The sequence below is a fragment of the Tasmannia lanceolata genome, unplaced genomic scaffold (genome assembly GCF_043159265.1).
Source record: "Tasmannia lanceolata isolate RefF3 unplaced genomic scaffold, GAP_Taslan_0.1 ptg000037l, whole genome shotgun sequence".
Lineage (NCBI taxonomy): Eukaryota > Viridiplantae > Streptophyta > Magnoliopsida > Canellales > Winteraceae > Tasmannia > Tasmannia lanceolata.
Genome location: NW_027518714.1, coordinates 31653911 through 31798089, shown reverse-complemented (window position 1 = coordinate 31798089; position 144179 = coordinate 31653911). Strand labels below are relative to the sequence as shown.

Below are 144179 nucleotides of genomic sequence, written 5' to 3'. Positions count from 1 at the left end.
CTGGAATCACATTAGTAGGATTTTGGACGACAGGCGCTTTCGAGGTAGCGGCTTTCTCACTTTTCAACTGAGTAACTTCTTCCTTTAGGAAAGATACCTCTCTTGTAAGGTTCCTCATCATGTCTCTCATTTCAGCCAACATCTCATTTGACTCGGCCATTTGGTTAAGACTAGGGGAGACAGGTGGAAATAAAGCGGGGGAGATAGGTGAAGAAGATCTATGACTTAGTCTCGACGTAGAAGATTGTCGGGACCAAGTAGGCTGTGAAATGGTAACTTTTTTCGGAGCAATTGCTTTTGCTTAACTCAGACTCCTGAAATGGAAATAAAAACACTAATTTAAATTATGATAATCAGAAAGAATGTTATGCACAAATTGAAACAAGAGATAATACAAACACATCTCTCCCTTAGGTAAGAACCAGCAGTTCAACAATTGTAAGAAGGGTCATGACGGCCCATCAAACCTAAACGAATAACCATCACACTTAGGGTGTTTCAGATAAAAATCTGGCAGCATAACGGCCTTACAAAAGGATCATGGCATGGTAAACTCATGGTTTATCACTAACACTAAAGAATAGGGCCATACTCAGAAGGTTTTGAATAAAATTTGGTACCATGACGGCCCCATAGAAGGATCATGGTAAGGTAAGCTCATGGTTTATCAATAACCCTAAAGAATAGCGGTCACACTCAATATATTTTGGATAAAATCCGACAGCATTACAACTGTACAAAGAGATGTGGTAAGGTAAGCACATGGTTTGTCAACAAGCCAAAAAGGATAATCACCACACTCAAGGTATTTAGAGAAAATTCGGCAGCATGACAGCTATACTAGGAGATGTGGTACGGTAAGCACATGGTTTGTCAACAAGCCTCAAAGGATAATGACCACACTCAAGGTATTTAGAGAAAATCCGGTAGCATGACGGCTATACTAGGGGATGTGGTACGGTAAGCACATGGTTTGTCAACAAGCCTCAAAGGATAATGACCACACTCAAGGTATTTAGAGAAAATCCGGCAGCATGACGGCCGTACTAGGAGATATGGTGCGGTAAGCACATGGGTCGTCAACAAAGCTAGAAGAATAATGATCACTCTAAGGTTTTTAGGGAAAATCTGGCAGCATGACGGCTGTACTAGAAGGGACTCAGCAGCTAAACATGAAGAGTACGCCGTCATGGTTAAGATAAAGCAGGGCTCTCAGCAAAAACACACACTCTGGTAGTAATAATGGCAAAGTAGACTCATAATCGACAAGCAAAACGCGATATGATAAGGATCAATCAAAGGGTCTGGCTCATGGAAGATAGATCATGGCTTATAAAGATAATGAGGTGAAACCAATGAACTGATCATAATCCAAAAGATGGATAGATAGGGAGAATGGATTAGATTATGAAAGAAACCTAACTAAGAAGCAGAACCTAATCTAGTAAATAAATATATATACATACACACACACACACACACACACATATATATATATATATATATATATATATATATACATCCTAACTAGGGGCACCAACCCTAGTCTAATCTAGCATAGTCAAGGAAGTCGTAACTCATGACAGACTGATGAGTGTACTAGGACCGCATTTGTAGCCACACGAGGTGAACTGCCCTAGTCTATAAATGGGTCAAGGCTCCTAACTCTAAGCTCCACATGTGTAAGCAACACATGTTCATCCTCATATGAATGCAATATATATATATATATATATATATATATATATATATATATATATATATATAAACACGGGCACTTCCTAGTTGGGTTTCACTAAGTCAGTAAGTATATGATCCATACTTTAGATGTATAACACAAGTATACCTAGTGTTATACATAGTATGCTTCATTGCTCATCGGCTGCTGTAAACACAAGTACACCTAGTGTTTACGGCTGCAGCGCTGGCGCATAGCTTGGAAATAGATTCAACGGCCCATAGGGTAATGACATCCCATCTGATACGGGCCAAATCTATCCCGTGGAGCCAACAATAAAAAACAATGAAAGAAATAAAAAATATGATAATGCATGTTGTGCAGTGTGTGAATCCCTTGTTTTAATTACACACCTATCTGGTGCCCCCAGATTCTAACGATAGAGTTCCCATTTAACTTTAATTTTGGCCCAAATTTGTTCAAAATTAGTACAAATGGCATTTTTACAGAGTTAGGCATTGTTTCAAGAATTCCCCAGCAGAGTCGTCAGCCTGTGGACCCTGATCCCGAGGACAGTGAGCGAGGAATACGAGATCCCACGTCAGTCCTCTAAGATCTCTACAATGTGAAGGAGAGCTCTACCAAGGAACTCTCGAAATGATGCCACTCACAGCATGGGTGGTTATATAAATGAGATACTTCTTGATTCAGGGACTAGCCAGGAACCAAGATGTACCTATAACAAAGAAGAGTCGCCATCGAAGGAAATGGGCCATGGATCCCATACAATACTCTGTCGCAACGGATAACCAGAGATACAAGAGCACCCCCAATTCGCCCAAGTGCGAGCACCTGGTCTCTTATGCCATTTATTATTAAGTTTGAAGAGTTTTGGGCAAAAATGAGATGAAATGGGAATGAGTATCCCCGAGAAAACGTCTATCTAAGCATGCACGACCCGGGGATGGGCAAAAGAAAATAAACATCCAAATCCTAACTCACAGCATCTACTCCTAACCCATCACATCTAGGAAAGCAGTAACATCCGCATGCACAGCTACAGCTAAGCAAGTAATATAGCAGATATGATAAGCAGGAAAGCAACAAATATCTACAGCTAAGCATATGATCATGATAAGTAAGCAGATAAATGCTACAACTAAGCATGTAAATAAGCATATGAAACTAAACATACAAGGAATAAGCAAGCTGAAAGTAATCAATCACATGCTACCAAAATAAGCAAGCTAAAAGTAAACACACGAGGAACCAAAGACAAACACGTGATAAGCTAAAAGATGTGAGGAAAGAAAGGAATCGGAAAATCAACGGTATGCGAGAACAAAAAATGCCAGGGAAAAGAAAATGGGACATACGGTAGGCTCAGGGAGCGATTCTAAAGTAATCGAGCTTAGTGATCCTGATCCGCTAAAGATCGGACAAGTCTCGCGATCATCGTAGTCTATTGTTGGGCTCAGCGAAGACAATCCCAGTGAAGGGGCCACACTACGTCGTCACCCGTCCCAAAACCCGATAAAACGTCGGAAAACCGATGAAAACCGGAAAACCACGATCAAGATCGGAAATGGGATGAAAAGATGGCTCCGAATGACCTGACAATCATCATCCTTGCCCATTTTTGGTTTTTTGTCTTGAAATGGTTGAAAAGGTTTCACTTAAAAGGTTTGAAAGATTTTTGAGAAAAGTTTGACTGAACTCGGGATGACGGTCCCAAGCTGCCTACGTACTCTGTGGAAAGGATCAAGTCAACGTAGTTCGAAACAGCTTTTCGAAATACGCTTTGAGTGTTTTTTGATATTTTTTTGTTATTTTTAGATTTTTTTGTTTTGTATTTTTATGTATATTTGTCCCTTTTGATTGAAGGGGGTTTTGGCTCAAGAGGTTGCCGTCCGTCATAGTCTTAACCCGACGAGTGCTCCCAAAATCGATGGGGATCCCGAAATGCAAAGAGAATCCCAAGGAACGTGTGAAAAGATGAACCCGAAGAAGGGAAAAAATGAATCCCTAACCCTGCAGAAAATGATCATCTCAGAGAGGAAGGAATCCTTAAGCCCTGTAAGAAAGGATGGCCTCCAAGAAGGGAAAATCCCTAAGCCCAAGAGAAATGATGAGATAAGCAAAGAGACATGAAGGGCAAAGGGGTGGCTCAAGAAACATTCCGTCATCGTCTAACGAGAGAACTATGGAGAAGGTCGCTAAAGGTAAAGAAAGAGAAAAGAAAAGAAATAATGTCTTGGTGAGAGCCATGATCCACTGAATGTGATGATGCGATTGTCAACCCCTACAAAGGTGCTGAAGACAAGGTCTCTATTATGGGTCAGTAAAGGAAGGAAAACGAACTATTACTATGCAGATATTTGAACTAGAACGCACCCTTCTTCTTCAAAACGCGTCAGACAAACATGTACGATACTCACCTGAAATCTTATGGTTTTCCTCTATAAATTGTCAAACTAAAAGACTCTTTTGGGCACATAGGACAGGTAGAAAACCCCTAATGTAAATCCCCTTTCAATGATCTAATGAAGTGAAAAACAGCCACTTGAACACTCTGCTCCTTTGTAGATTCCATCGCTATGTCTAACTAACAGCCAGTTATATGGGCGCGGTTCCCACTTCTACATGAAAGAAGATAATCTTGTATTTACCTCGAATGAAAGCAGGAGTCAATCTTAGAGACACTACAAGGACAATTGCACTGGTGGCACTTCATGCACATAGCAAGCAACAACAACGAGGGACCTTAAAATTCACAAGGGATACTCCAGAGAATGACTCACATTTTTTTTTTGAACATAGAGAAGAAGAAAACATGCTCTCAAAGAGGGTAAACTAGTTTAATACAGACCACTACCAAAGGCTTCTCAAAATACAGATTGCATATGCTATTTGAGTATCAGGCACCATCGGCTTGCCTAAAAGAAAAATAAACGCATACTCTTTTCAATTAGTAATCTAAACAATCAACAGAACAAATTCAACCTTTGATGACTCAAACATAATTAGGTTATTTAAAGCACTATATATGTTATTGCTTCCTCTAAGAAAAGCCTCTCAAGTAATTTGAACCATATAACTCGAACCCTGAAGAGATGTAGATTGTAAACTTAAGAAAATGACTGGAGAAATATAACTAAAGCCACCATGTTCTGAACATTCTAGTACATCTGCTACCAAAACATCCTGTAACTCACTAAGTACTTCACAACAAGATACCCTGTTATGCTAAAACTGATCAACATTTGACACTGACTATACCCCCAGTCGAACAAACTGCTAAGACGTGTGAAAACATCAAAGCATAAGCTCACTGAACGATAGAGACATACCACAAAAGTATTTCCACTAAATGAAGGGAGGGATGAAACAATGTGACCACAAACTGGAGCATTTAATGTGATCACCTAACATAACATTGCTGTACCAAGTTTGTAATCCCCAATCGCAAAGGCAAAATATTTCGTTTATCATCCAGCAATTCATGCCCAGTAACCACCATTGTGTACATAATTGAACTTGGAATATGCCCTGATGGTTATGAAAACTAAAAGGTAAATTCGATTATAACCCATAACACCCAAATGCCCACCCATAATGACTACGTCCAAGTGATCAGAAAGGAAGAATTGCCATTCATTACAAGCATTACATATGGTTAAACTAAGGCATGACTACTGATCATAGGAAAGAAGTAGCCAAACAAAAACACATCCATATATCATCCAACGATCATTAGAGAAGGATTACAATGAATCACGAGAACTATAATTTCTGAACAAAATTCCAACCATGAGCCCACAAATGATCATTGAAACTGAGTTATTATAATACTGGAAGTGCTATTGATGCCCAGATGAACGTCACAAAGAAATATTGACACAAATCATGCGAGATTATCATCAAACTACAATCATATACTACCAGCTGAACATTGCAGGTGAAGAGGAGAATAACTCTAAAATATGATAGAAATGCTTTAGATCCAACCCAATAGGTGATAACCATACTCCATCAAATGAACCATATAATCATACAGCCCACAACGTGGAGCCAGATGATCATCTGATTCAAATTTTCCTTTTAACACATATTACCCCATAATCCATTCAACACAGAAAATCAGATTGCATCCAAAATTATGTCGTAATATCTAACCCTTGAATTTATGCCGCAATACTAGAAGATAAGATAAATAACCGTACAAATTTCAGCAATACAAGGGTTTAGAGTTGTTACTTGAGTTGCAACCAAAATTATCAAGAAGGAAAAGATAGTACTGCTGATGAGATCAACGAACAAAAAGGCTGAGCTCCATTCCAACAACTTTCGGATTTAAGCTGATAGTAAGTGGATCCGACCCCAAAATGCTCTCGATCTAAGTCTGATGATGGAAATGAAGGTAGCAGATCAGAATGGAGAGGGTTGATGGAAGAGATTGGGTTTCAGTAATGAAGAATGGGGTTTTTGGAAGTGATGGTGATGGCTATGATGTGGATGGGGATGGGTTTTGTATGGAAGCAGGTGTGAGATGGGTTTGGGTTGCAAATGAAGAGGGTTTCTATGGAGATGAAGAAAAAAGGAGGTGGGTTTGTTGAGGGTAGATATTAATGGTGGAAATGGGTTTGGGTAATGGGTTTGACGTGGTGGTAGAAGAAGGTAGTGATGGTGGTGCTTGACCGGCAGGAGGGTGGCCGGATTCCGGGCCGGTATTAATTTGTATTGCCGGTGTTGGGGTGCTCAGATCCAAGAAATGGAGATGATCGCTGAGTTTTGGGGTTGACAAAAATGGGTTTGGATCTAGTATTTGGAAATGGTGGGAGATAGTGAGGAGGGTTGTAAGCCCAAGGGTTTCCCATGGATTCATTTAATCATCTTGTTTTGATGATTAACAAACGCAAATTGGTGAGTCGTTTATGGACTGATCATTTGCCTTGAGTGTTGTGCTTTAGATAGGTCCTAGACAAGTCAAATCATACTAGCACGCACCTTGTTGGCCTATGCTTGAAGATGAACCAAACACAATGGCAAAGGAGCTTGGAACATACTTGGACCAATCACACCTTGGAGGTACCAAGGAGAAGCTCATCATCAACCATCTCAAAGCATTGAACAAACAAAGGAAGATCAATGAAGGCCAAAGCTTGTGGATCAACAACTTGTAAAGGAGCTGGAACCAAATAGTGGCATCATCATTGCAAGGTGTCAAGCAAAAAAGCTCAACCTTGAAGATCCCAAAGCAAGCAATGCACTCAAAGAGAAGATCAAGCAAAGGCTACCTCAAGAGTTCATTCAAGAGAGTGGTAAAAAGGGTAGATTGTATCACCTATCTCTCTTGTGTTTTCTCTTATCAAGGCACATCTTAAAACCCCTAAAAATATATTTTTCAAAGGGACTAATACACCCTTTAAGGACTTAAATGGATAAGTGAATGGCCATGGCGGTGTACCAACATGTTGGGACCCATATGGCATTCAACACAACATTGAATAAAATAGAGTTCCGAAGAAACATCCTGGACCAGCAACTAAATCCTATCAAAACTTGTTTAATACATTTTCAAATATTTTTGAAAATATTTTTAACCGATAGCTCTCAATTTTCTCATATCCGTAGAGTACAGGAACGTCAAAATCCGACGAGAAATGAAGGAGATATGAATTTTACAAGTTAGACGCTAAATGCTGGAAAACCAATCTCAGAATTCCGAGAATTTTCTCGGAGCTCCGAGAAATGGTCCAGGGAATAAAATCCCATACTTTGTTTGAATTCTCGGAACTCCGAGAATTTGCTCGGAACTCCGAGAAATGTCTCGAAACTCCGAGAAGTGTTTTTGTTCAAAACAATATAGTCGTTGTGGTCCAATGGCTAGTTGACTGTTTGACCCGAAAATAACCGTTTTGCTCCTGAAATGGTCATATTGAGTTGGGACACCATATATACCCATCTAATGGGTCTAAAACACTTGAGGAACATTGTCCAACTCTAACAAATCCTAGAAAATCATTTGTGAATCATTTTTGGGTAAAAACTCTCACCAAACTCATTGTGCCTTGATTTTGGAAAAATCATTTGAGATTGGTTTAGGCTTTCATTTGCAAATAATTCTTGAGAGAAAGTGTGTGAGCTACAACTTGTAATTAAGCCTAGTAAGAGGCTAATACTTCTTCTTCTTCATTGGATCGGTGGCAAGGGCATCCGTGTTTAATTCCCTTGGGTGAAGCGCTTAGAACACGGCGGAGAAGGAGAGTCATTGTAAAGGTGGAAGAGCATCCTCATTTAATTCCCTTGAGAGCGTAATCGCCTCAGAGCCGGATGTCGTGGAGGTCTCAATAGTGGAAATCCTCAAGTGCGACCTTGAGTAGAGTGGAGTAGGCCTTTGGCCGAACCACTATAAATCCTTGTGTTGCTTGTGTTGGTATTTCTCGATTTCTCACTCCCTCTCTCACTCTCTTATTTGTGCTTGTCTTATTATTTAGAATTGAGTGAGTTAGCATTGCCATCCAACGTGAATATCTTTACATTGCTAATTAGCCCACTAAATCTCCTAATTAAGTTGGTTGTTTAAACAAAGGTTCTTAAGCTTATATACATTTGTGAAAATTGGTTAAGCTTAACTAATTCAACTTAATTAACCAAGGGATAAAACTAGGGTGAAATTAGTAAAAATTTTCAAAAGGTAAAAGTTTTATAAACATCCTATTCACCCCCCCTCTAGGATGCTAAACCAAGTCTCTACTTGGATTTCAATTGGTATCAGAGCTTGGGCTCTTGATTAAGACCCTAATCGGTTAAGAGTTAAACGATCTAGTTTTTTGGCAACTTAAAAGATGAGATCTAGACTACCTATTTTGGATGGTTCGGATTATGGATCATGGTTGATCCATATGAAGACATACTTAAAAAGTCTAGATAAAGATATGATAAAGATAATTGAAAATGATTTTGTTTTAAATGTTAAATCTAAAAGATTAAATGATTATGATAAAAATTATCTTTACTAAATACAAAAGCCCTAATTGCAATATGTTGTGCATTACCACCTAACATTTATAAAAAAGTATCCTCTTGTAAAAATGCTAAAAATGTTTTGGACTCTATTGAAAATTTTCAAAATCAAAACATGTGCTTAATGCGATTACCTAATGAAGACCCCTTGGACAATGCCTAATTCACATTTGAAGAACTTGTTGAAAATGTCCAAGAATTACATAAGAAACTTGAGGATCAACTAGCTAAGAATTCAAACTTGAAAAATAATTTAGCTAGTATTCACAAGGAGTTTAGGTCACTAGAAATAGATCATGCACATCTTAGTGAAGAAAATAAAAATTTTAAATTTTTTTTTATTGAACTAAGTGATATCATTGCTTCACTAAGAGAGGAAAATCAACTCCTTAAAGAAGAAGAGAAAATCAAAATGCTTTCATCTTTTGAATTAAAACAGAAATCAATGACTTAAACATCAAGAATGAAACATTAATGTTGGAAAATCATTATTTACAAGAAAGTGCAAAACATAGTTTTCATCATAGTCATTCTTGTAAATCATCTTGTTCATTCCGTCCATCTACCTACTCATATATGTCTTGTGATTTTGTGGTAGATTTGGACATTACAAATCTAAATGTATGTTTAGATTTGTAAAAAGTAATAAGTTTGTTTGGGTTAGAAAAGATACATCAACTAGAACAAACCTGCTTGGAACCAACATGGTTTGGGTTACAAAATCCCCTTACTTGAATCACATCATATGATTAGTAGATTTAGGGGTAATGAGCTTAAAATGAAATATCATTTGAAAATAAATTTTTGATACAATATGCTTATAGTTGGTTAACCTTTTTGTATCAATATTCAATGTGCTTAATTTGAAAATCTTTTCAAAATAAAAATAAAAATGAGTGTATAGATACTATATGCCTATATCTGTTTGAATATCATGTATCTATATATCTTCTTGTAATTCAAAGTCTAGATGTTAAATGTAGTTAATATGAGACTTTGATATATTGAGCTTAATTGAATATCATAATTAGAAACATCTCTCTAAGTGCATACATTATAATTTTGATCTTCTTGCACTTAGTGATCATCCACAAAAGAAAGCCACTCTAGAGAACATTAATGTGAAAACCATAAATCGTGCTTACAGGATATTCAACCACACATTTGTGCCCATGTGTTCAAATTAAAGTTTCAAGTACATCTTTAAAATTTGAACCCATTTTGGTAGTTGCTAGGAGTTAGGTTAAATGATCACATCATTGTAGCAAAACCAAAAGAAAAGAAACCCATAGGTTTAAAGACTTAAACTTAAATGGAAATTTTTGGCAATCAAATAATACTTGAACAAAAATTTGAGAAAATGCCAAAGTATCATTCTTTAAACTCTATTTTTAGACAAATATGGCACTTGCTAGATAATTATGTACTTAAATTATTTTAAAATATCATTTCTAGTAAAACTAAGATATTAGATTCCATGTCTAAGAAAATAACTCAAATCCCTTCTTAGACATCTTTTTGTGCCCTAGGTGAACAAACATGTTTATTGCTTTGCACCTAGTTGTTCTATCAAACCCATTCTATTACATGCTTAATGATTTTCATCAAATACTAGAAGAATCATAGATGGGTCAAATCTTATGTATTTCCAAAAGAGCTTTGATTGAATATCTTTTCATGACTTAGATGAACCTTGAAATGTATAAGTAATGTTATATGTATTTTGTTCAAATAGTCATGAAAGTTCATGTTGGAATGTGTGTATCCAAGGTAAATTTTATCATGTGATATATATATTTATATACTCTAAAATCCTTGGATCTTTCCCTAGAAACACAAAAGGATATAATATGTAGGGAAGTTGAAATATGAATCTAGATTTAATGTATGAATTGAAATGAAAATATCATAGGAATTTAGAATCATATTTGGGCATTTACTCACTTGAGTAAAATTAAAATTCACTAAGGTGGTTGTATACATTAGATTGTGAAAGGAACATGTGTCTCCCACACATTTTTGATTTTTCAATAGGGCTTATGCACTTTGTGCCTAATGCCTTGTCATTTTACATGTGGTTGTGGATGTAGATGTAATGTTTAGACCATGCACATTATGTGTCATGCCCTTTGTGTCCAAACATGGTAGATTATCCATGGAAACCTTGATGATCATATCTTCTCATAAGGTATACTCTCACCTTCATGAATCATGGATGTCTCTCTAAGACATGGTATTTTATTGACCATTCTCACTATGTCTTAGTCCTATAGAATTGAACTCAAATTGGTATATACATATTCTATAGTTATCACCCCTTGTTTGATAATATCTACACATATGAGATGTTAAACCTTAATCTTAAAAGTCACTCAATTGGTGCCCTTAGCCTTCTTAGATTCTAAGAGGGAGATGGTACATTCACATTAATTAAAATATCTAACAAATTGGTATACATTTATATGTGATCTCCCTAGCTAGTTATGTATGTTACATACTTAGGGAAGTAAAGCGTGAATTTGAAAAATATTAAATCACATTTAGGGAGAGCATGAGCCAAAGATTGAAAATCTTTTGTTCTATGCTTGTTTATCATGATGAGCTAGACTATGGCTATCATTTTATCATGATAAACTGACACTTGGAGAGTAAGTGTCATTGTAGCCCAAGGGTTGAGTTTAACTTGGTATCTTTTGAAAAATATATCCAAAAACCTTTAGAATCTATGCAAGGACATTCCTTTGGATTCATGCATTGCATGACTCACTTTCAAAGGGGGAGCTTAGTAGGATAAGATTTTGTCCTAAATGGCTTCTCATATGATATTAAATGTGTATATCATTATGCATATGATAAGTACACTCATTTGGAGCATTGTTGCTCCATATGGGTTATGACCGGGCTTGTCTTGTGTTTTCAAGTGTAGTTGAAGATAAGAAGCCCATAGCCTAGGTGTTAGTGTCATATCCTTTAGACTTTTTGACTTATCTTGGATGGTCTAATATGATATCATTTATTCTAAGAATAAGTTTTGGTTGACAAGTATTCCATTGTCATATCTTTGGCCTATTATGTCATGTCATGCCTTAAATCTTAGGTTTATCTAAGGCCAATGACAAATACTAAGGGGGAGAGCTAATTATTGCTATCTTTATGTTTATATGGATCATTGTAAGATGCTTACACTATCCATTCAAGCATTTTCCCACTAATTATTGTAAAAATTGCATATCATTAGATTAAAAAAAAAGAAGGAAGCTTATCTATCCTTTTAAACAAAAGCTAAAACTTGCATATCTTTCTAGATCTACATTCATAGGAGAAAATTATTCTTGCTAATCTTAATCTCTATGAATTTGAGTACTTATCATGTGTATTTCCTCTTGGCAATCCATATATCCATGATAGAGCTCACTCTCATGCCATATATCCTAATAGTTAGCCATATTAGAATCAAATGTTTATTTCTATGTATGACAATTTGCGAATGCTTTTAACTTGAAAAATATATATTCTTGCTTATCATTATGAGTCTGTAACTACACATCACCTTATGATAAGATTCTAATAGGAATTTTCTAAAAAAAAGGAGGGGACTTATCATGCTAAACTTTAAACTTGCTTGTTTTCTTTCATGATAAGTAAAATATAAGCTTTTAACTTGCTAATCTATTATTATATTACGGGTCATAGGGTAAATTTATATTGGATTTATATATATACTAAGATATACCCTAAAAATTTTGGAATGTCTCTTTGTTTTTCCAACATATGCTTGATTTATATTAGTTTATTCATTTCTTATGTTGATATGCTCTTAACATACAACTATACTTTGGATTATACTTTAATTTTAATCGGTAACTCATGATAAGTAGTTAGGGGGAGCATCATATTCTCATCTTGATGCTTTATATAATTGTGCTTAAATGCTTAATCCTTCATTTTTGCTAATGCCAAAAGGGGGAGAATTTGTATAATTGATTAGATCCATTATCATATGCATTATTGTATTATAAATTATTAAATATAACACATGCATATGTTGAGGGGGAGTAGTAATGATTAAATTGTCTATCTAATCCTCATAAGAGGTTCCTCCCACCTATCTAATCAATTTGGTTTGTCATCATATAAAAGGAGGAGATTGTAAGCCCAAGGGTTCTCCATGTGTTCATTCAATCATCCTGTTTTGATGATTAACAAACGCAAATTGATGAGTCGTTTATGGACTGATCATTTGCCTTGAGTGTTGTGCTTTAGATAGGTCCTACACAAGTCAAATCATACTAGCACGCACCTTGTTGGCCTATGCTTGAAGATGAACCAAACACAATGGCAAAGGAGCTTGGAACGTACTTGGACCAATCACACCTTAGAGGTACCAAGGAGAAGCTCATCATCAACCATCTCAAAGCATTGAACAAACAAAGGAAGATCAATGAAGGCCACAGCTTGTGGATCAACAACTTGCAAAGGAGCTGGAACCAAATAGTGGCATCATCATTGGAAGGTGTCAAGCAAAGAAGCTCAACCTTGAAGATCTCAAAGCAAGCCATGCACTTAAAGAGAAGATCAAGCAATGGCTACCTCAAGAGTTCATTCAAGAGAGTGGTAAAAAGGGTAGATTGTATCACCTATCTCTCTTGTGTTTTCTCTTATCAAGGCACATCTTAAAACCCCTAAAAATATGTTTTTCAAAGAGGCTTACACACCCTTTAAGGACTTAAATGGATAAGTGAATGGCCATGGTGGTGTACCAACATATTGGGACCCATATGGCATTCAACACAACATTGAACAAAATAGAGTTCTGAAGAAACAACCTGGACCAGCAACTAAATCCTATCAAAAATTATTTAAGACATTTTCAAATATTTTTGAAAATATTTTTAACAGATAGCTTTCATTTTTCTCATATCCGTAGAGTACAGGAACGTCAAACTCCGACGAGAAATGAGGGAGATATGAATTTTACAAGTTAGACGCTAAATGCTGGAAAACCAGTCTCGGAATTCCGAGAATTATTCTAGGAACTCCGAGCTCGGAACTCCGAGAATTTTCTCGGAGCTCCGAGAAATGGTCCAGGGAATAATATCCCATACTTTGTTTGAATTCTCGGAACTCCGAGAAATGTCTCGGAACTCCGAGAAGTGTTTTTGTTCAAAAAAATATAGCCGTTGTGATCCAACGGTTAGTTGACTGTTTGACCCAAAAATAACCGTTTTGCCCCTGAAACGGTCACATTGAGTTGGGACACCATATATACCCATCTAATGGGTCTAAAACACTTGAGGAACATTGTCCAACTCTAACAAATCCTAGAAAATCATTTGTGAATCATTTTTGGGTAAAAACTCTCTCACCAAACTCATTGTGCCTTGATTTTGGAAAAATCATTTGAGATTGGTTTAGGCTTTCATTTACAAATTATTCTTGAGAGAAAGTGTGTGAGCTACAACTTGTAAGGAAGCCTAGTAAGAGGCTAATGCTTCTTCTTCTTCTTCATTCGATCGGTGGCGAGGGCATCCGTGTTTAATTCCCTTGGGTGAAGCGCTTAGAACTCGGCGGAGAAGGAGAGTCATTGTAAAGATGGAAGGGCATCCTCATTTAATTCCCTTGAGAGCGTAATCGCTTCGGAGCCGGGTGTCATGGAGGTCTCAATAGTGGAAATCCTCAAGTGCGACCTTGAGTAGAGTGGAGTAGGCCTTTGGCCGAACCACTATAAATCCTTGTGTCGCTTGCGTTGGTATTTCTTGATTTCTCACTTCCTCTCTTACTCTCTTATTTGTGCTTGTCTTATTATTTAGAATTGAGTGAGTTAGCATTGCCATCCAACGTGAATATCTTTACATTGTAAATTAGCCCCCTAAATCTCCTAATTAAGTTGGTCGTTTAAACAAGGGTTTTTAAGCTTATATACATTTGTGAAAATTGGTTAAGCTTAACTAATTCAACTTAATTAACCAATGGATAAAACTAGGGTGAAATTAGTAAAAAATTTCAAAAGGCAAATGTTTTATAAACATCCTATTCACCCCCCCTCTAGGTTGCCAAACCAAGTCTCTACTTGGATTTCAAGGGTTTAGAAAATCTGAAATGGTAATGGGGAATGGAGGATGGCTAAGATGGGTTAATGGTGGAGGTGAGAGAGATAGTTGTTTGGACAAAGTGGGGCTGCAATGGAGGCAAAAATGGGAGTGTGATGGTCGGATGTCGGATCGAAGGTAGGGTGGTCGGAATTAATGGAGATTTGTCGGAGGGAATGGTCGGAGAAGACGAAGTGGCCGGCAAAAATGGTGGCTCTGATGTGGGTTTGTAGTAATAAAAATAAAAAATCAGGGAAGAAATAATGGTGGCTGGTGGAAGGGGTTGTAAAAATCAAAGATGGAAGTGGGTTTTGGAGGTGAGGGTGGAGGTAGAAGAAGGTGGTGGCTATGGAAGATGGTGAGGTAAGGGTGCTCGGATTGGCTGAGGTAGCTTGGTGGTGGTGGCTATGGAAGATGGTGGCAAGGGGGAGAAAATTGGCCAGAGAAAATGGTGGCCGATGGAGCTCAAGACCCTTCTCTGCTACTACCTCTCTGTCTCTAGGTCTTTTCTTGCTCCTCAAAAAAACCTCCCCAAAACCTAATCGAATGGACCTTTTAAAGGGAAATGATAAATTAACACCCCCTATTCCCTCCTTGGACAGCAACTAGTGAATTTATGACTACTCTTTTTTACTCCACAGGGGTGGTTTAAGTAATAGCAAAGGGAGCACAAAAAGGGAAATGATAAATTTGCCCCTCCTTTTCCTCCTCGGACAGCCCCTCTAAGTGTATTTTATAACTACTTCTTTTCTCTACAAGGGGTGGTTTTGGGGTGAAAATGAAGGGCAAATAGAGGAGGTTTTTGGTGGTTGTCAACTTGGTACGGGCACACCTCTCTGTGCTCAATTCACTCCCCTCCTGTACAAAGAAATAGAAATGACAGTAGCACAGCCATGATTTAATATTTGCACCAACTTGCTTTGTGCTTTCTACACCAACAGATCTAGGGATCAACCCGGGCACTCTCTAGCCTTGATAATGCATCCTTCTTCTGCTTATTCGACTAAGAAAATAATGTTAGCTCCATCCATTTGATTTTTGCACTCGCCTCTGCTTGTCTTATTTGTGACTCTTCATCTGATTTACCTGAAATTTTGTGAACCCCCTTTTTGAAACATCAACTATCTTTTGGGAACTTTGCACTTGTCGATGTGCACAACAGGTTAGTACCATTTTGGATTTTCTTCGCACTTGGGGCCCACTCCATTAGGAATTTCGGGATTAGGCTTCGAAACTTTATTCAGGAATTTACTCGATTTCATAAATTTATTCGATTTTAGAGAAAAAGGGTTCGGTCAAAATGGGGTGTCTACAAGTAGATAGACTCTCTACCAAGCCACTTTGGGCATCAGTTTATGGGTCGTATCTTTTTAAGTAGATAGACTCTCTACCGAGCCTCTTTGGGCATCGGTTCATAGGTCGTATCTTTTAAGTAGATAGACTCTCTACCGAGCCTCCTTGGGCACCGGTTTATGGGTCCTATCTTTTAAGTAGATAGACTCTCTACCAAGCCACTTTGGGCATCAGTTTATGGGTCGTATCTTTTTAAGTAGATAGACTCTCTACCGAGCCTCTTTGGGCATCGGTTCATAGGTCGTATCTTTTAAGTAGATAGACTCTCTACCGAGCCTCCTTGGGCACCGGTTTATGGGTCCTATCTTTTAAGTAGATAGACTCTCTACTGAGCCTCTTTGGGCATCGGTTTATTGTGGAACCCGATCCGAGAGAGGCGGGGGACGGGCCCCCAGAAAATTTCTAGATCATCCACGTGAAGGAGAGCTCCACCAAGGGACTCTCGAAAGACTGCCCCACACAGCAAGAGTGGCGATGCAAAGTGAGATACCTCTCTATTCGGGGACTGGCCCGGATTCGAGGCATACCTTAAACAAAGAAAGAGTCGTCATCCAAGGAAGTAGGCCCTGGATCCCATACTATTCTCTGTAGCAACAGATAACCAGAGATACAAAAGGTCCGTGCTTGATGACGAATGGGGAAGGGGTTAGGCGCCCCAAATTCGCCCAAGTACAAGCGCCTGGTCTCTTATGCCATTTATTTATTGATTTTGAAGAGTTTTGGGCAAAAATCATGTGAAATGGGAATGAATATCTCCGAGATAACGTCTATCTAATCATGCATGTCTCGGAGATGAATAATAAGCACACACAAAAAGAAATGAAAGACATGCCACCTAAGAATAGCTAGGTTATGAGTGTCATGCCTAATTGGTGTCTAAGTTCCGATGGGCAAACACATGCACACTACAGCTAAAGGTATAAGGTGTATACAGGAAAGTAAGAAAACACAGCAAAACACACAACCTGACAAACCCTAGACTCTAATGTGATACTTGACTAGGACCAAGATAGCCATCCATCCTGGCTGCTCTACATATCTCGGCCTCGGGAAGAATCAGAGTCGACGTAGTTCGGGAGCCTATTCTAATCTACAATGCCTAACCATCTAGGATCGCTATCTTAGACTCAATCAACTAGACTCGACTAGTTTTTAAAGCTTCTTGTGCTATTACTTAAGTTCAAGTGAATGGTAGTTTTTCGGACTCCCTATATGCCTTAACTAATGCAGGTGGGCCCTACACCCTATGTATGACTAAGTTGTGTGTCCTAAGGAAAACCATGGGCTATCTAAGCGCATTCTAGTTTAGCCATCGACTCGACTAAGTGTCTAACCGACCACAACTCGAGGCCTCCTAACTCTAGGGACACTCACACGACCAGACACACAAAGCATCAACCTATCAAAGACAGACTCCTAACTCTAAGATACCCCAAACGTCTAGGACAAACTCCTAACTCTATGGGAAGATCTTTTTGAAAATGGTTTGCAAGGTTATTTTGAAGAATTTTTGTATTTTTGGAAGGTTTGAAAGGTTTTGAAGCTATGGAAGTTTTTGAAGTTGTGACTGAACTCAGGATGCCAGCTGCAAGCCTGAGCTGCCTACGTACCCCTCAGCTAGGGATCAAGCCATTCGTAGTTCGGAACAGACTTTCCTAACTACTCTAAGATAGAAGGACAGAATCCTAGATTTTATGAAGGGCAGGACGAAATCCTATGACACTATGAAGAAAGGACAGAATCCTAACCTTTATAAAGTTAGGACAAACTCCTAAACTCTAAGATAGAAGGACAAACTCCTAAACTATATAAGGTTAGGACGGACTCCTAAACTCTATAAGGCTAGGGCGGAGTCCTAAACTCTATAAGGGTAGGACAGACTCCTAAACTCTATGAGGGTAGGACCGACTCTTAAGCTCTATAGGGGTAGGACAAACTCCTAAATTCTAAAAGGGTATGACAGACTCCTAAACTCTATGAGGGTAGGGCAGACTCCTAAATTCTATGAGGGTAGGGCAGACTCCTAAATTCTATGAAAGACCCCAAGAAAGAAAGAAATCCCTTAACCTGCGAAAACTCTAAGGCAGGAATGGAAGGGGTTGGCTCAAGATACATTTCGTCATAGCCTTAACCCAGAAAGATGTTCCTAAAATCGTTGGAATCCCGAAACACGAAGAGGATCACGAGGAACGTGTAAAGAATTATCCTGAAAGAGGAAGGAACCCCCAAACCCGGTGGAAATCCAAAGGTAGGAAAGAAGACATGAAGGGTAATGGGTTTGTCACTTGGACTGACCTGTTCCATATGAAACGAAGTCGACTCGACTACGATGGATCAAGCATTTCGGTGAACTTGTTTCCCAAGAAACGAAGCCAATCCAACAAATTAATGAGTCAAGCATCTCAATTGACTTGTTCTATAAGGAAGGAAGCCAATTCAGATAGGATAAAAGAATGGTCTGAGCCCCTATAATCCCAATAAAAAAAAACAATCAATGTTATCAATACCAATCGAGAGGGGCAAGAGAAAGCAATCCAGGAAAATTAATGTCATAAATGAGACAACTAAAGTTAACCTAAGCCCCCATGCTTATGACCTATTTGATCTAAAACCAAGGTGAACAAGGCGGCCATACTGAAATTGTAAAAATGATCCTATGGTTTCAAGTCAAGTACCAACAGGTACAGATACAGTAAGTTGCTTTGCATTCTAGAAATGGGAACAAAGGAAGCAACATAAGGCATAGAGACACCAATCCTCCATACATGTTAAGAATTGGTCTTTCCCCATAACCGAGCCTTCAACACCACACTAATTCCCCTTTGCCTAATTTCACACCTCCATTAACTATGATTGTTACAATCCCCAAAGTGAAATTAAGCAAAAAGAAACAGATAGTATTTGAAGAAGCAAATTGAGTAGGTATGATGGCAAACATGGTGGTACCTATGTCAGAAGACCAACATTGGCATCACCATGTTCAAACGATTATATTTTGCACATCTCATTTTTCTTAACAGACTATAAACATTCTCCAAAGAAATTAAAAAAAAAATTCGAGCAGCAAAGACAAGGCAAATTCATGCAATTAAAAAAAATATGATAATGCTAACTCCAATACCTACAGATGCCTTGTCTTGATAAGGGCACTACACCCACTTTATTTCTCATCACTGGTAGGAGGAAAATGAAGAAAACAAGTAACCATTAACACTTCTAAACACCACTAAAAAACCAATCCCAACAAGACGGAAACAAACTAATTTCATGAGATTTTCAGAGTTGTATAATGAAGATTTCACAAGCTTAAGGTAGAGCATTACCTGTTTGGAGCAAATAGCAGATGTTAAGGTCTCTTTGGAGCTTTTAGGTGTTGGTACCAGAAATGATGGGAAAATTTGCAGATCTGACCAGAGAGGGGAACATTTCACCGGAGCAATGTATTGGGCCAAATTTTGCAGATCTGACAGGAGAGGGGACAATTTCACCGGAGCAATGTGTAGACACCCCATTTTGACCGTGCCCTAAGTCCTCCATGTTTGAGCAAAACTTCACCAAATCAAAGTTTTAAAGGTCCAAATTTCACCCTAGGCTAGCGCAGGGTCCTATCTAGGTCCCTGCAAAATTTCGTCGAAATCCAAATGCGTTTGCCTAGCGAATGAGCTGAGATGGAACTGTAGTGCAAATGTGCAGAAAGGGGGTGAATTATCCTGGAGAGCGCTGATCCAAGGCCAGAAAAGACACGATTGTCTCGCGCGCTCATTAAAAAATCGCACAAAACTGCACCCATCAATTGGTTGTGCCAATATCAACAACCTTATTTGCCTATAAATGGTAGCTTAACTTTCATTTTTTTTTAAATGAAGGTTTTTCCCCAAATCGACGAGAGAGAGAGAGAGAGAGAGAGAGAGAGAGAGAGAGAGTGAGAGCTCAGAGAGAGAAAACAGATCTTGAACTCAAATTCTAATCCACAATTCATCTTTTCCGATCGATTTCTCACCGGATTCCGGTGGATTTCTTACCGGAGTTGATCTCATCTACCTTGTTTTCTCTCCTATGATCTTATATCTTTCTTTTCCTGTGTTAAAACCCTAGATTCACTCTCTTCTTCATTCAATCCATCTTCAACCTTCATCGATTCTATATATGAGGAGGTGAGCAAGAAGATTTCTCTTCTTCGACAGGATATCATTAGATTTCAGTTGAAATCCGGAGAGCAAAAGAGATAGAAGGCGAGATCAGTGATCTCAAGGTGTGTTTTGCTTCTTAAAGTCAATAGACCTTCTCAAGCATCAGATCAAGTAAGTTTTTATGCTATTTCTTTGATTAATTATCCTAATCTTCGTGTTTCCCTACAATTGAATGAATTTTTGATCTAGAATAAAGGAATAATCAAGGCTATTCATCTTATTTAATGAAATATTTGAATCTTCATATTCTAAAATGTGAATGCTATCTAGTTTCATTATTTTTGAAAGTAAGTGACTTTTGCTGATACTTGAAGGATTTATTAATTTTATAGATCAATTAGTTGTTCTATTGATTGAAATGTTTAGTATTGTTCTTCATTACGACTCAGTTTTGAATTAATGGTTGTGATCCATGATCCTTAATCTGAATATAATTTTGTTTCAGTTTTAACAATTCTATTGCATCTTTTCTAAAAAAAATGATGTTTGTACTGGTTTGTTTTGCTCAGTTTGTAGAGAAAATCATAATTCATTACGTATTTGAAATTGCATAGTATGGGATTTGAGTTCAGTTGAGCCGTATGGTTAGGAAGGATATTCCTCTCAGTCTTTATTATCGAAAATAATCTCAGATAAAAATCTGGTATACTTTGTTGAGTTATGAATTTTGGAATGTTGCTGTCACATGATTTTATATTGATAAATGTGTGCTCTTGTTTGCTTAGATAATACTTATAAAGGTCCTTAAGAGTCCATTCATATGTAGGATAAGCATTTTGTTTGTTCAGTCCCGAGCTCATTAAAGTTTTCTTTTCTATATATATTTTGTTTTTGGAAATACCTTTTGAGGATGTTTGTGCTGGTAAGCATAAGAGCAGAAGTAAAGTTTACATAACTATGTTAATATGAAAATGTGGATATCATTGCCTTGGATCTTTCATAATAACACAAGCAAGTATAGCAATAACATGAAATTAGCTGGTGATAGTAGAACTCCGAATGATTAGAGAGCTAATTTTGAAATATTTCTTTCTACTCATTGATAATTTTGCCCAGTACAAGTATTGCGTCATTTTTCAATGGTCCTTTCTGAGAATTATTTTGTGCGCTTAAAGAAGTAGTAGAAATGGATTTTGCCTCTTTCTGATTTCAGTTTTGGAGCATGTCTGGGTAGCATAAGTTTGTCATTTGATGTTATAATCTAGTTTTAATTCGATTCTTCCTTGTCTTTGATGTGTCTCTTTAACTGAGAAGGGTTTCAACTATGAGTATCCAATGTTGTAGTGGACTAAAACTAAAAAGATATGGTCAGGTCATTTAGCATTCATGTCATCTTACCCAAAACCAAATATTTTCTAGTTGCAAGATAGTTCCTTTTCATTGAATTTTGACCCACTGATTCAATTCCATTTGTGACAGTTGCCCATAGTTTATCTTTCTTATTGCCATGTTCTGGTTTTAAAGTAGAATGATAAATGATCTATGAGATTATGTGGATATGCTGTTTGGAAGGACAATTTGTTCATTTAGCGCATTGAGTTAAAATGGTAAGATGTGAAGAAACTTGCTTGCTATCAGGGAGGGTTTTTTTTTATCATGCTAGATTTATTCTCTGTATAAATCTAGATTTTTTTTTAAGTAACAGTTAAGGTGACCTTGCAATTCATTTATGACTCCATGATATAGAAGCATCCATTTAGATTTGTTCTAAATGATGGTATCATTATTCATGGTGTAATTGTTTTATTTAACAATGGTCCAGTTGTAGAGAGTTTCTTACAGTGGATGGTGATAATTTTAAGAACTAGATGTAAAGAGAAATAGTGAAACATGGTAGTGTCCCTAGTAGTCCACACAGGTCTTGCGAACATATCTATGTTTTGGTAGTGGTGATTCTTTTTAGCATTACTTAACCTTCACAAGCATCACTATCAATATCAGTTTCACAACATTTCTTTGGTCTGTCATTCATTTAGTTCAGGTAATTTCCTTGTTCTCTCTTTAATTCATGATTAGCATGTTAATCTCTTTATTTTCTTGGAGGCTGAATATTAGCAAGTATGCTTTTAGTTTGTCTAGGGTAATGTTATGGTCATGCTTAATTGGTATGGTGATAAAAGCTAAGATGAGATAGTGTGATTGCAAGAAGGTGGCTGCAGAGAAATTATTTCCTTGGAATGTTGCAAGGAATTGATATCTGTGTCACTACATTTTTTTTGCTATTGTAAATTGTTACAAGAGATTTAGAGCTTAGAAGAGAACATTTTTAGGGAACAGTCCTAGGGAGAGAAGCTTTGCTTAGCAAGCTAGTAGAATATTATTATTTTTTAGGATAAAGGGATTCGGGATAAAGGGATTCAGTGAATGGTCTCTGCATTTTGTGCTAACATAGTCTCCAAATATGTACCCTCAAATAGTAATGAAATATTTGGTGCATTGAACTTCTTTGAGGACAGGTTTCAGCATGCAAGTGATGCTGTTGTTTTAGTTACGGTCAAGTTATTTCTGTATCTAACAATGTTTATGGCCAATATTCATCAACAGGCCCTGATTCTGTTTCATCAGATTATAAACATTTTTTTATTGTCATTACAGCCCACCCAACATATTCTTAATCTTATTTCAATCTCCTTGCAACCCTCATTTATGTAAACAATAGGGTTAAAGAGCCTAATACTAGTTTTTTTTTCTTCTCTCCGTGACCCGTCTTTGAATTTCTTAGTGTGTATGTGTGGTAGCAAAGAGGAAGTTTAGGTTTCCCCAAATTCAATTTATCAGGAGGGATGATTAGTGGCTTAGCCTCATGATGAGAGTTATTGTCCTATATAATTGTCAAGTATTCTAGGCATACATTGTGTAACCATCAAATAGTACAAGTATATCTGCTTTGTCACCTGTTGGTGAGAGTTTATTATGCTTTGCTCTTTAAATTGAATGATCATATTATTTGGGAATAATAAATATTATGAGTTATGTGTACACATACACACACACACACACACACACACACACACACACACACACACACACACACGTATATAAGCATAATGGTTTACTCCTTTTGATTTAGTACATGAAAAACCTGTGGCAATAATAATAAGGTATAATGTTTTTGAAAAATAATATGAGCATGCTGATGTAGATGAGGAGTATGGATAAGTGGTTATTATTTTACTCATTAATGGCATATCTGTTCTATATTTTTCTAAACTTGTGAGTCTTTCAAAAAGATAAAAATAATTAACATTTGTGATTTTTTTAAGAAGAAGCATTTGGGCGCAGAAATTAGAGTTTGAATAATACTCATGATAATCCTTATTTGATGACTGATGACCGTGACATTTGTATGTCTTATTAATCTTCATTTACATAGTTCATTTCTTAAGATTTCGTATAATCTAGTATTTTCACCTTTTTAATTTAGTGACTGGATAAGGGCAGCTCACTATCCTCATGATAATTTCTTTTATATAAAAAATGGATGTAATCATTAAACCATAATAGAGCTTATATGACTATTTCTTCATTAAGTTCTTTATCTTAGCATGGTCATATTTTGATAATCTCACTTCTTTAATAGTGCTAATAATGTTATGTTGTGATAATCATATTCCTTAATTGATAATAACTTTAGTCTTGTTTTGTTATGCTATGACGGCGATACCTTTTAGTTGGTAATAATATTAACAAACTTGATAAAATGATTTCATTTCTCCAATAATGTTAGCAAGGACAGGTTTAACCCTGGTTTGGAAAAGGTGGTATTATTATTAAGAAATGCAGATCTTACAAATTTTAGAGTTTATTTTTTTTCTTTCCAAGCCTTAGTCTCATCGATTTATATAGTTAAGGGCGATGAAGGCGTTAGCCCAAGCCCATCCTCGGGGGACTTGCACAGTCCGAGTAGCGCTCCCCTCTTTTGGTTGTAAGACTAACCCAGTCTTTTAGATAAGAACCTTGAAACCAGAGCCCCCACTAGGAGACACGCTATGTCTCGTAAGGCACACCTCCCTTGGAGACAAGCCTTGTTTAGAGCCTACCCCTTAGAGAATTTATCCAAGCCTCAGGTAGAACACCTTTATTAGTTGAAGACCTACTTGGTCTCGTAGTTGCCTTATTCCTTTTTTATCATTGCAAGGGCAATGAAAGAGCTATCTAGAGCCCTTCTTAGGAGACAGGCCATGTCTCATTTATCCTAGTGGTTATCATCCTTTTGGGGAGACAGGCTTTGTCTCTCTTGCTCTACTCGTCGCATCCTTTTAGGCAGACATGCTTTGTCTCATTAAATGGTCATTTTCATTTAGGGAGACTCGCCCAGTCTCATCATTTTCTTTTAGAAGACTCGCCCAGTCTCATTCTCTTGTTTACCTCTTTTCCTTTTAGGAGACGGGCTTTGTCTCATTAGTTTTTTTCGGAGACTAGCTCAGTCTTCTCAGAGCTTTACCTTCTTGGGATTCCTTCCATTCTATCATCTATTTGAGACACTGATTTGCTTGTTTAAGACAACCCTTAGGCTAAAAGGGTTCCGTCTTTTCATCTGACACTTCTCCAGGCTATGGATCACAGGAGTGTTCTTCTCATTCTGATTGTCTCTTTGTTCCCCTTTGGCTAGAAGGAAGAATCCTTTAAAATTCAAAAAATCATTGAAACATTTCAAAACATAAAAAACATTTGAAGCCAAAAAATCTCAAAAATCTTGAGTAATTAGGAGAGTAGTTAGGAAAGTTTTTTCCGAACTACGTTGGCTTGATCCCTTTCCACAGGGTTCGTAGTGCAGCTTGGGATCTATATCCCAAGTCCAGCCAAACCTTTAAAAATAAACATTTCAAACCTTCCAAAAATACAAAAATTCTTTAAAATCTTTTCAAAAAGATCTTCTCCTAGAGTTAGGAGTCTGTCCTAAATATTTGGGGTGAGTTAGGAGTCTGTCCTAGATATTTGGGGTATTTTAGAGTGAGGAGTCTGTCCTGATTGTGTTGATATGTTGTGTCTTGTCGTGTGAGTATCCCTAGAGTTAGGAGGCCTCGAGTCGTGGTTGGTTAGACATTTAGTCGAACCGATGGCTAGACTAAGAAACATTTAGTTAGCCCATGGTTTTCCTTATGATACACAGCCTAGTTACACATCGGATATAGGAACCACCTGCATTAGCTTAAGGCTAACCAACTTGCATTAGTTAGGGCATATAGGGAGTCCTAAAAATTACAATTCACTTGAACTTAAGTAATCGCACAAGAAGCTTTAAAAACTAGTCAGGTCTAGTTGATCGAGTCTAGGATAGCAGTCTTAGATGGTTAGGCATTGTAGTTTAGAATAGGTCATCGAACTACGTTGATTCTGATTCTTCCCGAGGCCGGGAAACGTAGAGCAGCCGGGATGGATGGCCATCTTGGTCCAAGTCAAGTATCACATTAGAGTCTAGGGTTTGTCGTGTCGAGTCGTGGTGGAGTCAAGTTGTATTGTGTGTTTTGTTGTATTTTCTTACTTTCATGTACATGCCTTATACCTTTAGTTATAGCATGCATGTGTTTGCCCATCAGAACTTAGACACCAATTAGGCATGACACTCATAACCTAGCTTTACTTAGGTGACATTTCTTTCATTTCTTTTGCGTGTGCTTATTATTCATCTCCGAGACATGCATGATTAGATAGATGTCTTCTCGGAGATATATGTTCCCATTTCACATGACTTTCGCCCAAAACTCTTCAAAATCAATAAATAAATGGCATAAGAGACCAGGTGTTTGCACTTGGGCGGATGAGGTGCTGTTCAGACCTTCCAAATTCGTAACCAGGCACGAACCTTCTTTTATATCTTTGGTTATCCATTGCAACAGAGCATAGTATGGGATCCAAGGCCTACTTCCTTGGATGGCGACTCTTCTTTGTTTAAGATACGTCTCGAATCCGGGCTAGTCCCCGAATCGAGAGGTATCTCACTTTACATCGCCACTCATGCTATGAGAGGCACCTTTTTTAGAGTTCTTTGGTAGAGCTCTCATTCACGTGGATGATCTAGAGACTTTCTGGGAGCTCATCCCTCGCCTCTCTCGGATCGCGGTCCACAGGCTGGCGACTCTGCCGGGGATCTTTCGAGATATTACCTAACTCTGTTAAAATGCCATTTAAATTAATTTTGAAGAAATTTGGGCCAAAATCATTTTAAATGGGAACCTTTTCCGTTAGAATGCCAGGGGCACCAAATAGGTGCATAAATAAAACAAGGGTTCACACACCACTCTCATCCCTGCATATATTATCTGTTTTGTGGTTACTTTCTGCTATGGTTTGATGTGGATATACTATCAGATGACCTATTCGAGATACTATGAGTAGGAGTCGTGAGGGCTATACCCGCCTTCTAGTGCACCGCACCAGTAGTATACTCAGCACCTGGACACTTCGTGTGTAAAACAGACATAGTTCGTACACTGGACTCTATGTCACAGTGTACAAGTAACTATGCACCCGGCCAAGTGGACCTAGCAACGGTACCCCTTCTATATATTGCATTGTCATTTTGTTTGCATATAGGGACGAATTGCTTATACATGTGAAGCCTAGAGTTAGGGGCCTTTTCCTATCTATAGATTAGGATAGTTCACCTTGTGTGGCTACAACACGGTCCTAGTACACTCATCAGTTTGTCATGAGTCAAGACCTCCTTGACTCCGCTAGATTAGACTAGGGCTGGTGCCCCTGGGTATATATATGTATATCTATTGATTATTAGATTAGGGCCTTCTTATTTAATAGAGATTCCCTATCTAATTCAATCAATTATATCAGTTCATCTTTTAAATCTAGACCCGACCAGTGGCTCTTATTCATCACTCTTATTCATCACTCTTATGGTCGTAGTCTATCTTTTGATCTATTCTTGACAAATTTGTCTGTGTACTCCTTGATTATTGGACTAGAACCTACTTTTTAGTAAAAATTCCTTGTCCAAATCAATCATATATATCTGTCCATCATTCAGATTCTAGATCTGGTCCATGACCCTACTTTGTCATTTTTATGACCATGATTTATCATCTGAGCCACTGATTATCAATTTGATCCATGATCATTTACCACCTATCTTACTTACCCTTGGATCATTTCAACAATCATCGATGGAAAGAGTCTGATGTTACCCGTATTCTTTGAGTGCATGATTTATTGTCAATATCATTCCTCTTATGACCTTATATTTAAAGTTGACCCTTATTCTTACCCTATCCTATTTACCATCCTTGATTATCAGATGATTTATATTGTTGATACCATTCTTTTTTGTAACCCTATATTTAAAGTTGACCATATTCTCATCTTATTTACTTTCCTTGAATCATCAGGTGATTTATCATGTCTAATGAAGTGTTCAAGGAGTGGATTTCCGATCATAGAGGTGGTCGTCTTAGTTTCTCTGGTCATAACTTTTCCCATTTCTACCATCTTGTTACCCATGACATTGACTGGATCTTCCTTAAGGCAGCTGCCACCTTTTGGCAACCTGATGTCCATGTGTTTTGATTTGGCATGCAAGAGGTTTGCCCAATTTTTGACGAATGGTGTTATTTGATGGATCGTGATCGCTCTGGCCCCTTGGTCAAAATTGATACCAAGTTAGGTTATAATCATGTTTTTAAGCAACTGATTCCCCCTCAGGTTGCATCTGTCAATCCTTCTTAAGTGATAAGGGTGTGTCTATTAAACAATTGATCAAATTTTTTGCTCAGCCCGGTAAACTTACCAGAGAATTCCAAACCAGTCGTAGTCATGCCTTGGTTTTATGTGTCTACTCCAGATGGTTACTTTACCAATATATCCATTATGCTTATCCTAAACTTTTGGACTTTGTATATCAGATTTCCCAAGGGAGTAATCCAATCCCCACCATGCTTGCAGAAACCCTAAATGGGTTGGATGACATTGTCAATGGAGTCCGCACCACTTTTGCTGGATCCCCAATCCTTCTGTATGTTTGGCTCTGTTTAAAACTCCAAATTTATATACCTTTGCAAAACAAAGATTTTACCTTGTCCAAGTATGATCAGTGGGAATGTAAAACTTTCTCCTATACTAAGGATGAATGGATTGAGTGGTTAGCTTCTCGTCAAGCTGACCAAATTACTTGGTGGTTCCCTGTTTATCATTAGTTTGTAACCCAGACCCGAGCTAATAGAATTGTTCAATTTCTTGGTCTAGAGAAAACCTCATTGTATATCCCGGACCGTATATTTCGTCAGTTCGGAGGACTCCAAACTGAATGTTCGCATGGGATTTTTCAAACTGAGTTTTATCTCCCAGCACCTGATCGTCCTCTTGTCCAATTCAATCGTCATATTGCCGAAGAAACCTGTAAAGATTGGGATCGTAAAGTAATGCGATCATCGTGGAGCATGCGAGGCAAGACTTATTGTGGCGTGTCCGAAGGGTATTATCAGTGGTTACTTGAGGACATTGAAAATCGTCTACCTAAGAGAGCCAGATTGGAGGAAAAAGATGATTGAGAATCTTCATCTATCTTTTGTCATAAACATCAGATTATCCAGAGTTTCATTTGTTATGATATACTATCTTTCATTTTACCTGTTATTATCTTTGTGATCCATTCAGATATCATCAATGAAATGCGTTCTTGCTTTATCTTATTTTTATTTGACCAGAATACATTATCTCGATTATCAATGTTTTAATCTAGTGTTTATACTTCCATTTCAGGATTCCTGAGTGAGCAGTCATTGCTTCTAGGAAATCTCATATTTCAAAACCAACCAGATCTCGTCAGACATCTGATTTCAGGCTGAGTAGACAGTCTTTATCACCACCTTCTTTTACTTTTTTACTGTCACCCATTTCAAATTTACAGGAAATTCTTTCACCCATTCTACCCACACCTGAACCAATGGCTGAGAATGGACATAATACCCTCGACACCAATGAGATGATGAAGGCTATCCTATCACAATTGGGCATCATCAATGAAGAAATTGCTCGTTTGAAAAGTGATTGGAGTTCTACTTCTAAAGAGCATGCACCCCAGCACCCTTCAGCTATACCTCCTCCACCTCCTGCGGTGACCATACCTGCTATCTTGACTGTGGAAGATGACTTCGATGATGAGCAGTATGCAGAAGAGAATTGCTTTCCTCATTTTGATAGATCTGATAAGGGCAAAGTGATAACAAACAGATTGGACAAGCTGACTCAAGAGATGGAAAATATAAAATTCCAGGGTCCGAAGAAGTTGAATATGGCTGATTTCATGATATACCCAGGGGTTACAGTGCCTCCGAGATTCAAAGTACCATATATGGATAAGTACGATGGGACGGGGTGTCCTAGAAGTCATTTAATGTTTGTTCTTCCGCTTCTACAACAGCAGGATTTATCTACAGAGCAGGTTGCTCTCCTATTTCCTAGATCCCTTGTTGGAACAGCTAAGAAATGGTTCCTGAGTTTGAAATAAGAGGACATCAGAACTCTAGAGAATATTGCTAACAAGTTCGTCGAGCAGTTCTCCATAGAGGAGGGAATTGATTTAACTAAAAGAGATCTGAAAGCATTGAAACAGGCCCATAATGAAACCTTCACTTCCTTCATCCGCAGATGGAGAAGGAAATCTGCGCAGATGACTCATCGTCTGTCAGATGAGGATCAGATCAAGATTGTGGTTAAGAATTTGTCTCCACAATATTACCATTATATGGCCATCCCGTATTTCCTTGATTTCAACCATTTTATTAAGACTGGGACCTAGATAGAAGATGTATTGGCTAAAGGCCTAAAGTCAAGGAGTTCCTCTGATGTCAGAGAGGGGAAGAGACCTGTGATAGCTCCAAAAGAAGTACATAATGTCAATTATGTTAGACCACCACTGAGAACAATCACTGAAGTGAGAAGACCGCCGATGGAGCAGAAGACACCTCGTCACTTTGATCCCCTCCCATATTCTTTGTCCGTAGCTTTGAAGAAGTTGTTGAATGACAGGAAGATCAAACTACCTGACATTAAGCCTTTGCCCAATCTGTTGACAAGATCCTGGAGAGAGGATCAGTTCTATGACTATCATCGCAATACAGGCCATATTACTAATAGGTGTTTAGCTTTGAAACACCAAATACACAACATGATTGATAGGAAGGAGCTTGCAATTGAACTGTCAAATGTAACCAGAAACCCCCTTCCGACACATGCAATGCCGCCTCCAGCTTCGATCAATGTCATTTGCACTGAAGAGTCTATCATTGATCCTGCTTCCTTCATATGCGCTGTTGAATCTGAGGGAACCTATGTTTGGAAATTTGAAGAAGAAGATAAGTGGACAGAAAAGGAAGAGCCATATGTCTTGTCATGGAATGACCCTAATGTGGCTGGGTCGTCAAACCGATCTTACATTCTCCAGTGTGAGGATGAAATGAAAGAAACCGAAGCTTTGTACGTCTTAAGGGTGAGTGATGATGAGGAAGAAGAGATGGAAACCCCATACATCCTTAAGATAGAAGATGATGATCTGCTACTTCTGAATGATCAATGTGATGAACTCCATCATGTTACACGTGGGGGACGAGTTTTCAAACCAGCCGAGCTCAGAGTTGAGAATCCCGCTGAAGTTGCAAGAGCAGTTGATAATCAGAAACAGAAGCAGAGACTCGATGAAGAGGAAGATAACCTGTTGAATCAACTTAAGAAAACCCAAGCTAATGTTTCCATTTGGGGTCTCCTAATGGCATCCCCAAAACACAGACAGGTTGTGCTTCTCGAATTAAATGCGTCCCAGGTATCAGTGGAAATCACTCCAGATGAGTTGGTCAACGTAGTGGCCATGGCGAAAGCTTCAAAAGCTTTATCTTTCTCAGACGAAGATTTGCCTCTAGAAGGAAAGGATCATACTCGTCCTCTCAAAATTACCCTACTTTGCATCAAGAAGAAAGTATCGGAAGTGCTAGTAGATAATGGGTCAGCTTTGAATGTATGTCCTTTGAACACTGCCACTACATTAGGGTTTGGGTCTGAAGACTTTATACCGTTTGAATAAGTTATACTGGCATATGATGGCACCCGAAGGGACGTTATAGGAACATTGGCTACTGAGATTGTAATTGGGGGAGAAACCTTTGACATCGAATTTCAGGTGTTGGATATCAAAACTTCATTTTGTCTTTTGCTTGGCCGACCTTGGCTGCATAAGGTCGGAGTTATTCCTTGTACACTTCACCAAAAATTGAAATTCATTCGAAACAACCGGCTGATCACAATCAGGGGAGATCCCAAATCGGAAATCGGACAGATATCTCAGGAGCTCGTTACGGAAAACACATCGACAGGATTTTCAGTGGAGGTTTCAGCTATCACCATGAAAGAAGCTATGAGTGAAGAAATTATGTTTCTCTCTAGCACCAATACTCGGGTGGTTAAGATGATGCGCCGATATGGATATATCCCGGGAGCTGGTCTGGGAAAGAATCTGCAGGGTCCGACTGAGCGGCCAGAAATGATAACAGTTGACGGATTGTTTGGGTTGGGATACAAGCCAACTCGCAAGGAGGTTCAATGGGACCATACAGTATGGTCATGAATGGCAGATTTCGAAAAGAGGGAGCTGATTGCCCTTATTATGGTTTCCCTGAGCCTTTGTATGATGAAACTGGAAAGAAAATGCCGGGTTTAGAGATTTTCTTCACAGATGAGCTGCTAGAGGACTTCTTTCTTGATCAGATTTTAATGACAGAGAAGCAAGACACAGATTGGGCTGAGAATTTCGAATCAGAACTCATAGACTCCCTGTTTCAGGTCGAGGCACCAGTCATTGCGATGATTGGAGGAGATACACCTTTCGTGAACCCAAAGAACTGCATTACCCCAGCCGAGGGACCTTCGAATAACTGGACCTCACAGGTTATACCCCAAGTAGTCCTTCAGCAAAATCAAGTCCCTTCAAAAGAGTCGATCATTTCAAAAAGTGTGTCAGTTTCTGAGTTTGACTTAGAGTCTGTCATTTCTAACTTTTCTTTTGATGCAGGTACTGTAGAGGTCGGGTCTACTTTTGGAGTTTGTGATGAGTCTATCCCTGGTGGCGTCGAGTCTGAGTCTGAGGACGTCTTCATTGATGTTTCGTCTGTACATAATTCTGATTGTATTGACACTGATGTCAATTTGTCTTTTCATTCTGTTTCAGAGTCTGTAAAGCCTGATGTGGGCTATTTTACTGATGTAATCATTGATTCTGACAAAATAAAAGACTCTTTTGCGTATATTCCTGTACTTGTCTCTTCTTCTGATTCTGCTTCTAAACATGATCAAGTAACTAATAATGATAATCAAGACTCCCCCTCTAATGAGGAAGCCGACGAAACTCCCATTGAAATCAAACACATGATTCAACAAGAGGAGAGTCGCCGAGCAAAACCACTTGAAGAGGAAATTGAAACCGTAAATATAGGTGATGAATCCTTAATTCGGGAGATGCGGATTGGCAAAATTTATCTCCTGAAGAACGCAAAGAATTAATCACCTTGCGAAAAGAGTTTAAAGAGGTTTTTGCTTGGTCTTACGATGACATGCCAGGATTGAGTGAGGACATTGTACAACACAAAATACCTCTAATCCCTGGCGTCAAGCCGAAGAAGCAAAAACTCCGGAAGCTTAAAATAGAGTGGGAGTTGAAAGTTCATGATGAGGTTAAGAAACTACTCGAAGTGAAATTCATCGAAGTAGTTGAATACCCCGAATGGCTTGCAAATATCGTACCGGTGCCCAAGAAGGACAGGAAAGTCAGGAAGTGTGTCGATTATAGAGATTTGAACAAGGCAAGTCTGAAAGATGACTTTTCGCTTCCGAACATTGATCTCCTGGTTGACAATACAGCTGGACATGCACTCTCATCCTTTATGGATGTATTCTCAGGGTACAACCAAATTAAAATTGCGCCTGAGGATATGATGAAGACAACGTTCATTACTCAGTGGGGGACATATTGCTACAGAGTGATGCCTTTTGGACTCAAGAATGCTGGTGCTACCTATCAGAGGGCTGCGACTACTCTTCTTCATGACATGATTCATAAAGAGGTCGAAGTCTATGTAGATGACATGATTGTCAAGGGAAAGACTCGACTAGAGCACACAATTGCCTTAAGAAAGTTCTTCGAGCGAATCCGAAAGTATCAACTTCGCTTGAACCCTAGCAAATGTGTATTTGGGGTCACATCAGGGAAGTTGCTTGGATTCATGGTCAGCGAGAGAGGAATCGAGGTACTTATCAAGAAATGCAACCACCAAAGACGGAAAAGCAGATCCGTGGATTCCTTAGCAAAGTGCAATACTTGAGGAGATTCAAATCTCATTTAACCATGACATGTGAACCCATCTTCAAGTTATTGAAAAAGAATTCTTCTAAGAAATGGAAGGATGAATGTCAAGAAGCATTTGAAATAGTCAAGCAATGCTTGTCTCTGCCTCCTGTTTTATCACCAGTCATTCCTGGTCAACCGTTGCTATTGTACTTATCCATCACAGACACAACAATGGGTTGTTTGCTTGCTCAGCAGGATGCAGGGTCTAAGAAAGAAAAGCCTATCTACTATATCAGCAAGAAAATGCTAGAGTATGAAATCAAGTACACTATCTTGGAAAAGACGTGTCTAGCCTTAGTTTGGGCAAATCAAAGGCTTAGACATTACCTGCTGTCGAATAAGATACTTTTGCTCTCACGGATGGATCAGTTGAAGTATTTGTTCGAAAAACCCGCTCTTACCGGAAGAACAGCTAGATGGTTGTTATTGTTGTCTGAGTTTGACATCACTTATGTCACTCAAAAATCAATTAAGGGGCGGGTCATCGCTGAGCAGTTGGCTGATGCTCCTGTTGAGGAGAATGCTTTTCTAAAGGCAGACTTTCCTGATGAAGAGATCATGGATATTGAAGAAGAGATTCTGAGTATCAAATGGCTTATGTACTTCGATGGAGCTGTCAACAATCATGGTCAAGGAATAGGGGCAGTTTTGGTATCTCCAAAGAAGGAGTATATCCCTATATCCATCAAGTTGCAATTTGAATGCACCAATAATATGGCAGAATATGAAGCATGCATCGCAGGACTTGAGGCAGCTTTGGCTTTGCGAATTCAAGACATAGATGTGTTCAGGGATTCAATCCTGATCATTTGTCAAATAAATGGGGATTAGAAAACAAAAGAGGTGAGGTTGATCTCATATCACACATATTTAGAATCTCTGGTCAAGAAGTTCAGGAGTGTCACCTTCACTCATCTGTCGAGGACAAGGAATCACTTTTCCGACGCTTTGGCTACTCTGGCATCAATGTTGGACATTTCAGCTACAATGGAGGTTCAGCCTTTAGCTGTCATGTTACAATGGACTCCAGCACATGTGAATGCCACAGAGATATCAGCAAGGTGTCCGGACAGAAAGCCATTGTACACAGACATTAGAAATCTCATTTCAGGCAAGGGGCATCCGCCTGAGGCTTCCAGCAAAGAGAAGAAAACTCTTCAGAGGTTCGCTGTCAACTTCATCATTTGTGGTGAAGAATTGTACAGAAGGTCATTTGACAGGATACAACTTCTGTGTATTGATGAGGATCAAGCTGCAGAGCTCATAGAGCAAACACATGAAGGTGTTTGTAGCCCTCACATGAATGGTAAGATGTTGTCAAGGAAAATCCTAATACTTGGATTTTATTGGCCCACAATAGAAGCAGACTGCTTCGCATTCGTGAAGAAATGTCATAAATGCCAAGTCTATGTGAATCTCATTCATGTGTGTAAGCCCAATGGTTCCCACCTTGGCATTCCCATCTTCTTTTTATGATTCCAATACACAAGTGATTTTATATCACTAATGTGTTGAATGTCTAAGTTGTAGATCATGATTGTGTTAAGACAAGATTGCTTGGATTGAGGCCAAGAAGCACTCATTGGACCGCATTCAGAAGGCCAAAGGCATCGGAGATCCAAGACGCATGAAGACTTGAAGCATCGCAATTGAAGATCGAAGTTGTTTATATTGTATAAGATACAATCCTAGTTTAGATTTTAAGAGGCATAAATAAAGTCAATCGCACACCCCTAGATGTTTAAGAGATTGTCCTTGTGGTGTTCCAACACTTTGGAACCCTCATAAACAATCCCAACTTAGTGTAGAGTTGGAAGCCCAAATGAATAAGAAACAAAAATGAAAAACCAGTTGCATATAGGCTTCTCAGAACTCCGAGATAATTCTTGGAGCTCCGAGCTCGGAACACCGAGAGAATCCTCGGAGCTCCGAAAATGGTCCAGTAACATTTTCTCATCTTCTGTTTGTATTCCCGGAACTCCGAGAGAAATTCTCGAAACTCCGAGAAAATCTCTCGGAACTCCGAGACTACTAAGTCGAGAACAAAATTATAGGCGTTGGGATTTTTGCCAGAATTACCACTATGCCCCTCAAATGGTCATATTTGGGTTTTCTATATATATGTGGGTTATAAACTTCCCAATCATCAATTTTAACACTCTAAAAACCTATTGGAATATCCTAAGAGTGTATTAAGCTTGTTTAGGCCTCTCATCCTCTAGAATTAAGATTTGGATCATAGGCTTCACTTTGTACATCTTCTTCAAACTTTGTAAACCCTTGTGAGGGATTTTTTTGTTCTTTCTTTCTTATTCAAACAATTGTATTCGGGCGAGTGTTCGGGGAAGCGAAGCCCTCTCTCCGTGGTGAGGATTGCCACTAAGTTTAAAGGCAATTGAAATTGTAATTGGCACCGATCTTCGCCGAAGTTAAGAAGATCAACATAGTGAAGCCATCAATGGGTTTGGTTGGTGGAGTGGAGTAGGCCTCGCGTTTTGAGGACCGAACCACTTTAAATCTCGGGTGCATTCTCTGTTATCTCTTTCTTTATATTTGCATTGCACTTAGGATTTAACTTGTATGCTTAATTGCCTTTTTGATCTCTTAAATCTTCAAAATTAGGTTAGAGTTTTCAAAAGCTTAAAACTTGTTAGTAACCTAATTTTTCCTCCTCATAAGTTGTCATTAGAATGGTACTTGGGCCTACCCTTGGAATTTCACTTGGTATCAGAGCCTTGGCTCTTAAAAGATTTTCTTTTTTCTAAAATCTTTGGTAAAATTGTTTTAAATTTAACAAGGGAAAGATCGTAAGATCATTGACAACTTTCTATTTGTGAAATGGCAAACATGATTGGAACCGGACTTCCAGAAGGCCATTCCACAACTAGATCTACTTTCTTTGATGGGTCCAACTATGGACACTGGAAGATAAGGATGTGCATCTAATCTTTTCTCTATAGATGTGGAGCTTTGGCATATTGTTGAAAATAGATACACTTTGCCTTCCAAACCATTTGAAGAATGGAATGTTGTAGAGAAAAGACAAGCAAATTTAAATTACAAAGCTATAAATTCTTTGTTTTGCGCCTTATCTACGGAGGAGTTTAATAGAGTAGCTCTTTTTTATTCTGCCAAAGTTATTTGGGATACCCTTGCCGTTACCCATGAGGGAACATCACAAGCCAAGGATTCCAAAATAAACTTGTTAAAGAGCAAATATGAAATGTTTAGAATGAGTCAAAATGAAAGTATTTCTGAAATGTATATCCGATTTTCTAAAATAACAAATGAATTAGCTAAACTTGGTAAATCTTATCCTACTGATGAGCTTGTGGGTAAATTGCTTAGGTCACTTCCTCCACATTGGGATCCAAAGGTCACCGCCATACAAGAATCAAAGGATCTCAAGACGCTAACTATGGAGGAGCTTGTAAGATCTCTTATCACTCATGAGATGCTCCTTACGAGCCGACAAGAGGAGAAGAAGCCAAAAGAAAAAGAAAAAGAGAGTAGATCCTTAGCACTCAAGGTGAAAGCGGACTTTTCTTCCTCAAGTGAGGCGCATAGTGATGAAGAGGAAGCTTTGAGAAAATTCAAAAGCTTATGGAGAAAGAAGCACAAAAAGGATAAAAAGAAGAAGAAAGAAAAAAGTGAAGTAGAGGGTGGTATAAGATGCTATAATTGTAAGAAGACGGGACACAAAAGACCGGAGTGCCCTCTTCTCAACTTATCATCCTCAAAGTTCAAGGGTAAGAAGAAAGATTGGAAGAAGAATAAGGGTCTTGTCGCCGCTTGGGATGCGTCAAGCACGTCGGGCAAAAGTTCAAGCGAAGGGGAAGCTAAAAAGGATGATCTTTGCTTCATGGCACTCACCCATGAAGATGAGGTAAATTCTAACCCCTCTTGTAATTCATCAAGTAGTGATAGTGGAAACATATCTTATGATGAATTGTGCATTACCTTGCATTATCAAATTTCAAAAAATAAAGTTCATAAAAAATCTATTTCAAAATTAGAAAATGAACTTGATGTTTTGAAAAATGAATCATCTTCTTCCATATCTCAAGATCAAGTAAAAATTAAAAATTTTAAACTTGAGATTGAAACCCTTAAGGGTAATTTGGATGAGAAATCTTGCCAAATTGCTAAACTCCAAAATGTGGCAAGCTCTTCCAAATATTATGAAGATGACACTAATGATTTTCAAAATCAAATAACCCATCTTCATAATGAAAATGAAAGGTTAAGATTATGTCTCCATGGATTCTTAAATGATGATAAAATTATTGACATAATCTTGAAGAAGGCTAGTCATAGACCTAATCATGTATTTTATGATAGGACTAGTCTATCTAACCCTCATGTTAGATGCCATTATTGTGGAATACATGGTCACTACCAATTCCAATGTGCTTTGATACCAAGTGAAATTCCAAGGGTGGTCCCTAGTACGGCAACTTATGAGGAGGTAAAATTAGGTTGCTAACGAGTTTTAATCTTTTGAAAACTTCTAACCCAATTTTGAAGATTAAGAGATCAAGAATGACAATGAAGCACACAAGTTAAATCCTAAGTGCAAATGCAAATTAAGAGCATGAGATAAGAGAGAGTGCACCCGAGATTTAAAGTGGTTCGGTCCTCAAACACACAAGGTCTACTCAACTCCACCAACCAAACCCGTTGATGGCTTCACTATTCGATCTTCTTAACTTCGGCGAAGATCAATGCCGATTACAATTCCGAATGCCTTTAACCTTGGTGGCAATCTTCACCACGGAGAGTGGGCTCCGCTTCTCCGAACACTCGCCCGAATACAATATTTGATAAATAAAGAAAGAACTAAAAACAATCCCTCACAAGGGTTTACAAATTGTAGAAGATGTACAAATTTGAGCCTAAAGATCCAAATCCTAATCTTAGAGGATGAGAGGCATAAACAAGCTTTGATCACTCTTAGGATATTCAAATAGAGTTTTAGAGTGTTAGGATTGATAATTGGGAATGTGGGAATACCCATATATATATAGAAAAACCCAAATATGACCGTTTGGTAGCATTGTCGTAAATCTGGCAAAGTTACCAACGGCTCAATTTCTTCCCGCTATAATGGTCTCGGAGTTCCGAGAAATTCTCGGAGTTCCAAGAAAAAATCTCGGAGTTCCGGGAATACAAACAGAAATTGAGAAAATGTTACTGGACCATTTCTCGGAGCTCCGAGGAATCTCTCGGAGTTCCGAGAAGCCTATGTCAAGCAGATTTTCAATTTCTATTTTTGGGCTTCCAACTTTACACCAAGTTGGAATTGTTATGAGGGTTCCAAAGTGTTGGAACACCACAAGGACAATCACTTAAGAATTTAGGGAGTGTGTTTATTTACTTTATTTATGCCTCTTAAAATCTAATACTAAGATTGGATCTTATACATTCTAATAGACTTCGATCTTCAATAGATTCTTCAAGTCTTCATGCGTCTTAGATCTCCGATGTCTTTGGCCTTCATAAGTGGTCTAATGAGAGCTTCTTGGCCTCAATCCAAGCAATCTTTTCTTTAAGCAATTATGATCTACAACTTAGACAATCAAACACATTAGTGATCTTAAATCACTTGTGTATTGGAATCATCAAAATAAGATGGGAATTGCCAAAGTGGGAACCATTGGGCTTACAATCTCCCCCTTTTTTATGATGACAAGCACAAGAGATTTTTCAATTAAAAGCACACATTAATTTCCTTAACCTAGATTTCTCTCCCCCTTTGGCATCTATCAAAAAGATGGGGTAATAGGAAATCAAAGGGATAAAATTTTCAATTTTAAGCTCCCCATTTTTCAAGGAAAAAGACAAACAAAGAACTCCCCCTATTTGGAAAACAAATTCAATACAAGAGGGGATTTTAAATAACCATAAAAAGATATTCAATTAATTTAAGCACAAGCCCCTAATCTAAGCACATATGAAGAGAATCATATGGGGGCTTTGGGAACCCAAGATTTCTTGGTTCCACTACAATCCCTAATCTTAGATGCACATTGGAATTGGTAATGACCATTAATTCCACAATAATGGCATCTAACATGAGGGTTAGATAGACTAGTCCTATCATAAAAGGCATGATTAGGTCTATGATTAGCCTTTTTCAAGATTATGTCAATTATTTTATTACCATTTAGAAATTCATGGAGACATAATCTTAACCTTTCATTTTCATTATGAAGATGGGTTATTTGATTTAGAAAATCATTAGTTTCATCTTCATAAGATTTGGAAGAACTTGCCACATCTTAAAGTTTAACAATTTGGCAAGTTTTCTCATCCAAACAACCCTTAAGGGTTTTAATCTCAAGTTTAAAATTTTCAAGTTGTGCTTGAGATTTAGATTTGGAAGAAGATGACTTATTTTTCAAAAAATCAAGTTCATTTTCTAATTTTGAAATAGATTTTTTAATAACTTTATTTTTAGAAATTTGAGAATGCAAGGTATTGCACAATTCATCATAAGATATGTTTCCACTATCACTACTTGATGAATTACAAGAGGAGTTAGAGTTTACCTCAACTTCATGGGAGAGTGTCATGAGGCAAAGGTCATCTTTATTATCTTCCCCTTCACTTGAGCTCTTTCCCAATGTGCTAGTAGCATCCCAACCGGCTACAAGAGCCTTTTTCTTCCAATCCTTTTTTCCCTTGTACTTTGAGGAAGATGACTTGAGAAGTGGACAATCCGGTCTTTTGTGTCCCGTCTTCTTGTAATTATAACACCTTATTCCCCCTTCTACTTCACTTTCTTCTTTCTTCTTCTTTTTATCCTTTTTATGTTGCTTTCTCCATAAGCTTTTAAATTTTCTTAATATTTTTTCCTCATCACTATCTGCTTCACTTGAGGATGATGAGTCCGTCTTGGAGGCCTTTAAAGCTAGAGATCGACTTTCTCTTTCTTTCTCTTTTGGCTTCTTCTCTTCTTGACGGCTAGTGAGGAGCATCTCATGAGTGATAAGAGATCCTATAAGCTCCTCCATAGTTAGCGTCTTGAGATCTTTTGATTCTTGGATGGCGGTGACCTTTGGATCCCAATATGGAGGAAGTGACATAAGCAACTTACTCACAAGTTCATCAGTATGATAAGATTTACCAAGATTAGCTAATTCATTAGAAATTTTAGAAAATCGGGTATACATTTCGAAAATACTTTCATTTTGATCCATTCTAAACATTTCATATTTGCTCTTTAACAAGTTTATTTTGGAATCTTTGACATGTGATGTTCCCTCATGGGTAACGGCAAGTGTATCCCAAATAAGCTTGGCGGAATAAAAAAGAGCTACTCTATTAAACTCCTCTGTAGATAAGGCGCAAAACAAAGAGTTTATAGCTTTGTAATTTAAATTTGCATGCCTTTTATCTTCAACATTCCATTGTTCAAATGGCTTGGAAGGCAAAATGTATCCATTTTCAACAATATGCCTCCGCGAACCGCCGGAGGAGACGGGAGAAATGGTTGCTTCCGGCAATGTCCAGTAACGATGACCGCCTTCAACCAGCTAACATTATCAAAATGGATCTACTCGAGGTAGGCGGACATTATCAAACCAAAGAGTAGATGATTGGAGGTGTTTGAAGTGCAACTACAGCAACTATGGTACTCGATGTATCTGCAAAAAATGTTCGGGACCGAAGTCTAACAAAAGGTAGAGGCCGTAAAGTCTTGGATACCTAAGGCAATCCACAAGGAGCTCCTCGCATCCAGAGTAGATGACAAAACTCTAGTGTTCACTATCCCAAGCGAGCTGATCAATGATAGGAAGAAGTCTTTAAAAAGTTACTTGATAGGTTCCTTGAGAAACAGGTCCCTGTTGGAAGAAGTTTGGTCCTGGGCAAAAGGAGAATGGGCTCTGCCGTTTCTAAGCAAAAGGAGTCCCTCGTTGGTGCTCTCTTGCTTTGAGTCCCAAAACCAGGCTACTTCCATTCTTCGGTGGGGTGGAGAGGCTCTGGGTGGATACTTACTTTCCCTTCAACCGTGGTCCCCTACCTTAAATACGGGTGCAAGAACCATGAGACTTAACTTCTTTAATATCCCACTTCATGCCACGGTGGAGACTTTGGGTCAGCACTTTGGACAAGTGCTAGAAACTCAGATGTCGGGTAGTCATGACCACTGCCTGGAATTCGCTTCTGTTAAGGTTCTAACTTCATTGTGGAATTGTTTACCATCCTTTATTAACCTTCTGGTAGATTCTACGATTTATCCAGTTGGAGTTAAAATGGTGAATGAGTCTTTAATGTCCTTTAATAATCCCTTAGCATAGGGGGATTCCGCCCCATTGGCCCCTTCTTTTATTGTCTCTGTTGATCCTCCGTCGGCAACTGAACCACCCATGGGTGGGCCTTTACCGGCGGGCTCTGGGGATAAATCTGTCTTTCCCAAGTCAAAAGAGCCACTGCACAATTCTTTCCCAAAATTTGAATTATCTTCTACTTCAGGAATGGAGGAACCGGCAGATACTCTAAAAAGTTTAGTCCCATCATTGAAAGGGAAATTGGTCAGTCCTGGGGAAGGACCGTGTTAGAAGCCCTTCAAAGCTAAATCTATTATTTTCGCTGAAAAAGCCTCCAGAAAAGATATTTCTGACTGTCGTAATCTACAACCCCTGTCAGTGGAAAAGGCGGTAAAGATTAAAAACCGTTTTTTTAAGAGCAAAAAGAATAAAGGAAGTTTAAAAGCCTTGAATGATACTAATAGTCACATCAAAAGGTTTCATGTCAATCCTTCCAAAAAGGGTTTCAGAAATATAAAATCGGCTAGAAGGGGCGGGGTGTGTGCCCCGAGAACTATCTTTTAGCTACAAAAGGAGGTCTTTCTCTATTTAAAAGAAACCTCTTGGGTTCTCGAAGAAAAGAAGAACCAAGAAAATCTAACCTGGCCTCTGATTTTAGCCGCCTCCTCAAAGATTTTGATAAACCCTTCAGAGCCTCTTCAGTTGCTATGTCGACCGAATCTGGTTCTTCATCTAGGAAGAGGAAGGCGATCACATTTGAGATAGATGATTTACAGTTTCTTAGGGCCCTGCAATATGATGAAGCGATGGCAGCAGAAGTATGTCCAACGCTTAAAGAAATTTCCATGGGAACTTGGAAGAGGCGGTTGGAAACAATTTAAGAATGATGCACTGGCCAACAAGGATAGCCTTCTAAAGGTCTCAGGGAAGTCCGGCCCAAAAGAGGCATTTGTCAGAATCTATAAACTTTCTTTCTTTAAGGAAGCCTTGGAAGAGGAGCGAAGAGCCTGTCGTCAGCGTTGGGAGGAGGTTAGAGCGTCAGAGATTGAGCGTTTGGAGAAACTAATGGGTTACTCAGTTGATGTACCTCAGGAGTCGAGGGATTCCATGGATCAGGAAGTCAGCATAGTGGTTCAGACTTAGATGGGAGAGGATCTGGAAAGACATGAGGCAGATTCAAGGTTGATAGATTTTCTAGAATCAGAAGAAAACAGAGTCATTACCTCCAAGGAAATGGACGAGCTGCTAGCTGTAGGGGATGTCTTCGGAATAGGTTTTGACGATGATTTGGAAGCCACAAAGAAATTGTTTCGGTCAATGGCTATTAGGGATTTGAAAGAACTAAGAAAGGTTGGTATTAAGAAGGAAGGTGAGGAAAAGGGGCTGAGGGTAGTAACCCTGAATGATAGGCCTTCCGGCCCCGGAAAAAAAAAAAAGCGAACGTGAAAGAGAAAATTAAAAAAAAAGGAGAAAGGAAAAAGAGGAAGAAGAGAACAATAATTGAATAGACAGAGAAGTGCTGAAGAAAAGGAAATAGAACCCAGTAAGATTTTCAATCTAGCGCATTTAGTGGTATTTAGGTTCGTTTCTCATCAGGGAGTTTCCAAATTGGGTTTATAGGTCTTCTTGGGTTAAATCCCTTTCATATTCTTCCAGGATTTCAACTGTTTAATAGCATCGTGATTTGTCTGGCACTATCCAGAAATTGTTATTTTTCCATAGCTATAGGTTGAGACATTCGTTCTTTCACTTAGACTTTCCTATCTTGGATATTTTAGCTTTGCTATATCTTCCTAGAAGTTTCTCTTTTCATTTGGACTCTTAGAGTTCCTAGAGGCAGGTTTTGGTAGTTTCTGATGATCCATTCAGCTTGAAGTTTCAAGAGGTTTTGTTTAGTAGTTCTTTAACTATTCGCAGTTTCGAAAATATATGGGTAATAGTTTTAAAATGTGGTTATAGAAGACGTAAAGATTGCATTCAACAGAATAGAGGAAAGGAGTGCTTGGTTTATACTGTAATCTTTGGTTATTTTGGTTACTTTTTTAATTGGTCTCGGGTATGCCCGTGCCAATTCACCTTAATATTTTGGATTGCAGGCTGGGACTTCTGGTCCCGAATGCTTTCTGAATATTAATGAAATATGTCACTTTTCAAACAAAAAAAAAAAGGTTTGTAAAATGTTAAAGCGAGTTGGAGAGATTTTAGGCATTTATTTCCTATAATATCTCTCTTTAGCGCAGAAAATGTCTTCTTCTTTCTCTCTCTCTTCCCCAAACAACCGGTTTTCATGGAAATAAATGTCATGTTTTATTCTTGGAGTTTTCATATTTTATTATTATTTTATGTTTTATCATATTTGAAATACGGCCGATTAAGGGTTCATAGGTCGATTCCCTGCAGGGAAGAAATCCGAAGGATTGTTGTATCTTGAGAGACAAATTCTGGGAAACTATAGACGAGGGCATATTAACTATAAGGAGAATGCGATTTTCTACATGCCCCAATCCATACAGGCTATTTCTAAACCTTTTGATTTATACTTCTTTGCATTTTGATTTACATTAATTTGAAGAGTAAAATGTTCCTGCGCTTAAGTTGTTTATGAAGCCTCCCATTCGTCACTTCTTGTGGACCCGCAAAGGGGGACCCGCTAAACTAACGAATGTGAGGCTTTATAAACAACTTAAGCACAGGGAAGCTACCTGCGCTACAACACAGGAACATTTATCTCTAATTTGAATTAGTAGTAGATAATATTTACAAAAAATTCCTACACATTTTTAGACAATCTCCAACACCCCTCACTTGCCTTTTCCAACATACGTATTAGTCTCATTCTGTTCTCTGCCAGCAAACATCCATTTATACAACGCCATTCTCTCCATGAAAGCTAGTCTCCTTCGCCTTGCCTTGATGGATCGAAGCTCCTCTCAGCCCTTTCGTTGTCTGATTTTCCACCCATTGGTACCTATTGATATTTCCATCAAGCCTTCAGCACTAGTGTAGGTTTAACTAAAAAACAGAAAGGGACATGATTTTACAGCCCACTGCATCTGTTCAACCACAATTCGATGATCCCAGAACCTCAATCAATACAGAGAATTTGCTGCCAAATTCCAATTTAAAAAAAGAAGAAAATAAATCATCATTAAAGATGATTGCTACATTGTGACCTGGTGGTCACGGCTTCGAGTCACGGAAACAGCCTCTCTGCAAAGCAGGGGTAAGGCTGCGTACATCTAGCCCTCCCCAGACCCTGCAATGGCGGGAGCCTTGTGCACTGGGCCGCCCTTTTATTAAAGATCAACAATAAAATTTGAAAAAATATGAGTTTTTTCAGTTAAAAAAATCATATATGAGGATTCCAGGAATTCAAGACATGATTTTCCACAGCAATGCAGAATTCCAATTTTTGGCATTGTCATGTCTTGATCTTAGTAATCTCAATTCCCAGCAAAGCTAGATCTTGCTGGAGAGAAGCTGCATTTTTGAAATGTAAACCAACCATGCCAGATTGTACTGCTGCCTCCACATTTATAATCCTGCAGCCAGTCACAAATGGATTATATATAAGCAGCAGATCAGATTCAAAAAATATTTATCTCAAGAATTTCTCAGAAAGGATGTATCTCAAGATATATTAATTATTTTTGTTAATTTCAGGTTTATATCAGAATAAAACTATAAAAATAAAATATATAAATGGAAGAAAAAATTGGACAACAAAATGAATTTGTGCGAAATTTTCATGATATTTAAACGGTAACAAAATAAAATATGAAGTATCTCAATGATTTTTCATAATATTGGAAAATTTTCAGATTTTTCATTTTATAAAAAAATTACAAAATATAGTGATATTTTCAAGATATTTGTGACTTTGCCGAAGATAAAGAGATTGCCAAAGAAAGAGATTTTGAATAATATTGTAGAACATGCAACAACTAAATTTCATCCTTATATGGACTAATGAAATGATATAAAAAAAAGACCAGTTGTCTACACGATACGAAATATTAACATTAAAAATCATCCTTAAAAATAAAATTAAGGACATGTAGACAAGGGTCGCCACAACTGCTCTCCATTGCCACAAAGCTATTGGACAATTTCAGTCATCAATTCTTATTTAGGTCCTCAGATAATAAGATAATCATTATCAAAAAGATCTAAAATAATTATGACAAATTCAACGAATAAACAGCCACTTAACATATACAGCTTTAGATATATGTTAAGTGGCTGGGATTGGGAGATTTGCTATAGTTCAGAGTTGCGTCCCAAAGTAGTAAAAAAGTGGGAACCTCCGGATTGGGGATATTTAAAGCTCAATTTCAGCGGTTCGAGTTTCGGCAATCCCGGGCCGGCCAGGATTGGGGGAGTTCTTAGAGATGACTCTGGCTAGGTTAGATGGGCGTTTGCGGGTCCTCTTGGACTAGCGGATTCTAGTGAGGCGGAGGTTCGAGCAGTTTATCAATGATTAAAGTTGTTGGTGGGAATTAATTTGGATATGGTGGTGGTAGAAGGAGATTCCCTGAATATCATTATGTGGGTCTAAAGTCTTTCCTTGGCGTTTTTGCTCTTTTTTTTATGAGATCCATGACTTAATTGGATCCTCGTCAATTTGCTTCCATCATGTTAGAAGATCGGCCAATGAGGTGGCAGATTTTCTTGCTAGGAGAGGATTTCAATTGAAGTCATTGGAGAATTATGACTTCTTTATTTTTGGTTCTTTAAGATCTTTTTTGTCATGTTTTTATTCTGCTATCTTTTCTTTTCTCTTATCTGTTTTATTTCTATTTGACCATCTCGGTCTCTTATTAATGCAATTCTTGACCATTCAAAAGAAGAAGAAAAACATATACAGCTTTATACATCACTCGCCACCTATGCAATGAAACTTCCGCAAAACCACAGTTCTTAACAAAACTCCCTTGGTTCAGAACCATGCCGTTTAACCAAAAGTATGTTTCAAAAAAATATATATTCCAAGCCCCTGTTTGTTTTGGATCTTGAGAACCGATTATGAGTCCAAAACTGATTACTGGACTCAAGTTTATGTTTAATTTTGAGTCCAATAATCAGTTTGGGGCTCACAATCGGTTCTCAAAATCCAAAAGAAACAGGGCCCAAGTCATCTGCTTTGATTGATGAGGAGAAAATAACCTGTCATCAATGAAGATACAGTTTGATGGCTCAACGCCAAGGCGTTGTAGAACTTCCATGTACGAATCAGCTGAAGGCTTCCGCTTTCCTGTGCAAGGAGTAGATGGGATGATCCTCAGCGACAAACCAAAATTCAATTCCATGTATCATAGTTTTTTTCTCAGCCCATCTAATTAAGACCAAATTCTCTTGATTAATTGAGGCCAAGTGTATGTCTATTGGTTGTTTCGGTTGACTAGCATGGAGCTTGCTCCGCCTGTAAAGTTTCAACAGTTTTCTTATGCAATTGGTTCAGGAATAAATAGAATAGAGCATATGAATAACCATTTCTATAATAAAAAACTAAAATAGAAAATTATTAATGCCACATTTGCAGAATGTTAAATGTTGTGTGTACATTGACTCCATACGACAGTAGAGTTTTTATATATTGAACTCGCAGATGAGTGTAACAAAAATAATATCAGTGGGGCCCACATATTTGGGTGATTTAAACCATCTACTTGTTGGGCTCCAACATAGAAAGGCAGTGTCCTGGAAAATCTTCTCCATAGGACAATCCTAAGGCCTAACCCTCCAATCCATGCCGTCCATTTTAAACCTCAAGAACTTGGAGGATGAGGATAATCCTACGGAGAAGATTTCATGGCACATCTATGTTGGGGCAGAACAAATGAAAGGTTCAGATTACTGAAATATGTGGGTCCCACTGTATTTTTTTTGTTACATGCACATGCCTGCAAGTTCACAATAAAAAAACTCACATCGGTAATAGTATACATGGTTTTTGAACCTTAAAGCGTCTAAGTCACCGGCAAATTAGTAAACTAGCCAATGGAAGAAAAACTTTATTTCATAGAGTTAGACACACCACTGTTAGACGCACCACAATGACACAGAAACATATATAAATATATTTTGTGTGGAGTGGGAGACATCTCTTCCACGCCTTATCTGTCATTCTCTCTCTCATTATCTCTCTTTCACTTCCACCATGTAGACTTGTACCATGGTATCAGAGCTTCAAGGTAAGACAAAAACTCCTCTCAACCACATCACTCGCACCCCTTGCTGTCTCAACCTTAACCCTAACCTATTCAAACCCCACTCGCATCCCCTCTTCTTAATCCTAACCCTAACTTGCTCGCAGCCCACTCCACAACCCTAAAACCCATTCCTAACCCACTTGTACCCCCTATTCACACCCTAAACCTAACCCTAATCCACTCGCACCCCCTATTCACACCCTAAACCTAACCCCACTCGCACCCCCTCCTCACACACTAAATCTAACTCTAACCCACTTGCACCCCTTCCCTCCAACCTAAACTCTAACTCTAACTCTACCTTGTTTCTTCCATTCACATCATTCAAACCTAACTCTTCTTTTCTTCTCAAATCAGTCCATAAATCCTACTCTCTTCATGGTTTGAACTTGTTTCTTCTTCATATTTTATTCCATTGTTGGTTCCAGGAAGTTTGTTGGTGATTCTACTCTCCTTCTTCTATGTTTATTTTTGTTCTCTTTATTTGTCCCAGAACCTTGTCTTTGTGCCTGCGATCATGATTTGTTAACAAATTTAGTTGTATGCTGGTGTTGGTAATTGTGGTCTTGGTTGTGGATGTTTACTATTGGTGGCTCTATTGGTGATTACCCGTGGTAGATTATTGGTGCTTGTTGGTTGCTGGTTAGTGGTGATTATTATTGTTGATTGCTCTTCGTGGTGGATTTATTGGATATAAGTGCATGTCAACTATTTGATAAAATGTCTGAGAGAATTTTTTGTTGGCTTTGGTAGTGATCGGTTGTGCCTCGTTACTTGGTTGTTAGTGGTGCATGGTGGTTGTTGTCGGTGGTGGATTGGTTGATGATTGTTGATAGTGGTGTTGGTTCTTTGTGATTGTTGGGTGGACATGATGATTGTTCGATTGCTGGTGATTGTGGATTGTTGTTGATTGTTGGTGGTGGAATTGGTTGTTGGTTGGTGGTGATTATTGTGCTAGTTCTTGGTGTTGGAGTTGTTACTATCTATAGACAACTTGTTGGTGGCCATTTGTTTGGTTCTTGATGACTCTTGGTTGTTTGGATATGTCCCTTGACATTTGGTTCTACGCTAAGTGTGCTTCTGCTGCTTTGTTGGTCGTGAGTTGGTGATTGGTCGTCGGTGATTGTTGGTTGTTCTCGCCTTTATCATTACGATTGTAGATTGTTGTAATTGGTTGTTATTATGGCTTGAGAAGACTCCTCATCACAGTCGACGGTTTTATGAACCCCCCCAACACCACTCCCCCCCCCCCCCAAATCTCATCCCATTCATCTAGTGTTCCTTAGACTCTTGTTGAGGCTCCTCTTTACATGACCTCCATAAAGGTTGATGGGCAAAATTATCCTCCTTGGCAGAGGGCAGGTCGTACATATCTCCTTTGTAGGTGATGCAGTACATGCCTAGGTGGTTTTGGTGGAGTTCTAAGGTGCATTCCCCCAATAATGTTGTTGCCCGTTTTTTTAAGTTGATTTTCGGACTTCTAAATGCTAGAATCATGGAAAGTGGTAAACTACAAAGTTGTAGGTCTTTTTGAGTTGTTCCAACAAGTATTTGTGCTCGAAAATTGGACAAGTGGTTAGAAAGTTATGGCAGTTTTAGTAAACTGTGTGGTTCCCAAACCAGTCAAAGTTAGTGAGTTCCTATGCAATTAATGTTATGCTAGTTCCTAAGTTAGCTAGTGGAGGAGCTTGAACAAATTTTCTCTTCTTTATCTTTCATTTAAATTAATAGAAATCAGTTGTAGAAGGGGATTCTAGATTTTGATAAACTTATATAATTGTCCCTCTTAAGCACCCGCATTATTTGGTGTCAAAGCGAACGTTAATCTCTTGGGCTAGCTTCGATTTGATTTTCATGGGGGCACAGAGAGGTAGAGGAAGGCGTGGTAACCAAATGATGGAAGATTTGAGAGATGAAAGAGATGAACTTCAAGCGCTTCGAAGACAAGTTGGGCAACTTACCATGCGACTTGAACGCCAAGAGGCTCGTAGTGAGCATGGTGGGTCAAGCCGTGGAGGATCTAGTGATGAGTCCGAAGTAAATCCCTTCGCCAATACTCGTGAGGAGGCTAGATTGGGAAGGTTCTATCATGATTTTAACACCGTCAAGATTGATTTGCCGGAGCTCCATGGTCGCCTACAACCCGAAGAGTTTCTCGAATGGCTTAGTGCCATTGAAAAGTTCTTTGATTACAAGGAGATACTCGAAAGCCAACATGTGAAGCTTGTGGCTACAACGCTTCGTGGGTACGCTTCAACATGGTGGGATAAAGTTCAGCAAATGAGAACCCGCAAAGAAAAGCGTAAGATTTCTTCTTGAGACAACATGAAGTCAAGGCTTAAGGAGAAATTTATTCTGTTGGATTTTTCTCAATTCAACAACCTACGCCAAGAATCCAAGAGTGTGTTGGACTACACCGAAGAGTTCTACAAACTCATGGCTCGTAATGATATTCAAGAGGGTGAGACTAACTTGAGGCGAGGTATGTTGATGGTTTGAAGTTTTCTATTCGTGATGAAGTGGAAATGCATGGATCATTGAGTGTCAATGATGCATATCAACTAGCCTTGAAGGTGGAGGCTAAGCTTGCTCGTCGTGGTGCTAAAAAGTATGTGGATGTTTGTAGTCCCTATCCTTCTTCTAAAGGTGAATCTTCACATGGTGGAGGTACAAAGTCAAGGTCTGAATATTTCAATAAAAATTATACAAAATCAGCCCCTATACATCAAGTTGGAAATCAGCCCAATCGTCCCAACCAGTGTTCAAAAACTCCTTGACTCGACAAGGAACTCCCCCGAGTCGACTCCTTTTTGCTTTGGCCGCGTTCCGCATTGCACCACATCCGCATTCCGCGTTTTGCCCTACATAGTCATTAAACTCCTTCGACTCTCCCAAGTTATGACCGCGTCAACCTCGTCAGCCGCATTCTTGGCCGCGTCCGCGTTGAGTCGACAAGGATTTTTCCTGGCCGCGTTCCGCGTCAAATCCGCGTTTTTAAACACTGTCCCAACAATCCAAATGCTTGTTTCAAGTGTGGTCAAGTTGGCCATCTTTTCAAATATTGTCCAAAGAGGCAAGTAGTGGCCTTTGGTGATGAAGAAAATGATGACGATCTTGTTGATGATTCAAATCAGCCCATATATGACGAGGAAGATGACGTACAATATGAAGCACTCGAACCTGAAGAAGGAGAAATTTTGGTGATCCAAAGAGCACTTGCTACACCAAAGGTTGAATCCGATGATGATTGGCTTCGTTCCAATATTTTGAAGACACGATGCAAATCTAATGACAAGATTTGCACCATTGTAATCGACGGTGGGAGTTGTCAGAACAAAGTATCTCATGAAATGGTGAACAAGCTCAAGCTCAAGCTCAAAACCGAACCACATCCAAAGCCCTATCAGATTGCATGGTTCAAGAAGGCGAGATAAAAGTTACTAAGCGATGTTTAGTTTCATTTTTGATGGGTAAGAATTACCATGATCAAGTTTGGTGTGATGTAGTTCCTATGGATGTGTGTCACATACTCTTAGGAAGGCAATCGTAATATGATAGACATGTCACCAATGATGGCTGTAAAAATACATACACCTTTCAGATGGGAAAAATAGAGATTGTTCTTTTGCCTAGTAAAGAGGAAAAGGCACCCAAATCTTTACAAGAGGAGGGTAGCAATTTTCTCACTTCATCAAAGTTTGCGAAAGAGAGTGAGAGTTTGCAAAAGAGAGTGAGAGTAGTGGTATTGTGTACATGCTAGTGGAGAAAGATTTGGAAAAGTCTTTCAATGTGACTAGTGAGTTAGACCTTCTTAGAGGAATTCAAGGATGTCACACCCGATGAGTTACCCATTGGTCTCCCACCTTTAAGAGACATTCAACATCAAATTGATTTGATTCCTGGTTCTAATCTTCCCAACAAGGCTCACTACTGTATGAGTTCTAAAGAGCTTGAAAAATTAAATAGGCAAATAATGGAGTTGTTGAATAAAGGCTACATCAAAGAAAACTTGAGCCCTTGTGCGGTGCCGGCCTTACTAACTCCAAAGAAAGATGGGACATGGCGTATGTGCGTGGCTAGTTGTGCCATAAACCGAATCAATATCAAATACAAGTTTCCCATGCCAAGAATTGATGATATGTTTGACATGCTTGCCGGTGCAAAGATATTTTCCAAGATTGATCTTAGAAGTGGCTACAATAAAATTCGAATCAAGCCGGGTGATGAATGGAAGAGCACTTTCAAGACATGTGAAGGCTTATACGAGTGGGCTTGTTATGCCATTTGGTCTCTCCAATGCTCCAAGTACCTTCATGCGGGTAATGCATCAAGTCCTTCGCCCTTTCATTGGAAAGTTTGTTGTTGATTATTTTGATGACATTCTTATTTATAGTCATGATAAAAGTGAGCATGTAGATCATTTGAGGGTTGTTCTAACCACATTTAGAGGTGAAAAACTCTATGTAAACCTCAAAAAGTATTCTTTCATGAAAACTACCCTAGCTTTTCTAGGCTTTCTTTTGACTTCAACAGGGATTAGAGTGGATGATGAGAAGATCAAAGTTTGTCCAAGAATGGTCTACTCCAAAGAGCTTGCAAGAAGTGAGGAGTTTCCATGGATTGGCCTCATTTTATCGCCGATTCATAAGAAATTTCAGCACTATATCAGCCCCCTTGACGGATTTCATGAAGAAAGATGGGTTCAAGTGGACAATGGAGGCAGCCCGAAAAGTGTTTTCAACTTATAAAGGACAAGTTGTCTACTGCTCCTGTGCTTGCTATGCCGGACTTTGAGAAGATGTTTGAGATTGATTGTGATGCCTCTCATGTGGGCATTGGCGGAGCACTTAGCCAAGAAGGTCATCTTATTGCCTTCTTTAGTGAAAAACTCAATGAAGCAAAGAAGTATTCTGCCTATGATGTGGAATTTTATGCCATTGTTCAAGCACTTCGGCATTGGCAATCGTATCTTGTTCAAAGGGAGTATGTTTTGAATTCCGATCATTAAGCTCTCAAGCACATCAACAATCAAGGAAGCCTAAATTGAAGACATGCAAAGTGGGTTTCTTTCTTACAAAAATATACTTTTGTGTTAAAGTACAAGAGTGGAAAGTGCAATCAAGTGACGGATGCTCTTAGTAGAGAGTAGCTCTTCTTAATTCTGTGAGTGTGCAACTTGAAGGGTTTGATGGCGTTAGAGACATGTATGCTAACGATGAAGACCTTGGTGAAATTTGGAAGCTTTGCAAAGAAGGGAAGCATGAAGATTATCTTCTTCAAGATGATTTTCTCTTTAAGGGGAGTCGCTTATGCATTTCAAAATACTCCCTTAGAGAGTACGTTATTAAAGAGATACATTCGGGAGGTTTGGGAGGATATTTTGGAAGAGACAAAACTGTTTTGCTAGTGAAAGAGAAGTATTTTTGGCCGACCATTTACCGAGATGTGACGTGTTATGTGAAGAGGAGCCAAATATGCCAAACATGCAAGGGACATACTCAAAACACTGGTACCTAAGTCCGCTTCCACTTCCTAATGCTCCATGAGAAGATGTTAGTATGGATTTTGTGGTTGGCTTGCCGAGAACTCAAAGAGGTAATGATTCCATCTTCGTAGTTGTTGATCGCTTCTCTAAAATGACCCATTTCATTCCTTGCAAGAAGACTATGGATGCTTCATATGTTGCTAATCTTTATTTCAATGATGTAGTTAAACATCATGGTGTTCCCAAGTCCATTGTTCTGGATAGGGATACTAAATTCCTTAATCATTTTTTGAGATGCTTATGGAAAAAGAATTGGTACTATCTTGCTCTATAGTAGTGCCTATCACCCTCAAACTGATGGAAAAACCAAGGTGGTGAATCAAACTTTGGAAAATTTGCTTAGGTGTTTGGCGGTAAAGAGGCCCAAGCAATGGGATATGGTGCTTCCTCAAGCGGAGTTTTCTTATAATTATGTTGTAAATCGTCCTACCGGTAAGAGCCCATTTTAAGTGATCTATGAAAAAACTCCAAAACACTATCTTGATCTTGCACCCATTCTTGATCCACCATTGTCCTAAAAGGAGGAAGATTTTGCTACTATTTTGACAAGGATTCATGAAGAAGTGAAGAAGAATCTTGAACAAAATACAGAGAAGTACAAGCAAGCGGCAAATACTCATCGCCGAATAAAAATCTTTAATGAAGGTGATCTTGTGTGGGTTTATTTGAAGAATGAACGATTTCCATCCGGTTCTTACAACAAGCTCAAGGAGATGAAGATTGGACCATATCGAATTCTCAAGAAAATCAACGACAATGCATACAAGATTGAGCTCTCTCCAAATATCAATACTCACCTAACTTTCAATGTTAAAGACTTGACAACTTATCATGGAGAGCTTGATGAGAACTCCTAGGTGAATTCTTTCTCACCCGGAGATGATGATGCAGTACCAACATAGCAACTATGTCATGGTGCATTCCTGTGATAATGTTGTTGCCCCTTTTTTTAAGCTAATTTTTGGACTACTAAATGGTAGAATCATGAAAAGTAGTAAACTACAAAGTTGTAGGTCGAGTTGTTTCCAACAAGTATTTGTGCTCGAAAATTAGACAAGTGGTTAGAAAGTTATGGCAGTTTTAGTGGACTGTGTCTGTGGGTTCCAAAACCAGTCAAAGTTAGTGAGTTCCTATGCAATTAATGTTATGTTAGTCCCTAAGTTAGCTAGTGGAGGAGCTTGAACGAATTTTCTCTCGTTGTCTTTCATTTAAATAGATAGAAATCAGTTGTAGAAGGGGATTTTGGATTTTGATAAACTTATGTAATTGATGGAATATCAATTGGGTTGAGCTTTGCTCCCATTTTCTTCTTCTCTTGGATGTGTTCTTATTTCCCTCTTAAGCACCCGCTGTAGTAGGGGTAAAGTTTGCTTTGTTGAGAGTGCCTCCCCATCTACCACTGCTACCTCCTATGCGAGATGGGAACAAGTGGATGTAGTGATTCGTTCCTTTCTATGGAGTCTTATGAAACCTCGGGTAGCTGCTAATATGATGTATCTTGATTGTTCTAAGGAGGTTGGGACCATACGGCAACTTTGTCTCTGGCGCTGATAACGTCACATGGATGTGTGATCTTTTCTCAGACCGGCTTGTTTTCAATCATGAGGATTGAGGAGAGGACCACTGCAGATCATTATAGTTCTTATGTGGCTCTTTGTCAACAGCTTGACCTGCTTATGTCGTTTACAGTAGATCATGTTATTCTTGCCAAGCGTTGGGAGGATTTACATGTTTTTCACTGTCTTGACTCTCTGGACCCCAACTATCTTCAGCTACGCCAGCAGATCTTCAGCTCTGGCTCTCTTTGGTCTCTTGCTGACATGTTCTCTCGTGTACAGCGCATGAGGGCTACTCCGATTAGCCCTCCACATATTGATGGGTCTGCACTTGCTGTTTATACTGGTTGTGGTTGTGAGGGTGGTGGTCGTGGCAGTGGCTATGATCGTGTTGGCCGTGGTCATGGTCGTGATTCAGGGGGAGGTCGTGCTCGTGGTCGTGGGTCAGGTTATTGTACCTATTATCGTATGGATGGCAACAGTATTGACTATTGTTATGATCTACATCCAGAGCACCGTCACCGCCGTAGTTCTACTGCTATGGTAGGTGCTTCTGATGATACCCACCCTCCTCACCCTGCTCGTTGTGCATCATCTTCTAGTGACTCCATGGTGGTTAGCCGTGCTGACTACGAGGAACTTCTGCGCTCCCTGATAAAGGCACATTCGCTCAACCAGGTAGCTCGTCTTGTTTTCTTTCTGATTCTACCTCTGGATCATGGCTCATTGATTCAAGAGTATCTCACCACATGACTGGTAATTCTCATGTTCTTTCGTCCTTCCAATCAGATATCTCTAGGCTCCCTCCTGTTAAATTAGCAAATGGAACCAAATCCTCTGTCTCTGGGGTTGGTATGGTGTCCATCTCTAATGATATTCATTTATCTTCTTTCCTGCATGTTCCTTCATTTCCTATCAATTTGTTCTGTGTACGTCATTCATCATGAAAATTTTCTAAAGGATTCATTAGCCGACCCCAATTGGTTTGGGACAAAGGCTTAGTTGAGTTGAGTTGAGTTATGTGTACGTCAATTAACCAAATCTCTAAATTGTTCAGTTTCATTCTTTCCACCTTATTGTATATTTTAGGATATGAAGACTGGGACAAGGATTGGATTGGGCAGTGAGATTGGTGGCTTTTATTACCTTGATTCAACCCACGTTAGTGTTGCTCTTCGAACATCTCCAGATGCCTATCAGTGGCACTGTCGATTGGGTAACCCTCCTGCAGAGAAGCTTCATAAATCTCCTTTTCTTAATAGTTATGTTGAGTCGGTGTCGTGTGAGTCTTGTGAGTTGGGAAAACACCGTTAGGTGTCCTTCCCTTCGTGTGGTAGTCATAGATCGTCACACCCATTTGAGCTTGTTCATTCAGATGTTTGGGGCCCTGCATGCACTATTTCTTTATATGGCTTTCATTACTTTGTTATCGTCGTTGATGATTATTCTCATGCCACATGGCTATTTTTGTTGAAAGATAGATCTAAAGTATTTAATGCATTCAAACTATTTTACTTGAAATTGTGAATCAATTTGAGTGTTCCATTTCTTGTTTGCGTACTGATAATGCGAATACTTTTCTAACTCTAATGGTTTTAATCAATTTCTTGCTTCACGGGGTATTATACATCAATCTTCATGTGCTTATACGTCGCAACAGAATGTTGTCGCAGAGAGAAAGTTAAGGCACTCATTAGATATGATTCGTACACTCATGTTCAAGATGCAAGTTCCTAAGATATATTGGGGAGATGCAGCTCTTACGGCTTGCTTTCTAGCGAATCGTCTTCCTTCTTCTGTTGTATCTGTCAGTACACCGTTTTCTGTCCTCTATCCTTCAAGTGATCCTTTCCCCTTGATCCCTCGTATCTTTGGGTGCACTTGTTTTGTCCACAACCTAGGTCCTGGTCGTTGCAAACTGGACCCTTGAACGGAAAATGTATCTTTTTGGGTTACTCTCGTTACTAAAAAATAATAAAGTGTTATAGTCCTCGGCTGCGGAAAACATTTGTTTCTGCAAATGTGACATTTTTTTAGGATACTTCTTATTTTCATGATCCGTCTCCGAGTCCTGTTGAAGTACCCACTCCACTTTTTCCGTTGTCGTCAAGTCCTATGGACCCAGCTATAGTGATGCCTTCCATGGCACCTAATATAGAGCCTACAAGAGACATTTGAAAACCTACACTGAAAGTGTACACTCGAAGACCACGACAAGTTGTTCTTACTACATGCCAGCCATCATCTCAACCCGCTGATCATCTTTCTCAGTCGGATTTGATTCACCTATTGCTTCTCGCACTCGATCTCACACACTACTGCACATCCGATATCACAGTTTGTTTCTTATGAGCATCTCTCGCCTTCATTTCGTTCACTTGTTTCGAGTGTTTCTTCTGTTTCTTTGCCTAAGATAGTTTCAGATGCTCTCGCTCGTCCTGTTTGCCGGGCTGCCATGGATACTGAGATGGCTGCACTTAGTTCTAATAAAACATGGGAACTTGTTCCTCGACCTTCTGGAGCACAGCATGTTGGGTGTTGATGGACCTTTGCTATTAAATACCTTCCAGATGGGACCATCGAGCTCCTCAAAGCCGTCTCGTGGCCAAAGGTTACACTCAAACATTTGGGGTTGATTATCAGGAGTCATTCTCCCCTGTGGCCAAGATACTTTCCATTCGTGTTCTCATCTCGATTGTTGTTAGTCGTGGTTGGCCATTATATCAGTTAGATGTGAAGAATGCATTCCTTCATGGCGATCTGATTGAGGAGGTATATATGGAGCAACCTACTGGGTATCTTGCTCAGGGGGAGATGGGTTCATCAGTTTGTCGCCTTTAGAAAACGATTTATGGACTGAAACAATCTTCGAGCGCATGGTTTGGGAGGTTCAGTGGAGAATTGATTTTGTTACGCTCATTTTTGTCCGACATTCGTCTTTCATCTTCAGGTCCAGCACGATTATATTGTGATAAAAAGTCTGCGATTTATATTGCCACTAACCCAGTCTTTTATGAGAGAACCAAACAGATTGAGGTAGACTGCCACTTCATTTATCAAAGAATTCAAAGAGGCAAGATACGCACTAAGTTCACCCGATCAGCTGATCAGCTCGTAGATGTGTTCACTAAACCGTTAGGGCCAGCTAGGTTAAAGGATTCTTGGAAGAAGCTTGGAATGTATGATATATACCTTCCAGCTTGAGGGGGAGTATTAGACACACGATTGTTTGACGCACCACTTTAAAGAGGACATTCTTGTCATTGTATACACAGACACATATAAATATATTTCGTGTGGAGTGGGAGACATCTCTTCCACACCTTCTCTGTCATTCTCTCTCTCATTCTCTCTCTCTCTCTTTCACTTCCACCATGTAGACTTGTAACACACAGAACAACATAGTGAGACTAACATCCTTACTGGATTTATAAAAACAGCTAGATGAAAACAAACATAAGAAATGGTCTATGCCATTCAAAAATAAAACATTAGAAATGGTCGGCAGAAAGACATCTATATCAACCTTTGGATGTCCAGCGTAAACGGTAAATCTAAAGCATTTATTAGAAAATTTTAAGGGAAAAGCCCAACCTGTTGTGCAGGAACAGAATGTCCAAGATAAGTACGTTGAGATTTTTAGCTTTTCTTCAATCATCGTATACCTATAGACCACAATTTCAGAAAGTGATAGTTATGATAACTGAATGAACTGATGGAAAACCAGATCTTTTCTTTTGCAATGTATTAAATTTTGGTTGATTTAAAATAAAGATGTATATGGAATTAATAGCCCAGGCATGGACAAATGAAAACTTTATTCGACATATATTGGCCCAACTGCCGTTTTTACTTTCTAAAAACCTTTCCGAGGTGGGTTTCATCCCAAATATTAGATGTAATTTATGCTAAGAAAGTTAAACTTAACTCAAAGAAGTAAAAGGCACATATACACCTACTTAAGGTGCATATTAGAGATATAGGATTTCATGTAACTGCTTTGCAAGAAAAGTCTGCAGGAGTCTGGCTTACCAGATGGGATAATTTGTGAAAGCATGCATTTCGTAGTTCTTTTGTTTCAAACTGTGGAGCAATGCCTCAACACCATCTATATAGGAATATCCTCTTCTCATGCATTCTTTAAGACCTGCGAGGACAATAGTTGAACTCTTTAAGTTCAAGCAGGTAACTAAGGAAGACAAAGTATTCAATAAACAAAGTAGCTTAAATGGGACGGATAAATTATTCAGATGTTATAGTAGTTCTAAAGCATACCAACTAAAATCGGATCACAATTGCAATTTAAAGCACATATAACAAGTACATGTGTACATAGTTCCCGAAAACCCTTGTATGATGCCAGTTATCCTTTTTTTTTTCTTTTGAGAACAAACAGAGTTTTATTCAAAAGCCAATGTCTAGAATACATCTATAGGGGACAAGGTGTCCCACTACATGTAAACAGAAACCACACCAAACTGCTAAAATAACAGCTACAAACAACCTCAAAACAGAAGCTCACCTACTCTTTACACCTCTCAGTCTCCCTACTCCGACATTAGGGACTGAAACTAACAACCGCCTCCTTCTCCACACCTTCCTTTGCTAGCCTATCTGCTTTCTCATTAGCTGACCACTTCATATGGCTAAAAATCTGGGTGAACAACTGGCAAATATTTCGTATTTCCGAAATAATATCCCCAATTTCCACAGACAAAGGGCCTAGGTCCTTGCCTACACATCTCAATCCGCAAAGGAGAGCTTTCACTTCTGCCTCGTTAGAATAACATATCTCAGCTGGTCCTGAAAAGGATAAAAGCGTACACCCATAATTATCTCTGAAGAAACCTTCGATACCCGCTCGGCACAGATTTCCTTTAGAAGTTTTGTCGAAGTTAAACTTCACCCACCCAGGAAGGGGTAAACACTACTTAGGCAACTTAATAGTCTTCGACCCTTTTTCAAGGATGATCGATCTCCAATTCCTTGGGACTTCCACCATGGTGTAGGAAGATAGGATTCTTTCGTGTCTTGCTCTATGAAACAAGACCGATTTTGATTTCAATGACTATTCTTCCCACATCCCTCCTTTTCTCTTTGAACCTTTGTTTGTTCCTCTCTTTCCATAAATTCCATATGATCATGAAAGGAGCTATAATCCAAAGTACCCGTTCCGCTTTCCCAAAAGAACACTATTCCAATGCAATAAAGTCTTCTTGATAGATCTAAGGTGGACCCAACTCAAACCAAAGATTTTTATAATAGATCACCATATTCGATAGGCAAAAGAGCAATGATCCAGTGACTCCTCTTCCATCTTGCAAAAGATGCACCAACTAGAAATATGAAAACTCATTTTGAGACGGTCATAGGTATTAATTCTCTTTTTCACCATCGTCCAAGCGAATGTAGCTACTTGTGGGGGTGTCGCCATTTTTCAAATTCTAGAAAAATTGGCCTTATCCTCCCATGTCAACCAGTAGGAGAAAGAGTGGACAGGAATAGAGCCAATGGTGTTAGGGGTACACACTCTATGGTCAGGACAAGAAGGTGAACAGTATTGAGACACAAGGAGACCAAGGAGAGAAGAGACTATCTATCATCCCACCCTTAAGGCTTCTCCTAAGCCTAATGCTCCATACCCTCACCCACCCACCACCACCCCCCCCCCCCCCCCCCCCCCCCGCGAAAAAAAACCTACTTTCCATATAGTCACACACTCTATTCCCTATATCGGTTGCTAAAAAGTATATGAGACTGAAGGAGACCAAGGAAAGAAGAGAGACTGTCTATCTTCCCACCCATAAGGCTTCTCCTAAGCCTACTGCTCCATACCACTCCCCAATCCCCCTCTTTCCATATAGTCACACACTCTAGTCCCTCTATCGGTTGCTAAACGATATAGGTTTGGGAATGCATGGCACAATCCTTAGCCAAAGGTCTACCCAAAATCAAGTTCCCTCCCCCTCCCCACTCTAAATCTAACAAATGGTTCATAAACGGGTCTAGCCCATCGGTAGCCCAAGGTAATAGGAAATTCCTCTTTTCTACAACTAAGAGCCACAGCATGCCCACAGCATGCTCATCCACGTCCTCTACCTGCAAATTCATCCATGCTATCAAGCTCTTTGAGAGGTTAATCTTCGGCCCTTAGACCATTTTAAACCATCTACAAATCCACTTGATAAAAAATGAGGGTGTCATCCATAAATTGTATATGCGAAAGCGGCTGAACATTTCTACTAGGCTCCAATCTTCTCTAATATAACCCCTATCGTCTGCCTTTGAGAGGAGAACACTTAAGGCTTCCGCCATAATGATGAACAAGGTGATATGGGATTACCTTACTAAAAAATCCCGTTGGGGAGCCATTGACCAAGATGGAGAATGTCAAAGTAGATATGCAAGCCTTTATCCAAGTCCTCCATTTGTCTCCAAACCAAATCTTTTCCTGAATGAGATCCACAGTTCCAATCCAAGTGATCATACTGCTTCTCCATATATATTTTCCATTTGATTTCTATTCATCCCCTCTTCTTTTGAAGTTAATAATTTCATTCGTAATAAGAATGACATCCAGGATCTGTCCACATTTCACGAACGCCCCCTGGAACTAGGATATAACACTCACCATAACTTTTTTATTCTCCTTGCTAGAACCTTAGCTAAGATCTTATACACACTATGGACAAGATATTTGGTCTGAAGTCTTTAAGCTTAGTTGCTTCCTATTTCTTTGGAACGAGAGTGATAAACGTTGTGTTCATTTCTTTGCCTGGCTTACTTTCGTTGTGAAATTTAGACAAGAAGGCTAAGATCTCTTCTTTTATCACCCCTCAATACCTCTGATAAAATGCGATTTAGAAATCGTCTATCCAAGCACCTTGTCTTACTTCATGGAGAATATGGTAGCTCCAACTTCCACTTCCTAAAACTCCCTTTCCAGCCAATTGCTTCGATCATGTCTGAGTTGTTTGAGCGACAACCCGCCTAATTTGGGATACCATTCATGATCCTTGAATAAAGCTTTGAGAAGTATTGCACAATTAGGCTCTTTATATGGCCCTTCTCCTCCACTTGTTCCTCACCTTCCACGAGGCAATTAATAATTAATATTATTTATCCTTCTTGCACTCGCCATTTTGTGGAAAATTTTCGAATATCTTATTATCAAAGTAGTGCATCTCAAATAGAGTGACATCAAGTTTGAAGGGCCTAGGATCGCCCTCAAGCTCCTTCGTCTCCAAAAATATCGGGCCATGGTCATAAATTGGACGGGCAAGAATTCCTTTTCCTCAATCCCCTATATTGAAAATTTATCCTTCTTCCAGATAATGATGATATTGTTAGAAGCGTTGTAACCCCCAAGAAAAATCGCAACTCGTAGGGGAACTAGAAATCGCGTAGAATAAAAAAATTTCTTCAGTTTGGCCCTTTAGCCAATGAATCCTAGGGTCTAGATGATATGATGGTGATCAAAACAAAACATAAAAGATATAATTTACCTTAGAAGAACCTCTGCGCGTGATTACTCCTCGAAAGGCCACGAACGATCTAATCGCCACGACACCCCAAGTCAAACCGATGGATTCCTTTGTTTTGCACAAAAAGGTTGAGAACAACTTTGTTCTCAGTTTTAATCTGATCTAAATCAGATCCTTAGATATGAAAAGCAATTTTCTTTAATGGAGCTTTGGTAGTTTTCACAAAAACTAGAAGTAGAACTAGTGGAACTAGAAGAGAGAAAAAGAAAATTGTTGGATGTTTTTGGAAAGCACTCTTGGGAGTGTTTTTTAGCATGGGCAAGCATCCAAAAACGTGCTATGTTGATTATATAGAGTTGGTTTCCAACTTTGAAAAATTCCTAAAGTTTCTCTCACAATTTTACTCAAATTGGGAAAACTAGTTAACAAAACTTTGAAAATTGGAAACCAACACAAAGTGGGAACCTATGAAGGTTGCCAACTAACATTGGGAGTGTTCCCAACCTCAAAAAAACGTGGCCTGTTGTTGGAGAACAATGGTATAAGTGGAAAAAATTAATTCCTATTTTTTCTCCTACAATCTCTCTCCTTAATTAATTATTCTTTCCCTATTTTTTCTCAAAAGAGATTTAAACAATAGATATTATTTAATTTAAAAACAACCAAATCATATTTGGAATCCACAATGGGCGTTTTTGCATTGGGCCCACCCAATTTCATCATATGTGGATTTCCACATCGATTTTCCAATTGAATATTTCGTATTTAATTATCCAATTAAATAAATAAAATGTCCTCCCATCCAATGAGATTAAAGCTCCATCCAATATTTGTGGTATTCCCAAAATACCCTTAGTTAACATTTAACTAAATTTGATATTCCAATTGTGTCTTACGGCCTATATAAACCAATAGAACTTTCCATTTGCATCAAATGCGACGGAACTAGTTCGTCCATGCAATCCAATAAATTCGGGACCCCTATCCAAAGGATTTGTGAGTGGGATCGTTGCAGGGATTTAACGGTTGATCCTGCAGAACCCAAAGTTGGGCCCCACTGCGATTTTGCTCCGTATTCAAAACTACAATCGCATCGGATCAGTGGCTTCCATCGAGACGTAATCCTAAAGATAACTTCCAAATCATCATACCCCTAATCACATCAAAATATGTGCAAGTCCCTTCTCCATCCACATCTACTGAGTTGGGTTCTACGAAGGGTGGACATACACTACCTCCTGGCCCCACTCATAGTATACCTTTCAGTCAAGCAGTTTGGGCCTGCAAATGCATTTGTTAAAATCATTTCAAAATATATTTTGGAAAACATATGATAAACCTCTTATCAAATCCACCTGGCCAGGTAATTTTATAGGCCTACTGCTCTGAGCAAAACTATAGATGTTGTCCCAACAAATGGGCAGAGAATTCCATCTCGGGTATCCCTATCACCCTCGTCGATTTGTCCAACACTCCAGTACTACCCTCAAGTGATCCTAACAAGAACCACTGTTAGATTGACCAAGAGTGAAAAATGGGCACGGACCAATATGATCCCTCATGTCGAAGGACATGTAAAGGGTCATGTTTGGTAGAATAGCCTATCTACTATCCAGAGGCTATTCTAATGTGATCTTGTTCAGTGCGCAATCTCATTGTCGAACCCACTCTTCTTGGTTAGGGTCCACTACCCAAGTGACTGAGATAAGCCACTCCACGACACATGCATGTAGGCAAGACTGGTGCTAGTTGTGAACAAGAGGAGATGTCGAAACTCAACCCCATCTAGGAACCTTTAAGGTCTACAAAGAACCGAAATTCCATATCTCCTTGCTCCCTAGAATCTGTGAATCCTTGAGCATGGTATTTCTACTTTGCTCCCTAAGGACAAACATGTGTAAAACAAACAAGCACATCTCACATATTTAATTAAACAACACACATAAATGTCATGAAATAAACTTTTATTGATTAATAAGCAAATTACACTGGTTTTTAGGGCACTAACTCTAACAGATGCCACATGCACCACCACCCCTTCACATTCAGTGATGTCCACCCTCGATTGTTCTACGCCAAACGATATTGATAAGGCTCTCCTCTACCCTTGATGCCCTCAATTCCAATAACACCATAATATCGATTCCACAGTTATGAATGATCACTTTAACTTCCATCCATTTGTCTGTTGACCCCAGCCCCCTGATATTCCAAAAGACAACTCGTATCTTGCAACTATCTTGAGATTAGACCTTTTATCTAGCCTCATGCTAGTTTCCTTAACTCCCCCCTTGCCTTTGACTTTTCTAATAATATTATAGCCTTACCACAAGCCTCAATCTCTCCGAACATGCTCCAACCACGGTTTTAAATTTCCACCAAAACTGACAAGCAATAACTGAAATGTTTCCATTTCCGTACTCGCGGAAACGAAACCAAAATTGAAACACATACCAAAACCAAAATTGAGTGAATTAGTTTTATACAATATCAGTACGTGTAACATAAATATATTTATATGAATTGCATGTGAAATGTGGTGTATGTATTACGCATACATATTTATATGAATGACATGCGAAATGTGGAATGTACTAAATAGATTTCCACCAAAATTTCCAACCGAAACCAAAATGTTTCCTTTTCTATGATGACCGAAAACGAAATTTAAAACTTTTGCTCCAATTATCCTTTTCGCTCTCCTAAAATAAGATACGCAGCTCCCTTTCCATATCAAATATAGCTTCGTGCTCCGAACCTAGGTTGCTACCACCATTAGAAGATTCTTGATTCCCTAGTCGAGTGCAAAGATGATAGTCTCCCTCAACTCTGTTTCCAATGAATCTTCCTCAAGACAGTTCTTGACGGTGTTAAAATTCACTTTGAAGCCTTGAGGGGAGGCAACGATGACTTCGCTGAAAGCATTAATGTCGTCAATATCTTTTACTGCTTTGTCTCCCACCCTATCATCTTTGCATGTGCTTTGTTCTTTCTGCCCCTCCCAAAATCCATCCCCTAGATGCGCCTCAAAAATCCTAGGTGTTTGCCCCTCATTTTCCATCATTACCAGAATTGACTTAGCTTTTACAGTTTGATCCTCCCTATCGCCGTTTTCAGGAGCACCTGATGAAATCTCTGCATCCTTTACTGAGGCAACCTTGCGCATCCCTCTGTTCCAAAGATGCTGGATTGCAACTTCCCTTCATCCTTGTAGAAGACGATCCTCATGCTCATACCTCCGTCAATCCTTCCTGAGTACTTATCGACATATTTTCCTTTTGAAACTTCCATAATATGAAACTACCAGTTACTCCAAAAGCTTAAAATAACGAAATCTCCATCAGCTTAAGCTTTTGAAGTAACTTGCAGTTTGACACATAACATCTTACCTTTACTCACTCCCATGCTACACTTACCACTAACTCCATGTTTTAGTTTGTAACCCTTCTTGCTTCTCTAATTGTTGAATCCCATTGATAACCAAGAATTGAATCATAGTGCATGTTAAGATCGGGATTGATTTTATCCCTTAATCTCTCTCAGCTAATTTATTAGGGTTGCTGTTAGCCAAAGGGTTCAACAAGTACTCCTAGTTCCTTATTTTGATACATAAAAAACTCAATTTGTTAAGAAAAGCTTATGTGTACTAATGCTCTTTGATGTTTACGTGAATATGTCTCAAGTACTCTCAAGGCTGCACATCAAAGGTTAAACCATTCATTCAAGTACAAGACAATTGAAAGGCATGAAGAAGGCAAAGCAAGATCAAGACAAGAACCCTCAAAGGCAAGATCAAATGGAAGCTCAAATGGATGGTAATCACTCCAAAGACCGAAGCCATGCACAAGCGAATCAAGGGAGTTTATTGAAGCCAAGACAAAGGCATCATCAAAGTGCCATCAAGTTGAAGAACAAACTCCATTTAGAATGTATTTGGTCTATCATGTATAACTAACTTTAAAGGCACAAAAGAGAGCTAAAATCAACATAAAATGAACCTAATTGGACAAGTGAATGACCATGGTGGTGTCCTTATATACTTGGACCCATATGGCATTCCAATTATCAAGCAAGAAGTGAATTCTGAAGGCCCAACCAAGACAGCAAATAAAACTGGAAGATATGTTGTCCTATAACGTCCATATTTCACTTTAAACTATAAATATGGGTCTCTAGGCTTTCAAATCTCTTCTTCAAGGACTCATACATCATACCTTACGTATATACAAAGCCTTGAATCACTCTAAGACTCATAATTAAACTCTCATACTCTCTCTCGTGCCTTTACTCTTAGATTACTTTGAGAGACCTTTAGGATCTTCTTGTTCTTATCCTTCTAAAGTGAGAGTGAGTGCTTTATACATTGTGATCAGCCTTCTAAGAGGCAAGTGAGCTACATCCTTCTTTCCTTCTTTGTACTTGGCGAAAGGGGCGCCGTATTTAAGCCCTTTGGAGCGTTCGTGCTCGGATTGTACTTGGCGAAAAGAACGTCGTACTTAAGTTCATTGGAAGAAGATTATTTGTGGAATCCTCAAGAGATCAACATGGGAAGAGTGGAGTAGGTCTTGGGTTTAAGACCGAACCACTATAAACATCTTGTGTCAAGCTTCATTATCTCTTCTCTTCTTCTCTTGTCGTAAGTGCTTCAACTCTTGACTCTAAAACTCATTCCTATTCTTAATCAACTTAAAAGTAGTGCAAGGATGCTTTTCAAAGTTCTTAAAATTTTAAAAGACACCCAATTCACCCCCCTCTTGGGTTGCTACGTGGAATTTCACTTGATATCAAAGCTAAGGCTTTTATAGAGGATTTCTCTTGAAAACCTACAAGGGAAAGATCCAAATGGCAATCTTTTCTCAAAGTAGTGAGGGGCAATCCACTAATAGACCTCCCTTCTTTAATGGATCAAACTATCCCTATTGGAAAGCTAGGATGAAAGTCTTTTTAAAGTCTTTGGATTTAGATGTATGGAGAAGCATTCAAAATGGATATAATGAACCTAACAAAGACATGAACCTATGGGATGAGAATTAAAAGAAAGAATTTACCATTAATGCTAAAGCTATGAATGCTTTGATTTGTGCCCTATCACCCGAAGATTTTAACCGAGTTTCAACTCTTGAAACCGCTAAGGAAATTTGGGATGTGTTAGAAGCATGGTTTACCCGAGTTTCGACTCTTGAAACCGCTAACGAAATTTCGGATTTCGGTGCAAACCGACACCGAAATCACTTAAAACCGAAACGGTTTATTATTTCGCCGAAATTTTGGAAATTTCGGTAATTTCGGAATTTGTACCGAAATTTCGGTTTCCTATGTGGTGAACCCAAAAACCTGTTTTTTTAATAGACTATTGGTTGAACCCCACGGCATATTATCCTCGCTGGTTGCTTCCTCCATTTTTTCCGGCGAATCCAATCTTGAGGATGACTGAGAGTAGCAGACTTTGCATTCCGTTGTTTTCTATGCTTATCCAGTGCCGTTACCCACAAAGCTTGAGAAAGAGGAGTTTTCTACCCGTAAGTCTTTACTCTTGAGGTGTCACAATTAATTATTAATTAAAATATAAAAGAGAGAGTTGGTTGAGTGTTGTACACATAAGTCTTGACTCTTGAGTCTTGATGTGTCACAATCAAATTATAATTTAAAAAAGAGAGAGTTGGTTGAGTGTTGTACACGGAAGTCTTGAGGTGTCACAATCAATCAAATTATAAAAGAGAAAGTGGGTTGTAAACTTGTAATATTTCACCGAAATTTCGCCAATATTGAATAAAATAATCATTCCGTTTGAGTACCAGATTTCGACCGAAATTTCGAAATTTCAGGGGTCCGAAACCGGTACCGAAACCGAAATTTTAAACCATGGATAGAAGTAGCTCATGAAGGGACTAACCAAGTCAAGGAGTCTAAAATGAATCTTCTTTTAAGAGATTATGAACTCTTCATGATGGATCCTAATAAAACTATTGCCGAAATGCACACTAGATTCACCAACTAACCAATGGTCAAAAATCCTTAGGTAAGCAAATGTCTAAAAATGAATTGGTAACTAAAATACTTAGATCACTACCTAAAGAATGGGATCCTAAAGTCACCACCATTGAAGAAGCTAAAGATGTATAAAAAATGGGACTAGAAGACTTAGGAGGATCCTTGGTAACATATGAAATGATTCTAAAATGTAGGGAAACACTAAACAAACATAAAGAAGATACTAAGAAAAAGGGAATTGCTTTTAAGGCAAGAGTTGAAAGTGAAGAAGAGAGTGAGGAAGAGATTCAAGATGATGATCTAGCTCTTTTCACTAAGAGATTCAAGAAATTCCTCAAGTATAAAAAAGGAGGAAACACAAGTCGAGGAAGAGAAAGACCTGCAAGTAAAGAAGAAATGAGATCTTACAATTGTAAGAAGGTTGGGCACATAAGGCCAAATTGCCCTCTTAACAAGAATGATGAGAAGAGCAAGAAGAAAAGAAGAGATGGCAAGAAAGCTATGTGTGCGGCTTGGGATGAAGAAAGTGCCTCATTCGGAAATGAATCAAGTGGAAAAGAAGGAGTGATCTTTGCTTCATGGGACTAGCCGAAGTGACCAATGAGATCTTCATTTCCGAGGTAAATGATCTTGATGATATTACTCATGAATTTTCTGATGATGAATTGTTAATTGCTTGTGAGAAACTTCATGATAACTTGGATTTGCAAATTGCAAAAAATAAAACCATGAAAAAATCCTTGCAAGATATAACTAGAGATTTTGAGTTTTTGAAAATGGAATTTGATTTGCAACCAAATATAGGTGAAAATTGATTTTGGAAAATAAAGTTTTGAATGAAGAAATTGATAAGCTCATTTCAGAAAACAAGAGATTAAAAGATGAAGGAAAAGCTTGATTTAAAATGCAAGGAATTAAATCTATCATTTAGAAAGTTTTCATGTGGAAAGAACAAGTTAGATGAAATCCTTGAAAATAAGCTTGTCTCTTTAGAAAAAGTTGGTCTTGGATACTAACCCTTCTCTAAAGGAGAAGCTTCCTTCAAGAATAAAATTGTGAAATCTTGTTGTCCCATGCATGCTAGTTCTAGTTCATTTGTACCTACTTGTCACTATTGTGATGAACTTGATTATTTTGATTAGAAAAGATGAACTTGATTATGTTGCTAACCATGAAAGACCCAAGAAAAGGTCGGTACCTAAAGTTTCAACTTGAGTTTTGATTTCTTGTAGGAATGCTTAAAGGGCAAGCCGTCAAAGGACAAATGGTTTTTGGATAGTGGTTGCTCAAGGCATATGACGGGAGATGTGAGCAAGTTTGCCTTCATCACTATGAGCGACCAAGGAAATGTCAAATTTGGGGACGACACAAGAAGCAAAATCATTGGTGAAGGTATAATTAAAATTAGAGATATCAAAGTTGAACATGTTTGCTTGTTGATGGTCTTTCTTTTAACTTCATTAGCATTAGCCAATTGTGTGATCTTGGACATAAAGTTCTCTTTGAAAAAGATAAATGTAAGATTCTAAATGCTAAGAATAATAAGGTAGAGTTTATTGCATATAGGGATGGAAACATGTACTCATTACCCTTGTATATATGATTGTTGATGACTATTCTAGATTCACTTGGGTGTTGTTTTTAGCAAGTAAAGATGAAACCTTCAAAAAATTTGTTAATCTATGCAAAAGAATTCAAAATGAACAAGGGGATTTTATAAATGAAATAAGAAGTGATCATGGAACCGAGTTTGAGAACATTGATTTTGAAACTTTTTTTGTAATGAAAATGGAATCAAACACAATTTCTCGTCTCCAAGAACACTTCAACAAAATGGAGTAGTTGAAAGGAAAAATAGATCATTTATTGAAATTGCTAGAATAATGTTGAAAAAGCACAATATACCAAGAAAATTTTGGGCGGAAGCCGTTCACACGACTTGCTATATTCTAAATACAGTACTAATTAGACCTCACCTCAACAAAACATCCTATGAACTATGGAGTGGTACACCTCCTAAAGTAAGTTACTTTAAAGTTTTTTGATGTAAATGCTTCATATTAAACATGAAAGATAACTTACACAAATTTGACTCCAAATCCGATGAAGGGATCTTCTTAGGATATTCAACTCATAGCAAAGCTTATAGGGTGTATAACAAAAGAACTCAAATTGTAGAAGAGTCCATCCATGTAAAATTTGATGAATCGGTGATTGATGATGATGATGATGCCAATCACTTAGAACCTCCTAGTCAAATAGATACTCCGGTTCAACCATTAGAAAACCTTGACTTAGAAGGTCAACCAATAGAAGAGGTTGAAGTTGAAGGACTCCCCAAACATAATAGAATAATGTCTAGTCATCCTCCTACTCAAATCATAGATGAAACCTCTCAAGGAGTTAGGACAAGGTCACATTATAGAAATGTATGTGCTAACATGGCATTTATCTCCCAAATAGAGCCCAAATCTATAAAAGAAACCGAAAAGGATGAGTTTTGGATAGTTGCAATGCAAGAGGAACTAAACCAATTTGAAAGAAACAAAGTGTGGAGATTAGTTCCTAGGCCTAGTGATGACCCAGTTATTGGAAGCAAATGGGTGTTTATAAACAAATTAGATGAGCATGGAGATATTCAAAGGAATAAAGCTAAATTAGTAGCCCAAGGTTACAACCAAGAGGAAGGCATCGACTATGATGAGACCTTTGCTCCGGTTGCTAGATTGGAAGCCATAAGGATGCTCCTCGCATTCGCATGCCATAAAAACTAAGTTATATCAAATGGATGTGAAGAGTGCATTCCTTAATGGGTATATCATTGAGGAAGTTTGTGTTGAACAACCTCCCGGATTTGAAGATTTCAAATACCCTAATCATGTCTATAGGTTGGATAAAGCTTTGTATGGTCTAAAGCAAGCTCCTAAAGCTTGGTATGAAAGAGTTTAGTAGCTCCTTCCTATTAGAAAGTGGCTTTCAAATGGGCAAGGTTGATAAAACCTTACTCATTAAGAGAAAAGGAAAAGATATGCTTATTATTCAAATATATGTTGATGATACTATATTTGGTGCTACTAATGATAGCATGTGTGAAGAGTTTGTTCAATCAATGCAAAAAGAGTTTGTTCAATCAATGCAAAAAGAGTTTGAGATGAGTATGATAGGAGAGCTCACCTATTTCCGAGGACTTCAAATCAAACAATACAAAAATAAAAATTTTATCAATCAAGAGAAATATATTAGGGAACTCCTAAAGAAATTTGGAATGGATAGTTCACAAATCAAGCCAACTCCAATGAGTACATCCACTAAATTAGAGAAAGATGAAATTGGAAAACACATTGATGAAAAGAAATTTAGAGGAATGATAGGAAGCCTATTGTACTTGACCGATAGTAGGCCGGATATAATGTTTAGTGTGTGCATTTATGCTAGATTTCAATCGGCTCAAAAAGAGTCTCATTTTAGTGCAGTTAAGAAAATCTTCAAGTATCTCAAAGAAACTCCTTCTCTAGGTTTGTCGTATGAAAGAACTAAAGAATTCAACCTAGTGGGTTATTCCGATGCCGACTTTGCCAGTTGTAGGATAGATAGGAAAAGCACAAGTGACACATGTAAATTCCTAGGAAGGTCTCTTGTGTCTTAGTTTAACAAGAAACAAAATTCCGCAGCCCTATCTACTACCGAAGCCGAATATATAACGACCGGAGCTTGTAGTGCACAAATCCTGTAGATGAAGAACACACTCATGGATTACAATTTGGAATTCAATTATGTTACAATCCATTGTGATAATACAAGTGCTATTAACTTGACAAAGAATCCAATTTAACATTCAAGAACCAAGCACATAGAAGTTAGGCATCATTTCCTTAGAGATCATTCTCAAAAAGGGGATATTTCTATTGAGTATATCAATACTACTGATCAATTAGCGGACATATTCACTAAACCTCTACATGAGGATAGATTTTGTGATATTAGGAGTAGACTAAACATTTGGAGCCTAGATCAAGTGAAAGAGTTTGAAAATGGAGCATGAAACGGTGATAAATGTACTCTTTACATATGTGTGTGTGTGTGTGTGTGTGTGTGTGTGTGTGTGTGTGTGTGTGTATATATATATATATATATATATATATATATATATCACCCTTGTTTTGTTATTGACTACATGGTTCAAGATGATCAAACTTAAATACTAAAAGCTACTCAATTGGTGTCCATAGCCCACTTTGTCAAAGGGGGAGTCGGCACCGTCACCGTTAATTAAAACACTTAATCAATTGGCCTAGTGCCATCATCTAAACCATGCTTAGGTCTATATTTGTTTGTTTCAAGCTTGAATTTCATGCCTAAATATACTATAATCTAGCTTGGTTATATCTCTCTATGGATTGTGTTCAAAATTGAAATTTTTCATATGCTTAGTTGTTAAAAAAAAAAAAAAAAAAAACTCCACATAACTCCCTGAAAAGTCACGGAATTCCGTGCACTGTTTGACCCGTTTTCTTAAATACGGAACCCAACAGTGTCGGGCCCCATAAAATCCCTATCCTTCACTTGTTTTTCACATTCCTCACCTTCCACAAACCCTAGTTCCCTATATTTCTTTTATCCCACCAAAACTCCACCAAATTCAATCCTAATCTACCCTTTTTCTTCCTTCTAAACCCCATCTTTCTCCCAAAACCTGCAGATTTCGATTTCCCCTAAAATCTCTGCCTTTTTTTCTTTATTTTTCCCCATTCTCACTGTCTTCTTATTTTGTGTGGATCTCCCCGTTTTTTTTCTCTTCAAATTCCCTTCGGTTTCTCCTCTTTTGCTTCGATCTTCTCTCTTTTTCCATTTCAAACCCTAGATTTTACGCTTTCTCTTAAAACCCTAGCATCCCAACCATGCCTAGATCCAAAAATGTGAACATTGAAGAATCTTCCCGCGGCCAAGACGACGAAGGGCCATCGCGCAAGAAAGCCAAGGCTCTGGACTCGGAGATCATACCCCCCTTCATACTTCAATGGCAAAGCGGAGAAGAAACTATGGACCCAAATCGAAAACCGTGGCATTCTCACAGGACAATACGCCGAACCCGACGTTCTTGAGCACTTTGGGCTCAAAACTTACCTCGACAACCTAGGGTGGACGCCGATTCTTCACATCAACGAACTCACCCCCGATTAGTGAGAATATTCTATGCCAATCTCCGTCTTTCGCCATCGTGCTTTGTGATTGAGTCTCGCGTCAAGAAAACTGTCATCAAGCTCAATCACTTCAGTTCGGTATGCTCTTCGATATCCGTCATTCCGGCCCGGAACACTACTTTTGGCCTGAGGATGGTATGGATTCCATTCAAAATCTTGATCGTGATACCGTTTATGGGACAATGGTCAATGGTTATGCACCCGGCATGTTTGTAGAAGCTGAGCACCTTATTCTTGCCAGCAAGATGCTACAAAACCTTATCTTCAACAACATCAACCCTCGAGGTGGGATGTTCGACGCCTTGAGGCCATTGGAGGCCTATATTATTTACTGCATACTTGTGCGTCGCCAAATTTGCCTCCCATATATCATCTTTCAATTCATGTATAAGGCTCATCGACGATCACGTTCCTCTATGCCATATGGCATGCTTCTCACCCGCATCTTCCGCCACTTTGGTGTCTCTCTAACTGGAGAAGCGACGATCACCCCAAAAGCTCCATTCAATGATCACTCCTTCAAAAGGATGAGACTTGATAAAGAAGAAGCCTCTGATTCTGATGAGGAGTGTGACGAAGAAGAATCTGATGCTGAGGGAGATGAGGATCAAGATGTTCAGGCCCCAGTGGCCATGGAGACGACTCAGAACCTCTCTCAGGCGTGCACCCGCCAGGATCTCATGACTATGCAGAAGGCTCTTGAGGATTCCTTCCTTTCCCAGTTTGAGCAGCTTCGCACTCACGTGGACCCTCAGTTCACCTCTATGCGTGAGTACCTTTCAGGGGGTCAATGGAGTCAGCATCCCGGCAGTTCCTCTCACCCTCGACCTCCTCCAGAGCAGTAGATGGATCCTGCTCTCCTGCTCATCTCTTGCGATCTTGATCACTCACTTTGACTTTGGGCATATCTCTGTTTTTTATTTGATGTTTGATCTGAATAGGCTACATCGGTTATATTACACTCGTATGTATGGTCTACATGGTTAGCAGTAGACTCTGATATGTTATGCTGGCTATGGTTGTTTTGTTCTTTTGGGTTGTATGTATGTTCTATCTCTTTGTACTGTGAGCTTGTGGCTCATCTTGTAGGTATGACCATGTATGGCCATGCACCTCATGATGTGTTTATCTCATGTATGGCTTTTCTTCTTGAATGAAATGCGGTTTGCTTATTTTTGAGCTTGTCTGGGATTATATTCTTTTTATGAATGCAGTTTATAGTACTTTGCCCATCTATCACACCTAGTATGGTGTTCTCCTTTCATCCCTTGACTCCTTGGCTTATATCTATCATATTTTACCTTTTTTATGGTGCAAAAGGGGGAGACTATTTGAGCTCCCAAATCATGCTTAAATGCATAAATTGAGGGGGAGCAAAGCTCAATTTCTTTCAATTTTCACTCATTGTAATTAATGCTTAAATTGTCAATTATATCATACTCTTAGGGGGAGCATTAATTGTTTTAATCAACCCATAAGGGGGAGCTCCTACCCTAAAGCAAATTGTGTTTGCCATCATAAAAAAGGGGGATATTGTTAGCCCAAGGGTTCAACAAGTACTCCTAGTTCCTTATTTTGATGAATAACAAACTCAATTTGTTAAGAAAAGCTTATGTGTACTAATACTCTTTGATGTTTAAGTGAATATGTCTCAAGTACTCTCAAGGTTGCACATCAAAGGTCAAACCATTCATTCAAGTACAAGACAACTGAAAGGCATGAAGAAGGCAGGAACAAAGCAAAGGCAAAGCAAGATCAAGACAAGACAAGAACCCTCAAAGGCAAGATCAAATGGAAGCTCAAAAGGATGGTAATCACTCCAAAGACCGAAGCCATGCACATCAAGAGAGTTGATTGAAGCCAAGACAAAGGATCATCAAAGTGCCATCAAGTTGAAGAACAAACTCCATTTAGAATGTGTTTGGTCTATCATGTATAACTCACTTAAAAGGCACAAAAGACAACTCACTTAAAAGGCACAAAAGACAGCTAAAATCAACCTCAAATGAACCTAATTGGACAAGTGAATGACCATGGTGGTGTCCTTACATACTTAGACCCATATATTCCAATTATCAAGCAAGAAGTGAATACCGAAGGCCCAACCAAGACAGCAAACAAAATTGGAAGATATGTTGTCCAGAAGCCTTCACGGAATTCCGTGGGAATCCACGGAATTCCGTGGAAGCACGGAATTCCGTGAAGTGTTCTGGTCGAAAAAAATTAAGGGTATAACAATCACTAAGAAATTCTGTGGTATGCTTCCGTAATGACCGTTGGAGATCTTATAACGTCCATATTTCACTTTAAACTATAAATATGGGTCTCTAGGCTTTCAAATCTCTTCTTCAAGGACTCATACATCATACCTTAAGTAAATACAAAGCCTTGAATCACTCTAAGACTCATAATTACACTACTCTCTCATGTGCATTTACTCTTGGATTACTCTGAGAGACCTTTAGGATCTTCTTGTTCTTATCCTTCTAAAGTGAGAGTGAGTGCTTTATACATTGTAATCAGCCTACTAAGAGGCAAGTGAGCTACATCCTTCTTTCCTTCTTTGTACTTGGCGAAAGGGGCGCCGTATTTAAGCCCTTTGAAGCGTTGGAGCTCGGATTGTACTTGGCGAAAGGAACGCCGTATTTAAGTTCTTGCAAGAAGATTATTAGTGGAATCCTCAAGAGATCAACTTAGAAAGAGTGGAGTAGGTCTTGGGTTTAAGACCGAACCACTATAAACATCTTGTGTCAAGCTTCATAATCTCTTCTCTTCTTCTCTTGTGGTAAGTGCTTCAACTCTTGACTCTAAAACTAATTCTTATTCTTAATCAACTTAAAACTAGTGCAAGAAAGTTTTTCAAAGTTCTTAAAAATTTAAAAGACACCCAATTCACCCCCCCCCCCCCCCACCTCTTGGGTTGCTAAGTGGAATTTCAGTTACCGAAGGGTAGGGCTTGGACGTGTGCCTACGATTGGGGTCGTGTGGTCCCCACAGGGAACTTCACCACAAAGCAATCTTTCTCCTTTTGGGAAATTGGCATCTGATAACATATTCTTTTACCTTTACAGTAGTTGGTGCCATTTTCTAAAAATGGCTACAAGACTATGAACAACAATCAGAACGACCCACCTACAATCGCCACCGACGCCTGTAATGTAAGCAAGAGAAGCTCCAAGTGCCCTTTGAGTTATCTTTTTGAATTTTCAAACCACCTCCACCACAGTCTTAGACAGGCCAGCACAACCATCACATCTCGTATCCCCAAGATTTTTTTAGACTACTACATCTACCTTCACCGTCTCTTTTCTCTTTTCGTCCTTCACCATCATCAGCTCATTCACAAGTGACGAATCCCGCATATCCTTTTTCCGTGATCAACGGTCAAAAAGAAATCTTCTCACTCCCCACGACACCAATTTTGGGATTTGTTTAGTTCAACATGAAAAGTTACTGTTAACATGCAACCAACTTCAATAATATCCTCTAACTTCAATATATATGTTGAGAGAGGTCGAGAAAAGAGAGAAAGTAAACAGTGAGAGAAAAGATTGAGTTAGGGTTCTCTCCCTCACTCATGTAATATAAATAATAAAGAGTGAAGTACAAAGACAAGTATGCCCTTGGGCATTACAATAAAGACCTAAAGACCTGTTAACACTCCCCCTCAAGCTGGAATGTAGATATCTAACATTCCTAGCTTGTTACAATTATCAACTAACTTAGCTCTACTTAGAGGCTTCGTGAACATGTCTGCTAATTGATCTGTAGATCTGGTAAACACGGGAGATATGTAGCCTCGCTGAATCAAATCTCTAATGAAATGACAATCCACTTCAATATGCTTGGTCCTCTCATGGAAGACTGGATTCGTGGCAATGTAAATGGCGGATTTGTTGTCACAGTATAACTGAGCTGGAGAAGGAGAAGGAGGAGGAAATCCAATCTCTGAAAGTAAGGAACGTAGCCACATGAGTTCCCCACTCGTATGAGACATAGCTCTATATTCTGCCTCGGCACTGGATTTAGACACGACATCTTGTTTCTTACTTCTCCATGAAACAAGATTACCTCCAATAAAGGTGCAATATCCTGTAGAAGACCGCCTATCAGCCGGAGATCCTGCCCAGTCTGCATCAGTGTATCCTTCAATTCTCTGGTGCCCATGCCTCTGAAATAACAACCCTTTACCTGGCGAACTCTTCAGATATCTCAATATCTGAAGTACAGCAGCCCAGTGTGAAGTGCGAGGTGAGCTCATATGCTGGCTAACAGCGCTAATTGCAAAGGTAATATCTGGACGTGTAACAGTAAGATAAATGAGCTTACCAACTAACCGTCTGTACCGCCCTGGATCTTCTAACAGGACTCCCTCCTCAGGGAGTAATTTCATATTCTGGTCCATAGGAGTTGAGGCAGGCTTGACTCCCAAACAACCTGTCTCATCAAGAAGATCCAGAACATACTTCCTTTGTGAGATGTAGATACCCCTAGTCGAATAGGCAACCTCAATGCCCAGGAAATACCGAAGACGACCCAAATCCTTAGTAGAGAACTCTATCTGAAGGAAGGATTTGAGCCTCTGAATGCCACCTGTATCGCTACCAGTGATAATGATATCATGATATCATCGACATATACTATCAACAGAACACAACCAGCCTGAGACTGAAAACTGAAGACGGAGTGATCAACTGCGCACTACTTCATGCCAAAGCGAATAAGTGTAGCACAGAACTTCCCAAACCAGGCTCTCGGAGATTGTTTGAGACCATAAATAGATTTCCTCAAACGGCAAACAAGAGAAGATCTCTCCCCCTGAGCAACATATCCAAGAGGTTGCTCCATATAGACCTCTTCCTCCAAATCACCATGAAGAAAGGCATTCTTTACATCCAACTGATGAAGATGCCAGCCATGATTCACAGCAAGGGATAGCAGGACACGGACAGAAGAAATTTTCGCAACTGAAGGAATTTTCGCAACTGGTGAAAAGTCTCGCCATAATCAATCCCATATGTCTGCGTGTACCCTTTGGCAACAAGTCGAGCCTTAAGGCGCTCAACTGTGCCATCAGGAAGGTGCTTGACTGCATAAACCCAGCGACAACCAACGGGGCGAGCACCATATGGTAGAGGGACCAAATCCCATGTCTGATTGGCCTGAAGGGCCTGCATCTCAAGATCCATAGCCGCCCGCCAGCTTTGATGATCAAGTGCCTCCTGTAGAGTCTTAGGTAGAGAAATAGAGGACAAAGACGAAACAAAACTACGAAATACAGGGGTGAGAAAGTCATAAGACACAAAAGAGGAAATGGGATGAGCAGTACTGCGAGACCGAGTGCGAGAGGCAATGGGAGAGTCAGAATGTACCTCAGAAGTGGGGATCTCCGGCTGAGATGATGATGGCTCGGGCGGGGCTGAATGAGCAACAGATTTGGTCCAACGCTAATACTGCTTCAATGGTGGAGGTGGAGGGACTGCACAAGGCGCTGACGTCGGCATAACAGTAGAATCAACTGTAGGAGAGGAACTGGACACCGGAGGTGTAGAAACAGGGATGGGATCAGGACGAACCGGAAGAGGAAGAACAGGAGTATGCGAGGAATCCTCCTGAAGTGTAGAGGGGGAGGGATCCAACGAGATGGACGGACGAAAAAATGACTGAGTCTCAAAGAATGTAACATCCACCGAGACAAAGGATCGTCGCAGGTGAGGGCTGTAACAACGATAACCCTTTTGGATCCGAGAGTAACCTAGAAAGATACACCATTCGGCCCGAGGATCCAACTTATCTAATCCTGACCCAAGAACGTGGACAAAACAGAGACAGCCAAAAACTCGAGGTGTAAGAGGGAAAGGGTCAGAGGTAGGACAGAGAATCGAGAACGAAGAGGTGCCACCAAGGACCGAAGAGGGAAGCCTATTCGCTAGGTAGCATGCTGTGAGTACAGCATCAGCCCAATAGGTCTTAGGGACCCGCATCTGAAAGAGTAGTGTCCAGGCCTCATCTAACAAGGAGCGAAGCTTCCTCTCAGCCACTCCATTCTGCTGAGAGGTATGAGCACATGAGGACTGATGAAGAATGCCTCGCGAAGAGAGGAATTCCAGAAAACCATTTGAATAAGAGAAATATTCATTTGCATTGTCAGTGCGAAGACATTGGATAACACGTGAGAATTGATTACTAACTTCAGCATAGAAATCACGAAACACAGGAAAAACTTTAGAACGATCTTTTATTAAATAAGTCCATTTCATACGTGAATAGTCATCAATAAAGACCACAAAATAGCGAAATCCAAATAAAGAGGTAGTCCTCGCAGGACCCCATACATCAGAATGAACAAGAGCAAAAGGGTGTGAAGCCCAACTAACAGTCCTAGAGGGAAATGGCACACGATGATGCTTCTCAAGTTCACAGGCCTCACACTGAAAAGACCTAACAGATGAAGAAGGAACGAAGGGAATCTTGCGTAAACACTCCATAGACAGGTGACCTAGACGGCAGTACCACTGGTATGCATCGACCGAGCCATGTAGAATCGGATGGGACGGAGTGCAGTCGAGACGATAAAGGCCATCCACCTCACGGCCCGAGCCAATCGTCCTCCCAGTCGAGAGATCCTGAAAAAGACAATATGAAGGGAAAAAAATGAGATAGAACAATGAAGATGCTTTGTTAATTGACTAACAGAAAGTAAACTGAAGTGACTTGGGGACACAGAGCACATATGATAATGTAATGCCTGGTGAAGGGGAACAACTGCTAACACCAGTGATAGGAGAGGTACTCCCATCAGCAAGAGTAATAGAACGTGAAACAACATGATGAAAATCATGTAAAGATGACTGGGTACCTGACATGTGATGAGATGCTCCCGAATCAATAATCCAGGAGCTAGAACTAGAGAGGAACGAAGCAGGAGAACTACCTGGCTGAACAAGACCAGCAGTAGGAGGGCGGCTGGCAGACCTGAAACGCTGTAGCTCATCATAATCGGCATGAGAGACGACCATATGATCGGTCGGAGTAGCCAGTGGTGTCTGTGAGGGGCTGTCAATAGGAGCAAGCGAATCTGGAAGGGCAAGATGTGCAGTACGGCCCTGACGAGGATATGGAGTGTGACGCAGCTCAGGATGGAGATCAAAGCATGTCTCGTGATAGTGACCCTCACGCCTACAATGAGTACAATAGGGCCGAGCTCGACCTCCACGGCCACCCTCTCGGCCGTCGCCATGTCTGCCTCGGCTAGTATCGCGACCACAACCGCGACCAAAAATGTCTCCTCCCCGGGAAGGGCGGTCAGCGGCTCCATAAGCAGTAGTAGTCGAGACATCCACGGGAATAGGAACAGTAATGCCAAGTGCACACTGCTGAGCTCGTAAAAATACCTCCCGAAGAGTGGGTACAGTACCAGACCCAAGGATGTGCTGTCGAAGATGAGTGAACTCTGGTCCAAGACCCTCAAGGAAATGAACAACACGGAGCTGATCCCGCTGTCTGGCTGCCGTGGTAAGATCAGTGGTGAGAGGCATAAGAGCATCCAGCTGCTGGCAATAGGAGACAAACTGTCTGTAGTAATCATGGACTGTAGAATCACCGCGCCTGTGACCCATCCAGCGCGAATAAGTGTCGCAGAGACGGGCGACATTCCCCTCACCAGAATATAATGCCGCAGTGTGCTCCCATACCTTTTTGGCAGTAGGGAGATCCATCATGGTGCTAGCAATGGCAGGGGTCATACTCTGCCATAAAAGTGTACGAACAAGGGCATCATCTACATCCCAATCATCAAAGGTAGGGTCAGTCTCAGGAGGGGGATCACGACGAATAATAGAAATATTTCGTCGGGCCTTCAGATATGTCTCCACAGCAATCTTCCAAGTCAAATAGTTGGATCCATCAAGACGGGAAGTGGTAATCGGGGGGAATGACGCATCCACCGAAGACAAAGACGACGACGCAGCCTGACGCGGCTGGGAACTAGTAGCCATAGCTGGAGTACGAATAGTAGGGTCCTCAATATGAGGGGTATCTTCCATAAAAGACTGGGAAGAAGACTGAAGAGGACCAACAACGAGCAAGTAGAGACAAGGATGAAGACTATAAGCAAGCTAATAGACCGCGGCTTCGTGAGGACAACATATGCATAAGGGAGGCATGAGATAGCCTCATGACATAAAGACAAAGTCGAGACAACTCCGAGCCACAAACATCGCAATGATGTAAGTACAAATCCAGAACAACACTATGAAGATAGTGATCAAGCCGAACAAGAAAATCTAGGGCATAGCTATGACCCAAAAGAAGAAGAAGATATTATGATGGATCAGATTAGGGCAAGGAAGAGTGGGGAAAAGAGGGTACTGTAGCGATTTACTGTAGCAGTACTGTAGCGGGTACTGCAGCGATGTACTGTAGCGATTCACTGTAGCAGTACTGTAGCGATTTACTGTAGTGGGTACTGTAGCAAAGAATGGAGGGGTTATGGTTAGGGTTAGGGATGGAGAAGATGGAGGTGGATGTTAAGGTTAGGGTTAGGGAAAAAAGAAGGAAAGAAAAAAAAAAAAATGGCCCTAGGCATCCATGCCCTAGAGCTCTGATACCATGTTGAGAGAGGTAGAGAAAAGAGAGAAAGTAAAGAGTGAGAGAAGAGATTGAGTTAGGGTTCTCCCCCTCACTCATGTAATATAAATAATAAAGAGTGAAGTACAAAGACAAGTATGCCCATGGACATTACAATAAAGACCTAAAGACCTGTTAACAACATATTTATATTTGTGTGTGTGTGTGTGAGAGCGAATGACGTTCCCACACAAACTCATCAATAACAGCATGCCCGTATTTGTCCTCTCTCTCCCTCTCTCCCTGTGTGTTTTCTTCTATTTTAAATTTGATCGGATGGGCAACTACTGTTGTATGTTTAGGGCATGTTTGGAAACCACAAAGTCATATTTTAACCAGCATGAGAGAGGGGCAGAGAAGGCGTGAAAGAGAGAATGAATATGTACTCTCTCTCTCTCTCTCTCTCTCTCTCTCTCTCTCTCTCTCTCTCTCTCTCTCTCTCTCTCTGCGTGTGTATGTGCGTATTTTCTTCTATTTTAAATTTGATCGGATGGGGCAACTAATGTTGTATGGTTAGGGCATGTCTGGAAACCACGGAATCTTATGTTTACGCAGCATGAGAGAAGGGTAGAGAAGGCGTGAACGAGAGAATGAATAGAGAGGGCACGAGTGAGACGATGCTAATTTCCAGGGAAAAAACTACTCTCAAAGTAGGGTTCCCCCCCTAAAATCAACCTTGAGAGTCGTTTTTCCCCAGAAAATCAGCCCCATCTGACTCTTGCCCTCTCGATTCATTCTCTCTCTCACGCCTTTTCTGCCCCTCTCTCACTCTCGTTAAACATAAGATTCCATGAAATTTTTTTTTTGTGGTTGGAAAACATGCCCTTAGCGTCTATTGGGCATGGAAATCTGTGTTTTCTTTTATTTTAAAGTAAACGGGATGGGCTAGCTATTACCACACAGCCGGTGGTACGGTTTTAAATTCTCATAACCGACACAAAACAACTGAACCTTTTATTTCCATCCCCACGGAAACTAAAATGCATACCGAAACCAAAACCGTATGTGTACTAATTTTATAGTTTTCTCTTCTTTTTTTCTTGAAATGATAGTGTATTACTCTCGCAAAAGATCAGTATATGCTACATAATTATATATAAATGAATTGCATGTGAAATAGTGTATGAATTATGTATAAATAGTAATATGAATTACATCTGAAATGTGTCATGTAATGAATTATCAGACATACGCGACAAGGCATGTAGTAGGTGTTTGATGTTGTTAAACCATTATAGATGTCTATTCTGCTTATGTGATGGTTTTTTAGTATATTTCTGCTTATCTAGCAATTTATGATTTTACAAGACTTCTACTGAAACTAAAATACTTGTTTCGTGACGATTGAAATCGAAACCGAAACCTAAATTTAAAACCTTGTCTGGAGGATGCCTAGAAAAAGACAACTAATGTCGCATGGTTAGTGTCTATAGGGCGTGGGAATATCATTCCCCATACATACATACTAAATTACATATATAACATAATTCAATGATATCAGTTCACCAGAATCACAGAAATGATCCATGAAAAACCTCTCTACTTTACACATCATTTTAATCATACATAGATGGCGTGTTTGGATTGCCGGAATCGGGAATCAGAACCGGCGTTTGAATCTATTTCCTTCGATTCCGGCATTCGGCTAGATTTAGTCACGGGAATGTGAGTCCCCAGGGTAGAATTTCAAGCGCCTTTTGTACCGCCCAAAGAGGTGCTCTCTCTCTCTCTCTCTCTCTCTCTCTCTCTCTCTCTCTCTCTCTCTCCAAACGCCCAAAACCCATGCCTTCCCTCTGTATGTGTGTTTTTCATTGTGGGCTAGAAACTTGTGCCGTGGGTTCCAGCTTTCTTAGCACCGCGGCATACATGAGAAGGCCGATTGTTGTTGAAGATGAGGGTCTCGCCTCTCTTGCAGACAAGGGAGCAAGGATTTCAAGAGAAAAAACGTCCAAGAGAACCCCCTCATTTCCATGAAGCTTGCTATTTCATTCTCTGAGAACAAGCCATCGAAGAGAACGGGAGGTAGGGCCTCTTCAGATTCTCTGAGATCGTCTTCTAGGTGTTGTGATGCTCGTTGGACAGAACCCCCACCCCCTCATCTCCCCAATTTTCTTGAAGCTTGCTATCTCTGCCAGAAACCCCTTGGAGGCAACAAAGATATTTTCATATACAGATTAGAATCAAATGGAAAACACTCTTGATTGATTTGCTTTGGGGGGAACTTCTTGAAGAAAAAAAGCGTTTAAAAGACAGAAATACCCCTAATTTTCTTTAAAAAGCAGGTGACATCCATTTCTGCACCTGTAGTTTTGTAGAAGACGAGGGCAAGTTAGTCTTTTCGTTGTTGTTTTTAATATTTTTGAAATGGAAAAAAGTTCATGCGTAGTCTAGTCAATTTCAGATTTATTTATTATTTTTATTTTTTTGAATGGTGACTAAGGATTTCATAAATAAGAATGGGGAGAAAAATCGACGGACCGAGATGGTCAGTACAAGGAAAAGAAAAAGGGGGAAAAGAAGGAACAACAGAAACTAGAAAATCCACGAGGAAGGAAATTAAAGAGCTCTAGCCATCCCTGTCAAACCCCTCCCTTGCTAATCTATCGGCCTCCACGTTAGCCGATCTTTTGGCATGCTTGTTGAATAACATGTAAGGGTAGTTTAGGCATTATCTCTATATTAGATGGTATTGTGGTCATTGTACCATGGTTGCCCTATTTGGGCCTATATATTATCATTTACATGAGGAGCTCCATAGTGGAAACTTCGCATCTTCTCCACTCTTCTTCTTCCTCTCTTCTAACCCTAACTCCATTCCTAACATGGCATCAAAGCAAAGATCCTTTGGGAAGGGGTAGAAGGGAAAGAAGAAAAGTCATGCCATCTCCCACGCATCTCTATCTTTAGCTTCCTCTTTCTTTCTTTTTTTGAGTTTGCCGTAAGACTCTCCTTCGAATCCCTCACACATTTGCGCTCTTGCGTGTTTGGGTTTTTGCCAAATAAGCAAAACCACTAAAATCTCTCCCATTTAGATTCTCTCTCTCTCTCTCTCTCTCTCTCTCTCTCTCTCTCTCTCTCTTCGAAGAAGGGCTCTGATCCACCTTTTTTTTTGGTGCAACCAATACCATTGAGATTGCACAACCAGTACCCACAAACCTTTTTCCCAGCATTACGCATTGCGAATTCTCCCTCAATAGAAAAAAACCATTCTCTCTTGTCGTAAGCCTCTCAAACCCCTTTTTGGTTGCCAAAATCATCCCCAAAACCCTAGATCTATAACTCCAAACCCCAAATCTCAACTCATAATCCCTTATTATCTCTTTTCTATATTTTTGGCTTTAGATCTACTCCCCAAAACCCTTTTCTCTTCCCAAAATTCCTCCCTATATTTTTTGGCTTCTTTAGCCTTCCACCCAAATCTCAACTCCAAATCCCTTATTTTCTCTTTTCTATATTTTCTGGCTTGTAATTGTGTAGATCTACTCCCGAAAATCCTTTTCCATTCCCAAATCTCTCTATTTTCTTTTTTCTATATTTTTTTTTTTTGGCTTGTATGGCCTTTCTCTTCATCTTCAAGGTGCAACCCAAGTGTTCGATGAAATGTCTGAGAGAGGTGGGGATGCCTTGAGAGTCCATCTTTTCGTTGCAAGTTGAAGACCTTCGGCCTCAACTTGAGGGGGAGTGTTGTCATGTTGTTCTTCGTGTTATCTTTTTCTTGGTATTGTCCTATTTGTTGTCTTTTCTTAAGGGAGTGGTCTTAGTGATGTAGGACCGTGAAGAGAAATTGAGGAAAGGGGAGAGAAATAGACGAAAGGGGAGAGAAATAGACGAAAGATGATAGAATTAGAAGAATAGTGGAAGAAGAGACGAAAATAACCTGAAGAAGAGACGAATTTAGGGAGAAGTAGAAGAAGAAGAGAAGAATAGATGAATTTAGAGAGATAAGAGAAGAAATCAGAAGAGGGAAGAAGAAAACCAGAATTAGAGGGAGAAGAATCTTTATTCAATATCAATCAAAGTTCATAATCTCTACTACATAAGGCCTATATATAGGCAATTAGGAGTCCTTAAAATAAGGAAACTGCCTAATTTAAGAATCCCTAAAAGTAAATACTGAAATAAAATTCCTAGAAACTAAAATAACATGGAAAATAAATTCCTAAACTAAATAACATGGAAATATAAATCCTAATGGCCAAATATGCCACTTATTGGCCTATTATCTTCATCATTCTCCTCCGGTTGAAAAGAACTCGAGGGTGAGTTCTAGTCCTCCTGGGTCAAATAGGAAAATAATCCAATGAAGCAGAATGAGGCGCAATCCGTCTGAAGCAATCCTGATGGCTAATGCTCGAGACAGCAATGAAAGCGATCTGAAAGGCTGGCGGCGGAATATGGAAGAAAGCATCCATACAAAATCATCAAAATACAAGCCTTTCGTGAGAATCAGGGAAGCTGGGAAGATGGCAATGTACTCGTCCTGGATCGGCGTCATCGGCAAAACAGCTATGGGTGGTACCAATCGGGGAACATCCTCCACAGAATCAACATCAAGTGGTAGCTCAGTAGGCACAGGAGAATTTATATGGAAGTCATCTGTTATTATCTCATCAGGCTCAGTAGAATCAATGATAAAATCAGAGTCTAGGACTGAAGCTTGGGCAGTGATGTCAGACTGATGGACCTCATGATCAATCTGCGGAACAAGTTCATCTGTGTCGGCACAAGTCTCGGCAATCTGATCAATCGGCGCAAATATAGGGCAATCCTCTGTAATATGCTCGCGATCATCTATCTCAGGTAATGGCTCAACAATCATGTCACTCGGGTCTGACTCGGGATGATGCTCGATCAACTCTGTCAAGGGAAAAACCTCACATGGATCTGCCACAATATTTTCCTTAGAAGTGTGAAGCTGTCTCTGATCACGTATACGATGCACTGAATTTTCAGCTATAATTTTAGCTTCACATATATAATGACGGTCTTCTTTTAGTTGTTCAAGGAGGCCTTCGACTTTACTTTCAACACTACACAACACTCTATATTCTCTCTCACGATTCAATCTCTGTTGATTCAAATAGTCGAGCGCATAAATATTCATAAACGCATCACGAACATCCTCCCAACGACAGATTGGCTGCTCACGTCTTCTACGACGGTTCGTTTCAATGTGGCTCCATGAGCATCGGGCTTGTCGTCGCACAGTTTCTTTAGCCCAGTAGATAGTCTAGCGGTGATCATGGCTATTGTACTCATGATATGCGTCTAGAGCATCAATCCAACGTAAACATGCATCCTCATAATAGCTAAAGGGAGTGCGACCATTCCAATAGCTTTCGTCATACCCATAAAAAAACGGAATAAATGGTGGAGTCATAGAGATCGATGACGAAAACTGAAATCAACCGTCTGATCTGTATGGCATGTGGAAGAAAACACACTGTCTGTCGAGGATCTAAAATCGGATGAGTGAAAGCTGATGATAGAAAGAAGGGGCTTGATCAACAGCTGAGATGGCTCCTGAAACTGTGCTGAAGACTGCTGGCCGCTGCGGAAAATATGCTGGATACGCTCTAAAAGTTGTCACGAATAACTTTTGTGTTGAAGTCGAGGGCCAATTTCGAGCGGAAATGGCTTGAATGAAGAGAGAGAGAAACTACGTGGCAAAGAGGAGAGAAAAAAGAAAAGTCTATTTCTCTTTTTCTGATATTTTTCTTTTTTTTTTTTTTTTTTTTTTTTTTTTTGGGGGGGGGGGGGGGGGTGCCTAAAGGTAAAAAGAGGGGTTGGTAAATAGGTATTTGGTAATGGAAGGGGGTGTGCAAGGGAGAATGGGGGATGGGGTAAAAGTACTTTTTGTTTTTGAAAAGGCACTCACGTGCTAACTTTGGAATTCTCCTCAAAAGCAATTTCTTCAAGAGGAAAGTGTTGGTGAGCTTAAGCTCACCAAACTTATGGTGCGCTTAAGCTCCCCAATCACATGGGTCCCACATTTTCTGTGGTGATCCAAACCATTCATTTGCAAGGCCTTATCATAGATAGGGTGTGTACCAAAAATCAGCTCCATAGGATCATCCTAACCCCTCCATTTGTGGAGGACAAAAATGGGCAGATTTGTGGACAAACAATGTCTGTCCATTTTGACCTCCACAAATGGATGGGTTAGGATGATCCTATGGAGCTGATTTTTGGTAGACACCCCATCTATGCAAGGGCCTTTCAAATGAATGCTTTGGATCATCCTAACAAAGTAGGCCCCCATGTGATTGGGCGCTTAAGCTCACCATAAGTTTGGTGAGCTTAAGCTCACCAACACTTTCCTCTTTCTTCAAAGTAACTTTGATTCAAAAAGTAACTTCCTAAAAGTGAGTGGAACTTCCCTCTTTTCCGATGGAGACAGACAATGAGAATCTGAAGAATTAAATTTGCTCTATGTGCTTTCATCCATCACAAGATAACCCACATCTGGAGGGAGGCAAACTCTGCTGCTGATTACCTCTCAAAGAGGAATTGTCCTATAAAAGGTTGGAATGTGCCCGGTTCAAGATCCACTTATGAGCTTTCCAACATTATTGATGAAGATGGAAAAGGATCCCAATATCTGCGCCTATAACAGTTCCCCCAGGCCTATTCTTCGTTCTCTTTTGTTGGTTCTCCTTTTGTGTTTATGCTGCCCTTGCGGGCCCCCTTGTAACTCTCATTTCTGTTTTTAATATATCTGGTGGGGGTCCTGCCTAACCCCAGCTTGCCAATCAAAAAAAAAAACTTCCCTCTTTTCCGAGCAAAAGTAACTTCTCTCTACAAAAATAACTTTTTTTTTCCTCTAGAAAGGTTACTTTTTCAAAAAGGTCTTTCCTTATTCTATAAGCAACTTTCTTTCTTTCTTTTTTTTCCTAATCAACTACAAATTGAAAGTTATCATTTGACTGCCACATGCAACTTACCGTGCTACGGTGTAACAACAGCAAAAAGTGTTTTGGGTAACGAACTCTACGAAGTTACTGTGACCTTGTTGGGTTTTATACGGCACTAGGAAAGTGGGTCAAATCAATGAAAGAATGGGTATAAAAGGGATTGTAATGTTTGAAGTTAAAAAAATAAGAGGGGGTTGTACTGGAAATAAGAGGGGGAATGGAAAGTTGCCATTTCTTTTATAAAGCAAGTTACCATTACCATATTGTGCTCATTGAATAAGGGAAAGTCACCTTTATGCCTCCAACGGCTGTCATCAGCTTTCAATAATTGGGGCCCACTGTGGCTTGTTGAGAAGGAAAACTTTGCGTATTACTAAAGTAACTTCACTTGGCTTTTTTTGTTGGTAACCTGTGACTACAGGTCACCTTACTTGTGCTGCAAGTTACCCTAAGTAAAGATTACTATTTTGCTTCTCTCCTTCCTGGGTACACGAACACTTCTCTGAGTTCCTTGCATTGCACGACCCAGGTGGGTGCTGGAAACAATGGCAGGTTAGGCTTGAGGGTTCTAGAAGGGACTATACACGCCCTAAAGAGTGCTAGTCAATGAGATTTCTGAGTGCTTGTGGCAGGGAGATAGGATCGGGAAACAAAAGGCTGAAATCAAGGCTAACGGCTGAGTGGTGTTGGGATCTAAGGGAATATGGAGTTGGCAGTATTAGTAGGGTTTTGTGGACTGACTTAACAAGGGATGGGATTTTTGCAAAGAGTTCAGTAGGGTATGAGTTGGGTCTAATGGCAAACTGGGATGAGGATGATTGATTCAACTGGTTGATAAGAAAAGGCAGCAAGGAGGTAGTGGAAAGAGAGGTGGCTGGAGGTTGAAGATGATCGAGTTGACCGGGTGAGTCAGCCCAGTAGAAAAAGAACACTTTCTTCTCAGATTTCCTAGAAAACACGAGAATCTTTGACTCCGATTTCGCTGAGATTCTTGGATCTTTAGCTCTGATACCAAATTGATGTAGGACCGTGAAGATAAATTGAGGAAAGGGGAGAGAAATAGACGAAAGGGGATAGAATTAGAAGAATAGGGGAAGAAGAGACGAAAATAACCTGAAGAAGAGATGAATTTAGGGAGAAGTAGAAGAAGAAGAGAAGAATGGACGAATTTATGGAGAGGAGAAGAAATCAGAAGAGGGAAGAAGAAAACCAGAATTAGAGGGAGAAGAATCTTTATTCAATATCAATCAAAGTTCATAATCTCTACTACATAAGGCCTATATATAGGCAATTAGGAGTCCTTAAAATAAGGAAACTGCCTAATTTAAGAATCCCTAAAAGTAAATATTGAAATAAAATTCCTAGAAACTAAAATAACATGGAAAATAAATTCATAAACTAAATAACATGGAAATATAAATCCTAATGGGCAAATATGCCACTTATTGGCCTATTATCTTCATCACTTAGTGTTGTCTCCTTGTCTTCTTGTCGACTTGTCTTGTTGTGATCTCCAAGCTCATGTAGTCTCGCGCTAGGCGGAGTGTTATTGTGTTCTATTCATGTTCTTCGTCTTTCTTGCTTGGTTCTCTTCAGGCGACGGTTTTCCCGTCGACCCTCCCAACAGATGATGGTTTCCCTATCGTTGGATGGTTATCTTCAGGTGACGATGTTCATGGTGTCGATCTTGCCTCCAGATGATGGTTTCCCCATCGTTGGTTAGTTATCTTCAGGCGACGGTGTCCCCGTCGACCTTGTCTCCGGACAATGGTTTCCCCATCGTTGGTTGGTTATCTTCAGGCGCCGGTGTCCCCGTCGACCTTGTCTCCAGACAATGGTTTCCCCATCATTGGTTGGTTATCTTCTTCTTACTTTTCTTCTTATCTCCAGGCGACGGTGTCCTCATCGACCTTGTCTTCAGACAATGGTTTTCACATCGTTGGTTGGTTATCTTCTTCTTACTTTTCTTTATATCTCCAGGCGACGGTGTCCCCATCGACCTTGTCTTCAGACGATAGTTTTCCCATCGACCTTGTCTTCAGACGATAGTTTCTCCATCGTTGGTTGGTTATCTTCAGGCGGCAATGTTCATGCCGTCGACCTTGTCTCCAAACGATGGTGTCCCCATCTATTAGACGCTCAATCAACAGACCAGCTTACAGATGTGTTCACCAAACCATAAGGGCCTAATAAGTTAAAGGATAATTGTAACAAGCTCGAAATGTATGATATATACATTCCAGCTTGAGAGGGAGTGTTAGAAACACCTCATTAAGGGTAATTCGGTCAGTGTAATATATGCGAATATATATATATATATATATATATATATATATGTATATATATATATATATGTTTTTCGTGTGGAGAGTAAACGAACTCTCTCATGCTTCTCTCTGTCTCACGTATTCTCTTTGTCTCACACGCTCTCTCCCTCATCTACTCTGTGACTCTCTTTCCTTCATGTAGATAGCTAACACCATCGTTGGTCGGTTATCTTCTTCTTCCTTTTCTTCTTATCTTCAGGCGACGATGTCCTGCCGTCGACCTTATCTCTCTAGACGACGGTGTCCCCCGTAGTTCGTTGGTTCCGATCACCTTTCTGGTGGTTGTTCTTCTTCTCTTGGTGTTGTGCTACTCAGCTGATGTCTGCCAGCCAAGCTACTTCGCCATTGTTCGCAGTGCGCACGTTTGGTGTACCCCTCTTTGCTCGATGAATCGTTGCTATTTCCCTGCCGAGGTGTCTCAGTTCGATCCTTCGTGGTTTGCAGATTTATTCGGCATACTCTCATTCAGGGGGAGGTCATGTTCTGATCGCTCTCACCGTAGTGCTGCTTCAGAGAGAGTTGTCCATTTTTGGTCCGCTGATCTCGACAATTGTACTGTCATGGTGGTCGTTGTCTTGTTTGTTATGTTTTTCATTAACCAGCTTAAGGAGGAGTGTTATACCAAGCTGGATGTGCGTATGAGATTGTTGTACTTTTTTGTTATTTTTAGTTGTTTGTTGTAGTTTCTTTATAGCAAGCTGGAGTTCCATAGCATATACACTCCATCTTGAGGGGGAGTGTTGCATAACATGTAAGGATAGTTTAGGCATTACCTCTATATTAGAGCGTATTGTAGTCATTGTACCATGGTTGCCCTATTTGGGCCTATATACACATCATTTACATGAGGAGCTCCCTAGTGGAGACTTCCAATCTTCTTTACTCTTCTTATTCATCTCTTCTAACCCTAAATCCATTCCTAACCTATGATTTGTGGACACGGACACAGCTGTCAGGACTCGACACGGACACATAGTGTCGGACACGGCAACCCCTCAAAATGTAGGAACGGGGACACTGCTACATATACACACAAAATAAAAATTAGTGGCAACACAAAAATTATAAAGTTAAGCATTTAAGTATAATCACATTTAACTTTAGAACAGTTTGCACATAAGATTATATGGTGTTTGTATACAAGGGAAAAGGTTTAGAGAAAAAGTCCATGGAAAATAATTTTCTGTGGGACGGTTTTCCAGGGTCTAGTAGGTATGCAATTTTCTTTGAAAATAGGGAAAACATTTATTGTGGGAAAAAGTCTATGGAAAGGGTTTGCTTGGATGCGTGGATTAATTTTACTCAAAAAAAAAATTTCTTTACTAAACTCATTTTCAGGGAAAATTTTCCTAGACCTTGACAATTTTTTATGGATTTTTTAACTATAAATAATCTTTTCCCCGGATCCAAGCACCTGGGGCACATAATCACTTTTCACAGCCGGCTGTTACATGGGGGAGCAGCCACAGATAGAATTAATTGAATAAGAGTATAAGACTAAAATCTGCTCAAAAGAGCCTGTATGGAGAAACCTTTCTGCGAAAAGTTGATGTGGCTGCTCTCTCATGCAGGCTTTTCTGCAGAAAGCTGATAAGACAATTCAGCTTATTTAAAATATCACATTGAGGAGGCTGCCAGCAAGATGAATTTAAAATTGTATTGACAGCTTTTTCTCTTTTCTAGGCACCACTTTTTCTTAACTGACGAATGAATATGACACTATTCAGCTTATTTTGATCAGACTGGAAATTGTTTTGAGCAAAAAGAGGGGAAAAAAGGAATAATCTAGGTCTTGAATTTTGTCAATCCAATGCGCAAATCTCCATGGGTAAAGAAGACTGCCCTGTAGCCATTTGATATCATTGAGGGAGTCTCCCTCAGCGGTTAGCCTTTCCAAACTGTCATGCTCCGTAAGCTTCATGCCTTGTGAACCGCTCTCACCTCTGCTTCATTAGAATCCGCAACTCTGATTGGTCCTTGAAAGGCCCATACATTCCCTCCCCGGTCACCTCTCAGAACCCCTCCTATTCCTGCTGACCCTGGGTTCCCAAGGCTAGATCTGTCAAAGTTAAACTTTACTTACGTGTGTCTGGCAGTTCCCATCTATGGTCATTGCTAGTTGGTTTCAGTTTATGAGATCTTGATACTTGCAAAAATGGTTACACAGGCAGAACCCCTCCCCTACTCCGCTGTCATTTGCATGCTCACTAGATCTCGCATTGAATCCACTGCCCAAACCTTAATCAAGACCGCGATGAAACCCTAATTGCTAGATCTCGTTGGGTATGGATGGCGTCCATAGTCTCCACGATTCCGATTCCTAATGTTTATCCAAACATTAGAATCGGAATTGAGATTCCGTTTAACAAGAGAATAGGAATAGGAATGGAACATGATCACAATTCCAATTCATGATTTCGGCATTCCAAACGCACCTAGAAGAGAAAGGGAAATCAAGAACATCAAAAGTTTGGCCAAGCAAATCAACTCGACACCTTCAAGCTGGTGCTATTTAAGAGATTCTATGCAAAAGCCACTAGTCAGAATTCAAAATTTTTATTTGGAAAAAGAAAACTCATTTCTTATGATTAATTTCATGCTGTTGAATAACTCACACTTGATTTCCAACTTTGACGTCTATTAAAATTCCTTGAAGCCATTCCCTTAAAATTCAGTAAGTCTGCACCCTTCTCGTCTTTGAAATTATTTCTAACTTCGAACAGGTTGCAATAGATTCATGAACTTCTCAATTCAATGGGTACCTTAAAGTCTCTTCAATAATCAAGGGATTATTTCCAGCCTCTTTCTTAGCTGAAAGCACCTGATTATTTCCTCAGGAAAATTTAAGGGCCAAACATGATGCTAACGATGAAGCCTAGAAAAAACTTGTAAACATTAAATTGGAGTCTACCTCTTCTATCTGACTGTAGTTAATTTCCCCATACACTTGCCAGTTCATTAAATACGAAAATATCCGACGTAAATTTTGATTTCTAGATGATACTTTATTTCACAAAAGCAAAAGCTTGAGCTGGTCTAAAAGAAGTCCTTTAGGCGTGATATAAAAGTAAAACAATTAACAATGTCTATAACTATGTCAGAAAACATGATGACCGGCTAATTAGACACTATTCAACCAAGTCATGAGTACTAGTTGACTCAGGTTTCAACCCACCTAGAGAAAGAATTAGCTGGCTTTAGTTTTCAACTAACCTGGAGAAAGAAATAGCTGGCTTTAGTTTTCAACTAACCTGGAGAAATCCTTGAAGAAGCCTACCACTACAATTTCTTCAGCTCCATTTTTTATTTGTTTGTAGGAAAGGACGGAAGCACATGTCAAATGGTGACATGACAGCATCTAATGAACTTGATATCAATTGGATAGAGTATTGAACTTTTGTACATCAACCCAAAATATACGCTACTTCACATACCCATGCAAATATCTCCGGATGTCCATTCACTATAATTTAGTTTTTAGATACTAATATCAGGCGTCCATGTGTTTTCAGACATGAAAACATACATGTCAACTTGAATCAAATTTTCTAGAAGCACAAAAGAAAATTGAAAACCCTAATACTACCACCAATTTTCACTTAAAGGACATAATACAGAAGGCATTATTAATTTACGGAAGATACAATCCAGTTCTAATAAAATAATTTCTCTCAATTCAAAAATGCATGATGTACAGAAATAGTAACATATAGACATAAAAACCAACATATGATAGCACAGTCCTTCCATTAAGGGAAAAATACAAGATATACGTATCAGGAAAAGGATTCATCTTGTCAGACCACGTACAGTGACCTTATAACAGATGCTTTGGTGAACTTCTACACTAGAATTGCACAATGACATTTTCTTAGAGAGAGTACCCTCTCCAAAGTTTGGTGTCCTAGAGTAAAAGGTAATAATCTAATTAGGTAAGTCCAAGTCATGCTTAGTAGAGTTATAAAATGGTTACTATCAGCACAACGACATGCATCGCAATGTTTCGTACTTTTGTGACCTCTGTTGTCAATCATGTCTGTCTGGGATCTAGTCAGGGTATCCATCATTGCTCTGAGAGTCGTAAGTTGAAAGAAAACCCTTCAATCACATATATTCCTTTATATATGCAGAAGCACTAAACTCCATGGACCAAACATTGTTATAAGGAAGAAAAAAAAGATTTCAAATATAGGTTTCTTGGGGAAAACAGTCAAATACAATGGAATAATCCACAATAAAGCGAAGAGGCTAACAGAACCTCTACGCTCCAATATGTTTGAGGATAAGTTTCAAACTCAATAAGGATTGGAAATTGATTTTAAAACAGAAATAAAAAATATGGAGGTAAAGCTTCGATAGCTCAGTAGTTTAATGGGAGACTTATGCCCAGTACAAATCACATGCTTAACAAACGGAAGCACAAGTTGACATCACTAAAAGGATAAAAATTCAATGATTTTGTCTATCATGCATTAATTCCTACCTTCCAAATCAAGAGGCCTTCCATCTTTGAAGAATTTTGTAGCTAGCTCCATCTAAATCCAGATAAATATGTGTTAGACAAAGTAACAAGATGGTAATTAAGTACAAAAATTACTCAGAGTATCAAGTCAAAAACAAATATTGGCATGTCTTATGAGAGATGCATTAAGAGAAGACGGGCGTAGAAGGGCAAACGAAAGGAAGAAAAATCAGTCTTCCTCCCCACCACTCAAAATTAGTATAAAATTGATTTACAGCATATTGTATTACAACATAAATAATTTTATATATTGCACTTGCTTTGAACCTATGGTCAAATAACCAAATCAGCCTTACCAAGTGAGCAACAACCTCTCGTGCAGTCATTGATAGCTTTATGTTTATTCAAAACTAAATTAAAAAAATGTAATTTAAACTACATATTGACTTAACTGGCTTTTTGTTTAGATCAAAGATTTTTTTAGTATACTTCTCAAGCCGTATTAGATAATTTAATATCATTTTCTGTAATAGATTGATAGATTGAACTTGAAATTAGAATCAGGGATTAAAAAAGTAGTTAATGTTAGTAGCTGAAACATTATCCATTGTTTAGGTTTTGAAATCCCTACCCATATCCAACAAAAGCATATTGAATCATTGTCATACCCATATTCTAAGATTTTGGGATCTAGGAGATCCCCACACCTGATCCTTTACCATATAGGATACCCATACCCACATCAGTCTCCATAATCTAAGCACCTTCAACATAAAATAAGATGTCAAGCAAACCATTTTTTAGCTTGAGTTAGTGTCAAACATGCATCATTATCTCATCCTAGTCAGAGTGAGACTTTGGAAGTAACTTAAGAAATACAAACCCCCATCATCACCAAGAATCAAACCAAGATGGCTCATATAAAGTTGCCAATGGCCGCATTGTTGATTTCATTAGCAAAACCAAGAAATAGATAAGATTGAACAGAAAAGTCTATGACTAAAAGACATTCAGCCTTTATGGATCTTACATTGCACGAAAGCATTTCTACTCAGAAAACTTGCCATGTAAAAAGCCCAATATCTCCTTCATACGAAATTTACTTATATTAATAAATAATTTCTCTCAAAATCCTATAATTACTAAACGTGGACAAATGTGCTTCGAAATGGGCTTCTCTACAGCGCACAACAGGATAAGACATTAAGAGTATGTGGATCTTTACTCTGCAGGATATCCAAGCATGCAGATGTCAATGTCAGGATATTGTATTTTACATAATGACTGCCTAGTCTCATGGAGAAGCAAAAGGCAAAGGACTGTAGCCAGATAGAGTGCAGAGGTGGAATATAGGTTCATGGCTTCTACTATGGCAGGTATTACATGTTTGAGACATCTACCACAAGACTTACGTTTGAGATCAGGAACATATGCCTTTTGACTTTTACTGGGATAATCAGATTGCCATTAAACTATCTCAAAACTCATACTTCCACGTTTGGAAAAAAACACATTGAGATATATTACTGTTTCATACATGAGAAGGAAGAAGATAGTGAAATTTATCTCAATTATGTCTCTAGGAAAAAAAACAAGTGGTAGATATATTTGAGAAAGGTTTCATAGCCAAACATTATCACAATTTGATTGGAAAGATGAAAATGTTCCACAGAACACATCATACTGCGGGGGAGTGTTGAAAATACTAAATCTATGATAGTAAGGGTATTTTGCTCATTTGCTCACATGCTATTAAATAACACTATAAACAGTATTTTTGAGATTAATGAAGCACTGTATAGAGGGATTTCTCTCCATTCTATCTGTATTGTTTATCATCTTAAATTGATTTTAAAAAATATAGAAAAATTGAAACACCGGTCAATTTTTTACTAAATATTTCTTTATTTTGATGAAGGCGTTTAATGAAGCCTTCTTAAACCTTTACTTCGTTCCATCTACTCACATCAAAATGTTTAGGGATTTCTGTTCAACCTAAACACCTAGACAATGTTATTGAGATTTCTTCACAGGTACGGATATAGTATCCTATTCTCCAAAAAGTTCCCATAAGCATTACATTAGTGTTCAGCTATTTCCTTTGGATTGTGGTGTTGAGTTACAACTTACAAGCTCAACAACATCAACTAAGAAATAGCAACCTATGTTTCTTGTTTAAGGGGGTTTGGTGTGTGGTAACCATAGTAGTGGTCTTTTTTCCCTTAGTTCTTTTGACCTTTTTGATATTTCATAGTAAGATATAAGAAGATGATCTTTAATGATATCTTACTAGGCTAGTTGTTGTAACAGCTTTGATTGTAACTTTGAACAGAAATGATAAAAATAGATTGGTGGTAGTATGTCAAGTCAGTGGTTTAGAACGAAAAATTAAGTTTGGAACAAAAAAGTTAACATTCTAGAAGGCATTGTGTCATCGTCATTTTAATGCTACAAAGAAAATAAGACATGGTATGATGGAATATGGAAGATCTAACCATATATTGTTTCGGTATACTTTTTAAAGGGGGATGATAAATGCACCCCTTGTTTCCCAGAGACCTCCCCTTTTAATAGTTTTATGACTAAGGCCAAAAAAACATTAAATAGTCATAAAACCACCAATAGGGGAAGGAGTGTCACTAAACATAGGCAAATTTATCCTCACAATTTTTAATATTATTTAATATTTCTCTTAATTTTACAAAGAAACCTTAGAATTTTATGATTTATGTTTGACTAAAATCAGCCCCCTTAATGATTCACAATATGATTCAATTTTCAGAACACAATCATAGATGGATCATGAGTACAGGTTCCTCACTTAAATTTAAAGTGTTAGAAATGGTAAGGTGACCATTTTGAAGTATCTGGACAATAAGCTTCCCTCAGCTAATTTAATCACAGTGACTTAATTGTTCTGTATATCTATTTCAATTTTCAATCAAATCTTCTATTCTCATAATCAAATCAACAATATGATCTATACACCAGCAGGTTCTTTTATGTTTATCAAAATATCTAGTTAGCATCACTAAGTATACCTCATTAATCTGCCCCTTTTCAAATTCAATCCATGCAGTTGGGTGCTTGATCTCTAATAGTTCTTTCAAAGGCATTCTGCGCAGGCAAACTCTTACTTGGTTTAACATGATAAAAAAATTCAATTCTACCAGTGTATTGCACGAAACAAGCAAGAAGCAAATTATCTAGGAAACCAAGATAATCTTCTTGAAATTGAGGTAAAACTAGAACAATCTCAGTTTACCTATTAGAGCAGCAGAGGATTAACAGTCAATTTTCAAATACACATAATAGCAAAATATACTATATAGAGTCCACTAGAGTTGCAACTAGCAATTTGCAACAAAAAACAGGAACACATTGATATGATTTGCTCATGAGAGAAAGAAAGACCATTAGGCCAACAACTAAATGAAGAAGGGTCAATCAGCTAATATAGTTCCTAAGAATGGCTCCATGTAAGGATAAATTTTATATAAGCACTAAGATGAGGATTGGAATCGATTGGGAGTTCTAAAGAGTCTTCATGCTCATCCACTTAGGGTGAGGAATTGGTAAACAAGTCGAGTGTTGTTGGAATCCTAGAAACTCAAGCCAACAAAGTTTAATTTTGATGCATTCTGAGCACTACAGGTTGTCTCTCTCCTGAAGAGTTGGTAACAAGTCAATGCTGTTGCAACCTTAGAAACTTTAGCCATCAAACTCTTGTTTTGATATATTCCAAGGACCAAAATTTCTGTTCCTCCCTTTGGGATTTGGCAAACAAGTTTAAAGTTGTTGTGATTTTAGAACGCGAAGCCAGCAAAACTTTTATTTTGGTGCACTACAATATGTGTCTCTGTCCAGAACTAAGAATTCCCCATCTCATATTATGATTTATGACCGAGAATAAAGCATGCTACGTGAAGATACTACAACTTTAGATCTTACCCAGAAGCTTGTTTCTGTTTACTCGTTTTCGAGCATATAAAGCTCTCATCTCTTCTATTTCAACACTCTAGAAATGAAAGCAAACTGTAGAAGCATATTCTCAATCTCACTAGGAAAATGATATAAAAATACATAAACATGAGAAGCATAGCAAAAAGGCTTTTTTTTTAATGGTAAAGCATTTCATTAAAAGAGAGATCGAGATGGTCAAAATTACAGAAGGAAAATAGAAAAAGAGGCAGAGAAAGAAACAGAAATCACAAAATCAGTACAAAGAGCCAAAAGTTAAAGTCAACTCAACTCAACTAAGCCTTTGTCCCAAAACTAGTTGGGGTCGGCTAATGAATCCTTTAGAAAATTTTCATTAAGAAAGTGAACGGATCTGCCCGGTTCAATTTGACTAAGTCTAATCCCGATACTAGTTGGGTTCGTCTACATGGATCATTTTCTTCCATTCTATCCTATCCAAGGTCATGTTCTCTTCTATAGGATTCATTTCGTAGAAAAGTGGCAAAGTTTACGGCCGGCTGCCAACCCGACGCCTACCCTCCTTCTTTATCCTGGCTTAGGACGGACAAGGCGGAAAGAAATCATAAAACTCCAACCCCGCTTTGGCTACCACATCCCTCGCAAGTTTATCAACTTCTCTAATAGCTAACCTCCCTGCATGAAGAACAGATATCCCTTGGCCTCTGATTATGTCTTTAATCTGGTCAAAGAAAGGAGCAAATCTCCAAAGGGCATTTGACGAACCCCCGAGCCGTTTGATTGCATTTTAAGTCACCTTCCACCGCCACCTTATCGAAAATACTTCGGTCCAGGTGTTTGATCCCCTGAAAGGCAGCTTGCACTTCCGCTTCAGTGGTGTCAGCAACTTCGATGGGACCCGAGAAAGCCCACACCACCAATCCCGAGTCTTCTCTAAGAAAACCCTCAATACCTGAGGGGCCTAGATTTCCAAAGGTAAAGCCATCAAAATTGAACTTGAAAAAGCCCTAGGAAGGAGGCTCCCAGACTTGCAAAATTTTGTGGCCCAACTCAAAGCTAGAGGAGATCTCCCTCCACCTGCCAAAGGTTACAAGCAGATACAAATTTGAAGCAAGGGATAATCTTCACCCAAGAAATCGTAAGGGCTACTACTTTGGTGAAAAGATAATATCTACTCTTCGTATGACCTTTGAAAACCCATGTGTTTCTTTCTTTCTAAAGCACCCAAATAGTTACAAGGAAGGATACCTTCCAAAGAATTTTTTCCTTTTTTTCTTCAGGAGCCAGGGACCATCCGTCCAAGAGGGGGCGCTAGATTCGCTGGGAAAACCCAAGAGATGCCAAATCTATCTAGAAGGCGGCCCCAAACTACTCTAGCCATTTTGCAATGCAGAAGCAAATGATTTGTTGACTCGCCAGCTTCAATACACACCGCACAGTGATAAATGATCATTATTTTCCGTTTGCGCAAGAAATCCATTGTTTGAATCCTGCCAAGCAAAGCGGCCCACCCGAACAGACAAACTCTAGGAGGCGCCTGGAAGGACTAAACTTTAGCAACTTTAGAGAGTGAAGGGCAAGACACGAGGTAAAAGTAGAAGGATTTAATAGAGATTACCCTGGAAGAGTTCCAAATCCAAACCCGAATATCCTCGCTCGATGCTTGATCATAACAATTTTCTAGGGTCTGAAGCAGCCTATCCATCGATCCCAGCTCTCTCTCAAAGAAGTTCCTTCTGAATTCCGGCATCCAAACCATCTTATTATGATGGCATTCAAAACACTCACTAACAAACACTCCGTGATGAGCAGCCACAGCATAAAGGTTCGGGAGCATCTCCTTGCGTGAACTATCGAGCCAAAACCTTATGTCCGTCCCATAGCACACTCTAAATCTAATACCAGCTTGGAATCTATGCTTGACTCGTAACATATCCCAGCATACAGTGACCCTTCCGTCGCAATAGATATCCTCCGATTCCCAATGGCCGAAAGAAACTCCATGCTTAGATTAGAAGCTATTACTTTAGCCCAAAGGTGGGATCTCTCTTCTCCGAATCTCCAAAGCTATTTTCCTAGAAGAGCATGGTTCATTTCCTCTATTCTCCTGACCCAAAGACCTCCAGACTTAATTGGTTTGCAGACGTTTTCCCACTTAACAAGAGAGAAGCCCTTTTTTTCATCCAAGCCATCCCCACCCACCCACACACACACACACAAAATCTTTGAATTTTCTTCAGACTATTGACTACACTCATGGGGCATTTGAGTAAGGATAGAAAATATGCTGGGATATTGGCCAAAACTGCGGCCCCCTCTCAACACTAAATTCTGTTTCCATGTGTCCAACTCCAACCTCTTTTCGACCCTTAGCAACTAGGCTCATGTTAACCACAGGAAAGGATACTTAATTATAGATGCAAGACGAAATATAAGATAATGTAATTGACTGCATTACAGCAAAAAAATACAAGACAAAGCTATTGACCAAAGGGTTTGTTCACAAGGAATAAAAGAGTACATGGAGATTTTGAAATCAGTGCCTGACCCAGCTTAAGTAATCTACAAATTACCAAACATATCCTCAATGGAATGGATATTCATCAATTTGTTTTGAATACTACACTTTTTTTTGTAACATTAACAGGAATCTTATTAAGCGGGGAGAAGAGAATTACAAAACAAAGACCACTGTAGATACTACATTACTCTGCAGTAAGCTTCATGTAGAAGCCTACATCAGGGGCGGAGCCAGGGATTTACACTTGGGGGGGGGGGGGGGGGGGGCGCTAGTTTACACTTGCTTGCATTGGTCATTGGGGGGCCGTGGCCACTAAAATAGCTAAGCCACTAATTTTTTGGCCAAGGGATGAATACTATATAAAGGGATTTTGCAAGTCATATGGGGGCTATGGACACCCCCATGCTATATGTGCCTCCGCCCCTGCCTACATGACCATACACCAAGTTTACCTGACAAATTCAGCATGTGCTGATGGCTGTTGTGAAAGAAGGCCTCCTGTATGGAAGCCTAGCATAGTGAAGAAATATGAGTTCCTACTTCCTAGTCTCACGAAGGCTAATTCGTTTAGTATATAACCCTTTGAGAAGTCTCAAAGTGGTGATACCCAGCCCACTGTCTCTGCTGACTCCTTTACTGTTTCTGTTTTTACAAGCTTGCGCGGTACAGGCATATGTGGTACATGTGGCACCTATTATATTCGATTTCAAAAAACAGCAAACAAGATTATTAAATTTTGAAAGTGTATTTATGCCTCCCCAAAAGTTTGCATGTAACCTAGGGCTTAAAGCATGCTACCAGAATGTGCGGCACAACACAACATTCATTGTTATCATGGGCACTGGCATTAGCAACCCCCAAAATAGATAAGCCATTAATTGGAATGTCAAAGCATCTTATTTTTAAGTTCTAATCAAATATAGAGTCCCACTTGGTCAACTTTACACAGTATTGAGAGGCAAGAAGCCCTCACACCTGCATGCAAGTAACACTAAAGAAACCAATATCTCAGAGAATTAGATACCCCCCCACCCCACCACCACCACCACCACCACCACCCACCCACCCACCCACCTCCTCCTTTCAGTTAACCGAAAACTAAGAAAGTAGGAGCCCTTAAAATCCGGGGATCAGGAACGCTGTGACGCTACGCTCCTGTAAATACGTTAATAATGGTAGTCAGTCTTAGATTGGCCAGCATGAAAAGGGAGAAAGACTCATCGGCATGTTTCTATGAATTGTTGTGGAATGAAATGGCAAAACATCGGTAGAGAACTATGATATGTCTACCAAGTGCGATTTTGAATCTTTAAGGACCCAAAGAATAAAATGGACTCAATTGATGAGATCAAAACCATATTAACTGATGAGATAAACAACAAAAATTCAAATTAACCAAATTATGACTTGTGTCATTTTCCCAGTGTGTACTTTAATTAGAAGAAATAGAGTTAGTGAATAAATAAGTAAATCAATAAAATCATCCATTTTCATGCAGTTCTAACATTTCTCAATGATAAATCTGGTCCTAAAATCGCGGTGTCCTAACACTAATAGTCAGTGTTAGGCCTAAAATCAGTAACAGCTACGGCAGTGAAGTGTGAGTTGAGCTGGCGGACCTGAGGAGCTGAAGTGAAGGAACTGAGTCCTGCACAAGAGCGCACGAGGTCAGAAGACCAACCCGGAGTCGTTGCTCCGGACGGGCCCTTCGACACTCAAGCCAGTATGAGCAGGAGTGCGGAACCAAAAACTTTAAGAGTGGTAGTTTAGAAGTTATCTCTCCTTGCTTTGAGCCTTGAGAGGTCTTTTATAGAGGGAGGCCTGAGGTGGTTGGATTACCTACCCCAGGACAGGTGTCGGCCCTTTTGTGGGTTTAGGTTTACCTACTCTCAGGTAATTACCGGATTACCCCTGGGCAGGTGCCGAATTCGTGGTGGGCCCTTTAAGGGCCACGTGTCTACAGCCAATTGATCGTTGCTTTTCATACCCCATCAGTTGCCCCCCAGTTCTCCAAGTCATTGTAGTGATTTGGGGAAGTGCGAGGAGTTATGTTCCTGAACGGTAGAGCGAGCCAGTGTTCGGGATGGCTCGATGAAATGAAGAGGTCCGGCTGGGGCTGACCGGGATAAACGGGGTAAAATCTGTCCAGCTAAGCCGTCTGTCCGGCGTGGGACAGCCAGAAGTTGAAGTTGTAAAATCTGTCCGGCCTGGGGCGGCCAGAAGTTGAAATTGTAAAATCTGTCCGGCCAAGCCGTCTGTCCGGCCTGGGGCGGCCAGAAGTTGAGATTGTAAAATCTGTCCGGCCAAGCCGTCTGTCCGGCCTGGGGCGGCCAGAAGTTGAAGTTGTAAAATCTGTCCGGCCAAGCCGTCTGCCCGGCCTGAGACGGCCAGAAGTTGAAATTGTAAAATATGTCCGGCCAAGCCGTCTGTCCGGCCTAGGGCGGCCAGAAGTTGAAGTTTGTAAAATCTATCCGGCCAAGCCATCTGTCCGGCCTGGGCCGAGCAGAGTTTTGTCTTTTAGCGGACGTGTCATATTCTGTCCGGCTTGGGCCGGGCAGTTTTTTGTCGTTTAGCGAATGCGTCATATCCTGGCCGGCTTGGGACAGACATATTTTTGGCATTTAGCGAAAGCGTCATATTCTGTCCGGCTTGGGACGGACACATTTTTGGCGTTTAGCGAAGGCGTCATATTCTGGCCGGCTTGGGACGGACACATTTTTGTCATTTAGCGAATGCGTCATATCCTGGCAGGCTTGGGATGGGCAGATGTTTGTCGTTTAGCGAACGCGTCATATTCTGGCCGGCTTGGGACGGACACATTGTTAACTCGTCATATTCTGGCCGGCAAGGCCGGGCAGATCTTTCAGACGGGCACAATCACTTAGAAGGTATCCCGTACTCAAGCATTTCATGGACAACCCTTAACCTCTTGGATTTTTATTTTTTTTCGTACGCGCGTAGTCTATATACGCGCGCATTTACTCATGCCCTTGCCTCGAAGTGTGTGCCCTTCATTAATGAGGGACACATGGCATCATCTAGTTCACGAATGCGAACCGCCTTCAGTTTCAAGGCTATAAAAGGAGGTTTTCACCTTTCACATTTCACTTTTTACTCTTGCCTTTTTCTTGCTCTGCCCTCTCTGCCTGCTCGGCTCTACTAGCCTGTGGTTGTGGTCGTCCGCAAGTTTAGGAGCCTTTCTCGTCAGGCTGGTAATCTTCTTTTTAGGGCGTATCTATTTGATTTCCCTTTCAGCGTTCTTTATGTCCGGTAGTGCTTCAAGTTCTGAGTCCGGTTCTAGGTCCTCTTCAGGGGAGTCCGCATCTTCTAGTAGTTCAGGGTCTAGTTCGTCTGAGAGGACCCAAACTAATCCGACCAGGATTCCCGGCCCGTATATGGCGAGTCCTGATGTTAGCGTAGAGGTCGTAGATAGTGGGGACGAGGTGATTTTGGATTTAAATACCACCCCGCCCCCAACGGATAGCTACTTCCGAGCAGAGGCGAGTGCAGATAGTGACGCCGTCGAGGCATCCACCACATTCCTTCCGGGTTGGGCCGTCGAGGTCACTGCTAGGGCTCGGATGGACTCCGATCCCAAATATAATATTCAGGCTCTTTACGAGGAGAATATCCTTGATGAGTCCAGACTATGGGACATTAGAGATAGGAATTGTATTCCCCAAAGGTTCAGGCTGAGGGCTGCGATAGAGGGAGATAGGGCTTGCAACGACAATACCGATGTCTGTATATATGATGAGTCGTTAAGAGATATGATGAGTCGTTAAGAGCCGAGCTCAGGTTCCCTTTGCGTCCATTCTTCGTCGCAGTCCTTCGATATTACGGCCTGGCTCCGGCTCAGGTCGCGCCGAACTCATGGAGGACGCTAGTCGGGTTCATATACCTCGTCCAGGGCCGGCTCCAAAGGAGCTTGTCCATACCGCTGTTTCGGATGTGTGCGCACCTGAAGAGGCATAAAGACGGAGGTTGGATTTACATCAGCCAACGCCGTGAGGTGAAAATGATTACTGGCATTCCATCCTCCATACATCTATGGAAGAACAGGTTCTTCTATGTCGAGGACCGCGAGCCCACTGAGCCCTGGCCGGTTCCTTTGAAGTGGGACACCCTAGATACACTTGCGCTGAGCCGCAAGCCGCTCTTGGAGGGCAAGGATACGAGAACGTTTGCTCTAGTTTGTGAGGAGTTGCATCGGGAGGGCCTGATTCATTGTGCGAACTTTTCTAGGGAAAAGGTCCTGGTCGAGCTCGGCATTAGTACTGCGACCCCGGCACGTATGTGGCTAGTCTTGCTTTCGAAATGCAGATGCAGTTCCAGCTGGAGAAGGTGAGGCAGGGGGCCTTTGGCAGGGGTCAGGGCCAGCAGGGCCAGAAAAGGAAAGCCACCGAGATTTCAAGTCCCGCACCGCACCGCCCCCCAAGGGCAAGCCCACAGTAAAGCTGGTCGGCTCCTACGGCCGGGGAGCGGGAACCTCTAAGCCAGGAGACGCAGCTACCGGAGCCCGCCCCACCCCCACGAGGTCCGGGGACAACGTTTTCCGGCCTAACTAGGCCGTTCAAAAGAGCGACACCGGCTTGGGTGACAGCCGGGTGGCTATGGAGATCATCACCAAAGGCCTACTGAACCAGGACCAGCTCCGGGTTCTAAACGAGCCTCCGGATGCGGCCGATGAGGCCATTTTCTCCTCGCTTTATCAGATCGGATTGTACTATCATGACTTCCGCGAGAAGAGTCGGAAGTTCTCTGCCGCAATCACTCAGTCCGAGGAGGAGAATGACAAGCTGATGCAGGAGGCTGCCGAGCTCCATAGGTCCATCGGGGAGAGGGACGAGGAGATAAAGAGGCTCAAGGCCGAGATGGCCGCCCAGAAGCAGAAGGCCACCGAAGCCTTCAATGCACAGAGGGAGAGAGCCCGGGAGAGGCAAATAGGGACCGTGGCAGAGGCTGTGCAGAAGGAGGACGAACTCATCAGTTTGTCCACTGAATCTTACAAACTGGGATTCATGGATTGCCTTGAGCAGGTCAAGGGATCCAGTCCGAATGTCGCTCTGACGGGCATCGTCCTTTCTGATCCGCCGGTGGCCAGGGATGATGACGAGCAGGACGCCCCTGCAGCAGTTGACGCCCCCGGGGACGGGGGTCACGGGGTGTCTTGAGCTTACCACTTTTCCCTTTTTGGGCACCGTTTCAAAATTCTCTTTGTAATGGCCCTTGGAGGCCCCACTTTTTGTAATGGCCCTTAGAGGCCCAACTTCTTGTAATGGCCCTTAGAGGCCCAACTTTTTATGAATAGGAGTTACATTTTGTTGTCTACTGTTTTTGTGTGCCTCTGTCATATATATATATATATATATAGAGAGAGAGAGAGAGAACATTTCCTACACACTTGTGTAGGTAAGTTACCTACACACTACCTTAAAATACAGTGGGGGCCCACATTGTTTGGGTGATCCAAACAATTCATTTGAATGGTCCTCACATAGATAGGGTGTCCACAAAAAATCAGATCCATAGGATCATCCCAACCCTACGATTTGTGGAGGTAAAATGGACGTGTATAAACAACCTTCACAAATTAGTCCATTTTTTGCCTCCATAGTTTGAATGGTTAGGATGATCCTATGGATCTGATTTTTTGTGGACACCCTATCTATGTGAGATCATTCAAATGAATGGTTTGGATCACCCAAACAATGTGGGCCCCCACTGTATTTTAAGGTAGTGTGTAGGTAACTTACCTACACAAGTGTGTAGGAAATGTTCTCTCATATATATATATATATATATATATATATATATATATATATATATATATATATATATATATTTTAACAAAACGGCGCTCCCGGCAGGCGTTCAAGTTTTGGTTTTTCTGCCCTGGCCCGTTCCTGAACAGGAGTGCGCTCCCGGTTTTTGTGGAGACGAGCCGGGACGAACCAAGCAACAAGTACCCAAGTTTTGGTGAACTGAGTTTCTGAGCAGGTTTGGTTTTTCTGCCCGGGCCCGTTCCTTACCAGGAGTGCGCTCCCGGTCTTTGTGGAGACGAGCCGGGGCGAACCAAGCAGCGAGTACCCAAGTTTTGGTGAACTGGGTTTCTGAGCAGGTTTGGTTTTTCTACCCGGGCCCGTTCCTGACCAGGAGTGCGCTCCCGGTCTTTGTGGAGACGAGCCGGGTAGAACCAAGCAGCGAGTACCCAAGTTTTGGTGAACTGGGTTTCTGAGCAGGTTTGGTTTTTCTGCCCGGGCCCATTCCTGACCAGGAGTGCGCTCCCAGTCTTTGTGGAGACGAGCCGGGACGAACCAACCAGCGAGTACCCAAGTTTTGGTGAACTGGGTTTTTGAGCAGGTTTGGTTTTTCTGCCCGGGCCCGTTCCTGACCAGGAGTGTGGTCCCGGTCTTTGTGGAGACGAGCCGGGGCGAACCAAGCAGCGAGTACCTAAGTTTTGGTGAACTGGGTTTCTGAGACGGAATGCTCGAAAATTTGCAAAGAAAAGGTATCTTTTTTATCATTCACATTCAAGCGTGCTTACAACGGCATTCGCCTTTGCGTCAAGTGGCTAGCTATTGATAATATTTTTGGAGGTTCTTCGAATTCCAGGTGTGGGGTAGTAGGTGCTCCCAAGTGTTTCCAGCTTGTAACTTCCTGGGCGAATTACCTCTTTCACTCGGTACGGCCCCTCCCAAGTCGGGGAGAGTTTGCCTACCTTCTTCGGTTGGGAGATAGCTGCTTTCCTCAGGACTAGGTCCCCTGCTCGGAACTCTCTCGGACGTATCTTCAGGTCGTGATAGTTGGACACTTTTTGTTTGTAGGCCGCGACCCTGATTTGGGATTCTTCCCGGGCTTCTTCCAGCAGGTCAAGGTTTGCACGGAGCCCATCTCCATTGAGTTGCTCATCGAAGCTGGTGACTCTGGGAGACGGGACGCCCACATCAACGGGTATTACGGCCTCCGTCCCAAAGGACAAGTTGAATGGCGATTCCCCCGTCGCGGTGCGCAGGGTGGTACGATACGCCCATAGGACGTGATAAAGCTCGTCTGTCGATCGGCCTGCCTTTTCGTCCAGCCTCTTTTTGATCCCCTGGATTAGGATTCTGTTCGTTACTTCAGTCTGCCCATTCGTCTGAGGGTGTGCCACAGAAGTGAATCTCTGTTCGATCTTCAAGTCGGAGCAAAATTTTCGAAAGTTCCGACAGTCGAACTGTCTGCTGTTGTCCGTTATCAAGACGCTAGGTATTCCGAATCTGCAAACGACTGACTTCCAGAAGAAGGTCTGCACGTTTTGCTCCGTGATCTGTGCCAGAGGTTCAGCCTCCACCCACTTGGTAAAATAGTCAATGGCCACCACGACGAACTCACGTCTTCCGGAGGCTGGTGGAAAGGGGCCCAAGATGTCCATCCCCCATACTGCGAAAGGGAGTGGGCTGATGATCGGGGCCATGGATACAGCAGGTTGGTGGATGGTGGGAGAGAACTTTTGGCATCTCTCGCACCTTTTGACCAGGTCCAGAGCGTCTTGCCTCAAGGTTGGCCAGTACAGGCCTCTCAGTAGCACTTTGATGGCCAAGGCTTTGCCCCCCAGGTGTTCTCCGCAAATTCCTTCGTGCGTCTCTTGCAAAGCGTATGCGGCGTTGCTTGGCCGGAGGCATTTTAGGTACGGAAGGGTGTACGATCTTTTGTACAGACTCTCACCATCTAGGGAAAACCGGGCTGCTCTCTGTATCACTTTGCGGGCTTCCTTCTTTGCTTCGGGAAGCTTCCCGCTACGCAGCTACTCAATGATCTCGTCCATCCAGCACGGTTCGTGCTCAACCTGCATTACTTCGACGGCCTCATTTTCAATACTAGGTTTCTTCAGAAATTCCATACATATACTCCCAAGAGTGGTGTACCCGGATGCTGCCAACTTAGATAGCACATCCGCTTTTGTATTTTTCGTTCTAGGGATTCTGATGACCTCGAAGTTTTTGAACTTGCCGGCCAACTGGCGGACCTTGGAGAGGTACATGATCATGCGCTCGTCGCGGCCCTCATAGACTCCTTGGATCTGGTTTACGACCAGCTTGGAGTCGCAATACGCCTTCAGCCTTCGGGCACAGGTCTGGGCTGCTAGGTTCATTCCGGCGATGAGAGCCTCATATTCTGCCTCATTATTGGATGCGCGGAATCCAAACCTTACTGCGTAATCCAGAACAAAGTTGTTGGGCCCAGTGTTAATCAAACCAGCTCCACAAGCAGCCTTGTTTGAAGATCCGTCCACATATACTTCCCAGAGCGGTTCGTTGGACAACGGATTCTGTTCTGCCGGTATGGGGATGATTTCTGTTCTTACTAGTTCGGTCTCAACTTCTGCTCGTTCCCCAGTTGTAGTTACCTTCTCTACAACCGGATTCTAGGCAGCCTCAAATTCGATGCTTTGCTGGTGGATGGTGCACTCGGCCACGAAGTCTGCCAGCACTTGAGCTTTTATCGCCGGCTTGGGCAGGTACTGGATATCAAATTCGCTCAGCTCCACGGCCCATTTCACAAGTCGCCCTGAGGTGTCTGGTTTGTGGAGAACCTGTCTGAGCGGCTGATAGGTCAGGACCTTAATTGCGTGGGCTTGAAAATACGGCCTCAATTTTCTGGCCGCCACGATCAGGGCGTATGCTAATTTCTTAACCCGCTGGTACTTGATCTCAGCGTCGTGTAGGACCTTGCTGACATAGTAGATCGGTTTCTGCTGGTTGTGCTCTTCTCGGATTAGCACAGCTACCAGTGCCAGGAGGCTTACGGATAAGTACAAAAGCAGCTCCTCTCCCGGCTCTGGCTTTGTCAACAGCGGTGGAGAGGACAAATACTGTTTTAACTCTTCGAATGCGACTTGGCACTCCTGTGTCCAAGGTGCTATTTTAATTCCTTTGACAGCGTTGAAGAAAGGCAGGCATCTCTCTGCGGACTTTGAGATGAAGCGCCCCAGTTTGGCTACCATCCCGGTTAGCCGCTGTACTTCTCAAATGGTCTTTGGTGGAGTAAGCTCCACCACGGCTTTGATCTTTTCCGGATTGGCATCTATCCCTCTTCGGTTGACCATGAATCCTAAGAATTTTCCCGAACTAACACCGAAGGTGCACTTGGTGGGGTTGAGCTTCATGTTATGCTCCCTTAGGACTTGGAATGTCTCTTTCACGTCAGAGACATGATCTTGTGCACTTCGGCTTTTGACCAGCATGTCATCCACATAAACTTCCATGTTACGGCCGATCTGTTTCTCGAAGAGCTTGTTCACGAGCCTCTGACCCGGCATTTTTTAGGCCGAAAGGCATGACACGGTAACAATATGTCCCCTGATCTGTTATGAAGGAAGTCTTTGGTATATCTGATTCATGCATTCTGATTTGGTTGTACCCGGAGAAGGCGTCCATGAAGCTCAGCAGTTCGTGACTTGCGATGGCATCAATGAGCTGGTCGATTTTTGGGAGCGAGTAGCTGTCCTTGGGGCAAGCTTTGTTTAGATCGGTGAAATCAACGCAGGTCCTCCACTTCCCATTGGCTTTCTTTACTAGGACCACGTTCGCCAGCCAGTCCGGATACTGGATTTCTTGAATGAAGTCAGCCCTCAAGAGCCTCTCCACTTCTTCCTTGATCGCCTAGCGCCTTTCCAGGGCAAAATGTCTCTTTTTTTGTTTCACCGGTCTGCAAGTTGGATCAACACCGAGTCGGTGCGTGCTGACCTCCGGATCTATGCCGAGCATGTCTGCGAAAGCCCATGCGAAGACGTCTGCATTGTCTTGAAGAAACTGGGTGAGGTTCTGCCAGTGCTACTGTCCAGAGAGGAGCCGATTTGGACAGCCTTCTCGCTATCGCCTTCGCACAGAGGGATAGAGATGAGGTCTTCTGCGGGCTCATTCACCTGGGCTTCGTCTCTCAGATTAAGTAGCTCAATCGGCAGCGCTTCTGAGGCGTTTTTGCCTTTGAGTGCCATGGCATAGCACTCCCTGGACTGTGGTTGATCTCCTCCGACTTCTCCCACGCCATTAGGTGTTGTAAACTTCATTTTCTGGTGATATGCTAAGGCAAAGGCGCGGATGAGGTTCTGGCCGGGTCGTCCCAAGATAGTGTTATAGACCGAAGTGGCCCTCACTACCAGGAAGTCGACCATTGCGAAAGCCTGACATGCTGGTTCCCCAACGAGGACTGGGAGTTCGATCTGTCCTTCCACTTTAACAATTTCTCCCGAGAAACCGAACTAATCAAAGTTCGTCGGCTTCAAGCGGTCGTCTCCTATCATCATTTGCTTAAAAGCATGATAGTACAGGATGTCGGCCGAACTCCCATTATCGACAAGGATTTTCTTCAACTCCCAGTTCGCAACTAGCATGGTTATGACAAGGGCGTCGTCATGGGGGAGTATCAAGCGTCCGAACAGGAGATCTCATTCCCTGTCTTCATCTTTTTGCTGCATGTGTGCACGGCATTGACTTGGCGTGCGTAGGCCTTTCGAGCAGCAGATGATGTACCTCCGGCGGCCGGTCCGCCCATAATAGTGTTGATGACCCCATTAGGCTGGGATCGGGGCATCTTCGGCTGTGGGCTTGATGGTGGGGGAGATTGATTCCACGCAGGGGGCGGCTGTGACCGTCGAGGGCTCTGTCCCTGAAGGCTCTTCTCCCTGCGTTCTCTCATGTGGCCGTCATCTTTAACATATTTTTTCAAGTACCCCCGACTAATCAGCAGCTCGATTTCTTCCTTGAGCTGCCAGCACTCGTCTGTGTCGTGTCCGTGGTCCCTGTGGAACCGACAATACTTCGACTTGTCTCTCTTGTTTCTTTTGGAGATCATCCTGGTCGGCCATCTTACGAATTCTTCTCATTTGATCACGGCCAGTATATGTCTTCGGAAGGTGTTGAGAGGAGTGTAGTTCTCTTCCCTCCTCTTGGGGGGACCTTTCTCTTCTGGAGGCCTTATCATCCCAACGCTGCTTGGTAGGGTTCTTTTCTTCAGAAGTTCTCCTCCGGTTTAAATCTAAGGCTGTCAGAGTCTCCTCCACGGCTATGTACTCATCGGCTTTAGCCATCAGATCCGCCAGTGAGTGCGGGTTTTGACGAGCTACCGATCGGCAGAAATCATTGGACTTGGCGCCCGCGAGGAGCACATTCATGGCGGCTGAAGGATCCAAATTTGGCACTTGGAGGGCCTCCCTGTTGAAACGGCTGACGAATGTTTTCAGAGGTTCATTATCCTCCCGCCGGAAGGCCATTAGAGATGCTGTTGTTTTTCTTGGCCTCCGGCTGCTCATGAAATGGCGGACCAGATCATCCCCAAAGTCCTCAAAGTTGCTAATGGAGTTTGGCTTGATCCTAGAGTACCAGTCCCGGGTTGCACCGGTCAGTGTGGTCGGGAACGCTCTGCAGAGGAACCCGTCAAAAGCGCCGTGGAGGAGCATCATAGTCCTGAACGTCTCCAAGTGGTCCACAGGGTCGGTGGTTTCGTCATATTGCGGAACGGTCGGCATTTTGAACCCTCTGGGTGCCGGCGCATTCATGACATTATCGGTGAACGGCGGTCTGCTTGAGAACGTATTTGTAGCAGGCCGGCCTTGATCCTTTGCCAGCTCTTCTATACGGTGGTCTATCTCTTCTATCCTTCGTAGCATTGGATCAGCCATCTGGTCTGCTCGGCCCACTGATCTGTTTTTCTCTACTGAGGGGCTCACAGCAGAGCCGGAATGACTTTCTGAACTCCTTCGATGATGACGGGGTCTTTCCCGCGGCGCACGGTCTTCCTTGGCTTGGTGCTTTTGTGCGGAGCGAGATCGTGACCTCCGGCGGTGGTGAGGTTCTGTATGGGCATGCCTGGTTCTAGACTGATGAACTCGCCTCGTGGAGTGGTGGGTCCGGTCTCCACTAGAATGTGCTGGCTCCCCCCTGTGGGCACTCGACCTTTCCTGTACAGGTCGTGGAGCCTCTGGGGGATGTTGGGGAGGCGCTTGGATCAGATGTTGGTATTGACCAACAAGAGTAGTCATCTGTTGAAAGAGAGCTTGAACTTGTTCGGGAGTAGGAGCAAGGTTCAGGTGTTCCGAATGGGCGAGGCTCTGCTCTGCTATTGCTGAAGGAGCCACTATCTGTGAGGCCATTCGCTTGCTCTGAATCCTGCGAGGCGCTTCAGCTCGAGCCGTCCGAGCAGTTGGTACCCGGGCACTCCTCCGTCCTGCCATTTTGTATAGGAGATTTGAACAACTTTTAGTTCAGGGTCCCACGGATGGCGCCAATCTATTAGGCCTAAAATCGGTAACAGATACGGCATTGACGTGTGAGCTGAGCTGGCGGACCCGAGGAGCTGAAGTGAAGGAACTGAGTCCTTCAAAAGAGCGCACGAGGTCACAAGACCAATCCGGAGTCGTTGCTCCGGACAGGCCCTTCGACACTCAAGTCAGTATGAGCAGGAGTGTGGAGCCAAAAACTTTAAGAGTGGTAGTTTAGAAGTTATCTCTCCTTGCTTTGAGCCTTGAGAGGTCTTTTATAGAGGAAGGCCCGGGGTGGTTGGATTACCTACCCTGGACAGGTGTCGGCCCTTTTGTGGGTTTAGGTTTACCTACTCTCAGGTAATTACCGGATTAGCCCTGGGCGGGTGCCGAATTCGTGGTGGGCCCTTTAAGGGCCACATGTTGACAGCCAATTGGTCGTTGCTTTTCATACCCCATCAGTCAGCAGAACTAATCAATGCAATTTTGTTCCCATTTTCGTTGTCAAATACGACGTTAGGAGAAATAAGCGAGGCAAGACAAACAGATTTGATTTATGCCTAAATTACCTAGACCTAGAATTCAAATTCCACCAAAAAAAAAATTCGATACGTACTCCACACTGACAATTCCTTTCAATTCAGAACCTAAAAATAATTGCAATGTAACAAAAACGTCCACTAATCAATACAAGATAAAAAGCCCATCTCCTGAAGGAAAAGAATATCCATATTGCAACAACAAAATCAATAAAATTAGCACCAAAAAGAACCTTCAGAGCACTAAATACCCAAAAACTTACAACCCAGCTAATCCAAATCAATAAAAAAATGAAGGCAAATAAAATACCCGATCACATTTAAGGGGGATAGAGAGAGTAATGAAAGTATGACCTAAAGAATGCAGGAACGTCCTGGTAGAAGGGGTCCCGGACTAAGGTGTCCATGACATCGAAAAGTAAGATGGGTAGCTTTCTCTTAACTGAAATGGAGGAAAAGGAAGTGTTGATGGCCATTTTCACAGGTTTCGAAAAGCGTTTTGGAGCTGGAAATGGAATGACTGTAGGTCGGAGAAACAGAGCCATGTGAGAGGATCACAGGTTGTGATTCTTGAGTAGTGGACCTGTTACGGTATTCGATTATCGGAAACATAAAATAGTGCAATGATAATTCGCACCCCGTTATGCTTTAAAGAAGCGTTAAAAGTCTGCCGCACACGGGGTGCCACTTGGGTCGGGCTCAACCCGAACCCGACAGGTTCAACCAGATTTTGGGTTTGGTTAGGTTGGCATTTTCTAGTTTGGGTTGGGTTAGGGTTGGGAAAAGCCACCCCGATTTGAATTCGGGCTGGGTTAGGGTTGAGGTCTTGGCAACCCGACCCTAACCCAAACCCGACCTCCGTCCTCTAATTTTATCATGATTTTCTCAGGATTATGTTTTTCTTTCTTGTATTTTTCTGTTTGGCCCTAGATGAACCCGAACTCAACCCTACTCAACCCGGCCCGATTTGGAGGGGGGTTGGGTTAGGGTTGACCATCCACAACCCGTGAATCAGGTTAGGGTTGAGGGAATGCTATCTCGGGTTGGGTTAGGATTGGCCTCAACCCGACGCGAGTTGCACCCCTACATACCCTCCTTTAAATGAGTGTGAATTATCCTACAGGGGATGCGAATTTATCATCGCCCATAAAATTAAAACCCCAGTTTTTCTTTTTCCTCGAAAATTTGAAGAAATGTTTGAGAAAAAGACTGGTCATCGAACCAGTTAGGGGTGCAACTTGGGTCGAGTTAAACCCGAACCCGATGGGTTCAACCCGATTTTGGCTCGGGTTGGGTTGACATTTTCTCAGGTTGGGTTGGGTTAGGGTTTGGAAAACCCTACCCGACCCGAACCCGACCTCCGTCTAATTTTATCATTATTTTCTCAGGATTATGTTTTTCTTTCTTGTATTTTTTCTGTTTGGTTGTAGATGAACCCGATCCAACCCGACTCAACCCGACCCGATTTGGAGACGGGTTGGGTTAGGGTTGAACATCCTCAACCCGAGGCTCGGGTTGGGTCGGGTTAATCTGTTTCAAGAGGAGGATCTGCTAACATATAATTCAACTTCCCTTTCGCACCAAGGACTACTTTCATAGCTTGTTTTCACAACAAGTAATTTTGCCTTTAAGTTTAATTGAAGTACCTTGTAAGCTAACTCCATTGTTAGCAACTGACACAATTTGGGTTACTTTGTTCTCACTGGATTCACCCATATATCATCCCTTATAAAATATTTCTCTCCAAAAAAAAGGCACACCACAACAACCCTTAATACAATCAACACATGGTTGTCGAACCCATAATAACTGACTTTATGCACCACTGTGAGACCCGATCTCGAGGCGCGGACGGCGGGATGAAACCCCACGGGCCTCTCGATCTTCCACACGAGTTGGAGAGCTCCGCTACGGCTCTTTCAAATATAGTGCCTTCACAGCATCAGTCATGGTAGGTGTGATACCTCTTGATTTGGAGTAGAACTTGGAACCAAGACGTATCTAAATATAAAGAAGAGTCGTCATTCATGGCTAAGGCTCTGGAACCCATAATATACTCTGTGCAACGGATAACAAGAGGAGAAAAGGGTCGTGCCTGGTTACAAGTGGAGAAGGTGTTAGGCACCCCACTCGCCCGAGCGAACTCGGTCTCTTATGCCATTTTTACTATTTTTGAAGAATTTTGGGCAAAAATCATGAAATGGGAACAGACATCCCCGAGAAAGAACGACCTATCTAAGCATGCATGATCCGGGAATGGGCAAAGAAAAGGAAAAAAAAAACATCCATGGCCTAAGGAGGGTTGATATCAGTATCACCTGACATTGGAATGAACATTGGAGTCCGTCGTCTCCCCATCTCATATCCTCGCATCACTCCTGGGGAGGTGGAAAAGACTAGAGCCCTCAATCCAATATCAGATAACCCTGCTACCTGTCTCAACTAATCCTTACTCATCACATCTAATCCTAACTCACCACATCTAAGAAAGCAGTAAACAATCACATGTTGTAGACCCCGATCTTGAGAAGCGGCGAGGAACGAGTCCTCGTCGGTCCTTTGGATCTCCGTATGTGAAGGAGAGCTCTACCAAGAAACTCTCGAAATGGTGCCCTCACAGCATAGCATGAGTGCCGATATATGAGATACCTCTTGATCCGGGACAAAAGCCTCGAAACCAAGACGTACCTAAAAATATGAAAGAGTCGTCATCCATGGATAGGCCATGGAACCAAAAAAATATACTCTGTTTACAATGGATAACCAGAAATAATTGGGTCCGTGCCTGATTACGAGTAGGGAAGGTGTTAGGCACCCCCACTCGCCCGAGCGCACTCGGTCTCTTATGCCATTTTATAGTAACTTTGAAGAGTTTTGGGCGAAAATCATGTGAAATGAGAACAAACATTCCCAAGGAAACATCTACCTAAACATGCATGACCCGGGGATGGGCAACGAAAACAAACAAGTCCTAACTCATCACATCTAATCCTAACTCATCACATCTAGAAAACAGTAAACAACCACATGCTGACATGCACAGTTACAGCTAAGCAGGTAATGGCAAATATGATGATAAGCAGATAAAGTAATAAAAAGCTACAACTAAAGCAGATAATCAAGAGATAATAAGCAAGTAAGCAATAAGGGGCTACAGCTAAGCAGAGATAATGAAATAAGCAGGTACTATAACTAAGCAAGTGAATAAACAAGTAAACAAAATATGATAAGCAGGTGAAAGCTACATCTAAGCATGTGAGTAAACAAATAAACAAAATATGATACGTAAGAAAATGCTATAACTAAACATATGATGAAAGCAATAAAAACAGATAATGCTACAAAATAAACTAAGGAATCAAAAAATCTATAAAAAGGGTTGGCGGAAGAAAATGGGCTTATAGGCTCGAGAGGGCAATCGTCCTTACCTACAGCATGTGTCCAATGAAATCAACTCTCAGAAGAGTATTGGCTTCAAAGTGCCGTCGACAACAAATTTTCTTCCTTGTTATTGGGTGAAAGTTGTTTTTTCCATAGATTTTCGAAAACCGTTTAATTAGCTTTGAAAACAAGCTGAAATGGTTTTTATTTTAAAAGGATTCAAAGATTTTGAAAAGATTTTATTTAAAAGGTTTGACTAGACTTGGGTAAACCCAAACTGCCTACGTACCTCGTGGAAGAGGATCAAGCCAACGTAGTTCGAAAAGAAAATTTCCTAGTACGCTGCTAAAATCTTTTGATATTTAAGATGTTTTTTATTTTTAAAGTTTCTGATTTCTGATGTTTTTGGATTTTCAAAATGTTTCAATGTTTTTTTGTATTTTTAAAAATAATTTTATCCTTTTAGCCAAAGGGAATATACAAAACAACACACTAGGGCAAAAATTCCTAAGGCTAAAGGAGAAACCCTAAACAAGGTAAACTAATGTCAAAATGAAATGATCCCTAAACAAATAAACTAGTGTCCCAAGGTAAAAATGAAAGTGGATAAGATCCTAAATAGATAAGCTCTAATAAGGCTAAACAAGTCTCTAAGGAAAAGGGGAATGACAACAACAATAAAGGACAAACTTCTAAGCTAGACGACAAACTAATAGTCTATGAGATAGACTTCTAAACAATCAACACTAAAAGAGGTGCAAGTCAAAGTATGACTAACACTCCATGAGGGGGTGCAAATAAATCAAATTATGACTAACACTCTATGAGGGGTGCAAATAAATCAAATTATGATTAACACTCAATGAGGGGGTGCAAATAAGACAAAGTGTGACTAACACTCTATGAGGGGTGCAAATAATCAAAGCATGACTAACACTCTATGAGGGGGTGCAAATCTGACAAATAATGTCTCCTAAACACAGAAAAGATAAACAAAGGTGCTAGTCAGACTGAGCAAGTCTCCTAGACACAGATATGGGCTCCAAGTATCCCTATCATTGCCCTGCAATGATAAATAGCGAAAAAAGTAACTAAAACACTAAGTTAGTCTTCTACTAGTAGGGGTGCAACTTATGAGACTTGAAGTAGTCTCCTAGTGTAACTCACTAATGAGACCACAATGGTCTCCTAAAAGGGGGCTCTAGATGACTCTTTCATTGCCCTAGCAATGAGTGAAGGACTATGTCTATAGGTGGGTGTCTAAAAGGCTAGAAAGTCTATAGAGAGAAAAAAGAATGAAGGGGATACTACGAGACTAAGTAAGTCCCCCTAAAAGATGGGCTTGTGATGACTCCTTCATCACCGTTGCAATGATAGATTCCTGGATAACTCCTAACCTCATATATCTCGAAATTAACCTAGTGACAAATCAAACACATAATGATATAAGGTATAAATCTAAAATCACTTCTTATGATAAAGATTAAAAACTCACCATCAGTATTTGAATTTATCATTATATTATATTATTATATATTCGAATACGAATTATTTAGACAAATTTAAGGCAAATTGTGGACCCCGATCCGAGAGAGGCGGGGGACGAGCCCCTGAAAGTCTCTAGATCATCCACGTGAAGGAGAGCTCTACGAAGGAACTCTCGAAAAAAGTGCCCCTCACAGCATGAGTGGTGATGTAAAATGAGATACCTCTCGATTCGGGGACTAGGCCGGATTCGAGACGTACCTTAAACAAAGAAGAGTCGACATCTAAGGAAGTCAGCCCTGGATCCCATACTATACTCTGTTGCAATGGATAACCAGAGATGCAAAAGAAGGTTCATGCCTGGTTACGAATTTGGAAGGTCCGAAGAGCACCTCATCCGCCAAAGTGCAAGCACCTGGTTTCTTATGCCATTTATTTATTAATTTTGAAGAGTTTTGGGCAAAAGTCATATGAAATGGGAACATATATCTCCTAGAAGACGTCTACCTAATCATGCATGACTCGATGATGAAAATAATAAGCACACATAAAAGATAAATGAAAGAAGTATCACCTAAACATGGCTAGGTTATGAGTGTCATGCCTAATTGGTGTCTAAGTTCTGATGGGCAAACACATGCATGCTACAGCTAAAGGTATAAGGTCTGTACATGAAAGTAAGAAAACACAACAAAACACACACAACTTGACTCCACACACGACTCGACACGACAATCCCTAGACTCTAATGTGATACTTGACTCGGACCAAGATGGTCATCCATCCCGGCTGCTCTACGTATTCTGGCCTCGGGAAGAATCAGAGTCGACGTAGTTCGGTGACCTTTTCTAAACTACGATGCCTAACCATCTAAGACCGCTATCCTACACTCTATTAACTAGACTCGACTAATTTTTAAAGCTTCTTGTACGATTGCTTAAGTTCAAGTGAATGGTAATTTTTAGGACTCCCTATATGCCCTAACTAATGTAAGTTGGTTAGCCTTAAGCTAATGCAGGTGGTTCTTATATCCTATGTGTAACTAGGCTGTGTGTCATAAGAAAAACCATGGGCTAACTAAGTGTTTCCTAGTCTAGCCATGGGCTCGACTAAGTGTCTAACCGACCACGACTCGAGGCCTCCTAACTCTAGGAACACTCACACGACAAGACACATCATATCAACACAATCAGGACAGACTCCTAACTCTAAGACACCCCAAACATCTAGGATAGACTCATAACTCTAAGAGAAGATCCTTTTGAAAAGGTTTTGAATATTTTTTTTATTTTTGGAAGGTTTGAAATGCCTATTTTTGAAGGTTTGACTGAACTTGGGATAAGAATCCCAAGCTGCATACGTAACCCATGAGAGGGAATCAAGCCAACGTAGTTCGAAACAGACTCTCCTAACTACACTCTTAATGACTCTCAACTTTTCAGAAATGCTTTTAGATTTTCAGATATTTTTCAAGTGTTTTTGATGTTTTTTACTCAAGATGACAGAATCCTATCATCATAAGGGTATGACAGACTCCTGATAGCTCGCAAAGGTCAGACAGAATCCTATACTTTGCGAGGGGGGTAGACAGAATCACGACTCTGCAAGGGTTGGACAGAATCATATGCCTTGCAAGAATTGGATAAAATCACATGACTTGATGAGAGGTTGGACAGAATCCTAACCCTTATGATGATAGGACAGACTCCTGAAACTAACTGACCGACTCTCTAGCTAAGGACAGACTCCTATGCTAATGGACTGACTCCTAAACTGGTAACTCTAAGAGAGGGTGCTATTTAGACAAAGTATGTCTTCTAGAAGAAGGGAGATAAGAAGGGTGCTAGTGAGACGGGACATGTCTCCTAGACTCAGAAAAGAGAAAGAAGGGTGCTAGTGAGACTGAGCAAGTATCCTAGACACAGAGGAGATAAAGAAGGGTGCTAGTGAGACTGGGCAAGTCTCCTAGACACAGGGGATGGCTCCAAGTATCCTTATCATTGCCCATGCAATGATGGAAGGATTAAGCAACTAATGGACCGAGTTGGTCTTCAACTAATAAGGGATACAACTCGTGGAGACTTTGATAGCCTCCTAAAAGGTTGACTCCCTAATGAGACAAAGCTTGTCTCCTAAGAGGATATGACGTTGTTTACATGAGACATAGCTTGTCTTCTAAGAGGATGGGCTTTTCTGCATGAGACATAACTTGTCTCCTAAAAAGGATAGGCTTTTTTGCATGAGACATAACTTGTCTCCTAAAAATGAGCTCTAGATGACTCTTTCACTGCCCTTGCAATGAGAAGGACTTAATGGTTTCAAGGTTCTTGTCTAAAAGACTGGGCTAGTCTTATAACAAAAAGAGGGGAGCGCTATTCAGACTGTGCAAGTCCCCTAAGGATGGGCTCGGGCTAATAATGTCTTCATCACCCGTTGCAATGAATGAAGGTTACTAATGTCTAAAGTATATGTCTAAAGAAAAATTAGAGAACTCTTCTAAAGAAAAGAAAATGAGGGGACTACAAGGACTACAATGAGCAAGGTGACCATATCAATGTCATTAACTCGAATTTAGTGGTTGTATTAACACAAAGCACTAGGAGGCCTTTGCAAGCGAAATAAAAAGACAACAAGCTGTGTCTGCCAATTTTGTGAGTTATCACCATTTCATAACAGTGTATATGATAATCTCTAACTTGGTAAGTGCAATCATCATTTCCTCAGTTCAATTATAAGACAACAAGCATACCATTTGGCAGATTCGACAAATATAAGACAGTGTATAATCCTGAAACTGTATGAATCAATAAAAATATCCATCAATCAAACAGGAAGCAGTAGAGCTATATGATCATCATAACCAAACTATATAAATATCTGTTTATCAATACCACCTTGAAACTATAAAATCTTCTCGTATGGACTAAAATGTAGTATAAACATAAGTAGCTTGAGCCTTTACATTGACATAATATCACAGGTAAATCAATCATATGAACGCAATCAATAACATAAACGTAGATAGTACCCCTAATAGATCATTCAAATCAAGATAAAATCCTACACACTTCAATTTCAACATCCCAAAGAAAATTATGTAACTATCATGAAGATTTTAGCAAATCTCAGTTTATGAAGACATTACTCCAAGTCAAAAAAAAAATTAATCATACCAACTGGGCTCATTCTACTAAAAACTTGGGTCACTTAATACAAAAATAAGTTCAGATGTAATATTTTTGAAATGGAGGTTTCATCTTCTTCTGAAAATAGCCATCCAAAACTGATTTGAATCAAGCTTTCATTATAAAAAAAAATGAATCCACCTAAAAGCTAGTCGTTCACAACCGTTATAATACGTACCCTCAACACCCATAAAATATGTTCTGCAAATTTCAGACAAAATATATTCTCTTACATAAGAAAGTTATTAGTTGATCCAACAGAGAAATGCCTGATAGAGAGGAAGATGAAGGAGAAGATGATGGAGTGTGAAAATTGGCCGACCGGAGCTTGTGTTCTTGCCAGAGTTTTTACCGGAAAATTATGCCTAATCGGAGAAGATGGAAAAAGTAGGTTTTCGGTGATGAATTCAAGGAATTAGTTAAGGTTTTGTTCATGAAAATGTTAAAAAGAAAGCAATACTAGAAGTAGAAGAAGAAGAGAGATGAGCTCCGCCGGAGCTTTTGACCGGAATTGTGACCGGATTGACGGAGAAGAAGGGGAAAATGAGGGATTTTTTGCTAGGGTTAGGTTTTCTCTCTTCTCTCTCTCTTTGATTAAAAAAAAAACCCTTGATTGATTAAAAAAGAGAGTTAATTGGGTATTTATAGGCAATTTTGGGAATTGATATTGGCACTCTAATTTTGATGGACGCACGGATTTGCGCGATGTTTGATAATGCGCGCGACACAATCGTATCTTATTCCAACCTGGCTTGGCCCTCTCCAGGATAATTCACCACCTTTCTGGATTGTACTATGCTTCTTGCTCGGCTCGTCCTATTTGACAAATCTGCTCGGATTGCGACGAAATTTTGTAGGGACCTTGGTGGGACCCTAAGATAGCCCTAGGGTGAATTTTGAGGCTCTAATGGACTAATTTGGTAGGGTTTTGATTAAACAAGATATAAAAGGGGTTTGGTCGAAATGGGGTGTCTACACAAATCAATTATCCAGAATGTCCTAAAAAAACAATTAAACTCAAGATCACTTTATACAACTGACATAACAGAAGCCATATTCTGCCACTCTTTCACATAAAGTGTTCCAATGTAACACAATTGCTTTCTTGTCCTAATCATTTTATAAAAATCTTTTCTATTAATAACCTCTTAACAACCATAGAATTTAGAACCAAATTTTCAAGTGTACTACTCAAAGTTTCATGTTAAAAACCATATACTCTTTAGCAAAGATCATAACTGTCATTAGCATACCCTAAATCTAGTGTATACATATATCCCACTCCTTAAATTCACACCAATCAACATAACACAAACTATGGCTTTTAATGCTCAACATTTTAAAAGAATTCCAGAATATCTATTTTGAGTGCATTTAATATCATATCTGTAGGACGTTTAAAATATCCAAAGCACTATAAGATATGATGTTCAGAGAGTTCTGGACACAATGAGGTTCTTATTAACATCCCAATAATGTAAGTTCTCATCAGACCATATCCAATATGTTTATAATCATAAATCACACATTTCTAACTTATCTTATCAGACATTTACCCAAAAGAATCACTGCAATTCTTAAAAAAATCATCAACTAATGCGTCCAAACAAAACATGGTCACAGAAGAATTTGAATCAACAAGGGTATCTCATAGACCTAATCAAAGGGTATTGAACTACACATAAATGCTAAGATTGCAACACAATTCAGTGAACTATATTTTGTGAATTTGAAAATAAATGATTTGAGTCTATGTTATGATCTCAAAATAATCAAAATAATTGAACCAATAATTTTAAGGTAAGTCTATTGATATGTCTAAATTGAATCATATGTGAAGCAAAACAAATATCCAGTTTCATAAAATCATAGGAGACTACGCTTCAACAAAAAGACCATTCAAAAAAATTACCCTATGCAGTCCCACAGGGTATCAAATAAATGCTCTTGACCCAGATGAATTAAAACCTTATTCACTTATATTGATCTTTTTAAACAAAACTCAACTGCAGAAAAGTCATTTAATCTGCAACCACATTGATTCAATTCCATGTTTCTTTATTATAACAAAGCATAACTCTACGTAGGTTCTTGTCTAAGAAAACAAGATAAGACAAATAATGCACACTATCATTCAGTTGAAGAATAGAAGGCATAAAATCATAAACAAGATACCATCCATGAGCTTGTGACAATATCCTTTCTTTTTCTTTTCCTCAGAGATGATATGAAGACATTTGCTATGGTCAAATTTAACATAGTAAAGCTAACTCAACAGAAACAGAGATATTAACATAGGCGTGGATGAGGGTTTAATGGATAAAGGAGATGGAAATGGGGTCTATTGGTGTAAAGGTTTTGGACATATACAGAGAGAATTATGAAAAAATGACTATAGATGCAAGTATATAGGTTCAAGTATGATGTGTGGATGTAACCCCTTTTTCTTTGGCTATCAGAAACCTAACAAATAAACATTAGGAGCAAAGAAAGGCTGGCCTATTCCCTCATTCACATCCCTTCATCTTATAACCCCAAATGAAAAGATCAACAGCTTGCAATCAATCTACAGTACACTTATTTTCTTTGTTTGTCTTTTGATTAGAGATTTAGCTAAAAAATCCAAACATAAATATACAGGTATCACCTCATATCCCTTATCATACCACTCGGAGTAAATAATAAAGTGAATTAAACAAGATGAGTTTGTACACTGATTGATTATGACCAAGTTAGAATCAGAAGAATAATAAAATCACCATAAAAATGTACTCTAACTCAATATTCACACCATACCCAACCTGTTACTCACTATTTTAAAAAAAATATTCAAAACATTTTTATAAACCTTATAATTTCTTTTAACCTAATCAAGAAATATAAAAGAGAATGAACCCCTACAAGCCATATCCATGCCATTATTATTGATCAAAAACATTCCTTCAAGCATAACTCTGTTTTTAATAAGTTGTCTCAAAGGAACATAAACACTACAAAGATTAAGAAGATACACTACATTTACGTTGTTATCAAACTCCCAAGAAAACAATTTAATTTTTTTTTCATTTCAATTCCTACACTAAACCAACTTGCCTTTATTCAATTAAACAACCATCAAAATACATGAGAACATAAACTTGACAAAGGACTAAAATAAAATCATTTTATACATTTTCAACACAAAAAACAACAACACAATTTCTGAAATCTGTCATAAAAGAAATCATAATTGCAATGATAACCTCTACTCGAAACAAATGCCACAATAACTTTTATCTTATGCATTTAATCGCGTCAGGTTTATTTCATTTTTTTTTAAAAAAAACATCTTCCTAACCAGCACACAAGGCAACCTTATTAAAATAACCTTAATTTTATCAAGATATCAGTTGAAGTGCTAACTTACTGATTTTACTATTCTACACTAACTGGTATCAGCAGAAAGATATGAGCTTTTAAAAGGCATCAAAACAAAACAATTGTGAATAAAAGGAGCTAAACATATTTCTTTGCCACAAAACATTAGTGCTCCTGGGAAAGAACTCCACCATTTGGCTCATCATGAAATTCAAAATTTGATGATGCATGCAGTAAAAGTAAGTAAAATCAAGAGATCAATAAAAAATGCGATAGAAAACCTTTTTAAACTCAAATACAGGCAAAACAAATGACATAATTAGTACAAATCATTACTTTAACCTATATTCTTGTGGCAACATTCACTTATTTCTACTCCAAGACAACCATTTGATTTTCTTATTCAAAATGAAACTCGATAGTTCTCAGATTACTTACCATAAATAATCTTTGTTTATATCAAACAATGGCAGAAACCTTAACCAAGCTATGTAAGCTGGCCATTACCTTCCTCTATATTCTAAAAATAGCCAAATGAATATATAAAAAAAATCAAGATACTGCCAATAATAACCGTATTCTACAAAATGATCCTATAAATAAAGGGAAACTAACTCATCCAAGCACTAGAATTTAGCAGCGAGAACATCAATGCCCCTAAAATAGTATTTGACATTTAAGTGCCTCACCTTTATCTTATATCATTTTATCAACAGTCCACAACCATTACAACTCTAACCAAATCTACAACATATCATCAGTAAATTCCATCAAAATGAATATGATTATATTGACTTTGTTTCAAAGTGAACAGGTGTGAACCCCGATCCCGAGGAAACAAGCGAGGATACGAGTTCCCCGTCGATCCTCCGAGATCTCCACACGTGAAGGAGAGCTCTACCAAGGAACTCTCGAAAGAGTGCCCCTCACTGCATGAGTGGCGATATATGTGAGATACCTCTTGATTCGGGGACTAACCCATAACCAAGACGTACCTAAAATAAGAAAGATTCATCATCCAGGAAAGTAGGTCCTGGAACCCACAAAAACACTCTATGCAATGGATAAAATTCAGAGATATAATTAGGGTCCGTGCCTGGTGACGAATGAGGAAGGTCCGAAGAGCACCCAATCCGCCCAAGTGCAAGAACTCGGTCTCTTATGCCATTTTATATTAACTTTGAAGAGTTTTGGGTGAAAATCATGTGAAATGGGAACGGATATCCTCGAGAAGACGTCTACCTAAGCATGCATGTGTCGGAGAGGGATAAAGAAAAGGAAACACACAAGTCCTAAGAAGAGTTGATATAAGTGTCATCTGTCATTGGAATGAACACTAGAATTCAACGTCTCTTAGAGAGGCATAAAAGACTAATGTTTATCCAATATAAGATAACCCTGTTACCAATCTCCATATATCATGTCTAACATTCATGCCTAAAGAGAGTTGGTACCAGTACCATCTATCATTAGAATTAATACTAGAATACGCCGTCTCATAAAGAGGCGTAGAAGACTGGTATCGATCCGATAACAGATAACCATGTTACTGGTCTTTATACATTCATCTAATCCTAACCCAACTCATCTAAATAAACGGTAAACATACATATGCACATCTACAGCTAAAGAGACGAACCTACACAGTGAGCAAACGTCAGTAGATGATAGCAAAAGTAATAATCTACAAAAGTAAAGAGCTGTATCTAAGAATATGAGCGCTACAGCTAAGCATATGATCAGGAGATAAGTAAACAGATAAATGCTACAGCTAAGCATGTGAATCAACTAAAGAAAGTGATCACTCAACATGTCAGAAAAAAGCACACTAGCATGCTCCTATACACGAAATCATAACAAGTAACAAGCCATACAACCAAAATCACACAAGAGACATATCTAAAGAAAGAAATCACTCAAACATACAAACAAATACCAAATCACAAACCACTATGACTTTAGGACAATAAACCCTAAGACTCTAATGTGAAGTTTGACTCGGAACAGGATGGCCATCCCGGCTGCTCTATGTATCCCGGCCTCGGGAAGAATCAAAGTCAACGTAGTTCAGTGACCTATTCTAAACTACGATGCCTAACCATCTAAGACCATTATCCTAGACTCGACTAGTTTTAAAGCTTTTTGTGCGATTGCTTAAGTTCAAGTGAATTGTAACTTTTAGGACTCCCTATATGCCTTAACTAATGCAAGTTGGTTAGCCTTAAACTAATGCTGGTGGTTCCTATATTCGATGTGTAACTAGGCTATATGTCCTAAGGAAAACAATGGGCTAACTAAGTGCATTTAAGTGTCTAACCGACTACGGCTCAAGGCCTCTTAACTTTAGAGACACTCACACGAAAGATGCAAAAGCATTAACATAACCATGACAGACTCATAACTCTAAGACATCCCAAACATCTAGGACATTCTCCTAACTCTAGGAAAAGATCTTTTTGAGAACGGTTGTAAAAGATTTGTTTCAAGAATTTTTGTGTTTTTGAATAATTTGAAGGTGTTTATTTTGAAATGTTTGACTGGACCTGGGATAAGAATCTCAAGCTGCCTACGTACCACGTGGAAGAGGATCAAGCAAACGTAGTTCGAAAATAGACTTTCCTAACTACTCTCATAATATATTTTGACTTTTCATATGTTTTTGTAATTTTTCAGATGTTTTTTATGTTTTGAAGTGTTTTTGTTGTTTTTAATGTTTTCAATATTTTTGTTCTTTAAAGTTTTTCAGTATTTTTGAATTTTTAAAGTGTTTTCACCCTTTTAGCCAAAGGGAATCCATATGTCTGCACCCCGTGATCCACAGCATGGAAGAGTGTCAGTGCTAAAGGCTGAATCCCTATAGCTAAAAAGGGAACTCCTATCTAAAGACAAACTCACAAAAGGAATGGACAGACTCCTAAACATTTATATGGGCAGGACAGACTCAGAAGATTTGTAAAGGTTGGACAAAATCATATACTTTGCAAGGGTTGGACAGAATCCCATGACTTGATGAAATGTTAGACAGAATCCTAACTCTCCAAGAGTTGGACAAATTCTGTACCTTGCAAGGGCTGGATAGAATCCCATGACTTAGTGAAAAGTAGGACTTCCTAACTCCTTATGACGATAGGACAGACTCCTGAAAGACTGTCTCTCTAACTAAGGACAGACTCCTATGCTAATGGATTGACTCCTATACTCAAAGACTGACTCCTAATGTATAAACCTAAGGGAAGTGCTAATTAGACTAAAATAAGTCTCTAGAATAAGAGGAGATAAAGAACGGTGCTAGTGAGACTGGTCAAGTCTCCTAGACACAGGGTTAGTGCAACTAAAAAGACTAAGTCTCCTACTAATAAAGGGGTGCAATTTGTAAGACTTGGATAGTCTCCTAAAAAGTTGACTCACTAATGAGACAAAATCTGTCTCTAAAAGATTTGGCATTTTCTACATGAGACAAAGCTTGTCTCTTAAGAGGGGACTCTAGATAACTCTTTCATTGCCCTTACAATGAATAAATGACTCTATCTAAAGGGAACTAAAGCACAAGGTTATATGACTTAAAAAAGACCGAGCAAGTCTCCTAAGGATAGGCTTGGGCTAGTCCCTCTAAAGATGGGCTTTGGCTAACGCCTCCATTGCCCTTGCAATGAAGAAGGGCTACTAATGTCTAAGCAACTCTCTACCTAAAGAGGAGGGAGGAAGAAGAAAGAGGGTACTACCATGACATGGTGAGTCCCTATGAGGATGGGCTTGGGCGAACGCCTTCATCGCCCACTAGGCTAAGAATGAATCAAGTATCAAAAGCATATATTTGCATTCTACATTGAAGCTGAAAATTTGTATTAAACATCACATTATCCAGATGGCAAAAATAGCAAACGTGATACACATCAAAGTTGTAGGGAACACATCAGGGAACATTTTATTAGTTATGTACTTTGGTCAGTTTTGGCCGGAAGGGACTGAAAAATGATCATCTCAGGGCAAATTTCAGATTTCAATTCTGCAGTTTTTTTTTCAAAAGTTCTGAATTAATTTTGCAAAACAGAGGATTAAAAATACATTTTCAAGAAAAGTATTCAACTACAAAGTTTTAGAAAATTCATCAAATAAATGTTTTTCTGTTAACAATTTTGGCTGGATCTTGCTGGAAGTAGCCGGAGAACGGCCATTTATGATCCAGCCCAAATCTGAAAATGTAGCATTTTTTACTGACATTTTAAAAGTTGAATAACTTTTTTTATTTTCCATTATTATGAGGCCCGTATGATGTCAAATCGAAGATCTCGGAAAGATCTATAACTTTTGTGTGTATCACTTTTGCTAGATTTAACCGAAGTTTAGTAAAAAATTGAAAATAATAATTTAACACAATTTCATGACATTTCACATCAAAACTTCATTCAAACACAAGATTTATGGGAATTTGATAAAAATATATGATAATACATGCTGATTAGGCTTAGATCTAATCATGTTAGTTTCGGTTTTAAAGATCTTTAAGGAATTCTCACAAAAAATGCATAAATTCACCATTTTTTCAAGCTTTTTCTTGAAATTTTACATTAAAAAACATCCAAACATTAGATCTATGAGAATTTCATTCAAATTTATGATGAAACATGTTATTTAAATATGTATCTACCAATTTTATCATCAGATTTCAAATCTTACACTGATTTTCACAAAAACACAGATTCACCATTTTGCGTTGAATTTTGAGCAAAAATCTTAAAACGGCAATAACTTTTTCGTTTCTTAGCCAAATTTTTGCCGTGAACTATCAATCGAAGATCTCGACGAGTACTACACTTTATACAAATTTTTTTATAAATTCAAACTAAAAATGGATGAAAAATGGCCAAAACTAGGCTATACAAAATCTAGTTTTGTTATTTTTCCTTAATTTTCAATTAAAAACTCAAAACCTGAGGTGAATTACTAAATATCTTGATATGATCTGACATTTTAAAGATATTTAGGTAGATTTTAACCCTAGGATGTTAGATCTAACATTTTTCATATATTTTTCGTTTAGATTTTTCATTTAGGCTGGATTTTCAAAAGAAACTCTAAAAAAACTCAAAATCTACTAACCTTGTGCTCTTCTTTTGAATCTCTCATTGAAAGATTCTTCTCCTCCTTCTTTTCCTCTTTAGATCTCCTTCTTTTTTTCTCTAGATCTCTTTCTTTCTCTAGAATTCTCTCTCTCTAGAAAGCTCTCTCTCCCTCTAGAATCTTCTCTCTTTCTCTAGAAAGCTCTATCTCTCACTCTAGAATCTTCTCTCTCTTCCTCTTTCTAAAATTAGATCAAGAATCCTAATTTTTTTCATATGAGAGCCCAATTGCTCTATTTATAGAATTTTTCCTTAATTTTTGTCCCCATTAGTTTATAGGACAACCCATTTTCAAAAGTTTTGCTTTGGGTTTGGTTGCAAAATGGTGGTCTAAGGAGAAAAATTTACGTAAAAAATTAACATAATTTTATCTCCTTCTATTACCCTAAGACACACCTCCTATGTGTTTTATATTTGATTTTGCTCAAAATTGGTGGTCTCGGGAAAAAATTAGGTAAAAAATTAGAGTGGGATAATTCACCTCCCTTTAAAGGTAACTTACATCCTAAGCTAAGTTTTCTTAGTGTAATTAACTAAATCAGCCCCCTTTTCGTTCTAGTGTAAGAGCTGGTTAAGCTAATGGCTAATACACTCCCCTATTTACACTATCATTCTAATTCGACTTGTCTTATTAGGCATTTTTGCTCGGATTTTGATAAAATTTTGCAGGGACCTAGCCGGGACCCTAACCTACCCTAGGATAAAATTTGAGGACCTAAAACATTGATTTGACGGGTGATTTTACTAGAACTTGGTAATTTAAGGTCCGATCAAAATGGGGTGTCTTTAACAGGCAAGAGAACATTCTATAAAAATAAAATAAACAACTTTGAAACATATCCTTCTTTTTTTAAAAGAACAGGATCAAACCTTAAAACTGAGAAATAACACCATATGCTTCAACAAAACACATCAGCACATACTATTGAACAATCATCATAAAGAAAGAAAAACAAAGAAATTTTTACACTAAACTTTTTGAACTATAACATCATCGAATCCACTGATGATCATAAGTTATCCAAGTAATCACGAGGCATCAATTCATGATTGTAGATCATCAAATCAGGCACTGAACTAACATACAGAGTAGAAATAAGATTGAAACTTAGCTACACTTTAAGAATCAGAGTTATCATTTAATCAAAACAATGTAAAACGATCATGAAAAACTTGAAGAGACAAAGAATATTGGAGATGTTAACTGAATCAAGGCTTTCTAACAAGATCAGGAAGCTCCCAATGAATAATGAACATAATGAGGGTCTAAGGAGATTGAGATGACTGTGATAAGAGCTAACAAATTCAATTTCGATTCACAATGTATGGGATAAGACTACTATACAACTCACAAGATTTTCCATGACTAATATTAGGCACAAGCTGAACATTTTGCATGTCATAGTACTGGAAAAAAAACATTGAAATTTTGTACAAGGATAGCAACACTATGATTTCTAGGTTAAAGACATCACTCGAATCAATTTCTTGACGATTAAAGTTGAAGTTCTGCCTTTAACCAGGACAGATCTGGGTTAATTCGCCTTCATTTTAACACAACTTAACCCTAACTAACTAAAACAACATACCCTCTGTAAAGATAAACTTTTATTGACTGAAATTGTATGGATTTAACTATGTTACAGATAGTGTTGTAAATACATTCTCAAGGGCTATTGTTTGGCGTTCATCTGTAAGGCCATATATTTTCCACACATGTATAAGAAATAATCACAATTACTCTCCAGCTCAGAAAAGAAAATCCATAGAGATAACCAAGAAACTATCATTTCCCACCGAAACATGCCAAGAAAACTTGACTTTCTTTTCTTTTCTTTTTAAATATGAACATCAAAGCAGGATTAACCATGTTTTCTTCCATATAGGCTTGCCCATCACATTGAGAATTTAGAAAACTTAGAAAATTGAAAAGAAAAATATCCATCATTAAATTTCACAGCCACCGTAAGAAAACTCTAATTTTTTTCTTCCAAGTGAAAAATCAAATTTTCTTCTTTATTTTCCTTGAAAATCAAAGTTAAAGTTCAGATTTGAAAGAAAAATCAACGACTTTGATATCATCCAAGGATCAAAGCCACTCCACAAATCCAATCAAAGCCATGTCCACACATCATATAATCACTCTTAAAAAAACTAGACAAGAACATGCATTCTAATGTAAAATCAAGATAGGAAGAAGCTACCTGAGTATATTATGCAGACCTAAACTCTTCTCTTCCTCCTTCTTGGTGATTAGACCTAGGCAATAAGAGAACTCAACAATGACAGAACAACAAGTGATGGAACTTCAATGACGAATAGAACAATGGTCGATGAAATCACAGATCTGGATGAATATTCTAATGCCTTTCCCCTTTCTTTCTTTATTTTCTTCTTTTCTTGCTTATCTGAACTCTTGCTGAAGCTTATTCGAACGATTGTTGACAAAACCTCTAAAGTTCACCACAAGAAATGAAAACGAGTGATATCTTCACTTATCTACTTCCTTTTGAATTATTACCAATAGAAATTGTGCCGAAACAATCATCACAAAATGCTCAATCTACTGAAAATCAGCTACTTTATAAAAACGAGAACAAATTGAAGCATTTGAACAGCAGGATCGTTCAAAATGGTTTATCACTGATGCTAGATGAATAAGGAAGCTAAAATAAGGTGGATCTAGGGTTTGAGGAATAGGAATTTAAGCTAGGGCTTGTAAACTTGAATTAGGGTCTCAAATGAAGAGGAACTTGGTAGAGATGATGGCTAGGGTTTGAGGTAATGATAAAATGGTGACTTGCATGGGCTACAATGAAAGCTAGAGGTGAAGGTCATGGTGATGACGGTCGGATTCCAAGATAATCGCCGGATTCCGGCAAGAAACCTGCCGGAGAAGATGATAAGAACTACGGTTTGGATAATGGTTATATTCTTTTCTCCCGAAAATGGGCTCTGCTAGGGTTTTCGATTGGAAACAAAAAATGAGCAATCCCCCCAAATGCCCTGATTCGATGGTCTTTTATAAGACTAATAATATTCGCACCCTCTCTTCTCCCTTTGACAGCCCCTTGTAGTGTATGTTGCTCATTTTCCAATGCAAAAAGGGGTGGTCTAAGGTAAAAATGAAGAAGCACTTATGTCTTATTTTTGCTACAACTGATATTGATACTGGCACACCCGAGTTAACCAATTCACCCCATTTGTTCTATAAAACTACACTATTGGTATTAATTCAGCTTGTCTTATTGGGCATTTTTGCTTCGATTTTCCTCCAATTTTACAAGGAGTTTATTAATATACTAAACTATCCTATGGTGGTTTTTGGGACACTAATTCTCTTATTTAAATGGTTTTTAACAAGAAAATGAGGTTAGGGTTCGGTCAAAATGGGGTGTCTACACTTGCACGATACAGCTAAGCAGATATAAAGAGATAAGATGAGCAGAAAAGCAGTAAAGAGCTACAGCGAAGCAGATAATTAAGATAGAATGAACAAGTAAATGCTACAGCTAAGCATGTGAGTAAGTAGTAAAGAACTATGGCAAAGTAAATAAACAAGAGACAATAAGTAGGTAAGTAATAAATACCTACAACTAAGCATGTGAATAAGCATGTAAGAAATAAACACACTATCATGAACCTATACAATAAATAATATCAAGAAATAGACCACCAAACTTTAAAAATCTATAAACCCTATAAAAAAATGTGCATAGGGTGATCCGGATCTGGATGGTCGTCCAAGCTGCCTACGTATCCAAGCCTCTTTTGGAATCAATATCAACATAGTTCGGTGTCGCTATTCTAAGCTACGATGCCTACTGTGCCTAGAACCACTAAACTGGACTCCACCAACTAGACTGGACTAGTGATTAAAGCTTATTGAAGATGATTAGTTAAGTTGAAGTTGATTGTGAGTTTTAGAACTCCCTATATGCCCTAAACTATATGCAAGTTTAGCCATAGACTAATGCTGGTAGGCCCTATATCCTATGTATGACTAGGCTCATCCTAAAAGAAAAGATGTGCTATCTAAGTGAATCATATTCTAGTAATCAGTTGACGATGTGTACAACTGACCTGACAGAAGCACTCCTAACTCTAGGACTCTCCTATACATCTAGGACAGACTCCCACTGCGTAAAAAGAAGAAGATTATCTTGAAAGGTTTGAAAAGTTTTGTCTAAAATGTTTGACTGGACTTGGTATGGCAGTCCCAAGTTGCCTACTGAAATTCCAGGGGTGATGGCAACCCAAGAGGGGGGTGAATTGGGTTTAAAAACTTTGCCAAAAATATTGTGGAATTAAAAACAAAATGGCAATTTTAAACCTTAAGAACACAAATGAAATCAAATCACAAATGTACAAAGAGATAGAAAGAGATAGAAATAGTGCACCCGAGATTTATAGTGGTTCGGTCACCACCAAGGACTTACTCCACTCCACCAAGACTTCTTGGTGATTTCACTATAGATTTCCTTAATGGCGGGGAATCAACCCAATTACAAAGATGGTTTGGCTACGCCTCGCAAGACTCGCCACGAACCGGAGAAAGCTACGCATCTCCAACACTTGCTCTTGAGATAGCTCCGCGTATCTTCACACTCGCCAAATATACAATGATCTTGAAGAAAGAAAACTAAAATCCCTTCAAAAGGGTTACACAAGATGGAAGAAAGATGTACAAATATAAGCCTAATTCCACTTCCTTGCTTAGAGATGAGAGAGGCACTAAAACACTTTGATTTGATCTTTTATATGTTCAAGATAATGCAAAAATATGCTGTAGAAAGGTTTAGATAGTGTATATATAGCCCACTTGAAAATATGACCGTTTGGGGGTAAAACTGTGATAAACTGGGTTGAAAAAGTCAACTTGCGCAAGCCCCAACGACACTTTTTCCAGGCCACGGCGGTCGACCGAGGCACGGCGATCGCCCGCCCTTATCGTGCTCTCTTTTACAATTCAAATTTCAAACCAGCGCGGTCGACCGGCCATAAAAGCACTTCAATCTTCTCTTGAAACAAAGGGGAGGAGAACAAACATTATTGACTTGAAAAGCACTCCAATCTTGTCTTGAACTTCAAGGCTTCAAGTCCTCTATGCTTCTTAGATCGTCCTGGCTTTGGGGCACACCAAAATCACTATAACTTAGCTTCAATGCCTTGATCCAAGCTTCATTGATTGCGCACTGATGAGATCTACAACTTAGACAATCAAACTTATTAGTGATACAAAATCACTTGAGATTGGAATCATCAAAACAAGAATGAGATGCCTAGGGTGGGAACCATTGGGCTTACATTCTCCCCCTTTTTGATGATGACAACCACAAGGGATTTTCCAATAAAGGCATATACATTTCCCTCCCCTTTGGAATCAATAAAAAGTTGGGGCAAGAGACAACTAAAGAGAATAAAATTTTCAAATATGAAGCTCCCCCCTACATCAAGGAAATTATGCAAACTACAACTCCCCCTTTTTAATTAACAAATTCAATTAAGGATGGATTAGTTAAAAAGATATACAATATAAGTTAAAGCTCTCCCCTTTTGTGAAAATAACTCTCCCGATCAAAGATAAAAACTCAAAACAAGAGGGAAACACATTTAAAAAAAATAAAAAAATGCCAAGGTAAGCAAATAACCAAGTATACATTTGAACGTTGGGCTTTAAAATACAAACTATGAAGGATATTCAAGATTTAGCACAAGCCCCTAAATTATACTTATTTCAAAATGAAATCAAGTGGGGCTTTTGGGAACCCAAGATCTCTTGGTCCCAATGCTATCCCTACTCAATTTTGATGCACATTGGAATAGATAATGCCCATAAAGGCCACAATAATGGCATCGAATTGAGGGGTTAGTTAGGCTAGTTACATTATGATATGCACTTCTAGATCTTACACTAGCCCTTTTGAGGATTATGTCTATAATTTTGTCCCCATTCATAAAACCATATAGCCACATCCTTAGCCTCTCATTTTCATTTTGAAGATGGTTTAAATGGTTTGAAAACTCAAATCTTTCATCTTCAAAAGACTTGGATGAACTTGCCAAATTTCGAAAGGTCAAAACTTGAGTCTCAAGTTCACTCAAGCAACCCTTAATGGTCTCATTTTCAAGCTTAAGTCATATTCTATTTTGGCTTGAGCTTGAAATCTAGAAGAAAAGTCTTGATTTAAAACTTCAATTTCTTTTTGAATTTGAGAAAGGTTTTTCGTTAAAATTTTATTTTTAGACATTTGCAAATCCAAGGCTTGACAAACTTCATTATAAGACATTTCATTATCACTAAAACTTGAAATAGAAGATGGATGGGAGCATACCTCATTTTTATTCTCTTCATTGTAGACATAAGGTCGGTTCAATATGGGCCGAGGTACAAAAGTTTGATTTTTCTTCCTTGGAGCTCTTACTTGGTGATGAACTATTGCTGCCACTAAGCGCATCCCAATTTGCTAGGTGTGCTGTAAACTTCTTCTTCCCATATTTCTTCTTTTTGTTCTTGAGGAGAGGGCATTCCAACTTTATGTGTCCGGGTTTGCCACATTCAAAACATCTTATTGGGTCCTTTTTATCTTTTCTTTTTCTTCTTATCTTTTATTCCCTTCTTCTTCTTCCACATTTTCTTAAACTTCTTGAAAGCTTCCAATTCATCGCTATCGGAACTTGAGGAAGAAGACAATGATTTTGCGGTAAAAGCAATGGATTTTCTTTTGTCTTTCTCCTTGAGCCTTGATACTTCAGCTTGTTGGTTTTACCTTCTCTTCATCTTCATTTTGTGAGTAATGAGGGATCCAACTAACTCATCTAACTTCACATTATCAAGATCCTTAGATTCTTCAATCGCCATGACCTTGGGGTCCTAATTAAATGGAAGACACAGGAGAAGCCTCGTCACCAATTCCAAATTTGCATAGGTTTTACCTAAACCTTCAAGCTCATTAACAATATTAGTAAAACGAGAATACATTTCGGAAATGGATTCATTTTCATTCATTTTAAATGCTTCATGGTCACTAACAAGAAGACTAACTTTAGACTTCTTGACTTGTGAAGTCCCCTCATGAGTGGTTTCAAGGATTGTCCATATTTCCTTAGCCATTTTACAAGTAGAAACCCGATTGAATTCTATGGGAGATAGAGCACAAAAGATTGTGTTTACTCCTTTAGCATTCAATGCAGCTCTCTTCTTTTGAACGGCCGACCACTCACTTCTATCACATGTGGGAGGAATATACCATCTTCAATTAACTCCCACATTTCGTAATCTAAAGATGGTAAAAAGAAATCCATCCGGGTCTTCCAATACCCGTAATTTGAACCATTAAAGTATGGGGGTCTAGAAACGGATTGTCCTTCAACATATCCGGATGGGGTTACCATTATCTTTTTCTCTTCTATTTTTGAAAAATTTCAAAACCTAATAAGAGCTTTGTGCTTTGATACCGAAATCCCAGGGGTGATGGCAACCTAAGAGGGGGGTGAATTGGGTTTAAAAACTTTGCCAAAAATATTGCGGAATTAAAAATAAAATGGCAATTTAAAACCTTAAGCACACAAATGAAATCAAATCACAAATGGACAAAGAGATAGAAAGAGTGTACCCGAGATTTATAGTGGTTTGGTCACTACCAAGGAACTACTCCACTCCACCAAGACTTCTTGGTGATTTCACTATGGATTCTCTTAATGGTGGGGAATCAACCCAATTACAAAGATGGTTCGGCTTCGCCTCGTAAGACTCACTACGAACCGGAGAAAGCTACGCGTCTCCAACACTTGCTCTTGAGATAGCTCCGCGTCTCTTCGCACTCACCAAATATAACATAATGATCTTGAAGAAAGAAAACTAAAATCCCTTTAAAAGGGTTACACAAGATGGAAGAAAGATTTCCAAATATAAGCCTAATTCCACTTCCTTGCTTAGAGATGAGAGAGGCACTAAAACAATTCGATTTGATCTTTTAGATGTTCAAGGTAATGCAAAACGATGTTGTATAAAGATTTAGATAATGTATATGTAAGCCCAAGGGTTACCATGGGTTAATCATTCACCTTACCTTCTTGTTTTAATGCTAGCAAACTAAATTTATTAGCTTTTATGGACTAATGTGTTGCTTTGAGGTGTTGTGTCATATACAGAAATTTCATGTCATAATCGCCATTACACAACTCAGGTCAACACATAGCTTGTGGATCAAGAAAGCGAGGAGCGAAGAGCTTGCACCTACATTGGAGTCATCAACATTTGGAGATGATCAACTCAAGGAGCTCAACATGAAGATCCCACAAGTTCCCCAGCAAGTGTCAAGAAGGAGCTTGGAGTTGAACATGCCATGGTGACACCTCATGTACCTCGACATGGATTGAAGATTGGAGGACAAGTCACAAGAGCCAAGACAAAGTTCAAGTTGTTCACTCAAACATTAGAAGTCCAAGGAAGTGCAAAAGAGCCAAGACATTCCAAGAAGACTCAAGATTCTTATTTTTACAATGTATTTGGAGTCCTCTTGATTTTATGTTTAAATGCACTTTCAATAGGTTTTCAAATGGTTTTCATACTTAACTTTTTATATCTTTGAAAATCATTTCACACACCCAAATATGTGTTTGAAAACCTAGGACTTAAGCCCAAAGACCAAAGTCGAAAGCCCATTGAATTTAAAGTTAAAAATGGAATTTTACTCAGGGTCGGTCGAACGGGCTATTCCGGGCGACCACGCGATGCTACCTGGAATTCCAGGGCATCTAGAAATTTATTGGGCCGGTCGACCGGCGTAAGCGGGCGACTGCGAATATATTTTTGAAAATCCAGAAAACATCCAGGTTGGGCTTGGAGGTCGACCACCACAGGTCTGGTCGACCACGATAGTGTTTTTTAGCCGAATTTCTATTCAAACAGATTGCCCTCGCCAGGCGACCGCCATAGGGCCAGTCGATTGCGCCGGTATGAAATTTGAAATTCCAATTGAGAGCCCGATAAGGGCGGGCGACCGCCGTGCCTCGCGACATGGAAATAGAGTCGTTGGGGCTTGCGCAGGTTGATTTTTTCAACCCTGTATTTTATAGTTTTACCCCCAAACGGTCATATTTCCTTGTGGGCTATATATACACTATCAAAACGTTTCTAAACAACCTTTTGCAAGATAAAATCCTATTCTTGAACTTAAACTTTTACATGAAAGGTTAAACCTCTTTGAACTTGCATTTTTACATTCTTTCAAGAGGAACTCCGTAGGCTTTACATTTTATATTCCTCGGAGTGTTTGTGAGTTATAAAATTTGTAATCTACCTAATCTGGAGGCATTGAGAGTTCTCATTTTTTATTTCTTCATTTGTATTTGAGGGTCTCCGATTCGGCCCGCTAAGAAAGGTGAATCATTGTAAGAGGGAGTGTGCCATCGCAAGGCTTTGTGCAGAAATGGTGTGATCCCTTTGAAGGAGAAGTTGGTGTACGGCTTGGAGATTCGCCCATTGAAGAATCTCATATTTAGTGGAGCGCCCAAGGAGGTAAACCTGGAATAGTGGAGTAGGTCAAGGGTTGATCGAACCACTATAAATTTCGTGCCTTGTGGATGCTTTCTCTTCTCCCTCTCTTTGCACTTGGTGATTGGTAATCTCTACCCTTTAATTGCATTTATGGTTTATTGAACAAGGGCTAGAGTATATAAGCTTAATGTAACATCTAATCCCTAGATTTCACTATATTGATTATTTGAACAAGGGCTAGATTAACTAGTGCTTAATTAGTTAATTAATTTTAATAATCCTTATAATTAAGCCCCAAAATTTTAATTAGCCAATTCAACCCCCCTCTTGGGTTGTCACACATGTATTTCATTTGGTATCAGAGCTTAGGCTCTTAAAGAGATTTTTAAATTCAAAATCTACAAGAGAGATAAAGATCCCTGACAATCCAAATGAATTTTGAGTTAGGACAATCTACTATAATTCCTCCATTTTTTGATGGATCAAATTATAGAGCTTAGAAAGTAAAGATGCTTGCCTATCTCAAATCCATAGACATTGACATCTTAGTGTAGACACCCCAATTTTGCTCCGCTCTAATCAACAAAGAAATTAATGTTTTGTTATCGGTCTTTTTCAGTGTTTTCCATTCCCGTGTCAGTCCCTTTTGCTTTCTCGATCTTTTCAATCATTTCCGCCATGTTTCGCATTTTTCCGCTAAGTGTTGAGAAGAGTCATTCACGAGAATTCGAGCAAGGGAGGAATTTGGACCCATTCGGTGGGCCCGCATTGAAATTTGTTTAAATTCGGATCAACCGGGGGGCCCGCATATTGTTTTAATGAAAAATGATTGTTGAGCCTGCTTCGATCTAGTGCATAAAGATGACCATCAAGGGAACGATCAAGATCTCAGAAAAATCATTTTTACACCCAATTTGGTTGCGACCATCAAGTTGAATTATTCGGATAATTCTTGGGAATAATTTTTAGGCACAAATTGGAGTGGATCATCCCATGAAGATGATTTAGGGGGGCAAGATCGGATTACTCTATGGAACTAATTATTGAAATGATTTGGGTTCACATCTTATGTATAATGCAGCCCACCCAATTAAGCGGCTCAGGATCATCATTGGAGGGGATTTAGGAAGGCCTGATTAAATTTAGCGGGACCCGTGTGGAGTGTATCTTGATTCAAATATACAGGCGGGGTTAATTTTAGCGGGACCCACTTGAGGTATATATATTGATTCGAATATGCAGGTGTGGTTAAGAAGAAGAAAATCTAGAGAAAATTAGCAAAATATGTCGTTACCCTTAGAATCTTTCCAATTCCTGGAATTATCAAAATCTTGCTCTCTCTCTCTCTCTCTCTCTCTCTCTCCAAATATAGCAGATACACTATTTCTCTTATTTTTGAACAGAGTCGGCGCAACTTTGATTTCCCCTAATATCACGTCTCTAAAGTGATATGGAATTTATTTTGAAATTTCGGCAATTCCTCTTGGATTTGGAAAGAGTGATCGATCTTATATTTCTAGATGTGGAAAGCCTCTCTGGGAGATAAAAAAAAAAAGAAACAAAAGGAAGAAGGGAGGATGGGTTTCTAGAATAAAAGAAATAAAATGGGCAAGCTTGCATGCTAATAAAAATTGACGGTGGCTCTGTTTGGGAAGAGTAGAAAAAAATAGCAACTCTGCGAAAAAAAGGAGGGAGAAACCAAAATAAAAGAAAGGAAGAAGTAACAGAGTGGGGTTTTTTTTGTTCGGTTCTTCCCTACCCTCTCCCTCGGTTCTGGTTTTCCCTACTCTCTCTCACGGCTTTCACTCTCCACAGATCCAACTCCCAAACATCTCTCGGCCTCCTCCCAACTCCCAACCATCTATCGGCCTCCTCCATCTCTTTGTCTCGATCATCTACCAACAATCCTCTCTCTCTCTCTTTCTCCCCATCACCCTCCACGGCAGCAACTCTGTAGAAAAAAGAAAAAAATTTAAACAAAAGCCGAGGCTCTGTTTTTCTTCAAGAAAAACACGAACTCTCGAACTCTTATCTCTCTCGGTGATTTCCTTTCTATCTCACATCTTTCCTCCCTCTCCCAACCTCCCTCGATTTTTTCTCCCCACTATGTCCTGTTCTCTTCCCTCTCCCTACCTCTATCAATTTTTCTCTCTTCTCTATCCTCTGTTTTCACGTTTTTTTATCTCATCCATTGTTTCTGCTCTTCAACCTCTCATCTCGCGCATCAACCGATCTTTATCTCTCACTATATTCCCTCTCATTCTCATTTTCTCTCCATCTTGGAAAAAACAGAGTATTGAGATTGCTGTTTGTTGTTTCTTAAAAAAAAAGAAAGAAAGCAAACAAACCAAAAACAGAGCGTGTGTATTTCTCTCTCTCTATCTCTCTCTCTCTCTCTCTCTCTCTCTCTCTCTCTCTCTCTCCCCCCCCATCTCTCACACACTCTCTATCTCTGCCGTGAGAAAAACAAGAAAAACAAGAAAAAAAAGAAAAGAAAAAAGAAGAAAGCGGAGTGGATTGTGCGTTGGCGAGGTTTTTTCGGATTTTCCGGCTCCCGGATTCGTCGAGAATTTCCATCACAGGTTAGTACACTATTCTCACATTTTTCCCGGATGATTTGGTATTTTTTTATATT

At 39.8% G+C, this 144179-nt stretch overlaps 1 protein-coding gene across 1 annotated transcript; it reads right to left on the bottom strand.

Annotated features, from left to right (window-relative positions):
- Positions 1 to 44957: 44957 nt before the first annotated feature.
- FHY1 (Haloacid dehalogenase-like hydrolase (HAD) superfamily protein) lies at positions 44958 to 116133 on the bottom strand. Its single transcript, XM_077372016.1, has 7 exons — positions 115869 to 116133; positions 99316 to 99391; positions 96296 to 96347; positions 59300 to 59414; positions 58862 to 58932; positions 47121 to 47208; positions 44958 to 45496 (listed from the first exon to the last, which is right to left on the bottom strand). The coding sequence occupies exons 1-7, from the start codon at positions 116057 to 116059 to the stop codon at positions 45376 to 45378; spliced, it is 714 nt and encodes a 237-aa protein (XP_077228131.1). The 5' UTR covers positions 116060 to 116133; the 3' UTR covers positions 44958 to 45375.
- Positions 116134 to 144179: the final 28046 nt, after the last annotated feature.

Coding starts and splice junctions, on each gene's coding strand:
- FHY1 (XM_077372016.1), bottom strand. CDS start 116,059: ATGGCTCTGTTTCTCCGACCTACAGTCATTCCATTTCCAGCTCCAAAA. Junction 96,348..99,315: donor AAAAGGGGCAGATTAATGAG/GTATACTTAGTG, acceptor ATCTGGATTTAG/ATGGAGCTAGCTACAAAATT. Junction 59,415..96,295: donor AAGGCCTCTTGATTTGGAAG/GTAGGAATTAAT, acceptor TTGTCCTCGCAG/GTCTTAAAGAATGCATGAGA.